Source organism: Magallana gigas, chromosome 1 (assembly GCF_963853765.1).
Source record: "Magallana gigas chromosome 1, xbMagGiga1.1, whole genome shotgun sequence".
Classification (NCBI taxonomy): domain Eukaryota; kingdom Metazoa; phylum Mollusca; class Bivalvia; order Ostreida; family Ostreidae; genus Magallana; species Magallana gigas.
In genome coordinates this window covers 37,091,982-37,225,665 of record NC_088853.1, presented here as the reverse complement: position 1 = coordinate 37,225,665, position 133,684 = coordinate 37,091,982, and the positions used below count along the sequence as shown (strand labels likewise).

The 133,684-nt window shown below is 33.7% G+C and overlaps 2 protein-coding genes and 1 long non-coding RNA gene across 3 annotated transcripts; 2 read left to right on the top strand and 1 right to left on the bottom strand.

The window, feature by feature from the left end:
• Nucleotides 1-13,171: 13,171 nt before the first annotated feature.
• Nucleotides 13,172-60,459, top strand: LOC105346222 (uncharacterized). The gene is made up of 7 exons (XM_066066639.1): nt 13,172-13,485; nt 14,633-14,677; nt 14,941-14,985; nt 33,069-33,113; nt 46,318-47,973; nt 56,020-57,162; nt 57,641-60,459. The coding sequence occupies exons 1-7, from the start codon at nt 13,266-13,268 to the stop codon at nt 57,700-57,702; spliced, it is 3,216 nt and encodes a 1,071-aa protein (XP_065922711.1). The 5' UTR covers nt 13,172-13,265; the 3' UTR covers nt 57,703-60,459.
• Nucleotides 60,460-84,233: 23,774 nt separating this feature from the next.
• On the top strand, nt 84,234-86,024 carry LOC136273745 (uncharacterized). Its single transcript, XR_010711975.1, has 3 exons — nt 84,234-84,324; nt 85,226-85,277; nt 85,891-86,024. It is a non-coding gene; the product is annotated as an uncharacterized lncRNA (long non-coding RNA).
• A 19,650-nt stretch (nt 86,025-105,674) lies between these two features.
• On the bottom strand, nt 105,675-111,836 carry LOC117691998 (uncharacterized). The gene has a single exon (XM_066086104.1). The coding sequence runs from the start codon at nt 111,834-111,836 to the stop codon at nt 105,675-105,677; it is 6,162 nt and encodes a 2,053-aa protein (XP_065942176.1).
• Between the last annotated feature and the right edge of the window lie 21,848 nt (nt 111,837-133,684).

The window sequence follows — 133,684 nt, the reverse complement described above, 5'->3', positions numbered from 1 at the left end:
AAGATACAAAGTTGTGATAATTATGAATCCCGGGGGAAAGGTGGGGCCACAATTGGGGGTCGAAGTTTTACATAAGAATATATAGAGTGAATCTTTTAAAATCTTAACATATGAATATATAAGTAAATCTTCAAAAATCTTTTTTCTCAGAAACTAATCAGCCAGATGATTCTTTATAATTGTTGCCCCAGGACAATTCTTTGGCCTCACAAGAAGGTTCAGATTTTGATGTAGGTTTATATCCCATATATAAACTATTGTTAAGGATCTTTTTGAGAACTGCAATACTCAACATATGATATGACATATGATATGACTATAAAATCATCTTGTTAGAATAGGGACAAATGATTATAAACATAAGAATATCCAGGGGAAATATGGATTATATTTATACAGGATCTACATGTACTATTGTCCAGATAGTTTGTATTATGACTCCATTAAGTTGATTTTATCATACTTTTTGTTTCTCAGGTAAGCGATGTGGCCCATGGGCCTCTTGTTATGGATTAACTCAGACACGATTTTACAAATACGTGTAAATTTTCATTTAAAATGTGCCATATATTTTATTTATAAAAGGGTATACGGGAAAAAACTCTAACTCAAAATCTAATTGATATAAAATACAACACACTGTGGAACTTCAAATTTTGAAATGTTTGTTGTTATGGATTTGTCTGCCATATGTATATAACAGTACCCGCAACGTTATTTTTTACAATCCTATCCTATCGCATCGTGTATCAATCCCATCATATCGTGCGTGCATACTGTTCTATCGTGCGTTAATTCTATCCTATCGTGCGTGTATACTGTTCTATCGTGCGTTAATCCTATCCTATCGTGCGTTAATCCTATCAGGTTTATCGTTTAATTTCAACAATTCTTCCGTTTAATATCCTATCGTGTTAATCGTTTCGTGCCTTTTCATAAGCAAGTAAATTTATTACTAAGTTGCAACTCGTTCGGTGCGCCATATACGAATATTTATCGAACAAGAATTGTAAAATCATATCCAACATTCCGTCAGGATACTAATTTTTATTTTTTTTTTAGATCAAAATTAACCAATATCATATGTAAATCATATCTGTTAACATTGAAAATGAAAAACGAAGTTCTTAGGAACAAGGTAACATATTTACCTGTATATCGAAATCCGGTATATTAAATCGTACGCAGAGTGTATACCTGCGTAAACATTAACTTTTATGCAATATAATTTTGTTGCATCATATTTTACCGAAACAAAACTGTTAATGATATAATGTATATTTAATTAAAACCCGAGTTGTATTTTAAACCCGTTATTTTCCGTGTGATATTTGATTTCAGGTGGAAATGTTCTCGACAATCAGCTAGGGTGTGTGATAATCAAAACAATGTTAACAAATCGTACGCAGAATGTGTATCTGCGTAAATATTTATTTAACTTGTCTGTAATAATTCGTTTTTAATGCATCATTTTCTTATACAGAAAGAAATGTAGTTATGATAGATTTTATATTTACTTTATACAAGAGTTGGATTTATATAATTAAATCTGCTATTTTCCGAGTGATTTAATCTAGGGCTGAAATATTCGCGGCGATCGGCTAGGGTGTTCGGTAATGAAAATAATTTCATTAATACATAAATAAAATACAGAAAATTTATTGATCATTAAAGCTCATAATTTAAGTTGAAAAAAAATTAACTGGTCATTTTTATACATTCTGTAAATGATGCAGCGATGATTAACAACTCGGCAATTGCTACTAAAAAGAAATTACACGTAAATCTTAATTTGTACGTGTTCTCTCTCAAAATCTGTCATTATCAGTTTGTTCGTAAATATCGTTTAAAGCGATCATACGTTTATCATGAACATCGTTTATCCTTTCCTATCGTGTATCAATCCTATCATATCGTGCGTGTATACTGTTCTACATGTATCGTGCGTTAATGCTATCATATCGTGCGTGAATCCTATCCTATCGTTTATCTTGTAAAAAAAATAACGTTGCAGGTACTGTATGAGCTGAAAAGTAAAAAAAAAACATTTTTTATGTTATGTTAAGGAGAATGTCATTTTTTTATGTGGATGTGCTATAAACTTTCACAAAGTCCTTTGTAGAAATATTCTGGAAACATTATTGAATCAAGTGTGAAAATTGCATAATTTATTAATTGTCTAACTAGTAGACAACTAGAACGGTTTGTCTTTGATTTGATTGGAACTTTCTTTTACTAAGTTAACCCGCTGTATGAGGACCACTGAACAGCCGAAAAATGAAAAGAATACCGCTGTTCATACCATTTTAACAATTAACAATTAAGAATTTATTAACGCATAAAATTATGCAATTTCATTTTTGATTTTTTCATATAAGGTTGCGTTCCTTGTAATGAAAATGATTTTTTGAGACCCGATTCTATTGACAGTATAGTTGTCTCTACAAAGCATAGCAACGTCTAAATGATGACGTCAATTCAAAAAACAACTTTCTAAAGTACCACATACAATCTTCCACTGGGTTGCATGCTGACTGACGTTTTTCATACTATTTGTTAGACTATAATTATTCACCTATTTGTCTACGGTCTTTTCTGATTTTTTTTTCGATTACGACAAAGAGGACACGGCGGGTGTGACCGATCAGCAAAGGATGCTCACTCCTCATAGGCACCTGATTCTACCTCTATCTATTTGGAAGTCCGTGTTGCTCTGCTTTGAATTTATGTTTCGTTTTATGGATTTTTTGAGATGGTTTACGGTTTGTTATTGTCATTTTTTTCGTATAAATTTCACATAAAATCAATTTTGTTTTCTCTTCTGAATTCAAGACTCATACATTTCTTAATTGATTTCTTTTTTGTCCATCTTTCTCTTTATTATGCTATCACAAACAGAAAGACGACCTTATTTAATATTTCAACCAAATACTTACTGAATGCAATTCTTTTTTAGGCTGTTTGATGTCCCAAAACCCGGTATTTATCCACCCCAAAATGCAGTTTATTATTACGCAAATGAGCTATTTACTAAATAAATGTGGTGACAGTTTGTATCTGCGTTACATGGGGTAGACTTATTCTATACTTAAATCACCTTACGCTGAACTGCGATGTCGGGCAATGTCATATCTTTATTCAGTCTGAATTAGGACTATCTGTCGAATTCAAATACTCTCAAATGTTCTCCTTTAACGAAACGATATACTTACGGTCAAACTATAAGTTCGGGTAAATAGCGAGATTGTTCGATTCGGTCGTCTGTTTCGAATGAAGAAAAATTCAAAGTTCGCTTTAAAATCTTTTAAATAAGTCTTAAACGTGAGCTTGAGCGATTATTCTTTATTACATGTTGATTTATACCTTTGCACTTTCCGCAGTGGGAGAAGCGTCGTTATGAATTTAGAAAAAAAAATAGGATTTCTTTATGAAACTTCATTATATCCCTTTTTAGATTTGACATAATATATTAAATCATAATATTATTGTAAACAAAAAGAATTTTCTAATTTCTGAGAGGATTCATAGCGCATGTTGAACACATGAATGGACAATAATGTATGTAGCAGTCTATAAGGTTGTGTATAAATTGATAATAAAGGAATGATTTTATGACTTTTGTTTATGTATCATAACCCCGGTATAACCTTAAGTCTGGCCCCACAAGGGGCACATTTCAAATTACATTTTGCAGGTTATTTAATCACCATGTACAGGGATTTATCTATGCTACTATCACGAAAGCGATATTTGGCACAGTGAATCGTAAAAACTTTGTAAATTTGAAATGATAATATAACCTAATAGAATGATTAACAAGGAGTATACAATTTGAACTATGTCAAATTTTATTCAAACATATTAAGAAATAAGAAAATAAGGAAAACGGTAAATTTAAGCCGATAACTGGTACAGTGCTAGTATTTGTGAAAACATGACATTCGACAGTGTATGTATTATTGTGTGCATAGCACAAATCTCTGTCGAGGTCCGTGGCCTCACCTTTGCCGTTTCAAGTTTTAAATAATTTTAAAAAAAAAGAATAAATTAAAAGTATTTGAATATATTGCTTAGTTATATCTTCCAAAGTTTGTGATTATATAATGTTTAGTAAAAAACTATGGCAAAAATTCTTCGTATTTTTAGCTCACCGAGACAGGGGGAGCTTATGCTATACCCCGGCGTCAGCGTCCGGACCTGGTTACAGTTTTTGTGCAGGTCATTATTTAAGTTACTACCTGTCCTATCTTCAACACATTTGCATGGATGATTCATCTGGACCTACTTTTGGACTTAAAAGGCTAGGATGCTGAATCTGGGCCATGAATTTTAGATGCTGATGAAGGTTGAGGTTTTTTAGCAGGTTAAAGTTATTGTTGCAGGTGCCCTTTAAAGGCCATTTCTAAGTTATTACTGGTCCAATGTGAAGTTATCACACTAAACCATGGCTCATTGCACACAAGTGTCACAGTTACCGTAATTGTTACCCAAACAATAAAAATGCATATTTTGCTTAAAACTGTTCAAGATCAGCATGTTTCGACTGTTTTTGCTCTGTGTTGCTTTTTTTAAAGCTTCACGGTACATGTACAAATATTGGTTAACACTTCCTTACAATTATTTAACTGTTTAACTAACTAAAAAGCAAAATCTCAAAAAGGTGGCTAAATAAACCCACAACATTTCAGGTAGGTAAACATGGTAAATGAAGCTATGTAAAGTTGCTAAATCTGATGATTGTACTGGACCTAATAAAAGCAGTTGTTGATCAAAATTCTAATCTTCTTTGATTAGTGAACAACTATAATTTACAAACTAAAAAAAAATACACAGGAAATTTTACATTAAAGTTACATATACTGCAAAAACACGTGTGCATTTTATAAATTAAAAAATTCGCACCCGCACACATTACTGTACATATGTAATACTTGTATACATGTAACATCATATAAAATACTTGCGAACATTTACATACCCTCACGTTTTTTATAATGAGTTGACATGTCCTATTTCCAGTTTTGGCTTGCTATCCTAGGTCTTTCCTCACTTTCGAGATAAGCGCAGGTGACACGTCTAACCCAACACTGTCCTTCAGTTTCTCTCGAATCTCACCACAAGTCGTTTCATCATTTTCCATTTGCCACATCTGAATAAGGTCTTTGTGAATTTCCTTCAGTTTCGTCTGGCCGATTCCGGGCACTCTTGTTTTCCTCACAAGTGTCTGATCGCGATCCCACTTCTTCAGGAACATGTAAATCCCCTGTCTACTAACTCTCACACCGTATCTCAAACAAAGAACACTTCGGATCTTCCCCAGACTTCTTTCTTCTTTCCTAATTGCTAAAATCCTTCTCTTTGTTTCCGCTGACAATCGTGCACCTCTCTGTTCCGCCATTTTCAACTTTTTTGTAAAATTTAGGATTGATTTCAACGAAACGAAAAACGATTTTTTTGTAATTTTTCACGTGTATATGCATCAACAATATAAATTTGATGAATATATATATTTACTTCGCTATTTTAAACAAAAATAAAAAAGTTTAAAATAAGAAATATCTCATTTTTTAATTTTGTTTGCCTTTTTAATAAAACAAAAATTAGGAACTCTTCATTCAAAAGAGGCGTGTTTCTTCAAATCTCATAGCATACCATAGCATAGCATACCATACAATACCATAACTATCTCTTTTAAATTTCTCATGGCATAGCATACAAATCTCATACCATAGCATACAAATCTCTTAGCATAGCATACAAATCCCATACCATATCATAGCATAAAATTGTAAAAGATATGCATGAACTGACTCTACATATGTAAACACATTATATGGAATTCATCCAAACTTGAAAGAAAATAGAAAATAATATGATGAATGCATGTGTCGGGGTTTAAAAATACATTACCTTGAAATTTATGATAAATAATCTGAAAAAAAGAAATCGTGTTTTTGATTAAAAAACAAGCACGACTCTTTAAGAATAACTCTTACATGCTATCTGAAATCAATATATTAATTGCCGATTCGTACATATAATACATTAAATTGATACGCCAAAACAGTGTGAACATTTACTGAAGTGGTTTTGGTATTTAAATTGGAACACGCTGCTATTGGTTTAAAGGTTGTTTTTTTTGTTAATTTAATTAATGCCTGATTAAGTAAATCACAGTATGCACAATATAGTTAGCTTTGTTGTTGAACATTGAAAACGTCTTCATTAATATGATATTTTTACAGACTTAATAGACACATTAAATGAGAATTAAATATGAACTTAGTAGAGACGATAAACGGAAAGATCGGTTATTTGCGATTCAAAAAACTGTCGGTTCGATTTGGCACGTTCTTCCCGGATTTCGATTCGGTTCAGGTTTTTTTTTTTTACATTCTTAGATTAGTTATTGTTAATCACTCTCTGATTGGCTAGTCCGTTAAAGTAAACATTATACATGAAAATGGCCGGGAAAAGGTCGGCAGTTTGGAATTACTTCGTTTTTTTTTTTAAAAGATGGAACAGAGGATAAAACAATAACTGTTTGTACCATTTGTAAAACGCAAATAAAGTACATGACTGGTATTACGTCATCTATGACTGCTCATATCCTGCGAAGACATGGGATCACGTTATCAAAAAATGAAAGCTGCAGCCGAGAATTGTAACAAAAAAAAACAATCACCATGAACTGGGCAACTTCGTTTACCAGAAGCTTTTGGTCTGATAAAAATTAATAAATACCCCAGATCATTGCCAAGACATGGTGATATTACGAGCTCTATTGGCGTTTTTATTGTAAAGGATATGAGGCCGTTCTCGATGTTTGAAAATAGCGGATTAGTTAACATGATACGTGCACTAGATTCAAAATATGACATGCCAGGGGGATTACATTTTTCAGAGACGGTGATCCCATAATTGTATGATGAAACAAAGAAAAGGGTTTGTGAAAATGCAGAATTCATTGCTCTTACGACAAATGGGTGGACATCACGTGCCACACAAAGCTGCAACACAGATAGAACATACTTTATTTAACCTGAATGTTGGGAAATAAAAGCTTATATATTACAAACAAGGGTTATGCATGATTCACGCACATCAGAAAATTTATCCGAATTGCTAAAACATACAGTTGCAGAGTGGGATTGAAAACGGTACATGCATGGACATATGCCAGCTCTCACCACAGATAGTGCCAAAAACACCATGAATGCAGAATTAGCAGGAATGAAATCACATAAAGGTTGCAACGCACACAAGTTTAATTTAGCAAAGCACAAAGGTCTTCAAGTGTTCCAGATGGAAAAGCTTTTGCCAAGAACCAAAAGAGTTGTGACTTACTTCCACAAAAGCTCAAATGGTATGTCTTACTTGAGAACAAACAAACTGTCCTAGAACTACAAAAGCATTAATCAAGTCTCTCAAACGAAGTTTGGACACAAATTGCTTTTGAACGGTTTCTTCTTCTTCTTCTCCTTTGTCTTCTTCTTTCCCGCTCTGAACTTGTCTGTCGCGTTTCTCAGAGATGACTGAACAGAATTGTACAAAACTCTAAGATAGGATTGGCCTGCATAACTAGATGTACATGCTGGTTTGAATTATCTCATTTGGGGTTGGCCAACCACTTTTTTTTTGGGGGGGGGGGAGGAATGTCGTGGGGTCTAACATTGAACCTGATGGGAAAAATCTTTGACTCTATTGTAAATGGTTTTAACTTGAAAACGGACGAAGATTATGACATAGGGTTTTTAGAATCATATATTGATTGTGACAGGCAATATCTAAGGTTAATTAGATCTGACCCCTGGGGTCATCACCAACCAAGGAATTGGAAATGACCATATATCTCATAAACTGTTAGAATACTGACCCCTAAACCATATATATTCTTGTCCCATGTGTTAAGGTGCATCAAATGGTATGTGAGTCATAGATCCTGGGGGTGGTTCTGACCCCCTTTAAACAGGAAGAGCACAAAAAACTTGAAAATGGTTAAGATTACCACCCCTAAACCATATATGGTCTTGTTCCGTGTGTCAAGGGGCTTTAAATGTTATGTGGTTCGTTTGCATTGGCGCAGGGGGTGGTCCTGACAAAATCAAACCGGAAGTACCAAAATATCTTGAATACGGTTAACATCCCAACCCCTTAACCATTTATACTATTGTTCCTTGGGTCATGTTGGTTCACCTGATGTATAGTAAAGGTCCCCTGGGGATCATCATGAAGCTTCAGAAATAAAAATAATCAAGTTCTTAATCTTTTTGTCTGTAAAGTTTGACCCATGTGGGTCATCCCTACTCGTTTGTTTGGTAGACTTTATAATCGCCCCGATAATAATTATATCTTGTTGATCATGGATGTGACCACCAGATGGAATTCGTCATTTGACAAGTTAAAAAGATATTTACAGCAGCAAACAGCAATTGAGGCAACACTAATGGTGAACGATTTGAAAAAAAAATATTTAGAGACAAATACACTTTGTTTAAGGATGATGTAGCGGCAGCTCAACAAGTTCTGGAAGTTTTTAGGCCAATTAAAACATTCACCACCGTACTTTGTCATGAAAAATCACCAACAGTTTCTTTTATTCATCCACTCAAAGAGATGCTACTGGGACAATTAAGCAGAGTTGCTGATGATGATGATCTTCATGTTACAGCAGTTAAAACAGCAATTCACAGAAATTTGGAGCTCAGGTAATTTGATATGCATTTTTTCATTTGTTTGTAGATATTGAAATTTCAGTATTAATTTGTCTTGATGCTTTAACAAAACAATACGAAGATAGTATAATTAAGAATATGAAATTGGTTTCAATCCAAATTTTATTGCATGTGTAATGATGATAAGTGCATTTTTCTTTTCTTTGTTTTCTAATTTCAAGATACTCGGGTGATGATATCAGTTTTTTCTTCTTGAAATTTCATGTCTGGATCCACGATTTAAGGCGATGCTCTATTTGAGTAATAACAAACGTGAAAAAAGTATACAAATCACTGGAGGACAAAGTAATGGATATTAACACTTTTAAAACTAAAGCTCTTGGGGTATCTGATATAAAATTGTGTAGAATTACTGTTCCATAAATTAATTTGATGTATGAAATTATATGCATATTCAATTTTCAGTTTAAATGTGTATATGTAATAGAAAGAAACATATGATCATCACTAAACTGAATCATAAATACCTAATGAGTAATTTGTTGTGAATGTAATCTAATAATATTATTTTTTAATCAGATCAAGGTTGAAAAGTAGATGAGGCGCCTTCCAATTCTCCCTTTCCTTCTTTGGATCATCCTGGACAGACTCGGACTGTAATCAATGACAACACAAATGCAGAGGTACTGGATCAGAAGCCTGATGTAGTTGTTAAATCCGAATCACAAGCAAAGAAGAGAATGATCTAGAGTAGAACATGAAATTGTTAATTACAAATGTGAAGGAAGCATGCCACTTGATTCTGACCCTTTATTGTGGTGGAAAGTTCACGAATCACATATCATTTGTTAGCACATCTTGCTCAGAAGTTTTTGAATGTACCTGTTACAATTTGGCAGACACAGTATATACGGAAATAAACAAAAGAAAAAAAACCGGTTCAACATTTTAGCATTGTCATCAATCTCTAAATTCTTCATTCCCGTACTTGTGCGGGATACCATCCGGTTTATTAGAAAAATACAAAAAAGTCCGCAGATCTAAATAATTTCTTTGCAAAATATTCTATAAAAAGTACACCATTTGTTTGTATTCTAAAAACTCCACACACATTTTTTAAGACGAGATTTTTTTTTTGCACATCAACTCTACATCTATAAGAAATGACAGAACCCTGTCTGTCTAATACTAGTATCTGGAAAAGGCAAACGTTGGTCAAACGTATCTATATCTACACTTAAAAAATTAATCACCTGCCCTTTAAAGCTTTTACAACAGAAAAGCTGTCAACGTGACAACAATCCGGTTTTTTTTCTTCTGTGAGCAGTATCAATAATCCATTTGTCAATCCTGAATTGATACATGTATAACACTTCCTAATCAAGGAAACGGGTACTCAATTTGCAATATTTTTTGCCAATAAATGTCTACGCTCAACAGCTAGTATATAATATATAGATAACCAGAAATGAAAATCCAGGCAAGATTCAAACCTACCATATATGTAAAATTGATCAGCAAGAGAACAATTTCCTGTTTTGAAAATTGTAGATGAGGTTATCCGTACAATAGGTGTACCCTATTTGCAATATTTTACAAAAAAACAATGAAGATCAACAGCTTGTATTTTTTTCCATAAATTATCAGAAATTAAAGTCCTAGCAATATGCACACTTTTGATATATGTACAATTGTTCTGCAAAAGAACATCGTCCTATCTTGAAAGTTGTAGGAAAAGTTATTTATGCAACAAGGGTCCCCTTTGATAGCCGCCCACTCGCCATTTTCACCATTTAAATAACCGGATTTCTCCTTTGAAAACCCCGGTTGAAAATTATTTTATTAGTCATGTAATAATGATGAACATGAATGTACATTGCAAAAGCTACACTGCAGTTACTTAGGTGACCGATTAGACCCATGGACCTCTTCTTACTTTTTATCGGTTTACTTTGGAAGTTAACCTGCTATGAACTGATGTCCTATACAGAGAGAGTCAATGACTCTGTTTCGCTTTGTTTAATGGAAAAGAATGAGGGGGGTAAAGGACATGACATGGTTAGGCCTTGTGGCTTTTCATGATGATAAACTTAATTTGAATGACTAACTGTTGATTTTAACCAACTCTCCTATGCAGTTACTCTGACAAACGAAAGTGAAACAGTGTTTGGACCAAAGCACAAATCATCGCCGCTGACAAGACTTAGTTCTTCAGAATAATTGAGAAATTCGAAATAATGTATGCTAAAGCATTGTTTTTCAAGGAAACTTATTTATAAATACCTTGAAAATAGTCAGGTTTTAAATGGTACAAACAATTAGATATTTTTTGTAGTTGTATGTATTCTTACGCCAGAGTTCAATATAATCTCGTTTAACTCGACGCTCGACTGTCTCCGTAAATCTCCGATAAGCAGAGAGTCTCTCTTGTTTGTCGGATATTAACGGCGACAGCCGAGGGTTTGGTTGAACGAGACGAGGGTTCAATATTGCTTGGATTCATTTTCCAGATATATTTCTATCACTGATACATAATTTGATTGAATTCTATCTTTAAATTTATATGGGGATTTATCAACATTATTGTGTCGAAAAGTCCAAAAACTCATATTATAAACATGTGCGCAATTCAAATACAGATTAAAAACTACCTGAACTTGTCATGCAAAATAACATATCATTGATTTGAAAATAAATACACATCGATAAAATCAACTCCCGTCAGTTCTTCGGTACTTTGATATAAAATCATTTTTTCAGATCAAAAACAGTAATAAAAGTATATTTGTAAAATTATGCGAAGATTATATTCATATATATATATATATATATATATATATATATATATATATATATATATATATATATATATATATATATATATTTATATATATATTACGATTCATATCTAATTTTTTCGGTCGCACAAATATTTGGTCGCTTCTAATCGTGCGCCAATTATGAAATGGGCTTTAATTGTAAATTGTTGCCGAAATAATCGCATATGAAAAGGTATTCGTACGAATTTCACATGATCTAAGCGAGCAGACTGCGATGTAAACAAATTAAATCTTAAGATATATATCGTGTCTGTATGCGAATGTTGTACAATAAAAGCGACTTTTGAAAGATAATACATGTAAGACAGGATTGCGCGAGAGACCAGGTACTTGGACGATTAAACGTGCTCCAATGCGATTGGACGTGCGATTATGCGTTCCATGGTACGAATGCTCGTGCAAGTCAGAGGGGTTATTTTCACTGCCAATATTCAGAAGACATAAAGCGTAAGAACATGTCGCCCACGAAGATACAGATATGCAACAGCATTTATTATTATACCTTAATATGATTATTCTATTATATCTGATTGGTCTAGAAAGTCACGTGACAGGGCGATGTTATAGAAATGAAATAGTCGATATACAATGTAGACAAATATAATTAAATCAAAAGTATTTAATCATTATGATTCTATTCATAAATCACAAAACCAGCTAACTATATATGATTTATGAAAGAAAAGTGAGAAAGTAACATGTGAAATCAATCAATCACGATGTTGATGTTGCAACTGTTTAAAAGTTAAACAATTATTAGAAATCAACGTATTTTGTGTAAGCATATGTTGTTTGGAATAATAAAATGTTTATTGCATTAACGTTCGGGAAATATGATTCTTCTTGAGGGAAAAAATCTTTATATATGTATTTCCCTCACCATCATGAAACTAATGTATTTTGTCAATTTAATTCTGAAACAGAGATATTATTACATGGTATATATATTAGTAGCAAAGCATGACATGTTGAGGCTGATGTGTCGTGCAATGATAGTACAACGTTGAACGATTACATGAGACATGTTGAGCAACAGTCTCACGGTCGCAATATACACAGCAGCGATTCATCTTGCGACTTTTAAAACTCAACATCACTCTTGAGAGTACACAATACGTTGTAAAAGGTTCGTACTAATGTTCGTTCGTTACACTGTGATAATTTGGACCGCATTCGGTGGCGTCTGAATAGTGTGCATGTCCACTATTTTGAGGAGACTTGATGCGAGCACTAAAACGCATGCAACTAATGCGAGAGCTCGTGCAACGAATGAGAGAGCTCGTGCAAATCTAAAAAAAATCCGGTCGCAAAGTGTTGTAAAGTGCTCGTGCGCCAATTGTGAAAGGGGCTGTACAAATTCCGATCGCAGTGTCGTGAAATGCTTGTGCGCCAATTGTGAAAGGGGCTTAATATGTTAAAAACTGAAAACATTCATAACTGCCTGATAATTGATATTTCATTTTAGGCCTTTATGACTGCGGTTTTTCACTTAATGACGCAGAGCTGATATACAATTAAAAAGAAAAATAGCATAGAATATTGATGAAATAAATAGCATGGTTTGCATCAGATATGACGACCTGTGAAAGAAAATTGTCTAAAAGCTGATAGATCTATCTATCTATCTATCTATCTATCTATCTATCTATCTATCGCTGTTTTATTTTTTTTTTCAGAAAACGGATTTAAAAACGTTCGTTTCCACATAGATGCAAATTTACATCATTTTAGTTTTGAAGATGAAACCAAAATGAAAGAAACCGTCGCCAGTATAGTTGGATGTTCTACAGAAGACGTCAGGGTCAATGGATATATCCGCTCGACTAGTTTTTATATAGTTTTATCGATCAGAGGAATTTACATTGATAAACTATTTAGTATAGAGCAACACGACAAAGACAAACTTAGCAAACTGAACATCGACTTTTTTGAAGATGACTTTCGCACAATAAGCTTGAAAGGAACAACAGGTGACATATGATATATATTTGACTTAAAAACTATTCCATTTTCAATGAATGAGAAGTTTTGGTAGGTAAAATACCGAAAAAGGAGATTTCTTAAAGGTACTTGGCATGATTTAAGCTCAAAACTTGAAATTTTCTTTTTCCAATTTTAATGTTTAGAATGTTTAATAAAAGTACGTTTAATGCTTTGTCAAAATTTGAAAGTCAAGAATTGAGTGATAAGCAAGATACACAGTTTTAAAATCTTTGTAAACAAAGCCTTAGCTTTGTTATTGTTTACATATGTGTTTTATTGGTATAAATCTAAATCAACCAGCTGCCTGTGTACCAGATTTGTCTGAACATTTTCTCTTCAAGTGTCGGTGCCAGAAAGAAACCGGTTCAAGACCTACCAAAAAAATTGGCCCTGCTTAAAAAAATCATAACAATTTTAAAATGCTCTCTCCAAATTTCTGAAAGAATAAATGTAAAACATTCAAGCTGTTTTATTGATTTTATTGAATGCCAAACATAACATGCATTTGATACATGTACGTGATATGAAGTCGCCATGACATTTATGTGTTATGTTAAAATGAGGGTAACAATTATTTACTTATCATATATCATATATCAACTTTAATTACCCCATCATAAATCTAAATAAAATCATTTGTATTTGTATTGCTTCAATATGAAATCAAGTATATCAAATAATGTATGTGTGATAAGAGGACGAGTAAACATATGCTTATCATTTTCTACATGTAACATTCAATATTTGGCATCGATTCAGTTGATTGACAGAGGTTGATACAGATTATAAACATGGGTACACTAACCAGGTAAATTTGAAGATTCACAGGATAAATCTCTGCCATTCAGTCAACTGAATGATATCTGAATGGTCTGGAAAGGTGACTGAATGGCACACATATGCCATTCAGTCACATTTCAGTTACCTTTCAGTCACCTTTCAATTGACTGAATGGCAGAGATTCATCCTGTGATTGTGCATTATTTTTGTGATTTTGTTTTGAATGAATTTTGCAAACTAGCTTTTTTTTTCTCAAACTCAGCTGGACGGGAACTCTTACAAGAATGTAGAATACTTATTTTAACATAAACTGCGTTGTAAAATCAATTTAATGTGTCTTGTTACCTTTCATAGGCGAACAAAAACTGAAAAGACGCACGTCAGACAGCATACCACATGGTAAGCGATTGTATAATCTGCTTTATTGGTTTCTTTTTAAAGCACAGCATGATAATTTCAATTCTCATTTGTTTATGGTGTATTTGGTATACCCATAAAATGTTGCCGAAAAAACATTGTTAACATTACTGTAAATGTAATTCGAAACCTTTAATTAATAAATACGGTAATATGTATGTGTCATGTATTTAAAACTAACATTCCATGTAACCAAAATAGTGCAAAGATATTGTTTGTAACATGTGTGTTGTTTTTCTTTAAAGGCGAGCCAAAACAAAAGAGAAGTGCATTACAATACAAAGCAGATGGTAACTATTATCGTTGACAGTTTATATACACCCTCTTTCCAATAATCTCAATCCACTGCTCTGATTGTGTGCTAATCAGACAACTCTTTGTAGCGAGTGTCTACAGTGGATTTCATGTTTCCCAAAACAACATAAGCTAACATCTCTGTCACTGGGGGTTATTACACACTTCACAGGATGAATGACGATCATTAAGTTCTCCTAAAAGATAACTTAAAGATGCTTAAAGGTAGCTTAAAGACGATCTTTAAGTCACTTTTAATCTATATGTTGCTTAAAGATGACTTAAAGACAGCGTAAAGATGGCTTAAAGGCAGCTTAAAGATTATCTTTAAGCCACCTTTAAGGACAACTTGTAGGTCCTTAATGTCCAAACTTCTTTAAGCCACCTTTAGGCTACCTTTAAGCCACCTTTTAAGCCACTTTTAAGCCATAAAAAAATCTTTCAATTTAATATTTTGCTTAATTTACCAACAAAATATATTAACTATATGATAATGGTAGAAAAGGTATCAAAAACGGTTTTTGTTCTAGAAAATAAAATGAAAAAAAAAAATAATCAAAACGCCCAAGACGAGGATTGAACCCGGGACCCTTCGATTACCAACATCACCTCACTTCCTCTGCGCCACGGCAACTTACATATTTAAGGAGCTTTTTATATCCTATATATCAGTAGATATTAAATCAATGTATTCAATGTGTATTTTTTACTTGAAAAGATCTGACTTCCATTCATATTGTAACAATCAATCATATAACATTTATAAATTACATGCATGCATATATTGAGAATGAAATACAGAACTTGGTCTTCGGTGAAAAAAAAATATATTATACCTTAATGGAAACCGTTAGGCTTCCTTAGTAAATAAGTTTAAACCGAGTAGATAAACGTTCATCTAATTCATAGCTAAATGAAATGCAAGGAAGAAGATGAAATCATTTCTTTTATTAAATGCATTGAAACTATTAGGGTATTAGTTCTACGCAATTTTCCCGGTTTTCATGATCACGGCGCCGTTCCAGTATGTTTAAACATTCAATTGTATACATGATTTTTAGACTATCAATTCTAAAACAAACAATATAACCAACTAGAGACGAGCTCGTTGCAAGCAACGATTAGGTTTTCCGTCGTAGCTGCGTCATACTTGTGACGTATTACAAAAAATTGATAGCTGACCATAGTACAATATTAGATGTGTAAACACTGAGAAACAAAGTATTTTATTTCTGTGACCGCGTAGATTTTACGGTGATAGAGAATTCGTCTGGATCTGCATCGGTCGTGTGCAGTACGAACCGGGTGAGGGAATGTTGGCGTAAAGTGTATAAGGTATAAGGTTGTGGCGCGCTGTGGGCCGTAAGCTAAAACGAAGGGTAGGTTTGCCGTATTCTCGAAGGTCCACCAGTATACAGTTCCAGAGAAATAAACAGGCAATTGATGCAGGATTCCACATTATTGGACGAGACTCAACGATAGCAACATTATAACAATTTAACAGACAGACATGTTACATGTTGGATATGGCCAGTAGTGGCCTCCGGACTCAAGACTCTGGGAGAGTCGGACGTGGCCGGGGCTGGCCGCCGTATTCCAGACTGCGCATTGACAATTGTACACAACTATTTATAAGAATCTTAACAATGAGTATAAATTGACAGGTAATGATATAAGTAAGCTGAGTGAAAGGTTCACAGACATAAAATAATTAAATAAACTCAATGAGTCTTTGATGTCCAAGAAATGAAAATCTGATAATTGCACAATGTTGTTTTAAGAGATTACAGTCCTTGAGACATGACACTCTGTCTCTTTGAAATCACATATAAAGTCTTAAATTAAAAGTGTCAATCACTAAATAAAGAAGTAACTTTGTTAGAAATAAACTGTGAGAAAAAATTACGAATTTTACAAGTAAAGTAAAAAAAAAAAATTATAATTGAACAGTGCATTTTGCACGATGATACTACATGTTTATAAGCAAATGCAGATCTTAACACGTTGTCTCTAGTTTGATTCGCCGCATTTTATTCACAGAGTGGGACTGGGGTTATGCCCGGTACGAAGGTAAAAAGACCATTGGCAAACGTTTTACACGCATTTTTATCGAACGCAAGCGCTAATGAATCTCTTAGTATATATGCGGAGATCCTGGAAATTTTACAAGGGGTTTTGAAGAATAATTTTGTATTTCGAGGAGGGGGAACATGCGCGGATCAGATTTTTTTTTCCGGGGAGGGGGTTGAAAAGTCAGATGGTTATTTGAGTTTGCCAAGGGATGTCCGAGGCATATTTGGTAAGTATATAATGTAAACGTAATTGAAAGAAATTTCGCTGGGGAGGAGGGGGGGGGGGGTCTGGAACCCTTCCCCTTCTAGATCCGCGCACGGAGAAGACCGATGCCGGTAATTTTACTATAATTTTAACATTTTTATTTAATTATTCATGTGCATAATTATCAGAAAACCAATATTACCTTTCAAAGCAGTTAAAACTTAAGATACGAACCATTTAGTCTCGGTGAGTATTGCGTCCGCGTACGAAAATAATGGCAATTTTCAAGAAACTCGGATGGACTATCTGAGTCCTAGGTCGTCCATCCGATTCTTTTTCTGACTAAAAGCTACAGACCTGCAAATAGAGATTGTCAAACTCTTATTGATTATGTCAATTTGATTGTCTCAAAGAATCATTTTTAAATCAATAAAGTTTTACCTTAAAAAAAAAAAAAGAAATCGGGCACAATTTTCAATGTTAGCATTTTACAATTTTATGGTCTAATAAAATTTCAAGAAACAACTCTTCATTGCTTTATCCGAAATATTGCATGAACAAAAATTTACATCGCATTTTTTTAATTACAAAAGGATATTCAAAATGAACTTGGATTAACCGCTTACAAACAGGCATAAAGAGAGACTGAGAACCAATTTCTTCTCTTTTTTTTTTTTTACATCAAAAGAAATTCAAAAATAAATCAAAATATATTTTTTCTTTGTATGCGTTAATGAAAATGTAGATCAGCAAGGGGTTCTTTGTCGTGCAAGCACCTACTTACATGTATAATGTAACAGATTGTTACACGGGTCTACAACGATGACAAATATCGAAAAGGCAATATTGTGGGTGAAGGATGAATGTGTAGTTTGTTTTTGAAGTTTATTTTTGATACATGTAATTATTTTTATCTGGATCGGTTATGTTTGTTAGTTTGTTTTGTTTATTAAAGAGGGGAATAAAGAAATGAGTAATTTCCAAGCACGTAGCATCGTTTTTGAAAGTGGGGGGGGGGGGGGCAAACTCCTCCAACAAATCTTGACAAGCAAAAAAAGAATTTTTTTTTTTAGTATTTTCCAAAATTTTCAAAATTTCACTCATAATTTCATGATTTTCATACCATTTTTTTTACAGGCTACAAAAATGGGGGAGGGGGGGGGGGGGGGGGGTGGGGGCAACTCCATGATAATTCAATTTTTTATGTAAATTTTAAAAACATAGTTGCTGCGAGAAAAAGTGGGGAGAGGACATCTTTATGTCATATAACATGTGAAACTTATTTCATTCCACCCACAAGCTTGAAATAATGAAATAATTTTAATGAAAACAATATAAATAGACGTCATAAATCCCATATCAAACGACATATTACCACTTGATTCTGCGCGTCTTTTTAATGAATTTATAAACAGCGGCAAATTCTAAAATGTATTTTTAAAGGTAATGTTAGCTGCAAGTCTGTAGACCTTGTATGAAAAATTTCGGATGGTAGTCAATTTTTCCGGGATACAGACCGAGCGGTGCATATATGCAGTTAAGGTAACTAAGAATGATTCCAATAAAATACTTTGTTGAGTAATGCAAGCTTTTAAGAAAGCAATACTTATATTTGTTTAAAATATAACACCCAAATACTTCGTCTTACACTCGCTATTTGTAGAACAAGCAGAACCAGTATCAGTCTGACCGGCCTCACCATATACATTGTTGGAATTTAATTGTCCTAGCATTGTATTGCTCTGCATGTACACAATTTCTTTTAAAAATTAAACACTTAAAGTGTTCATCTATATGGCTACACGTACATAACGTACACACGTGATTCAAAATAAACAACACGGAAAAAGGTAAAGAATTCAGTCATTGAGTCTACATTTTATAGAACTTGTAAAAAAACACATTGCGGGTCTATATGTTTGTTGATATGTCAATCTATCAATATACAGTTTGTTAATTATTTTCGATTGCTAAGGCTACAGCGTATTTGATGAACATTGAACAACATTTTTTCCATGCAACTTTTTTCCATGGAAGATAGCGAATGTATACAAGTACAAAGCATTTATAAAATTCATTGAATTACCTCTTTAGAATTGTGTATGGAATAAATAATTTATAAGTTGCTGCTAAAGGTTGTTTGGTATTTTCGTTTGTAGATGTTTTGCAAGTAAAAAACCTGAAACGCGGGGCAAGTCATAATTAATATCCCTAATAACCGTAACTTAAAACTAGCGGCTTTGGATTCAAATATTATCGTATAAGAATATTAAGTTCACTTTTTAAAATCATCTCCACGATGATAATTATATTATATCTATCGCTAATCAGTATTTTTTTTGCTTTAAAAGAATTGTTCTATCGGGAGCAATCCCGCGTTTGTTTAAATTGCCAGCGTACATTTGTCATGTCAGTAATACACATTGTGCTTTATAAGACGGCCGTGTATACGTATTGTAGAAAAGTTGAGTTTAATTACCATGCATTGGAACCATTTTATTAACACATCTCTCAGTACTGAAACAATTTAAAATGTCTCTGTTACAGTAACACAGTGCGGCGTTAAACGTGTACGTCCAGCTCTACAAGCACATGCACTATCGTCTAGGCGACGGCCTGAATACAGCTAGCGTCTCTCCTATCGATCGGTTACCTGAGTCTCGTATTGCATCTAAATATAGACAGGGGCACAGTTATGAAAAAAACAACAAAAACAAGGTCAAAGAGGTTCATCTATATGAAATGAAATTGTACATATGAATAAAAACATTTGGAAATTTTATGTGGAATTATTTTTGCGCACTACATGTATCAGTTAGTGCATTACAAGAAGCCCTTTCATAACCTCATAAACGTGCGCACCCCCACAAAAATGGACCAAACTGACAACAATTGTTTCTGCAAATACTGACCATAAATTACGAAAACATTAAATTGAATACTATAGAAGGATTCAAAATTAATTTCTTTACAACTTTGCTTCAATAATGCATTAGACATTTTTATTTCTTTTTAAGTTATTGACAAGAAACTTTGGACGCCTCTAACTCCCTAATTATAAGGGCCAGCCCTTTTTTCGGTTACCGAATGAAAGGTCTGAGTAAGGCCAAGAACTTTTAAAATACATGTTATAACAAATTTTTATCAGGTAGAAAACTAACACGGAAAATACGCGAATTTTTTTGATTTTTTTTCTTACCTTTATTTCAACATCTATACCACCCCTTTTATTTGCATTTAAATAATAAATAAAATATATCTCGCACAAATTCAATGTATTAGCTTCCGAACCAGCCCATCTTTGAGACTCTGCCAGTCATCGTTAAAGCTAAACCCCCTGGACAAAAGAAGTCGTTAAATTTTACTAAAAGGGGAATAATTCAAAACCGGATAGGGATTTTCCTCAACTAAAATATGCAACGACAACATCACGCGGCATGTTATCAGTCCTGGAAATTTGAAAACAATCAGTGAACAAACGAGCGAGATATTAAGGATCAAAGTTGGCGTCTAGAAGAAAAAAAAAATAATAAGAAATTTGAAAAATTTTCAGAATAATAGTAAGGTTTTCCGCTCCCAGCGGAAAACCTTAATTACGGGTGACGTATTTACTGCATGTGGCAATTGCAAATGATGTATACATACATGTATACTTATACATACAATTGTATGTGACATATTTACTCTTATACATATATTTAAACAATTAACCCCTATTACATGTATCACCGGTACAGGAATTAATTAGCCTCTAGATTTTACTCTTACATACATGTATCTTTAATTTGTAGACGTAACATTTTTAAAACCCAGAGTTAGGAAATAATACTTTGAAAATGAATTACAAATGTAAATAAACTTTTATTCACTAGACTTATCGTATACACATACATACTAAGATTTCAACGCATTCAGAAACCCTGACTTGCACCTGGGCACACCACACCTGTTGTGTATATCTTGTATATTCTGTGTTAGTTCTAGTGGTTTTTTTAAGTTGGACAAACAATAGACTCTAATGAGATATACACAAAAGTGCACCTGGGCATACGACACAACTGTTGTGTATATCTTGTTTAATCTGTGTTAGTTCCAGGGGTTTTCTTAAGTTGGACAAACAATAGACTTTAATTAGATATACACAAACGAACAAAACTATGTCTAGACAAGCAAAGCAGTAATATCCTGCCCGATATAACAAAGGCAGTTGAGAGTCCTTTCATCTTTAACATCAGAGACATAAATATTTATAAATAGTTATTTATGTCTCTGTTCACATGTATCTAGCAGATCTACAATTAGACATAGAAATAATTTAAATCGAAAAAAAATACATACCTTCAACCGATTATTAAATTAAATCATGCAGTTTTGGTTCATTATCTTTTTTTTTGTTTAATAACCGGATGAAGAGAGAGAGAGAGAGAGAGAGAGAGAGAGAGAGAGAGAGAGATATTTCACCGAATAATTTATAATAGGAAACAAACATACTTAAATATAATTTCATGCGCAAATTTAGATACGGAGACTGCGCTCAGACCTACAATAATTTTGAATAATTTTGAAGCAAAACAAAAATTATAAAGAATTTTATAACGGCAATATGTGTCCATCGGAGCGTTGTTGATGATAGCGATATGTGTTTAATGGAGCGACAATCAAAAACCGCCTGGAACACCCCCCCCCCCCCCCCCCCTTCCTTGGAAATTATATCATCACTCGGATCACCCCCTCCCCTCCCGATAAAGGAGCTTTTACATTTAATATATGTTTTATTGTTCAGTTTGATCAAAATTGACTTAAAGGGAACTTAAAGATGGTTTAAAGACAACTTAAAGGGAGCGTAAATACCACTTAAAATTGCTTAAAGGTAGCTTAAAGATGGCTTAAAGGTGACTTAAAGAGGTTTGGACATTAAGGACCTATAAGCTCAGCTTAAAGATGACTTAAAGGTGGCTTAAAGATTGTATATCCTTTAAGCCACCTTTAAGGACTTGCTTAAAGATTGTTTTTCGCCCTGTCTTTTGATATGAACACAGTTCCATAAAACATACTGGAACATTAATGTAGTTATTTACAAACTCAAAGCACACACTTACATGTAAGGGGAATGTGCAGTCATCTTGTACATATGAGGAAAGGAATGCAAACATTTCTTGAGCTGGCTTGTTTCTGCCCAAAACTGGCAGACAGTATCAAAGCAATATGACATATTACATGTTGTTTTATATGTAATTATGCATACAAGAACAGGACAAAACCTGTTTAATCAGAACAGCTGTCAAGCTGCGAAGATACAACCTTATTTTGAAGATTTACAAATCTGAAAAAAAATATGAAGGGGGTTCATTGGTGTCCTATCTATATTTGAATTACTTGACTCATGAAACGTCCTTTGGTGCTGGCATGTCTACTATCGCTCGTACTTTCCTAGGGTTTTACCTTAATACCACTGTTCGTAATCAAATGTTCGACATACCTCACTTCAGGTACACGGAACACCACTTTGCTCTTGTTAAACTTAAAGTTCACGACATCTTTGTAGCATCTGGTGTACCCGGGAATTGTGTTCAGCATTGGTCTCTCCTAATACTAGGATGTCGTTTACTATGCACTCTACGCCCGTTAAATCCGAAAACATCTCTTGTACTCGCTTAGAAAACACTTTTGGTACAAAGCTTATTCCAAATGGCAAACGCAGGAATCTGTTCCGACCAAATGGGGTAATGAATGTCAACATCTTTGAACTGGGCTCATCAAGTTTGCTGTGCCAAAATTCATGGATTGCATCGAACTTCGAAAACACGTTGTCTTGAAGGTTTTCAATCACTTTGTCGACTGTTTTTAAGCGGTAATGCTCTCTCTTAATTTCACGATTCAAGTCCTTTAGGACAATGCAGAGTCTTATCTTGATAGGTTTACGGACTGTAACCAGACTGTGTACCCAATCAGGGGGCTCATCTTGCATTGCGATAACTCCTAACGTTTTTGCTTTTAATACTGAGAGCGACAGGGACCTTCCTCGGTGGATGAATTATTTGAGTAAAGGTGTCGTCAATGGTGATGTGGTGCTTTCCAGGAAGTTTACTGAGTCCCTTGATAATATCTTCATATGATTTCAGTAGGGTTTTCCTTCAACAAGTCCTTGTTCACCGAGTGCACGCGCACAATAGATCCAATTTCTGTGCCGGCATTCTTTCCCAGAATTGATTAAGTATTTGAATTCACTATGAAAAAAGGCAAGTCGTACTTTTCGCCACGTACAGAACACTCCAAAGTCTTGATATCCTTCGGTGTAATTTCAGTTTCACCATATGTAACCAACTTGACGCTTGTCTTTGTGAGGTTTTGGTCATTCAGATCTAACTTGTCAAAGATATGTTACGGTAAAAAATGTTAGCTTTCACAGGATGAATCTCTGCCATTCAGTCAACTGACTGTCGCTTATGTCAATAAACAAATTATAATGCAACAACATAACAGGTATGGTAACATTTTTGGTCAAATTTTACTTTCAACTTCTATTTTTCTGTTTTTATTATTTAAAACGAATACGGAATACATTTCTAATGATCAAATAAAATTTGATTGTCAGTCGTAAAATAATAAACAAGATACAGGGTTCATTATACCCCCGCAAAGTTTTGGGGGGGGGGGGTATATAGGGATCACCTTGTCCGTCCGTCCGTCTGTCTATGCAATCGTGTCCGGTCCATATCTTTCTTATGGAGAAACATTGGAAGTTCTTTCTTCACACAAAGATTGCTTATGACCTAAGGGTGTGTCAGGACCTTGACTCAATGTCATTCGGGCGAAGTCAAGGTCACTGGCATGAAAAATGCAAAATTCGTGTCCGGTCGATATCTTACCCAAGGTCAATTGAGGTAGTTCAAGGTCATTGTTTCAAAAATGCTCAATTCTGTCTCTCCATGTCTTGTATTAATGGAAATATTAGAAGCTAAAATTTGACAGAAAGGTTCCTTGTCTCAGGCCACATACATTTTTTTTTATATTTTCATTCCTGTCTCTCTGAAAATGGCCTGCTCCGATGAAATTTTGTTTGGGAAAAATAGATGTGTGGAAAAAAAAATCGGAAAAAATTCGGGCTCAGTATACCAATAATTCAAAAAATGTTTAAATATTAACATGTGGATTTCGTTTGATTTGAGTCATACATGTAATTGTAACGGAAGGATGCAAATGTCCTCATGCATAAACAGTTAACTTAAAATAAAATGGAATTAAAGGATAGCAATTAATTTGTTTACTCATATTAGCATTAACAGTTTTAAAAAACTAGAGCAGTTGTTATTCATAGAAAATTGACAGTGAAATAGATTCATCCAATATTTTCTATAATAGCAAAAATACACGGGTTATGATTTTTGGGAGTTGATTTTAATCAACTCTCCTATGCAGTTACTCTGGCAAACCGAAACTGAAACAGTGTTTGGACCTAAGCACAAATCATCACCGCAGACAAGATTTAGTTCTTGAAAATAATCGATAAATTCGATGTTATGTACGCTAAAACATTTTTTTTAAAGGAAACTTATTTATAACTACCTAAGAAATAGTCAGATTTTAGATAGTACGAACAATTTAGAAGTTTTTGTGCAGTTGTATGTTTTCCTACGCCAGAGTTCAATATAGTCTCGTTCAACCATCGGCTGTCTCCGTACATCTCCGACAAGCAGAAAGTCAGTCTATATTTAGAGGTTGCATCATCAAGCTATCACGTGACCTGGTATCTCTAACTTGTCAGAGATTAACGGAGACAGCCGAGCATCTGGTTGAACGAGACTAGAGTTCATTATTGGTTGGATCCATACACTTCTTGAAATATTTCGATTACCGATACATAGTTTGATGAAATCAATCCTATTCTTAAATATTACACAACATGATTCATAAGAGGTTTTCTCAAAATTCTTGTCGGAAAAGTCCGAGAATCCATATTATAAAAATGTGCTTAATTCAAATAGAGATTATAAACTACTTGCCAAGCAAAATAACATATCGTTGATTTTAAGATACATGTAAATAATAATCGATAAAATCAACTCCCGTCAGTACTTCAGTACTTTGATTTTTATTAGCGGGGGTATCAATTGTGAGCTTGCTCACATTACCTCTAGTTATTATTTGTCATGAAACAGGGCTCATGCCCTGTTTTGGTTTAAGGCTCAATATGCCAGTAAAACATCTTTTTCAAGCTGATCAGTCTATATTCCTATTCATTTTAAGTAATAATAAACCGTTCCTAACGTTTAACACATCAATTTAAAGTCTGAAACTAGAATTTTCACTTCAACATTCAAAATGTAAACATAAAGCTTTGTTTACTTAGCAAAGCATTGTAAACTCGGTAACTCGCGTACATCTCAGCGAATAACACTCAAATTTTGGTTAACTATCAAAAATGCCTTACTAAAGCATTGTAAAGTTTCAGTCACATTACCGAGCGATGGTTAAACGATGTGTTACATGTGCGTTTTAGATGAAAATGGCGTGGATGCCGGCTGGACATCCGCTGTTATTGAACGGTGACTCAAGTGTGCTTTTCCAATCACATTTTCTTGGTCGTCCGTCCGTCTGTCTGTCTGTCCGTCCGTCCGCCAGTCAGTCTGTAAACTTTTAAAATTTTGAACTTCTTTTCCAGAACCGCTGAGCCAATTTCAACCAAATTAAACACAAAGTATTCTAACGGGAATGCGAATAAAAATTGCAGAAATGAAAGGCCAGTTTGCATTCAAAGCGGAAAAAAAACCTTTTAAACTGTAAAAAGGGGTGCATTTTGAAAATTCTTCTTCTCAAAACACTGTTGAGTCAAATTAAACGTAATTTATCAGAAATCATTCGTACAGAAATAAATATAAATTGCTAAATTTAAAGGTTAATTTTGATTCAAATTTGAGTTATAAAACAATAATAATAAAGAAAAGAAGTCAGTGTATAACTTCGGGTTCGGTATTCCATATTTTAAAAACGAAGTTTTGTATTTAAAGCAGACATATTGAACATATGATAAACGGGTCGGTCCGACAAAGATAAATTTTGTTTGTTGTTCAACAGTTCGCGTGCGAAGGGATTCTTTGAAAAATTCAAAATACATTGATGCCCATTTTTGTGAAGTAAATTGAGATTAAATATTTTGCGTTGACAGTTTTCACAAAAGACGGTGGTGATAAGTTGTTTTGTTTATCGTTTCATTTTCATTATTAAAGCTTTGTAACCTGGGTAACCATCGCCTGTATTTTGTATTGTTATATTCAGTAGTATATTCTCACTATATAACTCTATATAGACGAATTGTCAATAATTGTAATATTAGCTCGTCCGAAAAATATTGACCGGTCAATATTTTTTTGATATTGACCGGCTAGGAATAATATCTAGAGAACATTCCCTCTATTTCAAATAATCGCCTCTGATTAGTTGATTCGTGAACGATGACGTAAATAACTCTTCGCGACTCCAAAACAAGGTGAGGTCATAATAGACAGTCAGTCAAGGCAAGTAAACAACGGACGTGCAATGCGACGGTTTGCTATCATAACGGATATAAGGATTTGCGATTTACTGTGAAGTAAAATCAGGTAGAACATCTGTATATTAATTCTTTCGGTCGGCGGAATATCACCAGTGACCGTTTGATGCTGAGGATATTTTGGAAATGAACTTTGCACAGAATTGAATTCGTGAATTCTTTGTTTAGCCGAGAAAATTACGGCAATCTGTTTTCAATTACTTTCTTAATTTTGGTTTGTTTCTTCATATAACAAAACAAATGTTGACTGTGTTTTCGGGCAACATTGATTATATTAGCCCCCTTGGGACGACAATTTTGCCCTCCGCTTCGCGTCGGGCAATATTTCGTCCCTCGGGGTCTAATATAATCAATGTTGCCCTCAACCCCAGTCAATATTTGTATAATATTTACGTATCAAATCAAACATAGTCAAAAACAGTTGACTATGTTTATAATAAGCAAAAATTGATGTATTACCAACGTACTAAAATACATTTCATTCTATTGGTAATTCGGTATGATCTTTTGCGTAATGATTGTTCATGCAATGCGTTTTGTTGAGATGCTCAGCATGGTCTTGAGTCGTTATGGTTTTAAACAGATTTGAATATAGCTGACGGAAATATGTAGGTATATATGTGATTCTCTTTGATAAATAAAAGGTGGTCTTTTTGTTTTAGTGCCTGTTTCTTCTATTTTACAATTTTCTATTCATTATCCATATTTGAGTGTTAAGCTTCAAATTGTAAGCAAGAAAAAGAGCTTTACTCACAATTCTATCTTTGTACACAGAACTGAGGCCATTCTTTCTTTTGTTTACATTTTAAATAGTGAAAAGGAAATACCAATTTAAAAAATCTGAAGTTGAATGTTATTAACATACAAACGTAAACAAGAAATGACTCAAACCTAGCAGAATTGTGAGCCTTGTATCTAGCTTATAATTTTTCGATTGACGCTGAAATTTTGGTTGATCATAAGAAATGTATCGCTAAACGCTATATACTTGTATATATGGCACAATATTCTTTTGAACGCCCACATAGTCATTGTTGCTCAGGTGAGCGTTGTGGCTCCATGGGCCTCATATATCTTTTTGGCAACATTTATGACCAGCACAGGACGAAAAACCGTCTTTAAGCAAGTCCTTAAAGGTGGCTTAAAGGTGACTTAAAGGAGCTTAAAGGCTATACAACCTTTAAGCCGCCTTTAAGTCACCTTTAAGCAAGTGCTTATAGGTCCTTAATGTCCAAACTTCTTTAAGCCACCTTTAAACCACCTTTAAGCATCTTTAAGTGGCATTTACGCTCTCTTTACACTGCCTTTACACTGTCTTTAAGTGGCCTTTAAGTCAATATTGATCAAGCTGAACAATAAAAACATATATTAAATGCAAAAGCTCTTTTATAGAGATGGGAGGGGGTCATCCGAGTGATAATATAATTTCCAAGGAAGGGGGGGGGGGTGTTCCAGGCGGTTTTAATCGTCGCTCCATTAAACACATATCGCTATCATCAGCACCGCTCCGATGGACACAGATTGCCGTTATAAAATTCTTTATAATTTTTTGGGGGTTTCAAAATTATTGTAGGGATGAGCGCAGTCTCTGTATCTTAATATGTGCATAAAACTAATTAAAGTATGTTTGTTTCCTATTATAAATTAATCGGTGAAAAAAATCTCTCTCTCTCTCTCTCTCTCTCTCTCTCTCTCAGTTCATCCGGTTATTAAACAAAATAAAGATAATGAACTAAAAATGCATGATTTAATTTGTTAATCGGTTTAAGGTTTGTATTGTTTTCTTCAATTTTCATTATTTCTAACTCTAGATCTGCTAGATACATGTTAAAGATGAAAAGACTCTCAACTGCCTTTGTTATATCGGGCAGGATATTACTGCTTTGTTTGTCTAGACATAGTTTTGTTCGTTTGCGTATATATAATTAGAGTCTATTGTTTGTCCAACTTAAGAAAAACCCCTGGAACTAACACAGAATATACAAGATATACACAACAGTTGTGTCGTGTGCCCAGATGCATGTTTGTGTATATCTAATTAAAGTCTATTGTTTGTCCAACTTAAGAAAACCCCTGGAACTAACACAGAATATACAAGATGTACACAACAGGTGTGTCGTGTGCCCAGGTGCACGTCAGGGTTTCTAAAGGCGTTGAATCTTAGTATGTACGAGTATACGATAAGTCTAATGAATAAAAGTTAATTTACATTTGTAATTTATTTTCAAAGTATTATTTCCTAGCTCTGGGTTTCAAAGATGTTACGTCTACAAATTAACGATATATGTATGTAAGAGTAAAATCTTGAGGCTAATTAATTAATGTACCGGTGATCATAAGTAGGGGTTGATTATTTAAATATATGTATAAGGGTAAATATGTCAAATATACCCGGCCTGGCACATGATACAATTGTATGTACAAGTCATTTGCAATTGCCACATGCAGTAAATACGTCACCGGTAATTGGTAATTTTGTCTGTTATAGAATTGATAGTTTATAAATCATGTACATACAATTACATGTAAATATTAAAACATATTGGAACGGCGCCGCGATCATGAAAACCGGGAAATTGCGGGAAATTGAACAAATACCCTAATAGTATCAATGCATTTAATAAAAGAAATGATGTCATTTTCTTTCTTACATTTTTATAGCTGTAAATAAGATGAACGTATATCTACTCGGTTTAAATTTATTAACTACATGTAAGAAAGCCTACTATAGTGAACCTAACGGTTTCCATTTACATATAATATATTTTTGTTCACTGAAGACCAAGTTCCGTATTTCATTCTGAATACATGCACGCATGTAATTTATAAATTAGATATAATTGATTGTTACAAACTGAATGGTTTGTCAAAATCTTTTCAAGTAAACACATTCAACACAGTGATTCAATATCCACTGATATATAGGATATAAAAACGCTCATATATATGTAAGTTGCCGTGGCGCAGAGGATGTGTGGTGATGCTAGTAAACTAAGGGTGCCGGGTTCAATTCTCGCCGTGGCCGGTTTTTTTTATGTTTTTTTTCATTTTTCTTTTTAGAACAAAAACCGTTTTAATACCTTTTCTTTCATAAAGTTAATACATTTTGTTGGAAATTAAGCACAATATTGAATTAAATTTTTTTTAATGGCTTAAAGGTGGCTTAAAGGTAGCTTAAATGTGGCTTAAAGAAGTTTGGACATTAAGGACCTATAAGTTGTCCTTAAAGGTGGCTTAAAGGTGGTATAAAGATAGTCTTTAAGCTGCCTTTAAGCCATCTTTACGCTTTCTTTAAGGCACCTTTAAGCAATACATATAGCTTAAAGGTAGCTTAAAGGTGGCTTAAAGATCGTCTTTAAGCTACATTTAAACACCTTTAAGCTATCTTTAAGGAGGACTTAAAGATGGTCATTCATCCTGTGAAGTTTCAGGCAGACACAAGTCAGTTGAATAAATGTATACAGTACAATATTTTCCTCAAATGTATGTAAGATGGCCGCACATGCCCCAGAAACGTTCCTTTCTTTTATCCATACAGTTTTGGTTAATGAAGCAGATGGATCAACTTTTCCAATTTGCACAATTTGACAAAGATAACTGTTCTGAAAAGAAACAACATCAAATCATTATTTCAATCAAATTCAGGGTGTTGAATTATTTAATGAATGGAGAGTAAAATTGTGTTCTCACATGTTCAATGTAGTCATTGTTGCGTTTGAATTGCACGCAAATGACGTCGATTCTGATATGGATCAAATAATTATTGTAGTGTAAGGCCATACCTGAAATTTAAAAAAAAAGTGAAATTTTTCCAGTGATTCACGTAGTGCGCCACTTTATCCTCATTCTACCATAAAATGGTATAAGCTGTATGAAATCACTACGCATCTATACTACCATATTAAAATAGTAGACTCAACTTTTGAGCTTTAATACCGAGAAATCGGCAGAGAACTGTCTTTTGTTTTTTATACATATATTTTAAACATCATTGGTACTTGAAGATTTTCAATTTGTTTTTTTTTTCTCAATCAAGCTTTACTCATTAATAATCAACAAAAAAAATCCTTCAAAAAATCCGGAAATCCTCAGGATTTTTTGAATTTTACAATCTTGCGCATGCGCATAACATTTACGCTAAATCACGGGAGGCTCTTTACTCTATGTTTCCACAATATCACATTTGCATGGATAAACTCAGAAAGAAAAAAAAACGTGTAAATTTTCATTGAAAATTTGACATATAATCTAATTATTTAAGAACTTACGGGAGACAACTCTAACTTTTAATATGAAAAATCACGAGAGTTCCGAAGGTTAACATGGTGTGTAAATTTGAAGCAAGTAAACACGTTGGTGAAAAAGTGTTAAATACTTCATTGCTATCAATTAAATTTTTAGATGAAAAGTATTTACAGCCTAAAAATGGTTTGTTACGAATAATTTGACTGTTATTTCTAATGCGGCTTCATTAATCTTTTCCAAAATAGTTTCGGAGCGATTCTGCAATTTGTTGCTACATTACGGGTACATGAGAGGCATTTAACTGTAGTGATGTCCTTTCCCGAGACACAGTTAGATTACTCTAACTAAGCAGAGTGTAGTGAAATTAATAGCATTATTGTAGGCTTTAAGCTTGGTTATGTAATTGTAAACAATACGGTGCGTCGATGTAGTAAATGTCCGATATCATATGCAATATGTCTAGCCGTGCACGCATGGGTCAAGGTCAAGTTCAATATATAATTTTCTATTCATATACCGTTTAAGTTGAATTTGTTACAAGTACTTGTTCTTACTTGAATATATAAAGCCTTTCCACTGTGCATTTTTTTCGTACTGATCTTGGTTAGTCTATGTTAGCAGTATCAAGCGACATGGTATTCAATAAGACTGTAAACACTGTTTTTTGCGAAAAAGAAAACATGTATAATGATATAATATAAGTGAAACAAATTATTTGAACTGAATATGAAGAATATTCAATGAGAACATTTAATGGTTTAAACAGTTTTAAATGTTGTTTTTAAATAGTTGAATTTTTTTTAAGTGATTTGTTGTCAATATATATCTGCATCTGAAACACTATGTGCATGTTAAAATTGTCTAATTTAATTATGTTCACATACTTAAAAGAAGGTATAAAAACTCCAAAACCTACAATTGTCTACAAAATCTACATAAAAGAACCTAGATATAGTGATTTTATATTTAATGAACTTTGAAAAATAGGCAAAAATTATGTCTCCCCCCCCCAAAAAAAAAACAAGAACAAAAAAACCTCTTTTGGTAACTCTTACAATTTTAAATAAGTTCGTTCCCCTTTATGGACATAAAATAAGTAATGTTTCAAAATGTTACAAACACATTTTTTATCAAATTTTGTAGCTTACCATTTTACGAGAATAAGTTCTTAATTGCTCAATATGACGCGTATATGTGTTTGTTTGAAGTGTATCAAATGTCCCCTCCCTGTATAATATGCGTGCCGCGGTTATGCAGTGTTCTTTTATGGTTTGTTATCTCAATTTATTCAACAATAATTTAAATTTAAAAAGATGTATATCCTACAAGAGGATTGTAGTTAATTGTAATATCATAAAATAAATAGAAAGTCAAGTCCAAATCCAAGTAGGGTTGTTTCTGATAATAAATCTGTTCTTTATTTACTGTTTGACGCTATTTCACTTTTTAAAAGTGCATGCGCAAAACAGTCTTCAATGGGATAAAACAATGACTATAGAGCGATAGGGAACATACGATGGAAATCTTTGCTTTAGTAATAAAAAGCTTACTAACAATGTTTTATTGATATATAATTTTACACTGTTTGTCCTATTTCTCTGCAACATTTTGAGTCTGCTCCAGACACAACAATCTGACGTCAATATTCAAAGGGCAACTACTTTTTTTTTAAAGATTGTCAAAGGACAACTAGTCTAAATATTTTAAAAGCTTACAGAATCCTCTTCCTGTATTAAATAATATGAAGTCATCTAGAAATGCGTCGGCAAACTGTGGGCCAATGACGACCATATTGCCGAATATTAATTCTCACCGAACAAACATATAGATTTATGAGAAAATCGATTGTTATGTTTAAACTAATGAAAGTGTGACATTTCAGTTCGAGGGAAAACAAAAAAAAAACATATTTAATTTTATGCTATTGCCGAATTACGATGCATTGAGAGATGTAAAGAAATACTGTTCTGTTAAAAACAATTAACTATATCTTGTTTTTTTTTATAGGGAAAACTAATTTGAAAAAACGCGCTTCAGACAACATACCGGATGGTGAGCATTTTTTTTTTATTAATTGTATAAACTGCTCTTTTTCCTTTTTTTCAAACAACAGGCTATGAATTCGGGAGTTAAAATCTTCGTATAATCTTGTTTCTCAATTGTTTATAGTTTATTTAGTATGCACGTAAGATGTTATCGAAACACAATTATTTCAATAGCAATACTGTAAATGTAATTTGGAACCTTTAATAACACTGATACGTGTCATACGATATTTTCATTCAACAAAACAATGTGCAGATATACTGTATGATAACACATATGTTGTCTTGCAACTGATATGGTGTTTAGATAATTATCTTCTCATTAATGTTTAGGTTTTAGAGCACCTAAATTGAAGATAAAAGTGAGCTTTTCTGATCACTTATCCGTCGTCAGTCCGTCTGTACATATTTCACATTTTTTACTTTCTCTCTGGAAGTACTGAACCAAATTTAACCTAACTTGGTACAATGCATTCTTATAGAAAGAGATATCAAAGTTATAGAAATAAAGACCACACATCTGTTCAAAATGGAAATCATTGCGAAACTGTGAAATTTTGGTGGGTGTCTAAGAAAAGAATCACTACACAAGAAATGCCAATCAAAACGTGTATACATGTATATAGTGACAATTTTATTTTATTTTAATCGTGAACTACGGACTATAACTGAGACCTAAAGAGGAGTTCAAAATTTAACCTAGAAATGTATAAGATAGTGTAGGCTCTAAATTGTGAAATCCATGACCCTCAGATTATTAATGGGACCCCAAGAGGGATTTAAAGTTCACATAGACATGTAATATAATAGGAAAATGTTTAAAAATCTTCTTATCAAGAGTTATAAGTGCTAAACTTTGTGAGATTACTAATAATTTTAAGATAGTATAGATTCTAAATTGCTTAATCGCTTTTTATTCAAAGAAGTCTCCAAACACAAAACAGGAATTTCGGTAATAATTTTATCATACTTAAATTATCTTAAAAAAAAGTTTATTGACTATTTTTTTTTTTTAATATCGATACCAACATCAATTAGTGGCATATATCGGAATCAAAGTAATCAAGATCAACGATCACCAAGTTTAAACATCTTTAAAAGTGTAAATCTTAGTAATTACGCAGTTTTTATCAACAAAAACACAGAAAAGACAAACGAACAAAAGATAGTAAAAATATTGAAAGAAAAGTAGCAACCATTGATAGACTATACCAACTATTTATAGACTTCCCATGTTTAGTACAGTTTAAAAAACAGACGGAAATGCAACATCTAATGTCCTCAACATACACAAGTATTTTACTTGGTGGTTCAATCAAGAGTCTTTTTATGAAGTACAAAACAAAGACCAATATCAATTATTTTATGAATAATTTTCTATTTATTAGTGAATCAGGGGAAAATTGTTTTGACTGCAAATGTGGTATTTTAGAGCTTTAATTTCAGTTTTATTTGATGAGTGATATAATTTTGAATAAAAGCATACCTGAGATGTTCCGTTCAAGTATTTTATGTTATTCCTTCATTTTTTTTAATCTATGGATAACATCCTAAGAATAAAAAATAGTCACATAGTACTATTGGACAGCAATATTTAAAAAAAAACATATATAAAAAAGAACTAAAATGCAAAATTTGAGAAAGAAATTGAACCGTTTCGGATTGAAAAAAAAGTGATCCTGATTAGAATTATCTTAATTGAAATTTTACAAAAAACCCTTAAAATTCAAAGAAAGATATAGTTAAAATGTTCTAAAATATTGTTTGTATAAAATACAATGCTACCCTTGGTTATTTTACTTTGTAGGCATCCTCATACCTTCATTAGAGAGTCACAGTGACCTTCTTTATACTTCATTGAAGATTGTGTTATCTTTGTAAGGCTTTGATGCCTAGGATATTAAGATTGGTCAGTTTAAGCATCCGATATATTACATGTATGATTTGATGTCCCAAAAAGGAGGCTACATTTTATGTATTGTTAAGTGTATTTAAAATCTATGACACATATGAGAGTTTTACAATATTATTGGAGAGTTCAATTCATCACAAACCCTTTCAAAATACATGTATAACGATACAAGAACTATTGTTTATGTTAGCGATATGTGGCCCATGGGCCCATGGTTATTTACTAACATTACTTAGCTATGTTTAAGAAGGAATCTACATTTTAACGCGTGTGATTTTGAGAAAATTGCATAAGCCCCGCCCTCTCCTCATGAGATGTTCATAACCTGTTGTATTTCGATGATAAAAACGTCTGGGAACTAATATGAAGTATCATTGTTGTTGATTGCATTATAAAGAAAGCGTTCTTAAATTAACACATCAAACACTACTGACTCTAAAAAGTACTGAAAGTGCCATTTTTTACTGATAGTTTCTGATATTTACTGATATTGTACTGTTAGTGCTGAGAATTGCTGATATTTACTGATAATTTTACTGCTGTTACTGATAATTGCTGTTGGTTCTGATATTTACTGATATTTACTGATGCTTTTGCTGTGAGCTCTGATAATAACTGATATTTACTGAGATTTACTGTTGGTACTGAGAATTGCTGATAATTACTGAGAATCACAGGCAGGGGATTTTTAACAGATTAATTTTAATTACTGTAACATGCAAATTATATTTATTTAAACTTATCGGTAAACAATTACCGGGCATTTTTTAAAAAGAAATATGTAAGATCTAACTAAAGTTTTATCAACAGTAACTTCTTTTTTACAACCACAAAAATTAGATTTGATTATTCTTCTTATAATCTGCTTATTTATTTCAATGCATATTTTTTCTGTTTGTTCTTGTTCTAAGTTTTATTTTAGCTGATTAACACAATTCAGCACATAAATAAATGTAAAAATTGCAGAATTGCTATATATCCCATCCCCGTGCGCCAATCCACTCGATACTACAGTGTTACATTGTATAATTATATAGAACAATCCATAGTAAAAAAAAAATATAAAGATTTTAACCACTTTATGTAATTGATAAACATCTTTTTAATGATTCTAAATTTTGAGCGATCGACTCTTTAATTGAACCGTGTTAAATATTCATAATTATAAACTGAAGATATTTTTATTCCGGCCATAATAACTAATTTTGTTTTCAAAATAAAATCAAACACTTTTGTTTCACATTGTATTTCCCGGCCATTTATATTTGTTTATTCTGAGGCTGCAAGACATATACACAGGTGGTCAATGTTCACACCTTGCCACGGTCACTCTGTCGTGTATATATTCTGAGCGCTGTCTGTTAGTTCTGAGGGTTTTCTTGATCCCAGACATACAAAAGAATCTTTTCAGCGACTGCCAGACATATACACAGGTGGTCAATTTTCACACCTTGCCGTGGTCACCCTGTCGTGTGTATAGTCTGAGTGCTCTCTGTTAGTTCTGAGGTTTTTCTTAATCCCAGACATACAAAATATTTTTTTCTGCTTGCTTTTAGGCGTGGAGATTAAATATCTAAGCGTTCATAGATTACGGTAAATCAGTTAAATTGTGTCTTATTTTCAAAATTATATAGCTGCTGGTCATATAACCGCATACAAGTGCATGAATAAAGTATTAATGAGAGAGAGAGAGAGGGAGAGAGGGAGAGAGAGAGAGGTTTTCAATCAAATCGCTGTTGCAATCGGTGGTTATGATACTGTAATGGGACATAATCATGCTTATGCCTTTCTGCATTGACGCCTCAAAATACGTTATAATAGATTATCTGAGAGAGAGAGAGAGAGAGGGAGAGAGAGGGAGAGGGAGAGAGAGAGAAAAAATTAAAGCATGATAAGCCGTAATAATTTTTCACTATATTAAGCTGGTGTAGTCTTAGAAAAGTTTACACTCGAAATCTGTGTTTGAAATGGCGGTTGTGATGCTGAAATAGAACTTTATCGTGCTAATGCCGTTATGCCATTTTGACTCGGAAACTCAAATTTTAGGACTAGATAATATATGCGAGAGAGAGAGAGAGAGAGAGAGAGCAGGGTGGGCAGATTTACAATAATAGAACTAGATCATGACAACATTACTTAGCCGTGCAACAGAAGATATATTACATATGTATTAAAAGAGAAAGAGTCAAAGGCCGGACAATAAAGATTATTCTTCGCCGATTGTTACCTATTTTGATTTCAGCAAATGGTAGGAGAAAAAGAGAGAGAGAGAGAGAGAGAGAGAGAGAGAGAGAGAGAGAGAGAGAGAGATTATTTATCCAACTTTTTTTAATCAATTGAATGCGGAACAAATAAGATGATGAATATGAAAATTATTCTAATGCGTTATTTATATTGTTGTCAGTAAAAATAATACTTTTCTCTTTGAATAAATATTCTCAAGATCACGGATTCCTGTATACGGATATTACGTAATGTCATACACAAGGTGCCAGACTGACAATTTACAAGGTTGAATTGCGACATTCAAACCTCTTGATCTGCTGAAAGTATGTATACTATACACATGTCATGTTGTAAATTTTGAATTTACTGGGTGGGTGTAAATACAAAATTTACAACATGACAACAGTTGTCATGTTGTAAATTTTGTATTTACACCCACCCAGTAAATTCAAAATTTACAACATGACACACAGATACTGCCTCGCTAATATTTCTGTGAAGTAAAACATCAAAGACATTATAAAGTCCTGACCGGGTATCTCTCTATTTTGAAAAGAAAAATAATCATGTTAAGAATTATGGGGTTTTTCATTGTTGAAAAAAAAAATGTCCACCGCATTTAGAAATTAAAACTTTTGTGGAGTCTGCCTTAAGTTTAAGTACCAATTTTTATCCGGCTTTCTAATATTGTCTAAAATGTGATCTGTGAGTTTCCGAAGTTCAAAAGAAGCTAAATATCAAATAAATAAAACTTAACAATATATAATTTAATAAATTGTTTTAAATCTGAAATATGTGTTATTTAATAATTAAAAGACAATGTTTTGGGCCTTAAAATATTCTCAGTAATTATTAGCAATTCTCAGTACCAACAGTAAATCTCAGTAAATATCAGTAATTATCAGAGCTCACAGCAGAAGCATCAGTAAATATCAGTAAATATCAGAACCAACAGCAATTATCAGTAACGGCAGTAAAATTATCAGTAAATATCAGCAATTCTCAGCACTAACAGTACAATATCAGTAAATATCAGAAATTATCAGTAAAAATGGCACTTTCAGTACTTTTTAAAGCCAGTAGTGAAAGTTTCCACCAATATCTCGCAAAATTAAAAAAAAAAGCATAAGTCATCTTGTGAAAAGTCGAGGTTGCTTACGTCACTTCGGCGCTTGCAGCTGTGATCAGAATAAATGCTGCGAACTACTGTGACATATCTTATTAACAACGTGGGCGGAAAGCTGTAGAAGAAACATGTTAACGAGGTATGATATACATGTATATCTTTACTTTCTCTAGATATTATTTAATTACATTTGACATTGTGCAACCAAACAGAACTAACGAAATTCCACGGCCTCGATTTTGTTTACTTGTTTACATTTGTTTTCTCTGTATTATTACGTTTAAACGTGTGTTTGGTGACTCGGTCAAAAAAAGTAATGTTCGGCGTTTCGTTTATCTTAAACACAGAAATAATTGTGAATTATTGTAGCTTTTGTCTAGCTATCAGTATCGAAACAATATTAGCTCGCATTTCTTCATGTTCAATGACAAACCTAAAGAGTTGATATTCCTAACATTTTGCTATTCCTACTAATGTTACTTTGAGGATTTCGATTGAATATAGTAGACAAGATTGTATTGTTGATGAAAATGTATTGTGTTATTAACCTTCTGAACATGAAAATCATATGTATAAAGAGACAAAAATGTTCACTGGTTTCCCACACATTTTTAACAGTAAACACTCTGATTTAGGCCTATTGTATTACATGTATATATGTTACATAAGGTACAGAATCAAAGTATTGTTAGCACAATAATTTGCAAAACATAACACAGAATGATACAAGGACTATTGTTCATGTGAGCAATATATTGCCCATGGGCCTCTTGATTTAAAATATCCATTTTTATAGCTTTAATTTGAGGACTATAGATTTATATTTTTAGTTCTTGTAAAAGGAAAATCCTTCAAAACAAGATTGAAAAAATGTTAAGATCGGTTGCGGCTTGACTAGCTAGTTGTCAGCAGTTATATACAGAACCTGAAAGGTGCTTCAATACCAGTTGCACGGTTCGGTTCGGTAGGCCTTTTGAACGGTATTGTTCGCTTTGTGAAAGGTGCGGTTCGTTTTGTGAACGGGACGATTCGTTTTGTGAACTGAACGGTAGGTTATTGCACAGTTCGGTTTGCTTCTTGCGCGGTACGCTTTGCTAAATATAGCTGCTGATTATTTTCGATATAATTTTGTTTTATTCTCTTTATTCTGTGACATCCATTAAGCATTCAGACAAACAATGAAGGCAAATTTAAGTTTCATAATAAATATGAAACGTAGAGTTCTAAAGATATAGCTATTTGTAGTCTACTCTATCAGTCTATGAGAAAAAAACTTAAATAGACTTACATACAGTGCTGCTATCTTGAAAGTTGACAAAACAATCATATCCTATCGTATATCCTGTATCCTGCACTATATCCTAAAAAAAAATCTACCCTATCTTATATCCTATCCAATACCATCCAAATTTAGAAATAAAAGGTTAATAACACAACATTTAAGAAAATTATTTGTTATTAGCAATTTATGGACTGTTGTAATAATCAAAACGTCTAATTAATACATAAAACCGAAAATCTTTGGAAAGAGATAACTTATTTACCTGCGCATAGGTTATATTAAATCGTAGCGGAGAATAGTCAATTACGTTAACAAACAGGAAGACGATTAAAGTTTTGCGTTTATTAGAGTTTATGTATAATGATAATTTAGAAGGAGATAAAGAACTTTAAATTATTGCTTAATCAAACATTTTAACCGAATTCTTGTCCTTATAATATGATACAAAGAGAGGAAAATCGGTAATCGGGTGATTTTGTCGCTGATACATGTGAAGCGCAGTTCTCCGCCGAGCGTGCGGACTGCTCATTGCTGAGTTTCAAAACATGAAGTCTTCGTATGGAAAAGTCTACACATCACATAAGAAACAATCCACATAATTCACATAAAAAATAATCTACATAAGAACATCTTGTATACACAAATCCTAAGCTATTTGTTATTTACTGTAACCTACTTTCTTTAATGCGCTGCCTTAGTACTTCTAATTCTCTTTCCCACTACTGCTAATTTCACCTACAGTAAACAGTACCTCCTCAGTGTGGGGAGTGAAAATCTACCTCCTCAGCGTGGGGAGGCAATACATAATATAAAGTAATTATAACTGTTACGGTTCATGCAATAAACTAATTATCACCTTAATTAAAAGGTAGTCAATGATCTCGCAGAGAGATAGATAAGACTAACGGTAAATGGGAAATTGATAAGAGATACCAGTTTATAATCTGAATATTAATTAGTACCAAGAACAATTTGCAAATGTAAACACGATTCGGGAAAACATTGTTTTATGAATAAATTAGAATTTTGCATCTGTTGCTTTAGCACTTAAAAGTATTGAAATAGTATGAATCCTTTCGCATATATCGTTAGCTTACATTACTTAATTTGATATGTTCAGTTCATTATCGGGTTTTACACGTCCTTGTAATCGGACATCGAATGTGAAATGTAATATGTACACAAAACAGCGTTCGTTTCTTGTTAAGATAATTGTCTACTTATATGTCAAATCGTTCGTAGACTGAATACTTCTGTTTTTAGGGCTTTTCGACTTTCGGTAGAAAAGACCTATTGTTTTCGTTCTGTTTTATTATTATTATTCTTCTCGACAAAGTTTAGTCAGCGATTTTTTAGAAAACTGAGCAGAAAAATAAAAATTTAATGTTAGATTCTTAAAGCAATTGTTTAGTTCTCACGTATGTCCTTTTTTGGACTTCCGGTCTGTATACTTCCGGTTTACATATGCAAAAAAACAAAATATTAAAAGAACCTTTGTATATATATTTTTTTTTATTATAAACTAAGATACTATGGATTAATATTCTTCATAGTTTGATATACAAAATTGTAAGCGACAACTTTTTTCTATCTCTTGCTGTTTTTGAGATATTAGACTTCAAACTATGCAAAAAGGGGGGATGAAAAAACTAAAAATTAAAATAACAACCAAATTTTTAAAATGAGGATTGGAAATGTTAAAACTGTCTTAATTATCATACATTTAAAGTTTCGTTTGAAACCATTGAGAACTTCCGGTTTTATAAGTTGATAAAAAATCGTCTATGGGTGTTTTAATGTTTAACTGAATTCACGCAGGCCACTTTTTCTCAAACAGTTTTCAAGTAAATATTTTCATATTTAATATTTATATTGAGGGACCTAATTTGCAGACCGGAAAATGTTTTGGGATAAAAATTTTGAAAGATAAGAGATCTAGAGGAGTCAAAGCTAAACACAACCCTTTAGCTGAATCTGTTTTATTTTTCATCCGATTTTTAAAATCTTTTCGGTTTTAAGTTTTGAGTAAAGAGTACAATTTTAAAATTATGGTCGATAGGGCAATTTTTTGACTTCTTTTAGGAGTTTTAAGGGCGTGAATATTGCAACTTTTTAAAAGATGAAAAAGAGATTTAGAAAGAGTTATCTCGCTTTGCTCAATGAACGTAGAACATTAATACTCTAGGCATACCACGTTTTCTACTTGAGAAAGGAATACTTACTTTTTTATGATTTTTTGGAAATATTCTTTTAGAAATTAAAAAGTATATTTACTTCTGAAGTTATCTTTTTATGACATTGCATTATTTGTAAGGTTATATTTCTAATAGGCAACTGATATACCAAGGCGGTGAAGAATTTTAAATAGAAAATAGATACGATTCTACCTGACAAATACAATTAAAAAAGGGAAAGGGGATGTCGAAAAGTCCTTACTTTTTGTTGAAGGCAAAAAAGGTTCTAGTTATAATTGAAGTCTTTAAATAAAGCAATAAAACTTTTTATATATAATTTTTTCGCTGCATTGTGCAGCCTATACTCCATACTTACGCTGTTTCCGAATTGGCAAAAACGTCGTGCGCAACATTTTTTTTAACCGCTTTGTAAATACAAAGCATGATTAATAATTTTTAAATGTTTAACTGTGTTTAACAAATAACATTGATGTTGTTTATGTATTTCTGAATTAGTTTTCGTTTCGCTAAACCACTGTGAAATTTATACTCGAATCTGATTGGCTACAGGATGCAGGATAGGATAGGATAGAGTTTGACTTCATTTATTAGTTCTATCGTGTATTCTGTATCTTATCCTATCCTACATGTATCTTTGTCAACTCTCAGGATAGCAGTACTGTATCTGTATCGACTAACATGAAATATATTCCGGTTAACAATGCTGACAATACTAGTAGAAGTCTCCTCTGAATTATAAACCTGTTCTTCTTATAGTAATTCGGGAAATATAGCCCAAAATTCGGCTCACATGGCTTCTTGTTTTGGTTAACTTGGGATAAACTTAATCTCCTGCTCGTCTTAATTTTCACTCTGGACATTCGTCTAACTCCAAATCTCTAAAAAGCGTTTGTTTCTTACTTTTACATGACCTAAATCCAACAAAGTATCAAGTTGTTGATGTTTACTTTCGCGAACCGGAAATGTCTGTTGTGAAGTCTATTTAAGTGTTGTAGATTTAACGATATCTTAGAATTAGTTAATAGAGATATTTTAAAATCAACAGGAACTGTCCTTCAATCATGATTATAAAGTGTAAGAAGTTTCATAAACATGTATGCGAAAGTTTTTTGGGATTTTGCTTAAAAGGCTAAAATGGACACACACACACACACACACGTACAACAGCGATGCTGTATACCCTTTTGCGACAATTTACGCGAGAGGATGATAGTGAGCAGTTTTGAATTCGTGTCACCTTTAATGCATTCACACGACTATATTTGTAGGTACATGTACCGTGTTAATCCGTGCCAGATTGATTTCATTATACATGTTTAGTTAAGATCCAGGCCGTGGAAGAGTGGCTTTATAGGTAGATGGTAATATATCTTACTTAAGACCCTAACTTTTTTTGTTTGCTCTGTATACATGTATTTGTTGTGTAATCGATAATGTTATTATTTTTCTGCAAAAAGAGCGTTGATTGCGTATTAAAGGCTGCGTAATCCACATGATAGTACAACATGCTTACAATTTAATTTCTTTTTATAACTTTTAACTTGGCACAAAAATATAGGTCAGGTTCCGTGATAAAAAAAAAATAACAAACTGTTGAAGCCTTTAAGCAAATATCAAGCACCTGGCGATATATATTTTTCTCATATATCTAGCTATATATAGCTAAATATATTCCCTTTACCACAAAATAGACAATGTATAGATCACTGCAATCTTTGGAGTTATTTAAAACTGTCACATAAGGTTGAATTTTCGCTTTAAACTCATCTGTTTAATTAGGTCTTTCCACATGTCAGGTGAAGGACCTCTTGTTTTCTTTATGTTTTTTTTTATTTTTCTTTTCTATTTACCTTGGGGTAATTTTGTTTTTTGTTTTTAGGGTTATCCAAACAATTTAAACTTTATGTAATTGCTCATTAAAAGTTATGTTACCAATTGACCCTGTGTCAAAAAAGTTCCTGAACTTACAGAGTTAATGCCCCTTGAGAAGGAAATGCTTGTTATCGCTACTAGAGATAGAGAATTGGAACTTTTTTACAATGTCTTTAGTACACTTAGAGTGTTCTTCAATCTATTCATACCGAAAGAATCTCAGTCCCCCTTCTAGAAGTATTTAAATTTCCATAAAATCGCCTCCAACTTTTTTATTACTTAAAATAGAGACTTTGGACCACTTGGGATGGAAGCGTCTACCTTTGCCGAACAAAATGACATTAAGGTCAAAGGTCAAGGTCATTTTGAAATATGTTAATTAATGAGTTTTTAGATCTCTTTTGTTTAGGGTGCTAGAAAAGAACTTTCTCATGGACTTAGTAAGACACCTTAAGTCATTTAAAGAAATAGTCCATTGGCTCACACTTTTGAATAATTACAGAGTTATTGCCCCTATTTTACTAAATACTTGTTATCGCTTATTCTATGAAACTATAAATTAAGACTTGGAACTTTAACCTATGTATTGAGTACACCTAGAGGGTTCTTCAATCAATTAATACCGAAAGGATCTGAGCCCCCCTTATAGCAGTTATTGCCCCTGCAAGTATTGAAAATTCGATAAAATCACTTCCAACTTTTTTACTATCTATGATAGAGAGGTCAGACCACTAGGAATAGAAGCGTATACCTTGGCCGACAAAATGACATAAAGGTCAAAGGTCAATATAATTTGGAAGTCTGTTAATTAATGAATGTTCATATCATTTGAAATACAAATTTAGAGTAAAGATTTTAATAGCTTGCTGGATTGCGCAATAAGGTATTCAATTGGGTCAGCCAGGTATCACATAAAGTCCTGTCCTGTGGTTACTCAAGTGGAACTTGTTTTTAGAGTCAACCCTTCCATTTTGTACAGAGACAGCTATCCTCTAGGAAAATTTCTTCTATTTTTAGGTTTACTGTTTATATGATTGTGTAAAGAATATTTACTTGGCTCAGTTTTGTTCATAGTAAGTGGAATAAGATTTAGAATGGCTTTGTGGTTTTCCCATTTTATAGTACAGCATGTATCATAGGTACAATAACTTGTTGTATAACGTATTGAGCAATCTAACAACTCATTAAAAATATTAAGGTGGAAAGACCTCTAATTGTTCGAGAACAATTAGCCTACTAGTTATGTATGGATCTTCTAATTTTCTGATTAGTCCTTCAACATCTAAGTCTACAACCGAACAAACAAAAAACGACGCGTTACACCAGTTTTTAATAAAAATCGAAAGGTAATGTTGTTTACCAGTAAGAGTCCATGTCTATGATTCCTTATTTTCCTGGTCGCATTTAATAAAATTGAATAAGCCTGCAGTCCACCACTCCGCCCCCTGTATATTTGTGCATTGACATCATCCAGTAAAATGATTCCAATATAAATGGATTTGTTTAAATATGTTCAGGGTCGGTCCACAAGTTTCTTTTACATGATAAAATGTGATCAGGTATTTTCAAAGCAGATTATTACTGACATTCGTTATTTACCATTTAATAAATGCAATATTATACATTATGTTTTTAATAGTTTTGATTAAGTAGTTTGCAACTCGCAATCGACGAAAAGTGTCCTCCATGAATTCTTATGATTCCACAGTAATTAAGGATCAAGATCATAGCAAACATGGTCTTATTCTATGCTATCTCTCTTTTTTTTTCCGTTTTTTTTTGGAAAACAAACTTCAGTTGCAAAACTTTAAATCGCTGAAATATGTCAATCGTTTATCACTTTACTAGATCATTAGTGTATTACATGACCATTATTATATTCATCATCATGCTACAACAGAGGATCTCGTCGTTGTTTTGCAAAGATATTCTCTTATTGTTTAAAATTTATCTCTGTTCATATCTAGGCATATTTAATTTTATCAATATTTATCATTTCAGGTATTGGATTGTGCAAGAATTTGTGCAAGAATAGTCAATTGGAAAGAATGATCATGACGAAAAAAAATGGAAATGACATGTTAACAAATTATACAAACATTTGTCATAGAAGTGAAACTATAGCAACTATTCAATTGATTATTATAATAAAACATTGATAAATATTGATGCCCTCTTGTTTTATTTCATTATTACATTAATGAATACATTGCTTGCAACCAACAGACCGAAAGGTAGACCCCTAATGACCAGAAAGAGCAGACCCCTGGTTCGGTTTGGGTCTTGCTATTTGTCTATTATGTCTAGTAAACTGAACGGAACTGTAAAAATACATTTTTTAATGTTAGCGTGGGTCAAAGAAGTCAAAAGATTGAACAAAAATGTAGTTTGAAAACTTGAAAACCATTATAAAAGAAATATCATGATTTGTTATGTATGGATTACATGAAAGTGCATTGTAGAGATATTTAGATATTTTTGTTTAGAACTTAGTTTACAGTATATTAAATTACTGATTTTCTTGCTGTATTTGGAGAAAAGTATTTACATACATGGTATTGATATCAGGTTTAAATCTTTTTGTTTTGGTATTTACAGATGAGAAATCGGAGATAATGATCTCCAAACAAATGAACACAATACGTTATCAGTATTTGGTACGTCAATGTTCGCGATGCCCTGGAGACGCTGCATTTTCGTGTGCCACGTGCGACTGTCGTCTCTGTTTACCATGCAAAGAAAACCACCAGACTGATTTCTCAACATTAGACCATGATGTTATGATATACAATGAAAAAGATAGAAGCATTTCAGAACAAAAAAATTGTACTGATCATCCTCACAGTTTATGTAAATGGTTCTGTGAATTTTGCGAAGTCACATTTTGTGATTTTTGCAATGAACATAGAACACACCATTCAACAAAAATTAAAGAAAAAGTTCAACAAAAAGGAAAGATAATTCGCTCGATCAGAAGCGATTCTTTGTTTTATAGTTACATTATATTGGAAGACATCAAAAGCGATTATAAAATCTATGAAACAAAATTATTCAACTGCAAATCGGATATGCAAGCTAATTTATTGAAACTGTATGATCGCATTGATACTGCTTTTCGTAGGTTTGATTTTAAACATAGATGTTTAAATCAAATAACAAAATTACAGAAATGTATAAAGAACATATATGAATTTGAACACAGATTAGAACAGTTAACAAATGAAGGCGTAAAATGTATCAGATTCATAAAGACATACCGAACATGGACAATGTTTTACCTAAGACTGAAATGTCATGCACATTTATCATTGACTGACCCTCTGAGCTTTAAGGACATAAAAGAGCAATTTTGTGAAATTACAATCACCGAAAACGAGAAACGTTCAGCTTCTGAACTAAAATTGATGTATTCCCCCAAATTACAGACCTCTCTAACATTAAAACATGTGAGTGGTTGCTGTCACATTTCTATTGAGACGTCAGAGAGGGTTTGGGTAAGTGGAAAAGACAATCTCATTTTTACAAACTCGAAAGGTGCCATATCATATTGTCTGAAAAAATTTAATGAGTTTTGTGGAATGCATTCAATTAACAAAGATAAGAAATTGATTTACATAGATGATGAATATAACATTATCACACTTGCAAACCCTATGGAAAAGGAAATGACATATTCATCGATAAAAAGTTTTGAATGGAAGCCCAAATGTTTAAGCTATTGTCCGTCTACTGATGATATTCTTGTTGGAATGTATAATAAAAGTAAAGAAGAAGGTCAGGTCCTTCGGTTTAGCCAAAGTGGAGAACAAACACAAACAATACAGCACGACAGCGAAGGGAATCAACTGTATGTTAAACCTAGCTATATTGTAGAGAACAATAATTTTGATGTTGTTGTATCCATAACGGTTTGGACGACAGTGAACAACTCATCGGAAGAGTCAAGCGCCATTGTAGCAACAAACTTCGATGGAAAACATCGTTTCACCTACAAAGGACAAGACTCAAAAATAGTATCCCGTGGTCTATGTGTTGACGCATTGTCGAATATCATTTTGTGTGATAACAAAACAAGCACAGTACAAATGTTAAACTGCAACGGGGTGTTTATGAAACATCTTTTGATAAGGCCACCAGGAATACTGAAACCACACGGCTTGGGCTATGATTTCAAAACTCACTGTCTCTGGGTTGGATCACACAGTGATAAGATATGTGTGTACAGGTACTTAAAAAGACGAGACATTCTGACCGGTAAGTCTTATGCATTTTTCTTAATGAAATTTATATTTATAAATACATGTATATCAGTTTTCCATTATTCTTACATGTACAAATAATATCTTTAAATATGAACAATCTTCTGTAGTTGCATGCACTCTTACAAAACGGAAATAAAACAGAGTTTGAGCCTAAGCTCAAAAAATCAATGGAAAGCAATCACTGCTGACAAGACTTACTAATCGATCAAATTGATGTAATGTATTCAGATGCATTGGGGTTTTTTTTTTCAAAGAAAAAAAATTAATACATTGAAAATAGTCAAATTTTATATGGTAAGAACAATTTATATACATTTTGTGTAGTCGCACATATGTGCATTCCTTCGCCATAGTTAAAAAAAGGCTGTTTGACAAAGCGCCATTTCTCTAGCGGTAGCGTTTTGAATCAAGGGCAGACTATCCAATCTGAAGATAGAACCATCACAGGCGCAGACTAGACTTTATTGTTACTTGTCTGTTAAAAATTGCTTGGATACAAGTTTTCAGAAATCTACATGTATTTCAATTACTGATAAATAATGCATGCAGAGTTTGGAGGCGTTAATTTTATTTTTTACATATTACACAAGAAATTATATATGAGGTTTTCTTTCTATAGCTCAGAATTCTTGTCAAAAAAGCCAAAGATTTAATCTTAGGAAAAAAAAAATGTGCGTCAATATTCAAGTCCAGCTTAAAAAATTATTACCATGCGATATTACAAATTGTCGATTTTAAAATAAATAAATGTGGCAAAAGCACAGATCACAAGATCAAAGGAAATAACAGCCTGATCAATTGAACGAGGGCTTGCCCATCAACAATTATAAATAAATTAGTAACTTTACTGGTTAAGGAAGTGTATTTTCATGTGTTCATGACCGGCAGATAACGAAATAACATACTGACATAAAATTCATGCACTTTTAAAAAATTAGATTCAACATGTTAAATTTAGATATTCATCCTCTATTTACAAAAGTTGTCTTAAACAGGCACACAGAATCATTGGAGGAGCGTGCTGCCCCCTTTTTATTGCAGCAATCATATTTCATAAATTAATGAAACAAAACTACGTAACCCCCCTCACAGATCAGTATTTATAATAAGTTTGCCTCCCCCCCCCCATGTTTTCAATAATGATTTTACGTTTCTGTTCAAGAATATATCATTATTGTGTGATCGTATCATTCAATAACAATAAAAATAAGTAAATAATAAAACATATTGAATAAGTCTTACGACTTGGTGCATTCTTCTCTACGTTCAAAATGTTAATGATATATTAATCACAATAAAAGTAAATATCGAAAAAAAAATCATTCTGAACATTTTGAGAAAGATTTTATTTTTCTAATTAACGGTCAGAGATGAGGTAAATTGCTTTCAAAAGTATTCGATTGTATTACAATTACTTTGCGTTATAAAGGTAATCGATGACAAGTCAATTACATGGAATTTTAGGAGTAATAAATTACATTAAATTACTTTTCCTTCTTGTAATCATGATTACTTAGGATTACTTTTGATTACATTACAAGTATTTGGTAAGGAATGGTCTCTGGGGTTTTTTAAATCTAATTTAGACGTTAAATGTTTTGGAAAGAAAACAAGCATTTGAAGTATTCATTTTGACATCAAATGAATAATTTTAAGTTTAATTTTTGTTTGTACAATAAATTATTATCATTAACCATTTATTGAGTAGAGTTAATATCTCTGTGTTCTCAAAAAAATGCGCGTTAATTCATCCATCAAATAAGACACAGTTTAAATTATGTAGATTAAACAGAAACTAGTTTACACATAATTTACTGTATTTATAGGTGTTGAACTTAGACTACAAATTGATACATAACTTTGCTACAAATGTTATAGGGGATTTTTCTGAGGTGCCAGAAGGAATAAAAGATCTTCGAAATAAAACTAAATATCAAAAAAGCAAATGTCAAAAGGTGTTATAAATTCACAATTAAAATAGCTCTTAAAATTGACAAAGAAAAATAACGTAAAATTAAAATATATTTACTTTCGAAACGAAAACAAACATTAAAATATAGTCAAAATGTAAAGTTTATTGATTTAAAATATCAAATATCAAAGGTGACAATTTCCGTTTAGCGTTTAGTTTTATTTCGTCGATAAAAACATAAAGATCATCCCGAAAGATAAAATATAATTGGTTACTTAACTAGATACGATCTCGTTACGAGTAACGAGTAGGTCTTCCGTACAATTTTTAAACGATACGATTAAAATATCTATGAAATTTCACAATTCTCCCCTCAACCACTCCCTTTCAGACAATGCATACGATTGTCAATATCCCTTGAAATGTTTAACAAAAAGTTTTGCTTTTTTACATACAGCACATTAAATAATTAAGATTTTAGTCCCCGAAAATCTATAATTACGTAATCAATTGGTTTGGCAATGAGTTTTACAAACTGATGTTGCTACGACCAACAACTTTGTTTCTATAATGCATTAGAAAATCTTGATCTTTTTAAGGTATTTGTAATAGACTTAACGAGTGTCTTGGCCCCTAATTTAAGGGGCCAGTCCCTTTTTCTTGAGTTCATTCGAAAGATCTCACGGATACTAACATTTTTTATTCTTACACTTATCTAGAATTGTTGTTCATTTTTAGATACAAATGATTGAATATTTTAGGGGCCAACCCTCTAGATCTATAATGGGGACATCCATTGGTGCTTTGATTACTGATGTCGATTAGAATCATAAATGCAAACATTTTCTCTTCTACAATGCTTAACAAAATATGTTTCCTTTTCGAAATATATTGCGTCAAAGTTTAAGTACTTTGGCCCCTAAAAACGTTGGAAACGGAAGACCTTAATAAGAAAACAGTACGGAAGACCTTAATAATTATAAGAAGAAATCGTACGAAAACTATAAGATTTTCCGTTGGAAACAGAATACCTTAAATATATACACTGAGCATATAGATTGTTGTTGTTTATTTCAACATTTTTTTGTTACAATTTAATAAAGAGCTAGAGCCACGAAGCATCAAAAATTGCCCTATCATTAAAAATTACCATATTTTGGTAAAATATAGGGTAGAATCTTAGCTTTTCATATCTGTTTTTTTTTTTCGATATCGATCATACTTTTTTTATAAACGGAGTTTACAATATGGCATTGTTTTGATGAAAAATGTAGAACAGACGTCATTTTTGTTAAGTAACGTCATGAAATGATAAAACTACGTATGACTTGAATCTAATAAAAAAAAAAACAAACAATAAAATTATCATGTAGACATTATAATTAATTTATGAAAATAAATTTATTGATGAAAATAGCACGAAAAGCTTATTTACAATATAGTTTAAAACATATTACAGGGACCAGTGCTGAAGCTCAATATAACGGCGGTACATTTAAATATGTCGGTGTCTTAAAAGTTCTTTTTTCTGCAATTTGAAACTGCATGAAGTAATGCTGATGATGCGCAATGTTTAACTGAGTATTAATCATTGAATTCTACCAATGTAATCACAAATTATTAAAAATAAATATATACATATGACAGAGATACGGTAATTGAATTTAATAGAGATATATGTAATCTCGAATTTTGATGCATTACTGTTACAGTCTGTGTGCATTATTCTACATGATTATTTTACTTGTTTCAAGGCTTCGATATTTTCAATCAATCCTGGCGCTTTACAGCAGGTAGATGCCAGGTTTCAGTTCTTTGATTTTTTTTATTTTCCCAGTTTCCCGTTGGCTCACCGTGCGTTCATGTGCGCTCACCGTGCGTTCACTTGCGCTCTCCGCTCCGCTCCGTTCCCGCTCATCGTTCACAAATCGCCCACCGTGCGCTCACAAAGATTTCCCCTAGCGCTCACTGCGTTTGTTCAGTGTTCACTTATTGTTTAGTCAGATAATATTTAGGCTTTAAACAATACAAAAATGTAGTTTATTGTTATTATTTCCCGATTACCAACAAAACACAATGTAACAATACCGCCCGGGGCACTCCGAATAATAATCATCTTGCGTTCATATAAAGTACATATATCGTTCACTTTGCGCTTGCGTTTGCGCTCTGCGTTCGCTCTCAGTTCACCGTTCATAAGCGCTATCCAAATTCGGCTCAGCGTGCACTCGCCGTTCGTTTAGAGTGCACTCACTGTGCGCTCACCGTTCACGAACTGTTCAATTGAAAAATAAAACCTTTTAGCGACTGTGTATATGTAATGGATGTTCTAGTATGCCGAAAGCAGTTCTGTATGAAATAATATAAAACAGTTTCAAGGCCCGTTATAGGGCCGAGAACATTGATATTTTTCATACAGAAGTGTTTGAGGCATATATAGCCATTGAATATCATTGTTGATTCCAGAGACAGCCCGATTTTAAAGAATAACAGTGCTGTAACCACTGATAATGGTCTGATATTAAGAAGCTCTCTAATATATCGGACTGTCACAAGTAAATTTTTGACTGCTGGAACAAGGGAATGACATTACAGCAGTGTTTTAATGTTCATTAATTAAATGAAAAAAGAATATCGATTTCTTTAAAAATATTCTTATGGAGTTAATTATTCCTTATGAATGTCATAACGTCTATTCATTTATATTTCATTTTTTCTAGTGATATTCATGTCCTTTGAGAATTGTTACAAGTGATAAGCTATCCGTAAATGTCTTGAGAATTAAGATCATATTTCAGAGAGAGAGAGAGAGAGAGAGAGAGAGAGAGAGAGAGAGAGAGAGAGAGAGAGAGATAATGTGGGTTTACTATTTTGAAGCGAAGATAGGTTAAAATGAATATTTTTATTTAAAACATCAAGCAGTAGCACATAATTAATGTCGTAAAATTGTCTTGAAAAGTCGAATTCATAGCAAGCATGTAAAATTTGTGTTATCATATAATATACATTTGTAGTGAACTCGGCCGTAAATCGATTTTTTTCAGAGGGTAGGGAAGGGGGGGGGTTGAATCGAAACAAATATTGTTTTAATTCTCTCTGTACTCATCGTTGTTTTCTTTAAAGAAAGGGCCCGGCTATCTGATTTTTTTTCTATATGCCATACAAGAAAAACTTTAATTAGATTTAATACGCATAAAATAATCAAAGATGATTTCAGTCGAGAATTTTATAGGCAAAAGTAAGTCACCGATGTACATGTACACACATTTAGGGTGATTTTTTATTTTGTTGGACAAATTATTAACAAAGACATCGCAATTAGGATTAGACTTCTATATAGAGCACATTCTGATAATGTATTCTAAGCTGTGTATACCAAAAACCGTCTTCATCGAAACGGACACAATCGATCTTTTAAGATAGGAGTGTAACTGCATGTAACGGTTCACCGGAAATACATTGACCATGCGACGAATCAACACTGATCAACAGGTGGCTGATAAAGAAAAGATGTACGCATTGGCAAAATGTTTTTATGCAAGGGACGATGGCTTAATATTCAATTACAGCTGTACTTAGGAATTAAATAATCAAATTGTTTGACGGAATAAGTTAAGTTTATCATATATGTACATGTTTTCATGTGACGTCGACTGTCTTTCTCCCGCGGTATTCAGGAACAAGTACTTGTGTGAAAAAAATCGCTTGCATCTTTCCTTTCGTTTAATGCATTTCACCGTTTGACAAAAAACTCACAACTAGCTACTTATACATGCTATCGCTTATTCTACATAAAGGTATAGGAATATATATTTATTTACGTACGTACAATGTTAACTTTGCCAATTAATTTTTTTTCTGTTTGTTAGCAATGTTCATGTATCTCATATTCTACTGCAATTGAATAATACCGTGGTACATAAAAACAATGCTTTTTAAAAATGCATACTTTACTGGTAAATTCTATTGGCAAAATACTGAAAGAACTCAAGATTCCCTGTACAGATTCAACTGACGTCGCAAACGTCAAACTATGACGTCATTGATGATGCACGATGTAAGCATGAATACACAGTATAAAATTACTAGATTAAACATGTTAAAGTTCAGTTTATATGCATTTCTTCCTCAAATATTTAATAAAATGATGATTTTGTCAATAATCACAAATAATTCTTTATCATTATTAATTAAATTCTGCTATTTCAATAAAAAGGAAGCAAATAATTACCCTAAAATAGAGTGGTCAGTTTTATTTTCTGTTACTAAAATTTTCAAAATTTGTAAAATACACATTGGCCACACTTGAGTACCTCTACGAATTTTTGCAGTCAGAAGCATTTATGCAATATCTCTCAGTTTTAAAAGTTTCAAAGAGGTACTCAAGTGTGGCCACATTCAAATTTGGGAAATACTGCAGTAAAATCTACAATTTTCAGCTATTTTTAACGATCATAGTATGTTTGATGATGCGCATGTGCTGAACGGTGGGGCCGAAGTGAAAAAATTTCATATGCATAGAAGCAGAATAGTGTGCCCTACATTATAAGTAATTACAATTTGTATTGTTTCAAACTTGAGTTTTGTGAAAATTTTAAGGCACATTTTGATGGTTCGTGGCTCTAGCTCTTGATCGTAAACAGTAAGTAAAATTCACCAAATTACTGCTAACGTACATAAGTACGTTAGCTAAAAGAAACAGCCAAATCGTCAACTGTGAGACTTTGAGTCTGACATAATCATGATTATTTCGTGCAGTCCGTGATTTTTCTTAGGTAGTTGTCGGTCTCAACCAATCGATAAACAAAGCGTGTCATTTTCAGTCATGTCACTTTCTTGTCAGTTTAAGCCGCTGTAGATTTCGACCAATTGACAAACGGGGCGTTTAGATTTCAGTCTGGCTGTTTCTATAGAGCAATGAATTATCTATTAGTTTCCGTAAGAAATAGAGAGAATAATACTTGGTAGATGTAAATATATTTTTGTGGTGCACTCTATTAAGATTAATGGTTTTATTAAAAATCTTAATTGTTGACCCATCCCTGTTAATGGTACAGTGGGGTACAGTGCTGGTCAGTTCCGTGCACAGCGCCATACAATGGGGGGCAGTGCTTCAGTAAGATTTTACTGTGGTAGTCAGTTAAAGGTACAATTGGGTACAGTTAATGTACAGAATATGTTAGTCATTTTTGGGGGCTATTATTGGATTTTGAATTCAATAATCCTACTTTGCTTAGCCTAGCCTCTCTCTCTCTCTCTCTTTCTCTATCTCTCTCTCTCAAAATTTCATTGACGATTGTTATTCTTCAGCTGTAGTGCACTTTGTACATCCAAACGTTCGTCATCTCTTCCCCTCGTCATCGGAGGAAAGCAGAAAAGTTTTATTTTTTAACTTTTCTGGTTTTTTGTTTTTTTTGCCATGCTACAATACAAAAGATTTAATGAATGCAGAATATGTATTTTTGTTCTAAAATTGATCCACGTCTGAGTGGTAGACTTTTGTCCAGGCGACCCGGGTTCAACCCCCGACTATTTCGATTCAAAATGTTATTGTTTGAATTTTATTAAAAATTACAGTAACAGCGCCTTTCACCTAGTATTAGGTTATGACAGTTGAGATCCTTCGATAGGTTTACTGGAATTTGAGAAGATGTTGAGAAGTGAAAGAAATTGCCCCGATAGTATTTTAAAGGTGTATTTAAACGGAAGACCACTCGTTGCTCGCAACGAGATCGCGTCTACTTATTATTCTTTTCACCAAACATTTGGTGCACACATTTTCTCGGACACTATCTGACCGATTTCAAACATTTTTCATAGATGATTGGAAGGGATCTAAATGTTTTTTTTTTCTTTTTAATGCTTATGCCGTCATCAATCATGTTTTTTTGTTGAAAATCAAAGTCGATGATGTCATATTTCCTTCTAAAAATCGGACGGAAGACCTCCTTGTTGCTCGCAACGAGATCGTGTCTAGTTTTATTTTACTTTTGTTTTGGTTTCTTTAGTTTTTTGTTTGTTTGGTTTTTTTTTGTTTAACAAGGACTAGATAAATACTATTAGTTATTGTTTATTAATGCATTTTTGTACGTTAATTTATGATTTTTCTTTTTTGTATGTTTGCAGAGTCAAATTCTTCCAGATCTGATGTAATCGAGTCATCAGAGGAATTTCAAATAATCAACACTGGAAAATCTGAAATAAATGAGGAAATGATTAATTTGTCCGTCTTTGAGGAAGTAATCGAAGGTATAACACTGATGATGTCTGTCCATGAGGCGGGAAATGAAGACAAAATGTCTGAGATGGAGGAAACAAATGAAGACAAAATGTCTGAGATGGAGGAAACAAATGAGGACTTGATGTCCGTTTCTGATGAAGAGTATGCTTTAATGTCAATGCCAGTAGTAAAGAATAAAGTTAAGGTTAATTGGTCTGACATTGAGCTATACCGAACAGTGGAACATTTTTATGGTAGTTACCATATATCCTGTCTGACAACAGACAATATATGTATCAATGAAGGAAAAGATATCATTCATATAAACAAAACAGGTGACACTCATTTATTCCAGCATTATTTACCTGCATTCGCTTTCAACGGTTTGCATACAATGGACAAGGAGAACGAATTAATATACATCAATAGTGATTACGACATATACAGATTATCTTTAAAAACGGAAACAAAAGTCCCGTTATTACAGACTAATAGTAGTACATGGAAACCTCATTGTGTGTACTGCTCGCCTTTTTCTAGGGATCTACTCGTCGGAATGTTTAGAAAAGATCGGAAAATAGGTATGGTTACCCGGTATAGCAATTCCGGAAAACTGAAACAATCAATAATCTGCGACAAGTTTGGGCAGGAGTTGTATAACGAGCCTCGTTATATAACTGAAAATAACAATGGAGACGTGGTAGTGTCCGACTCAGACTGGGAGACAGGTGCTGTAGTTGTTACAGACCGTGGGGGACAACATCGTTTTACATACACAGGAAATCCCCCTGGATCAGGACTATTACCACGTGGGATTTTCACGGATAGAGTGTCACACATCATAGTGTGTGATAGTTCATCAAAAAAAATACATGTGATCGATGAAAATGGACGTTTTCTTTCATACGTATTTATTGACTCAAAACTTATGTCAGAACCGTCCTGTTTGAGTTATGCTTTTCGCAATGACCTTTTCTTGGTTGGATCATATAACGGCAACAAGATAGGTGTCTCCAGATATGTTACTGAGAAAAATGAAGCTAGGACTGGTAAGTACTATCATACGATACAGTTAATCTAAAGGCATATGTTATTCATTTAAAAAAAAAAATCTAAAGTTTTAAGTAAACCATGTCCAACATGTTCTTTCTATATCATTTATAATGACGATATTGAAATCACTAGCATGTAGTATTATTTCATGTGATATACTTGGGATGCTCATTGCACAATTTTTATAATTCGTAAAATATCGACCAATACGACATGATTTTATTGGAATACTTACTTGTAACTTTTAAAATTAATTCCAAAATATGCTTTCAAAGATTTATATCTATGCTAAATAATTCATAAAATGAAATGATTTGATATTTTTTTTTTGTAGTTAGTAGGAATACTGATAAAATTATTGACCAAAAAAAATTATATATGGACTAGTAATTGTGTTAATAGTATAGTAATCATTTTTAATTATTATTTTTGATTTTGATCAATAGATCATTTTGATATGGATTCTATTCACAGACAAAACCACAGACAAAACCAAAAATCGATCTTTTCTATATGGTTGTACCCCTTGCATTTGAGATAAAGAAAAACAGCAAAAGCAGGATATAGACATATTATCTCTGTTCAGCGACTTAATGTTATTGTACTGTTTGTAAATATAATTCATTTGTAATGATTTTAAAAAATATGTGTGTGTGTTATGCCAACAAAAACTGTTTCCATTATTAATTGTATATGTTCCAGTTTACAAGTTTCTATATATAAAGTAAAAATGATATTTGCATTAAAATATTATTTTCAATTTCAGTACTAACAATTGAAAAAAAAAATAGGACAGGAAAAACCTTATATTATCATACCTAGAATAAGTGTATCCTTCAATAAAGAAAAGTACACATTTTAAATCACCAGCAAGCAAATAACATGAATTTACAGATTGTATCACCCATTTTTCTGAGTTAACCGTATGCTCACGGTGCGCTCACCGTGCATTTAATTTCGCTATGATATTTGTATGATATGCTATGAGAAATTGAAATGATGGGCTTAACGATATGGTATGATATGCTATGGTTTGGAACACAAACGCCCCCATATACAGAAGATTTCCACACATTTCGATGTAAATTAATATGAAGCCAAAGTTTACCACAAACCTATCATGTGAACATTAATTTTTTTCCAAAAAAAACATTTAAAACCCAGTTAAATTAATGCTGTATGTGCGGGTATGATAAGGCAACTCTAAGCGATCAAATTCCTCTGATCGATATGACGTCACAATAAGCAGCATAATGTCATATTTTACTCAGAAACTTGTCAATTTTAACTTTATCTCTGGTTTAAATTATAAAAACTACAGGCATAAAATATCACTAGAAACTCTTCTAACTAAATATATCTTCGATTTCTCTCTATTACGTATAATTATCATTGATGACGTCTCAAGCATGTTTAATAGAGAAGATCATGTCGGGAGACAAATCATCGGAATGCAGTGTAAACAATGCCGAAATAAGACTTATTCAAAACAGATACCTAAGATTTAGATGAGTTTCAGTTAGGATATAATCAGAATATTACAGGCATGGATATTTTGTTTAATCAGAGAGTTTTATAAGGTAAGCAGATCGACATTTATATGGCTTGACCAGCCTTTCCTCTGTCAGTGTGTACAAAAAAGGCAACAGTGTAACACTACCCAGGATATTATGAAGGATCACTTTGGTAAATATCAACGGTAAATGACCTAAACTACTTGAAAAGTACTGCTACAATCCTATGCTTCGTTGTTTTATATGAGAAATACATAGTATTTTCAATGAAATTATAAAAGTTGAGAGGGTTTCCGATAAATATTTACAATATTTATTTTATGCGATTAACAATAGGATTTTACCAGTAATACTAATAAACATGAACTAATTGCCGATCGAATTATTGTAGCAAACATACAAATGAACTTCGGGGTAGTGTTACACTTTTTGATTTTTTGTTAAGGTAAAAAAGTGATATATTTTGAACTGTCACGTGATACCATGGTACAGCAGCTTCAAAGATCGAGTCGATTCCGAAGTAGAAAAATAAAATCTTGGTGAACACATTCACTTGGAATTAATATTCCGCACTGTTTTCATAAAAATAAACAGTTTTTAAATTGATCATAATTTTGACGGTCATTTAACTCGGAGTTGCCTTAACCTACCCGCGTGGTATGCTATGGTATGTTATGACAAATGCGACTCTATGAGATGGTATGAGATTCCAATGCTATGCTATGAGATTTCAATGTCATGCTAAGCTATGATGTATGTTGTAAAAGTTATGCTTGAACCGACTCTATCATCAACCGTTCACTTTGCACTCCCCTTTTTTCACCGTTCATAGTTCATTAGTACTTCCACAATTCCGTTCAGTGTGCGTTAACTGTTCGCTCAAAGTGCGCTTATCGTTCACTCACCGTTCAAGTGAAAACAGTACAACGTTTCAGGGACTGCACCGGTTTGTCATACTGTTTTGACGATGAAGTACATAAGTACATTTGAAGTTAGATAAATCGCTATTTACTGGAGGCTACCATGTTGTACAACTCTTTTGTATTGAAAACAAAATAAAATCAATAATGTCCGGTTTACATATGCATACAACGGACAAAGTGCTATAAAATAAACGTTTGGTTATGCCTTTTTGTTTCTTAAGTAATCACCTAAATAAAGATTAATGATTATGTAATATTGTTGATCTGGCTAGGATTGATAGAAAAACATAAAACATGGTTGTTTGTATATACTGCCATTTATTTTTGCTAATAAGAAAAATTAGGCAATAAGGGGGGTGGGGGGTCTTCAAACAGTCATAATATCAATTACAAGACATTGAATGTTAGTTATAAAAGGTGAGCAAATGACCTCCCCCATATTAAACAAAGATGTATACAATATCAACATGTACCAAATATACATACAACAAAAATATTGTTGAACAAAAATAGCATTTCACACATCAACAGCAATATACATGTGTAATACAGTGCAAAATAAATCCCCAACTACAAAGGTGATGAAGGGGAAGGAGGGTGGGTTGATTGTGTTTTTTACAAATTTGTTGACAGCTGACAGTTAAAAGACGTAGACAAAACATCGCGCGACTGAACGCCGCACTCTGATTGGCTAATGTAGACAAATAATGAAGATCAGCTAAATACTAAAAATACTCAAAAATTAGAATTACGATTATGTTATGACTAGACTATTATTTTTGGTACTGGCATAAACATAACATATCACAATTTACATAAATGCTATTATATATAATAATGCTGTATAATGTTAATGTTCACATGTCAATCTAAAGAATAAAATATATGAACATGTATCAACTGTGTCTTTTTACTGAAGAAATTGCAGCCGTTTTTCTGTTATAATATCAATTCACTAACTTTTGTTTTTATATGGTGTTGCTTTATAAACGAGTTAACAAAAAAAATTCTACGATGCTGCAAACTACACTTAACAGTTTAAGGATATTTATTCACTACGTTTGGTTTCAATATTCAATGTTGAGATACGACCCTCGAGTTCATTTTGAACCCAAGTCCAAATGAATAAGTAACCAGGTAGCACAAAACTTTATTCTAGTTGTAAGATTGATTTCAAACAAGATATCTGTGAGCCAATGCTCACTAGTGATACCCCCGCTCTGATGTGAATATGCAAAATAAGCAAAGTCGACATTTAACAGAAAGCTGGCATCCGATTGGTACAGAAATATATCCCACAATATGGCATGCCTAAACAAATACTGTGTAAAAATTTCAAGCATCTGTGATAAATAGCTGCTGAGAAATCTTTGACAAAAATTTGTTTGAAAATTTTGGCTAAAATAAACAAAGTACTCATTTAACAGGAAGTTGATGTCCGATTGGTACAAAAATATATCCCACGATATGGCATGCCTTAACAAACACTGTGTAAAAATTTCAAGCATCTGCGATAAAAAGCTGCTGAGAAATCTTTGACGAAAATTTGTTTGAAATTTTTGGCTAAAAATAAACAAAGTCATTATTTAACAGGAAGTTGACGTCCAATTGATACAAAAATATATCCCACAATATGGCATGCCTATACAAATATTGTGTAAAAATTTCAAGCATCTACGATAAATAGTTGCTGAGAAATCTTTGACAAAAATTTGTTTGAAATTTTTTGCTAAAAATAAACAAAGTCGTCATTTAACAGGAAGTTGACGTCTGATTGTTACAAAAATATATCCCAAGATATGGCATGCCTATACAAACACTGTGTAAAAATTTCAAGCATCTACAATAAACAGTTGCTGAGAATTCTTTGACAAAAATTTGTTTGAAAATTTTTGCTAAAAATAAACAAAGTCGTCATTTAACAGGATGTTGACGTCCGATTGGTACAAAAATACATCCCACACTATGGCATGCCTATACAAATATTGTGTAAAAATTTCAAGCATCTACGATAAATAGTTGCTGAGAAATCTTTGACAAAAATTTGTTTGAAAATTTTGGTTAAAAAAAAGGCAAAGTCATCATTTAACAGAAAGTTGACGTCCGATATGTACAAAAATATATCCCACGATATGGCATGCCTTAACAAACACTGTGTAAAAATTTCAAGCATCTGCGATAAATAGTTGCTGAGATAAATGCGACAGAAATGTTTGTTACGGACGGACAGACAGACGGACAGACAGACACACACACAAGGGTAAAACAGTATACCCCCTCTCCTTCGGAGCGGGGGTATACAAATGTTTTCATGAAAAACCCTTTAGAACGTTTTAAAAACGTTCTATTTGTGTTGAAAAGATGTAAACAATATCCATAAAACATTTTTGAAAACATTTATTTTTAGTTTTAACAACGTTTTAAAAACATTACGAAATGTGTTGTGATTATTGAGCATAAAACATTTCTTAAATTTGTTATTAAAAAGTTTAAATTGTGATTTTTATAACACTGTCAATAAGAAATGTCAGATGAAAATGTTTTTCATATATTAATATTTTAAATGTGGATTTCTTTAGAACGTTCTTTATCGCAGAACACTGCTAATTATACAATAAGGAAGCCTAAAATATTCGGCAATGTTTGCTGAACGTTTTTAAAACATCTAAATAATCGAATGTTTTTTTTAATTTTCTCTTTAAAATGCTATGATGAGCCTACCTCAAGAAATAATGTAAAAGTTATACTAACAGAATCTTTAAAAAAAACCCAGATTCATTAACTTTCATAGCTATACTCTTTGTTGTATTTTTAAATATTAATAAGAAGACAGAGCTTAATAAATATACAACTGTGGATAATAAAATAAAAACACTTAGAATGCAGGAAATTGGGAGTCCCTTTCAATGTGTTTATTGCGAGTTAATTGAATGTCACAGTGGGGTGCCATGGCCAGGGCGAATGAAGCCGATCCCAATTATACGATTTGTTGGTCAGAATTTTTGAGAAACCCACGCCATTAGAAAAAGAGCAAGGATTTAGAAGGAAGATATTTCTATAAGTGTAAGTATTTTTCATCCTTCAATGCAGAATAATAGTTTGGGTAGTGAGCATATGTAAATATACCTGCTTTGCGCTAAGCCATATAATATTTGGATACTGCTTGTGCTATTTCATTGGCAATATATGTATACATACAAGCTATTAATATGCAAATCATTTGTGGTAATCTCAATACCATGTTGTTTACAGCTTTTAAAATGCAATTATTATATGTTACAATTAATTAGGCCTGCTCCAAAAGCTTGCATGACTTTGGTGTACCATTCCTAATTAGAAGTTAAGATTTTAGTCAAAGATATTAACTTTCATCGAGTATCATGCAAACATAGGTATTTTGAAATTTTGAAATGTTTCACCAAGTAATATATGTGTATTATATAAACTAGAGCCATTGCTGATCGAACTTGCTAAATGCATCACAGATCACAGAAGTAACAATTTAATTATCCAAATCCACTGAGCAGATGTTTTATAATTTTGTTTCTGGGTTAAAACATTGAATGAAACATATCTGTTACAACTGTAACTATCGGATTTGGTGAAAGATTTCCAGACAATTGTGAAAATGTAACCATTGGATAGCTGTGAACTCTGTATATCTAATGACTGGAATGATAATCAAGATTTATAGCGTTCATTTGTTTTGTGAGGAAAAGTTAAGTGATGATACAGCTGGAAATTTTAAAATAATGTTGTTTTGTTGGGACTCCTGTCTTCAACATCTAAAACTATAAAATTAAAACTTAAAAATTAAAAAAGTAGAAAGAGAGTTTCACAAGGCTTTGAAATTAATTCTAAAAACGTCCAGTAAATGATAACAAACAATGTTTTAAAATAGTTTTTTTTTTCAAACATTCTGTAGGCGTTTCTTAATAATCTGTTAAGAAAGGGTTATTATAACGTAACAAAAACGAACACAAATTTACGTTGTAATAAGTAATATTTAGGGTACAATTTACCTATTGTAAGAGAGATACAGGGCGGGGCAAGAGGCGAGAGCAACAGCTTGAGCATCTATCTCTCCTACAATAGGGAACGAGTATTCTAAATGACTTGTGACACGACAGTTCAGCTATTTTTAGATTTCGGAGATTCCATAGCTGAGTGAATTTTACACCGAGTCAGATATTGAAGTGAAAACTAATAATTAATATGACAACCAAGTCAAAGGTAAATTTTAGGAAATTACCAATTTGTTAACAATAATTTTCGCGCCAGCGCTGTATGTGTAATCGTTAGATAAATAAGATAATTTGGTCAGTAAACACGGCGATGGATTCCGCGTTAATGGAAGTCGATTTTCTTGAAGCAAACTGTGACAACGATTTTGACGATGTTACTCTTTCTCAAATATGCCAAACTTTAGAGAATAAAATTTTGGTATTTGAGGGAATGTTTGATTTATCTCTAGATTTAAATAACGATGGTTATGATGATGTTGATGTGGGTATGGGCACTGGCCATTGACTTGACGTCAAACCCGAGTTGCAACCTGTCGAAATATCTACGCGCTTTTGGACAACGGTAACGAAGGAAGAGTTGAAAACTCTCATGTCAAATCAGGAGAACACAAAAAGCAATACGAGATGGGCCGTCAATGTTTTCGAGAAATAGGGAGAGGAAAGAGCGGAAAACGTTCCCGAACTTCGTGTTGTGAAAGAGAAAAAAAGACGGAGCGGAATATCCGACGAAATCGGTTTATCTGATTTAATGTAGCCTTCTAAGGTGCAGACGCGACAAACGAATATGCGACAAGAATTTCTTGGATAAAAAAACCAGAATTCGCCGGATTTCGAAAGGTGTCCGATGCTCAAATAAAAAGTCTCATTGATAAAGGACTTGGCTGTGACATAAAACGCGCAGACCCAATTCTTCCGCATCAGAAAAAGACAATATGGGTAAAGGGAGTCTTTGGACAAAAACACGGAGAACAATTGCAGCTTACTATGTTTTTTACGCTAGAATATTATTCGGCCTCAACGGATGTGACGAGCATCATAGTTTAAAAGCTGAACAATGTTTCATTGGCACGAACGAATGTGGAAATTACAAAAGAGGATTAGGCCAGTTTAACGTCCAGAATAAGTGAATCAAGCACTACTCTGATCCTAGTAAGTTATAATGAACATTTCTCTTTCTTGCTGGCTCGCTTGTTCTCTCTCTCTACATACGGTGACTTTGGCTTGTGTTTGTTTCTACTGATTTTTTTTCTTATATAGGGGACAGATGCATCATTGACGTCTTTAGCAATTGGATAGGTGTCATTTAAAGGCGTCCACTGTCACCAACAGTGTTATTCAAATCAAAACGTCGGCATAATAAACTTAAGATTTTTTTGAAAGTGATTGCAGAAAAGAATGGACTACAGCGAAGTACATAGAAGCGTTTTATAGGCATTTACTCCAGAAAAGTTGTTACGTAATGTTTTGACTGACCTTTGTCCAATCAGATCGTAGAATGCGGAGTTGAGACATTACCGCTCGTGACTTAATTTGAGAGAGAGGAAGAGAAAGAGAGTGTGTTAATTGGTTAATGGAGTAAATTATAGCCTAGATGAGGCAGATGAGCGAACTATCTATCAAAAATATGGAGGGTAATCGTCTTCAAAAATCCAGACATGTAAACTTGTTAATCCGAATATGTAATCGTGTTGGTGTGTGAGTCTTAGTATGAGTATGTGTAATTCTGATCGTGTAACCTATAAAACTCAGGGATAGACACTTTAGAGTTAACCCCGCAGACCTTCCATCTAATTTTTCCTACAGATGTCAATGCAGGCTTTAAAATGCTGTTGGATATTTACATGTAACATGCCACTATAATACACACTTTCCATCTGTAGTCTCTGTATTTGTGTTTCCGTTTTCTGAAATATCATGGCTGACATGTTGCAAATCAACAATTGTAAATTCTACAAGTTTGTCAAATGTTGACATGACCATGTATCGAAACAGTGACGTCACCGATAGAAAAAGGCTAGCTGCAGGTAAAAGCATGCCGTAATCGCCGGAATAGGGACAGAATAAATATAAAAAAAATATAAAAAAAATATATAAAGTAGGTTTATAATCATAAAATCTCTGGATAACAACTTTTCTTAGAAAGTATTATTTTTTGGAAAGTTGTCGATAAAAAAAAAGCTAAGAATTTAAAGTCATTGGTTTTGAGATTTTGATTATTATGAGACATAAGAAGCGACACCCCCTTTGAAAATAAATAAATAAAAATTCCAAAGACTAGGTTAACTGTCGTGAAATTAAAATGTCTATAAATTATTTTTAAAAAATGTTTCATTTTGCATTGTCGGCAATATGTAGGGAAAAAAAACCTATTATGCAGGTGAAAATTGGCATTTTAAAAAAAATTCAAGCAGTTATTACGGGATATGGGCATGAAGTCCTGAATGTCGATTCAATACAGACTCACTTTGTAAAATTGGTTGATAAATAAATTCAAGAGAGCTATTACATTACAGCCACTTGTGAAGATGTACTGTTTGCCATAAAGCAACTACTTAATTTTATAAAATTATCGTCAATACAGCATATAAATGCATTTTAAAATATTTTATGATTTAAACTCTACCAGTTCATATACGCCAAATTCATCTGACCCACCCCGTTCCTTACTTTTAGAAATCCAATTTCCGAAGAAAAATCATAATTGCAAAAACATAAACATACTAGTATACCATTACTATTTCTTCAAACCTTTCAATTTTTAACAAAACTCGGTGCTTTAATTAAGAATTATTAAACTTCGTTTTATTTATAACAGTTTTAGATTGTTTTCATATTTATCTTTCACTTGCACAACAAAATCATTTTGATATTTTTTAAAAAGTATAAATACATCTATAGTTACGAATACATACATTTTTCCGCAAAAAATTACTAAATCTTTGCAGGTAGTTTAGTCTCACTTATTCAGAAAAATAAGAAGAGAACAGCTGTCAATATGACAGCAAACCTGGTTTTCTTTTGTGTGAACAGTATTCATAATCCATTTGTCAATCCTGAATTGATGAATACTACCTATCCAAAGAAATGGGGTACTCTATATGCAATGTTTTTGCCAAAAATGACTAATTTTTTGATAAATTATCAGAAATCACAATCCTAGCAATTTGCATACCTCTAAGATATGTATAATTGATATGCAAAAGAACAATTTATATCTCGAAAACTGTACGAGGAGTTATTGGTACAATAAGGGTACCATTTTTGCAGCCACTCGCCCGCCCGCCATTTTCACTATTTCAATAATCGAAAAACCCGGTTAATAATTCTCTCTTAAAATTCTTAGAATTCAGATGCAATGTAGTTACATGGGACCTCACGGTGGTCTCAGAATCTCGTGCCGCTCAAAATATATTTACCCCCTTATGAAATTTCTTGATCCGTCTCATTTTTAGAAAAGAGTACGCATTAACTTATATTCCAGTTTAAATTACATGTCAAATTATTTCAGAGAAATAAGATATTAGGCATTTCTTTTTAACCATTATCGTATAATATAATGAGAATCACCTGTACATTACAGAAAGTAGCGCATTCGTCACATCGGCGACGATTTTTATATGCATGACCCTCTTCTTTTTTGGTCCAGTTTCAATCATACCTCAAAAATTTTTCTAAAAATAATACAGGTATTTTCGATAGAAAGAGTGTCGTTCATTAAAAGCTTATTGCAACAGTTAAGCTGAATATTATGTTTATTTTTGTGATCGGCTTCTGTCCATATGAGGCATCCGGCAAATGCCTCCACGTGCGCACACATTCCGCTTGCATAAGTAGTTCTTATAAAAACTTGAAGTTTGGTTTAGTATTTATACAACATTTTACTCAGTTTTATTTCAATTTATTTACATTAAGAGATGCAAACATTCATAAAGTTCGACCTGTTAATTCAAGAATGCACATTTGGCTCACGCGTAAGAATTTCGATCGAAAGGTTCATTCAGTAATGCAGTTGAACTCGATGAACTGACCTTAATCATAAGACGATGCTCCATGAACTGACCTCGATCTATTTATGTTGCATAATAGTAGCTAGGAAGACGGCTTGATTTTAAAAAAAGGTTACGTTATAATCGACCTCAATAGCAAGTTATGATGGCATTCAATGTTAATCAGTCGCATTAAAATTTTTTAATACAACTATTTCTTTGTATACGTGTTAATGCTCTTTTAGAGCCCTACTCAGTATTCTGAAGAAGAAGATACGTTAACATTTAATAATTAAATTAAAAATATAAAACTAGAGAAGGAGTTTACGAACGGCTTTCCCCAAATTTATTTCAAAATTAAATTTGTTGACGGTGAAATTATGGTGTACAGATTCAAAATATTCTATATTTTTAAAAAATGCAATCCCTTTTAAAATTATTTTACATCAAACTGATCATGTTGATTGCTTCTTGCTATCAATATATCATTATTGCCGATCATTCCTTTAAAAGGAATACTTGTTCATCCATTCCGGCGATTACGGCATGACGTTTCCCCGCAGCAAGGCAGTTGCCATATAAGGTCATGTCAAAATTCGACAAACTTGTAGACTTTACATTTGTTAAATGTGTATCATGTCAGATGTGCTATTGCCGAGCCTGAAGACTACGGATTGAAAGTGTGCATAGTGGAATGTTTAATTAACTGATGAAAGCAATAAAGCTGCAAATTGTGCATCATGCGAAGGAACTGAATCAAATCTTACACGTGTTTATGCCCGAGTTTTATAGGTTACACGATCAGAATTACGCATATTCATACTCAGACTCACACACCAACACGATTACATATTCGGATTTACAAGTTTACATGTCTGGATTTTTTAACACGATTACCCTCCATACAAAAATAGTTATAAATTTACAAATCAAGGTCTAGTATATCTTATAAATTTATGAAACTTTGAAGTGTTTTGAAATTCTTTGACCAGGGACAACGATGTCAATATATAGATAGTGGGATGAGGTAATGTCAAACATCGAAGACTGTACGAATATTTATGAAATTATTTTTATTACAAGTGTTACCGTTAGTATTGTAATCAGAGTTTGCCGAATCTTCCTGGAATTAAACATATAGTTTGTAAATTGACTTTGTATAAAAACTTTCTTCATGGTTTATCAGTGTGAAACATTCTTTACCTTAGAACAAATTTGTCCGCCATTATTTTATTTTTCCACTGAGCACCCGCCTCTGTTGCCATTCCTTGTCACTACAGGGAAGTTACGTCATTCTTATACATGTACATGTTGTCGACGACGCGCTGAAAAAGAAATTTTCACAATCGTTCTTTAAAACACTTTAAAGTTATACCAATATATGATATACATGTAATTTTTATATTCAGACCTTAATTAATATGTTTGCAAGTTTATAACTAATGAATATTTCTTCATCGGCACCACATATAATTTACTCAACGCTCTCTCTCTCTCTCTCTCTCTCTCACTCTCTCTCATTCAAATCACGAGCGGCAATGTTTTAACTCCGCCCATCTACGATCTGATTGGACAAAGGTCAGTCAAAACATTACGTAGAAACTTTTCTGGAGTTAACCCCTATTAAACGCTTCAATGTACTTCGCTATAACTGGCAATTTTACAAATCACAGCGGGAAATGTACATGTGCGACTCAAATGTATATTGCGGGAGTTCCGGAACAAGAGATTATCAAACGAACCGGACATCGTTCTGAAGCTGTCAGAAAGTACAAAGACTGTACCTCCTCGATGTTGAAAAAGGTGTCTTAATTTTTGATCCACCAAAAAGATCAGTATAAAGGTCATTGGAATCGGAGGAGAACGAGCCGTCCAATCACTTCCACCGCGAAGACCTGCCTGGAGACAGCGAACCCCCGTGCAAAAAAATTAAAACCGAAACCATAAAAAATGACCCTCTGAAGGATGTTACTTCTGTGCCAACATTGTTTAACACATGTCACTTCACATTCTATTTGAAGTGGCAACAGCATAAAGCAGATGGCTATTATCTGTTTTGTTTTGGGTTGTTTGCGTCAGTTTAATGGGATATTACTTCTGTATATTGTAATTGGGATATTTAAAAATATTTAAAAAAAATTGTAAACTCGAAATTGCCATGTCAAAATATAAAATAACCACTGTAGAAAGTGTCTGTAATGTTTTGCATCTGTTGACGGTTTTAACACCAACGCGGAGATTCCTCTAACCCTATGTCATGTGCAGAAATGTATACTTCAAGTCGTTTGCCATTGGTTTTTGATTTAGCGGAAAGAAAAAAGGAAAAAGCTAAAATCGATATTGGTCCATATTTTCCACAATTTGTTTGTTGGAAGCAAAAATCATGTTAAGTTCATACTGATGCTTTGTTGAAAAAAATGGATGTTGTGACGTCTTAGATTAAAGTTCAACAGCAGCTATCATAACGGTGGGATAATTAAGTTAAGCAATCGATATTCTTAATTTATTGATTATACCGGGTTTTTATTGATAACAAATACAATTAAAGCTGACATGAATTCATAAATACGCATTATTTTCATGATATCTCCGACTACCGCCAAATTAGTTGTCGGTTTTTATTGTTGTGCTCATCGCTACACACCCTCTATATAAAGCCGAGAGCACTTATCATGCTTCCCGCATTCATGTATTTCATTCATTCGAACACGTTACATTGGACGAAAAGACGTGAAGAAACGCGTTTTGAACAAAAATAATATGACAACCACTGCACTGGCAATGAATATCCAATAAACGACGAAACAAGACAGACTAAAATCCAGTCACAGATACCTCAAAAATCCTCGATAATTGTAGACCGTTTTTCTGTGTATGTTATAACATCGCACATGTGCAACCCACACCCTGTGGAAGATCGAGCAATGTGAATGATCGAATGAATTTTAAAAACGGAGCGTTTTTTAAGAAACCTATGGACACGATGTTACATTGTTACTTACGTGAATTTACTATCATTTACCTCCTGTGTTTGATGTACTGCCGCCGGGGTTTTAAAGATGATGCAGGCAGTATGCAGTCTGTATGAACGACACACGTGTTCGATGTGCATGCGAAGTAAAGCAGCACTATCTGTGCAAAATGATACGAATACCTCTTGAAATTCTTTCAAATAATTAATATATTTTGTATTTTATTGATTCTTTTTCCTTTATTCTTTATTACAAGCATTTTACTACAATGTGTAGTTTATGCATTTAGCCTCGATCGGAAAGCAACATACCGTAACTTTTTCGACCGGTATATATACCCTTGTGATGGTAGAGAAGGGATCAAAACTAATATGGCGACCAAATGCTTTTATGAATTCATGTCAGCTTTAACAAACACCATGGGTGTTTATTAAATGATTTATTGTACTTATATATATAGTTTCACTCCCCTTTAATGAAAACAATCATATGGATTAGAATCTGACTAATTATGCTTGATAATTAATCAGCTGTGTTTTTTAAAGGTTCATGTATGTAACATTGGTCATCAAAACAAATCATTTTTGTGATAAAAATCAGATTTTAGGGGTGCAGAAAGGAAAACAAATGAAGAGATAAATATATCTCATTTAAATGTGCGAACGCTCGCATATATAAATTGTTTTGTGCCAGTTGCTAAAAATGTTAACCTTGACGTTCTACCATTTTCATATATTATAGTTGTATGTCTTTAGTATATTGAACTGTGACAGACATCCTGTACGTAAGTTGGCTATATATTAAATTTCAAAACTATCAGCATGTTTTTCTGCCTAATTGTTGAATACACCTTATTCAGTATTCAAAAGCCAAATATTGTTTTGACTGGCGTTGCAATATAAATGTATGTGAGATTAAAACTATTATTGAGTAAAGTCATCATTGGCTACATTGTCCCTGTCTGCAGAATTTCAGATGAACGACATGAAAACTAGATTAGTTACGTCTTAAAAAGTTACCAATTTGCAACGCAGTTAACATTGCGCAAATTTTTGACTGATTGAGCTTATTTCCACAAGTATATTGCAACGTTTTAACACGTACGGAATTGTAGCTCCGTCCATCCATTTGTTTAGAGCGGGAGCTATAGACCTGTAGATAGCAATTTAATATACTTCACAATATCGCACGATATATTTATTTTAATAAAAATTATTTATGAAATATTAATTTTAACTTAAGTTTGTAAAAAAAAAAAAGAGTACTGATGGAGTTTAAATGCGTTATTTTAGCCGCAAAGAATTAATTTGTGTAATTTGTAAATATAGTTACATGTTTTGGGGGTTTTTTTTCAAGTCGGTCACGTTTTAATTGTTATTTTTAAATTAAAAAAAACTATTTTTCACATTTACCTCAAATGCTTATAATCTTGAGTACTCTACAAAAGATACAGTTTATAAACGAAAATCTTTTTTTTTCATATTTCGATAACGGTCAGCTTACTGTAGTTAAAACATTACATATCAGTGTTTGATAATTGGAGCTATAGAATTATATTCCAGTGTTTAACTCCATTGTCATCCAGTTAACAGAAAGCACAGCACGATGAAAATTGTGCAACCCAAGATATGGTTATTTGCACTAAAAATTGTAAAATCGATTTTTGATCTTAGACAAAAAAAACCAACGTATGTAACAGGTTTTGAACCCGAAATCTTTAAATTTGCTTATCCATTACACTGTCCATTCACTAACTTTAAGAGGTGTGCGCTCAAAATTCTTTAAGCATCATCTGAATGAATGTGATGCGTTGCAATACAATACACACCCTTATGATTTAGATCCACCTTGTGTTACCTGAAAAGATATCAATAATTGAGGAGCAAGTTGTATGGGTATACGTTTCAATAGGGGTACCCTTTTGCCAACCGTCCGTCCATCATTTTAACCATTTCAAAAACCATATGTTTTTTTTTTTGGAAAACCCGATTAAAAATAAGAAAACATCGGGATTTTTTAAAATCACTTTTCATAGAGTAACATAAGCAATTTTTCGGCCAGAGGGAATATAATGCATATTACTATCACAGAAACCAAGGGTGTAGACGTTATAAAAACGTCGATATAACTAATTGTCTCAACAGGCCACCTGAAAAGATGTACGTGGACGGTGGTACACAAGTTTATAAACACCCAGTCGCTTTTGAAAATAGGGTACCCGAACTTTTCGATACGGAAAAGAGATTGGACGCAAAATTTCCATCCCCAACCAACGTGGCCGATGGTATTGAAGAATAAAGAGAGTGTTTGTAAAGGGAAAATCTTAAATCGTGTCCTGCTAAAAGATTGTTTCCTAAATTACTTTTTCTTCCAATTCTCTCATTTCCATTTTCCATTGTATTGCTTAGATACAGTTATTGAAAAATATTTTGATTTCTAATACAATATGCGTCGTGGATTTTGAAGGTATTAATTCTGTCTTTAACGAGGCTGGAGGTGGCTGCCATTTTAAAGCGTTTTTATCTCTACACAAAACATATTTTCACCTTTATGTTCTATAACTCTTACATCGTACTGGAAGAGTTATCTATCCTAAAACCAGCTCTTTTCACAAGTAAGGTAATAATAGTGCCTGACAACATCAATAGCGAAGATAAAGAATCGGAAAGTTGATAAACGAAGAGACAAGAATGGTCGATTCGTGGATCAAACACAGACATGCGATTTAAACAACAACAACAAAATTTTATCTGAAGTGCATGCGTTACATGACCATGCAAATTCCTCAAAGAAGAAATCCCATATCAAATGCGTGAGTTTATCATCAGCACCAGTGGTGGAAATCCCGCCAAGTGACTGTAACCACTCTGTAATATCTTCCAGGAAATGGTATTGGTTTTTTTTTTTTTTTTTTTTATAAAATCCAAAGTACAAATATTAATTTTCGTCTTCACATAATGATAAGTTAGTATAGTCCATAACCAATAACGTAATAATATGTTCCCCCTTTGTTTTACATAGTGAAAAGGATACAAATCATCCTAAACTGCATGGGCGGATAACAACGAAATCAGACACTGAAACTGAAGATAAACAATAGTTCCATGGTAAGAAAATTTTGTTCAATATAAAAATGATGAATTTTATCATAATCAGCTATAATAAATTATTTTATCAAATATTTTATCTCAAGATTTAATGTAATGAGTGTATAGAAATAGCTTAGTTATTAAAATTAAAAATGAAATACAATTTTTAAACAGAAAATCCTCGAAAAAAAAATTGGAAAGAAGGCAGACGAGTGGTGAATATTGCATAAATGGCAGAACAACTTTATCGAGGATGCACTACATGCCACCAGCCACTGCATTTAAAAAAATGTAGATGAACAGCAATTTGGATTGTGGAGCATTTATAGTATTGTATGCTCATCCTGCCAAATCTTCAGGGAAGAGACACACTAGTACCTATGGTGTAGAAGACAAATTCACAAGAAAATCATCCTACACTTGGGACACACATTTGTTTCATATCTAAGGTTGTATATTATTCTTTTATTTATTATGTAATGTTCTGTAATTATGTTGAAACTACAGTATGTCAAACTAAATAAAGCAAGACTCAGTGTATTCTTAAAGTCAGATGTTTATTATTCCTTGCGGTTAACAATAACAAGAGAATATTAAATTGTGCAGCAGGATATAAAAGTGAACAAAATATTTCCTCACAACAGTGAATGTGTTTGAATTCTTAAATTGCAATAATTAAAAAAAACAACTGCTTAAGGTGGCTGATCACTACACCTTGAAAAAGATTTACAAATTAGGATAACTATTACTTGATTATGATAGATATTATGATGTTTAAGAATTATATACTTGTATGTCAATTTGCCAAAAAAATATGCAATTTTTGAGAAAATAAAAAGATATGATTCCAAACAAATATGATTCAGTCAATACAAACAAAAGCCCATGACAGATTTGAACTCATGATCTGCGGTTCAAAAGGCCAATACTTTAACCCGTAAGCTATGATCACATTCAACAAATTTAATAGATATAAACAATGTTATCAAAACATTGAAATCACCATAATCATGAATAAAATACTAACTTAAGCAAATAATTCCAATATTATATGCTTGAATCTGACAATTGGAAAAACATGTATGTATAAATTTAATCTAGCTACATATTTTGGGAACATTTCACTGACATAGAACTCTGAAAGCTTTTGCAACAGACTTTCCCAAAACACACTGTCAAGTTGAACTGTTATAATAACAAAGTCTACAACTGTATACAGTACAAAGTCACACTTCTGCATTTTACAAACCCCCATTAGGCCCTGAATTTGGGTATAATACCTGTGGTTCTTCTTCAGCTGAATTTCATTATTATCATCTAATAAGCAACAGAATTCTTTATCTTTACAAGCATCATGCAATGATTTTTTTCTCCATTTGAGGGGCACTTAATTTTTATTAAATAAAGGTCAGAATTGAAGCGAACTAGGACATCTGGGCTTGCACCTATGCATGGATTTTCAGTACAGAGCATAAGGCTCATTTCAGACACGTACTGTTTTACCTTCTTTTCATTTTTTAAAGCCATATCTTTTCTTAGCTATTGGTTGTTGTTTTCTACCCCATGCTACAGCACTATTGTCAAATAATTTGCTTTCACCCAAAACTTTATGAACAATATTATCTGGTTTTGTTGTGTCTTTTTTTTGTTTTAATACCATGTAACCCGGCCATTCCATGCTACCACCCATAGGGGATTATCATGCTGACCTTTGGTTCTAACTTCAATTTCATCTATGATTTTTTTGTTGCATGATTATAAAAATCTGTGGAAATCTGACACATACATATGTGTTGTTTTCACTGTATTTACAATATCTATATACCTATCAGAATCATAGATAATATGTTAACTTGTTTCTACCTCTACAAAGTTTGAAATTTTTAAATCACTTGTAACATCATCACAATGACATACATCTTGCACTGGAGGAATTATGTCAAAAAATGCGGCTCTTGAATCATTTCCCAATTTTGAACACAAAGAGTTTCTGAAAGATACAGTTTCTACATGATAGTTTACAGTTTTCTTTTCTTTCACAGTTAAAGTATTTTCATATCTTATTCGTTTGAAACTTATATCTGTGATGGGCCTGAAGTCCTTTTTTCTTTTACTTGGCTGATTCCACTGGCATGGCTTAGAGGTACATGGCATATCTTCTAACTCATCTATGGATTGCAAAAAGAAGGCCGGCGATGTGTGTACATCCCTCTCCACAACTGAGATATAAACACATTTATATAAATAAAACGAAAAGTAGCAGGAACATTTCCAGTACAACACACTATACAGTGACTAGTATCCTTAAAATTAATAGTAGAACGGATATACATTTGATGATACTTGTTGGATTTGATTTTGTTGCTCAATGCTTACCCTGCAGGACAGGTACAGTTGGCCTTCACAACTTGAAAAGGTTCCTCCTTCGATACCAACAGCCATTGCTCATACATCCCTTTATGCATAGATGGATAACATTTTGAACGTATGTAGCACACTTATTTCGTTGATCATATTTTTTTGGATATAACCTTCCTTATAAAAGTTGAGTCCCCGGATATACTGCCTGTAACACTGCTTCTTACCAGAATCCTCCGTCCTGTGGCTACTGTAAAGGAGGTATTTCTCTATGTCATTGATGGTCACCTTGGGATAACTGCAAGACTCTCCTGACCAACCAGATTTTAAGTCCGATATAATAGGAACGTTGTCTGCACGTAAGAACGGGGGTACACTTGCTTCAGCAGCAAGTTGATTAGTAGAGTTATTTTGGTCACATCGCGAGAGTATACTGTCAACAACACGCTTGGCAAGTGTCAGTTTGCTACCACTAATTTTTAAGTAATTTAACCTTAGATAATTCTGTATTTCTGTTTTTGTGAAATTAAGAACATCTTCCACAGTTGTTTTAGGTGATAAGGTTCCCGTAGACGAAATAATCGAATTCATCACGGGTAAGATAATTTAAAAATTAGGCGGCTTGTTACTTGTAAGCCGGATGTAAATACCTTCCCACAAGAACGACAACTCTTGCGGAACTAGAATTACGAAAAGACGGAATACTGGTTTAGGTACAAATGCAATAAATGCATTGCTTGCATGTTTAAATATTCCTTGAATCTCACCAAAGTCTTTGAAGGCAAGAGAAAGAGAAGTTTTGAGAAAATCTGAAAAAATTGCAAACAAGTCTTTTGAGGAGTATGCAGCCAAGGAAATAGAACTGTGTTACGTGTATGTGTTTTGTGGGGTTTTTTTTCTTTTTTAAATCAAATTATAGATGCATTCCAATACTTTCACAAACATGTGAAATAAGCAGAAAAAAATGAAATATATTTTTTAAATCGAATACTTGCAATATTTTATATATTTTGTAAAATTTTACAAACAGATTTTGAAAATAAAAATTCGTTTTCTTAGTGAGGGGGTAGAAGTTTCCTTCGATGCAGGATGACAGAAGCGTGGTAGTGGACAGCAGTTTTCCAGGTGATTCAATATTCAAAAGTGAATTATGTTGTATTTTCTTTTCTTAGATTAAATTGCAGTTTTAGGACTATTTATGATAAATACCAATATGTGCAGTATTTATGAATAAACTTTCTATAACAAATTATATATTGCAGGTCATGCATGCATGATTGTAAGCAATACTGGTAAAATCATAAGTTATGCCGTAAGAAACAAAAGCTGTAACAGTTTGCAGTATACAAGGAACCACCAAAACAACATGACTGCAGAAAAAATGGGATGGTCGTACTAAAGGTAAAATTACAGTCCTACTGTAATATGTGCAATATTTTGTCTAAACTAACCTTCAGAAAATAATGACACATACCTGACATTTTGGTTTGATTTATTTTAGAAAGGTAAAAATATTAAAAAATAAATTCATATTGAAACAGGAATGGAATGTGATATGGCGATTAGCATTCTAAAACCATTGTTATGGATGATGACACAACGCAAATAGCAAGGGCGAGGAAGGAGGTGAAGGCTAGTCTAAAGAAGAAAACTGATTCTAACCATGCAAGGAACATTTCACCAACAAATTATATGGTCTACAAATAGCCAACAAGCACAGACAGCTAGGTACCAAAACCATTTCTCATTTGAAAAAGTGTTGCAATAATATTATTGCAATGAACAAGAAAAATCAAGCAAATTTGAAATCAAACTTGAAAGCACTTACACCTCATCTTTTTGGAAACCACAGTCATTGCAGCGAAAAGTGTGGCTATGTTCGGAATCCTGGTAATTATATTCCCAAGAATTTACCGTTCTGGAGATACTTTAGTGACACTAAGCTGAAAGATGACCTTCAAGAAACTATTTCAACATATGCAGACCAAGCAGAAAAGTTGGCAAATTTAGGGAGTTCGCAGTCTAATGAGAGCTTCAACAACACAGTTCGTGAAAGGCCCCAAAGTAAATGCATTTTTCTGGATTCGAAAGCACATCGTTTACAGTTGATGCTGCTACTTACTGTCCCGAAAAACTTAGGAAGTAATTATGTGGTGAAGGTAGTTTTGAAGCTGTTCATAGGAATATGGCATTACAATTTAAAAGAATCTACTATAATACTTCTTTTACATGATATAAGAATATCATTCACTATTTTATTTATTTTCAAAGGTAAATAAAGAACTGCTGTTGTCACCAGGAAAGCACACAAAGAAAGAATTAGTTCAACATGATTTGAAAAGGACAAGGGACTGTGAACGAAATTCATAAACTACATTCAAGAAGAGAAGGTCATCGTTGAAATCCAAGACACAATCAGCGTAAGAGTGCAAAGAAATGAGAGAGGGTACCACGTATGCGTCTGGTGTAAACTTGGGAGACTCTTCTACGGCAGATGATAATCATGAGATCCTTGCCCACTATATCAACTCTTGCAGATGGAAATTCTACGTTCATCTGCTTTGATCTGGAGACTACAAGTCTTGGTATGTGTTTTGACAAATGTAGACAAATACAAGGACATATATGTTTCATATTATTACAATATGCAATTATTGTTGTCCATATATATCTATAAAAACATTTTAATACCGTAATTTTGGGATTTTCTTTTATTTAGAAATACATTTCCCTTGCTTTAGGATTATCATCAATTACGCATATAGCTGCAAGCTGTGGGGAAAGACAGTTCAACCAGTATGTGCTTCCAGATGAAGAGATAAGCCATTCTGCTTCAGCAACAACCGGGACATCCTTTGATGTAATTGCAATGTACAAGGAAGGAGAGAAGCTTGATGCTGTACCATTACCTGAGGCTCTTGTGAGGTTTTCCACTTTGATAAAAGAGTTCAACAGCCAAGTTCTGGTATCCCATAATGCCAAGTCCTTTGACTCTGTTGTTTTTATGAATAGTGTATCAAAAACGTGTTTGAATTTTGATCATATTATAGGATTTGTAGACAGTTAACCCCTATTTAAAGATTGATTTTTAACCAGGCAAGAAAAGCTATTCCCAGTCATCACTGGTTCACGATGCAGGTTTGTCTTATAATGCTCATAATGCAATAGATAAAGCCGCTGCCTTAGAGTGCCTTTTGAAGTTTCATTCTGTTTTAGAGTCCACAATGTTGAAATATAGTTTTCCATTGTCTTATGTTTACAATGCTTTACAATAAAGAAAATTCAAAAATGTAAATGTGAACTCTCTTTCACATCTAGTTCCATCAAAAATATTGTCAAAATTCATGGCTGAAAAAAAATTGCTGCTTCTGGTCTTTGTTATCAACATCTGAAATTGTCTTTTGAAAGAAGTTGATATAATGTGATCAAAGTTTTACTTAAAGAGTCAATTGATGGTAAACCAAAAGTCACAAGATGCAAAAAAATCATTTGAGCTATTTTTTCCTGCATTTTCTAACTTTCCAGGGAGGAAACTTGCAAAACTCCAAATGGTTTGTTCATTTTTTTTTTTCAAAGATAGAAATAACGCTATCAATATCTACGATGCGTTATACCGTAAAACGGGTATTTTCTGCAGCTTGAAATTTTTGCGGTTTAACCCCTTAAAAGTATCAAATTATATTCTGCGTTTTCAATTTCTGCGGTTACATTAGACCGCAAAAAAAATACATATGTTTACCGGATTTGCCTTAGGGATCGTAAACTAGAAAACCAGACTTACACTATTGTAGCGTTTTTATTTCCGTATAAATACTAACTACTATTGTAAAATATTGGTATTCATACAAGCATGCAAATTTCTTTATTACTTTTAAAATGACAAGATACAAATACTTCAGTAGATAACTCCATTTAAAAGGAGATCAGTTTTATGCACAATATAACTATAATCAACGGACACTATACATGTAGATCACTGTTCACATGATGGAAACTTGTAGCCGACGGCTTCAGCGATCCCGCTTTTCTCAAACCCTTTGTAGATTAGTTTTTTGTCGGATTTGATATCAGCATGAACTTGGACAAGCCACTCTGCCGACAATTGCTTTAAAAATGAAAGTCTTAGATCAACGGGTGTCAAAGTTTGGTCAGTGTTACCGTTCTCTCGCTGTTTTGATATTTGATTGGCGTACCATTTTTGAAAGCGTTCTTTTAATTTGTCTTTGACGATTTCTTGCACTGTTAAATCCATCGGCTGTATTCGGTCGGTACAACTTGGGGGCACGAACACAATACATATACCCTTTTTCTTTAAATCATTTATAAAATCTTCTCCCATCTGTGCCCTGAATACGTCAAAAATGCACAATGCTCTCTGTGAGTCAGGAAGTCCTAGACCCTTTGGAAATTGCCTGGCAAGAACAAGTCAGTGTGTCTGCAAATTTAATAATGGGGCAATTATAATTATCAAGACACTTTTCTTTTTATATCATACAGTCATTAATTACGTAGCTAATCTTTGAGTGCATTGATATGGCAGTGGATCTGTAAGAACAACACTTACATGGTATTATTAACCGATAAAACAAAACAAACCTGCAAAAACTGCCGTTATCTGGCGCATGTCGTCTAACCCAACAATCGGGATCTTCTGAGAACCCTGAACTTCCATCTTCCAGTTTGGCACAGGGACGTAGTGTAGGCCGGTGTGGTCCCAGTTATAAATAAGATCAGGTGGAATGTCATTTTCTGGGACGGCAGTTTTGTTTAAACTTGTTGAAAAACTCTGTTTTTATTGCGTCAAACTTTTCATCAGGAATGTGTGTTTTAGCAGTACAGCTTCCGCGGCGTTTAACAAAGTTCATTCGTTTTAATAAAGAATAGGCCCAAGTCTAAGTAAGGGTAATTGGGCACCCATTCTCCGAGAGAAGATGCTTGTCCTCAGACATTACAATGCCCATACCCACTGCACGCACTATTGCCGTGTTCACTACCCCCCCTCCCCCAGATTTTCGCAAGTTAGTAATATACCGGTAAATCTGAACTTGATGATCCATATCGTCTGACAATATAGTTTTACAGCCGCGTTTTTTAGTTTGAATTTCTGTGATTTGGCACTCTTCAAACAATCAAAATCTAATTTTCTTTTTCTGTTTGTAAGGTCGCGTTTAGATGAATCTCTTAAAATATCTTGTCGTGGACTCTTTTAATTCTGGATAATCGGCTTTGAATTTTCTCATAGCTGCGGCAGGTCTATGTTTAGCGGCGTAGTTCCCGATTATGGCTCGGTCCCTGTGAGTAGGTCGAATATGAAACATGCACGTTTTATGCTCGAATTTGGTGTTGTAGATTTATCCATAACTTCAGACACCCTTGTGTTACACTCTTTGATCGATCTAGGGGATAAACTTGCCGATAATTAACCGTTAGGATTGGGAATAATACTGCCGCGCTTTACATATCTTAAAATCGACATTCTTACCGTGTTCACGGTGAATGAGAACTAACTCTCAAATGTTATACAACTCTACTAAATACTGCTTGTGAACTTTTCTCAGATTATTTTTATTCCATACTCGACTAAACGCACAGTCCTGAAATCTGTTCAGCTATAATTGACATCACACAGGTAACATGAGATAATTAGGTGTGAAATACGACGCAGAGCCCCCTAATAACGGACTGATCACGTTTGAAAATCATAGCTTGTATTTTAAATAGTGTCAAAATTAGTGATTTTTAAAAAAAAACATTTTGCGTTTTGAATTTTTGCGGATTTTTCGTATCCGCAAAATACCGCAGAAAATAAACAACCGCAGAAAATACCCGTTATACGGTATACTTGACAATAATCGAAATATTTCTTGAAAAGTGTATCAAAGCAATTTTTTACAAACAAATGTTAATAAAGTCTATTCTACGTAAGTACTGGTCATATCTTTAGATTGGTTAGATTCCAAACTTATCTAACTCTGGCGTAGAAATACATACCACTACAAAAATATCTTAATTGTTGATACCATTTAAAATCTTACTATTTTTAAGGTATTTATTAATAAATTTCCTTAAAAAGCAAGGCTTCTTAATACAAAAGTTCGAACTTATCGATTATTTTTTAGTCCTATGTTTTGTCAGTGGTGATGATTTGTGCTTAGGTCCAAACATGTTTTACTTTCGGTTTGCGAGAATAACTGCATAGGAGTGCGGATAAATACCAACTCCCAAAAACGAAAAAATCCGTAGACAATGATATGATTGATTATAGTCTGACAGCTAGTACATGTATGAAAAACGTCAGTCAGCATGCGAGTGTTCTATAATTCAGTCTATATAGTCTAATAATGAGGAGTTGACTTGTCAACTAACTGAAATCAATCCACCTTATTTGTTTGATACATAAGCACTTATCAGATAAAACCAAACATGAATCGGTCCTAAAGTTATCCATCTCAGCAATTGTAGACATGGCCATAAATACTTAAGAGAACACGTTTACCTATAGAATATCAGCAGTCAGCATCTACTTACTATTGCATTTATCTTTATCTTAAATTCTCACCTCTAAAGAAGATACTGGAGAACTATGCCTAAATTTACCTAAACCTATGGATAGACAATATTTGACTTACTACATAATAAACTGATTTAACCTTACTTAGCAATGACAAACCTTCATGATTGATCCATCTTGACTTTCATGAAAACAGATAATCAACGACCGCTGCCACCAAATGCAATGTGGTTACCCATGCTATTTTCAAACACTCAAGAGAATTTTAGTTATACTAAGGAATAGGGCAGCCGATAACGTGAACTGGAAATCCATATTTTTATTATTAACACTGTAACCTGATTTGGGTGAAATAAATCGTCATTTTAAAATCGGCCTAAGTAAGGTTGTACAAAGTTTGATTAATGAAAGTTTCTTTATCACGTTAGCTCATGATAGATACGTGCACAATAAAGTTATCGCGATTGATAACAATAAAAAATCAACATAGGCTTTATTGTTTCTTTTCTTTTTTTGATTTAAACCTTTTAACTTAAAACCACATCACACAAAAATATCATCAACGTGTTTGTTGATGTGACGTTTCCAATTGCGTACGTTCGAATTTCGAAAGCATTATAGAGCCAAAACAATACCTGCCTCAGAACCACACAATTTTTAATTGGTCGAATATGCGTACTGCTGATTTTTTTTTATAATTACTTTAATGTGGTCTCCTACTTCATTGTACATATATGTTCTGAGCATTTTATTCTGTTTTACATTCAAATACGAGCATGACCTAAACGAATTCCCCAAATCAAATCCATATGCAAATGAACACTGTTCTACTCTATTTCCTTTAACAACAACTAAATTATAAAGTACCAAGATTTAAAAAAAAAAATGGGATAAGTGTTTCCTGAGGGTAAAATGCCATTTACACCTTATATCCTTAATGCTTAAAAAGTTTTACGAATTGTATTGCATCGTTTTAGGATTACTTGAGCTTACAATTTATCTAATGTAACCAATTTAGGATCAATAGGACTGAATGATGCTTTTACATATACGTTGTGTTTTAATGTGTTTACGCCAACATGAATTTGTTTTTAGCAAAGCACCATAACGACAGCCATTTTTTTAATTAAACAATATTTTATTCAATATAATATATCGACTTGGATTAAGCAGCAGTCAGAGCCTATATTAGCCCTCTACCTAAATCAATGTCAAATTGAACACAATGGAATATTTAAATATTTAATATAATATAATACAACACAGAATAAGGAGTGATACAGATTCAAATAAAGATTAAAGAAAAAAAAATAATTTTTGGTACCGGTTTGAAAGGAAAAGATAATACTAAATTCTGTTTTCATAAATATCTATAAAAAAAAATTTGTTGTTGCAATAAAATATTATCTACTGCTTCTTAAAATTTAAACATTGATATTAAAAAAAACCGTGACAGATAAGGCAACACATCGTTTTGATATGCTAATGAAGGGATAATGAGTTATGACGTCATAAGTCTCTGTATTACCATATATAGAATATATACCAAAAACAGCAGTTTAAGCATAAAATACGGCTGATTTAATACTTCATAAGCAAAATATAACTACGAATCACTCATGTGTGTTTTTATAAGTTTACAACAATCAGAATATACGAAGAATTTCCATAACGCATCTGTCGTACGGTTGTGAATCTGCGTCCCAAAAGCGCCCGTCAGACGATGTAAACACGTGTAGCTGGTATTCCCGATGATGGCGATCTTTTGATGATTTATCAGGTATGTAGATTAGATATACAGTGTATTTGTAATATACCAGATAGCTCAATAACTATTTTATTGTGATTTTATACTGTTGATGCATTTCTGATCGACTTAATGTGTTGTTTCGTTCAAAACATGAGGAGAGACTGCATTGTTTACATTTAGGCCTATACAATGTACATTGTACATGTAGCTTTATTGCCAGTCCGTTAAATTGTTGATCATTTTCACCAATCGACACGAATCAGTTCATAGTACTTAATTGTACTGACAATATTTAGCTTTACACAGCTGTTTGTTTTTATTTCAATTTGTAAGTAAACAATACAAAGACTGTGTGAAAACAGCTGATTTGATTTTCTGAAAATCAGTACAGTGCAGGCTAAAAGATGCTGATTTCATTTTCTGGAAATTGATGAACAGCTGATCAATAACACCTTTCTACTGTGTTCAAAATTCTTCCATGACAGTTCATTTATATTGTTTACACATTCATCCAGTTGATATATTAAGATGTTTATGCACATTAATTCTTAATTATTACTAGTTTGTTTTTAGAACTCAGTATATTACTACCATAACACTGTTTGAAATCTTGTCACCTGGGTTCATACTTATGATGCTGTACTATTGGTAATAAAAAAAACAAATAATAATAAACAAATGACTGTATGTCTCCATCTGATTTTCTCTAAATGAGGAATCTACATTCATGGTCATATATGGTATTGTTTGTGTAGGATGTGCATATGTAAACTTCAAATAAAATTTGAAGTTTTGGTCATTTTACCCATCCATGCATAATATACGTAGACCTTTCACAAAAATGTTCAAATTAATGTTGACATGTCCTTATATGCATGTAAATTAAATGGTATGACTTCTCATAATCATATTTAAAATTTGTTATTTGCAGAGTAATTTGAAAAGTGTCACACTGATTTGAAAAAAAAAGGCTGGAAGAAAATGTAAGTAAATAACATACATGTATAAGTTCAATAATTTATCATTGAAATAATGACCAATCTGATTATTCTATGAGACAATTCAATTAGAAAAAGTATTTTCAAGTACGAATGGTTTCATTTAATGTTTTAAAATGATTGATATAAACCTATGTTATTTATAAATCTACAATTTTGAATATTGTTCATCAACAAATCAACAATACATGGTATGTTTTATTTCACACTGACTGCACCAGCATTATATAATATCAATCAATCAAATCAGTTGTGTGTGTGTGTGTGTGTGTGAGAGAGAGAGAGAGAGAGAGAGAGAGAGAGAGAGAGAGAGAGAGAGGTGCATTTTTAAGGTCAGGCCGGGTAAAAAAAAGGGGTGCAATTAAACTAATATCATGCACATATCAGGGGTGAGGATGCGAATAATTTCAAATCGATCAAACTGAAAAGCTGTACTTGAATTTGTGCAAAATTAAATGCACATCTAAACATAATGAAATGTTTATTAAGATAAATAAATTCCATTGATTATCAAATTGTAGAAAATCCTCCATTTCAGTCTTACAGCCATTTTGATAACAAGTTAAACTTACTGAAATATATATAATTTTCATTTTAGCTGGTACCTGCTTTGTCTTGAGATTTACATAAATGATGTTCTTATTGGTGATCATTTACCCGCACCATTATCCTGGTGTCATATACAAGATGAAATGATGGAAAGAAAAACCTGAACTTTAGAAACAGGAAGACCGTGTTTTTGAAAAAGAGAAGAGGACCAGAACTAAGAAGTCATACAATAAACACATTGACATAAGAAATTGCAATTTTGAGTTTGCATGCATGTCAGGTTTAAATGTTGTCACAAATTTTTTTTTTCAGAAAGTCCCTTTATCTTCTTGAATTAATAAAACAAATGAACCAAATATAATTGTTTCTATATATATAATTTTGTTTGAGAAGTGGAAAGGGGATGGTATGTAAATGGGCGGGAGAGAGAGTCTCTCACATAGGAGAATTCAGACTTATTAAAATTCAATATATTGATGTGAACCAAAAATAGCTTTTGATCGCCTTGTTGCAGGATTTACACACTCTCTTTCCTTTCTCGGTAATGAGAAATGAGCGTTTAGAATTTATTTTGTGAATGAATAGATATGCGAACCCTCCCCCCTCTCCTTAATCTTAATCATTCTGCATGTGTTGAATAAAAATAAAAGTCAATTTTAATGAGTGTTTAAATTACAAGTGTAACATGTGTAATACAAAGGTGAATACTGTTGATTGCTTATGGGGGATGGGAAAAGGCCTCATACATGGGCAGATCTACATGTATAGTCCCCGTGGCACATTCTAATTTAATTCACAATTTACATAGTAAAACACCATGGTACCTGGCCCCTGGCAAACAGAATAAAGTTACCCCTTTGAACCCCCTCCCCAGGATAATATTAACAGACCCAAGCAGTGCTATAGAATATGCAGTCATTGGGCAAAGGCTGCACATAAATAATGAAAAAAATACTCCATATCTTATTTTTTAATATATATTATGAGAACAATTTAGTTATAGTTTATTAATATCAAGGGCTTCATTTGTCTCTGTTGACATCTAATTATCCCTCAAATAATTTTGTACAATAAGCTCTTAAATAATTTTTTCTCCCATTACTAAAAAAATATTAAGAAACCAATAACTCCGCGAATGCGGTTAACCAAGAGAACTGATACACAACGGTTTTTTGTTTACATCCATGATACAACAGAGGAAATGCGGACGATTCATCGTAACCATCTTGTCTCTTTTAAAATAAATAAAACAGAAGCACTTTGTTTAAATAACCATTTACATAATGTACTGTTGAAACATATCCTAAAATTAATTCGGATTATGTGATAAAATGACATCGCGCCTATATCAAAAGAGTTATGGCTCAAAGAGGTACCTCCCCTTTTGGGATCACTTGTGCGTTTGAAATGCGTATTGATTTGAGAGGACTTCTAAATTGAGAAATTAAATGCAAAGGTTCAAGTGCAAGACGGCTATAGATATTATTAAACTTGGTATGATTTTCTTCCCTTTTACGAGTTCTTTATAAAAACTGATGCTCATTTGTTGAGAGATGAAGGTTTACTTTGTAATTGTAATGGAAATATACAAAAATGCACTATTTTAGGAACAAGTAGCCAGTTTTTAAAGAAATTTACATAACTAGTAAACTTTACAACTGAATGAGCATTGATTTCTATGATGTATGGATAATTTTGAATATGTTGCCATATTACTTACTCTTAAATTTCTTTGCCTTGCCCTTGAACTTTTTGTCTCATTTAAGCATTGCGATTTTTGTCTAAAAGACGCCCACGTGACCCTAAAAAGTCACGTGACCGACAAATTTAGACATGGTCAAGTAACGGAGGCCAATATCTTTACAATAACACCCAAAATAGTTTAGAACTATTCATTATGCAGAAATGAATAGACAAAAGCAAAACGACCTCCTTTTACTGCTGTTTAAAAGCAAAATGTTGCCTTAACTGTCCTGCGACACCATTTCATTTTAGAATTATAAAGCAAGACAATTAGAATATCTCTCTCAATGTACTGAAAAAAATACCCTCTAAAAATTAAAAAACAATTAATATGAAAAGCATTGAAACCTAAACAATACAAAGTATTAGCTTTTGGCCAATTTTTTCAAAAAGATATCTCAGTCCAATTTTCTTTTATATTCTTATTTTGATAAACCTATTTTCGATTCAATTCAACAATAAAAATAATAAATGGTGTTAACAATAAAACATTTTAAGGTATCTCACTCCTCATGTTTTGATTTCATTGCGCAGATGATCATTATATTTAAAATGAATATGATTTTATTTATTTAATCATCACAGATAGATTATTATTTCATAATTACACAACATTCATAAAGAAAATCCATTTGAATTCAAAAAACAAACAAGTTTTTGGGGAAATATTTTTTCGCGCGGAAGGTTTTTTTAGACGAAAATGACAGAAACAAGCAATTTTATGAATTTTCAATATACTTTTCTTTTTATTATACTTTATTCATTATTCACATTTTTAACATTTGGTAACATATTTTATAGGTTCTGTGTGACATGTACAAAATCAAATCTTGAGAATGTGATAGCCGTTTAGCATAAAGACATGCATATATATAGAACATGTCTGAATCTTTTTAAGCCAAATTTGGCGAGAATTTTACCTTTGAAGGCCTATATCTAAAATTTGACATCACTGACCCCCATGTTATATTATGTCAAAAGGATACTGAATACATATTTAGGCAAACTGGATTAATCTTATAAAATTTTTGATATTCAAAAAGTTTTAATTTCAAATTAAATTGTAACTATTATAGATATTGTCTATTTTAAGTGCAAAAAGGTCACACACAAATTTATGCAGCTTTGTACACATTTTTTTCGTAATCCCTCTATTCAGTGTGACCATTGTGCATAATTAAAAACAATATTTAAAGAAATAAGTTTGCTTAATCAAAAATACTGACAACAAATCCTAATCAGGATGAAATTGCATTTTAGGTGCAAAAAAGGTCAAATTAAATGGGCCATAACTCAGAGGGATGGATACTGATCCCCCATTATCTTTGAATTTTTTAAGTTTGTTTTGTCTACAGATTTCAATGATATAATTCTCAAGAAAATCTTGATACAACAACATTGAGGAGTGGGATACCTTAAGTACGTATTGACCTTCTTCTGCTTGCATGAAATTTATTTGATGTCAATATTTTGAGATTTATGCATTAAAAATGTTCAAGCATCTTTCAATACTTTTGAATTGCGTACTATGAATATCATTACAGAATAAAAGAGAAACCAACATATGTATATGTATAACAATACGCATTTACTTTAAAAACCACTGCAACGTTATGTATTATTAAAGCTGCGTTGTTACATTATTTAAAAATAGATGTAGAGAAATCAAAGTTGTTTTTTTTCTCGTTTTTGATTATATTATTTCGGCAACGAAGTATAAACGATCCTTTATGTACTTTGTAGCGTATACGTTGACCTCATATTAGTGTACTGGGAATTGCCTGATAACAGGATGTTAGATAATGTAAGCTTTATATATATAAATATATATGTAAACACTACACAGAGAAACACTGTTAGGCTCTCTTCAACCATATCACGTGACATACGTGTTAACTTTAAACCGGATGGAGAAAAAAATAATGCTTAAAAAAGATACTAACCCCACTATCATCACCCACAAAACTTCTTCTCTCATTAGCAGTACGCAATCTAATGTCTGAGTAGTAACTTTAAATTAATGCACTTCTCAATAAAGATTCTCATTGAGAATTGGATTGAATGGCAAGACAATTTTGATGACGTTGGTTCTTGGTCATACAAATCGAAGAAAATAGTTTTAGCATAGTACACCAGTGAGTAGAATATTCATTTATTTTCTAACACTTTGTTTAAATTTACAATTGATGTTCAGTGTGTATTTTTTTTGGTCGGACGTTAAAGAGATGAAATGTTATTTTGTTTACATTAGAATATACTTTGCGTTTAAGATATACCTGTTTTTCAATCTTAATTTACAGACAACGAAGAAAACTTATACACTGATACTAGCAGTATTGCAGGGAAAGTTTGATATTCATTTTAGTAAAACTGTGTATCGGGAAAACACGCAGTACAATGGCGAATACGTATGTTGTTATTGCCGCATCGGTTTTGTTCTGCATTGGATTAATTGGAAATTCTATCACCGTGTGTTTTGTTGCTGTATCCAAACGGCTGCACACTCCAACATACGTCCTGATTGGATGCCTAGCAGTGTCTGACGTACTCGCCTCCGTGACGCGATATGTTCAGATATTTTACAGATATATTTTTAAAGAATATTCACATATACGTATATATGGGATATTCACCTTTTTATTTCTTCACTCGGTATTTTTCCATATGGTATTAGTATCATATGATTACAAATCCTCTCCACAGTTTGACACTGACTTGTAAACGAATTCTGTGGATGTCTTTTGCCGTTTGGATAAGCTCTGTTGTCGTTTCCATCGGATACGGAACAGTTACAGTGCTATTTTTATTGAACATGATAACTTTCGAAACATCAATGTTTGCTGAGATTGGGTTTGGTTTGTATGTTAGTGGATTACCATTTATTATTGTAATTATTTTTAATGTTCGAAAGCTGTATTATCTGTATAACCAAACAGCTAATGTTAGACGAACCAGAATAGCAAATTCGATGTCGTTGATGTTTTGGATTATTATCGTGATTTATCTCCTTAGCACAATATATCCTTTATTCTACACAATCGACTATGCAGTGTTGAAAAACAGGTCACTTCTAAACAGAGGATTATACTTTGTTCATGATATGGTTTCTTTTTCATTGCTTGTTAATAGTTGTTTGAATCCTTTGATATATTTCATATTTTCACCTCCTGTCTTAAGACTTCTATCCCGATTAAAAAAATGTTGTAATCATGGCACAGATCCACGCATAAGCAATCCTAGGTCGTGTTCAGAAATGGAATAGCATGGTAAACCATTTCTCCTTTACAATTTGATGTAATTTCTTGTTATTGTGATTACCGTAATCAAATAAATTTTTGTTCTACATTAAGGCTGGTGATATTTTAAGATTGTTTAATTTTGTGTCTGCCGATTTTATAGCTGGTAAGGTATGTAGCTTCCTGTCTGCAAAATATGTAATGAACGACATTTGAACTACTTTTGTGTTTAAATTTTGCAATTAGGCGTACTTTAAATCACGCTAATTTTGACTGTTTAAGGTTATTTTAACGCGTAAATTGCAACGTCTAATCACGTATAGAATTGTAGTTCCGTCCTTTTTTTAAGACCGGAGCTATAAACCTATAGCTAGCAATTTTATATCCTTCGCAATATCGAACAATATATTTATTTTATTACAAATAATTTATATAACAATAATTTTAACTTTTAGTTTGAAAAAAGGGTAATTACGGAGTTAAATTGCGTATTTTTAAACCGCAATGTATCACTCTGTGTACATTGTTAATGTAATTACATGTATTAATTATTTTTAGTCATTCACGTTTTAATTGTCATTTATAAATATAAAAGCAAGTTTGTTTGTACATTTACTTCAAATGTTTATAATCTTGGGCATTAAAAATATACAGTTTATAAACGAACATTTTTTTTTCTTATATCAATAACGGTCAACATATTTTAGTTATAACATTATATATCAGTGTTTGATAAACCCCATAGTCATTCAGTTAACAGAGAGCACAGAAAGATGTACAACCGAGGAATTAGTTAATTTGCACTAAAACTTGTAAATAGCAATTTGATGTAAGATAAAATAAATATAAATAGAACATCCATAATGGATTTCGAATCCCAGATCTTTAAGTTTGCCTATTCAATAGCTATTCATTCGCTACTTTTAACAGGTATGCGCTCACAGTTATATAGACTGTCAATTGAATGAATGTGATGTGATGCAATGCAATGCACACCCGCATGATTTAGATCCACCGTGTTTATCAATTAAACGATATACTTGATTGGGGTGCACGGTGTATGGGTATACCTTTCATGACTGGTTGACATGACATAATTTTTGATCACGAGAAATAAGTGCTGCTTGTTAACAATGTGGCCGGATGCCGTTGACTAAGAAATAAAGCCGCGACGTCAAAGTCTTGTCGCAACGAGCTAGTTTAAGATGTTAGAAGGCGACCTTGACTTTTATGTAAACAACGTACTATTGCATATTCTCCTTTTATTTTGAACAAAATGGGGTAAAAAATCGATTGGTTGTTGTTAATTTAGGCAACACAGTAACGGGAATTAACTAAGGCCAATCATGTAGGAAGAAACAGAGTGACAAAAATATAAACAAAACTAGAGCTGAGCTCGTTACAAGCAACAAGGAGGCCTCCGTTACAGGTTCAAGTCAAGAAAGGATTGTCAATCAGACTTAATAAAACCAGTCCCTTTCTCCTTGTCAAGATCAGATAGGTATTGATAAGTCATCTCTACACGACCTTAACTTCTGACCAATGGAGCTATAGAAAATCATTTCAAACTCTTCAAAAATTGATAGACAAGTTAATCCATGATAGTTTTCTATGTAGAGCTTGAAAATGTTGCATATAGAGTGTAGTTATAGTTGTGTTTTTTTCTTAGCTCTTTGGTTTGTTTTTCATTGGATCTAATGTATATCCTTTTAGATTTTTGGAATTGGGTAAATGTGCGAGTGTCTCATATTAGCTGATGCAAAAATGAATCCATGAAATGCATGATATGTGTTAATAAATAATACCTTTAATAATAACTAGTAGACTAATCGTTCGCGGAACAATTAGAGGCCTTTCCACCATGGTTAAAAAATCCTCAAAATGTTGAAAATTAAAGAGTAATTAGAGAAAAATCAATTTTTAACTCAATTAAAAGAGGAATTAAAAAAAGAACCATTACGGGTTTCGAACCCGCGACCGATAGCTTTGTATTACAGTACACTAACCTCGAGGCCACGGTGACTCTTAAAAAATCCGTGCTTTAAATTATAAAGGCTGTCAATTGAATGCAAGTTATTCGATGCGATGTAAACAATACACACCCGTATGGTTTAGATCCGCCGTGTTAAAGTTATACAACATTGAGAAGCGTAATGAATAGGTAGGCGCTTTGCGATTGAATCAATTGCTTATCGATTTGTTAAAAAAAATCAGTGCTGCTTGTAAACAATGTGGCCGGAAAGCGTTGACTAAGAAATCCACAGGCCATGTCAAACTTTTGCGTGAGCGGCTATTTGAAGATGTTGGAAGGCTACGTCGGATTAACCGACACGCATCCTGCTGATTTGAAATACACTTGCTCAGAAATGTATTTACTGTCATGCATTTGTGGATTACAAGTACGGAAAATTGGAACTGAATTAGGGCCAGTCATCTATTTCAGCCAAGTCGGAAAATTAACAAACTGAAAGTAAATGTAAATTAAATCCTTTATCGTTCGTAGAACTTCAACAAAAATCGTCACAGGTTGCTGACAGAAATGTCAACGCAAATTTTCAGTGAAATCTGAGCATGAATTTATTAGATACAGAAATTTCTTTTCTCGGGATGATGGTTCGATGCCGCTGGAGTGGATAACTTTCTTCAATATGGTTTATTTTGTTTGAAATTTGGCAGGCAATTACATTCAGGAGTGTAAAATAATCCAATGAATTTTCGCCAAGTTTTACAGAGTGTTACTGGAGCTAGAATTTTTATTTGGAGGAGTAGTCTAAAACGCGCTATGGAGTCAACTTGCAGGCAGCTAGAGTTTCAGACTTTCAAAAATAAAAATTTGACAAACGATTGAAACAATTTGCTAGGTGTTATTTTTAAAAAGAAATATTAAATCTCAAGCTGAAATATCGAGGGTCAAGTTCATATAAGAATGCAATCCTTGTATAAAAGAAGAGAAGGGGGGGGGGGGGGGCTTATTGCGTGGACCCTGAGGTCCACGCAGAAAATATATAAGCGAGGTTAAACCGGATGCTATGGGGAAAATTCAGTCTGCGCATGAGCTAGCCTGGTTCCTGTGCGTAATAGGTAGCTCAGGGAACCAGGCTAGCACACGTTTATCGGGATCGGGATTCCGTGCCATATGCACACATAAGTTCAAAGGCGCTGTAATTGTAAAGTTGTCGGTAAACAGTACAGAAACAAAGTATATGTTTAAAGAAATGATTGGCATGTGATATGAACTATCAGTATTATGAAATAAGTTAATGTTAAGCCGAAACTACAACATGCATCAACTAGCATAATTTGCAATGTTTTGTTGTTTTCCGAATACACATGTAACTTAACTTTTATAGTAGGCGAGGCTAGAGAACTTCCCGATTAAATTTTTTTAAGCATTTAAGTATGATAGAATAATTATGTCACTGTATAAAAGTTAAAATCTCAAGAAAAATGCATCAAAATATGACCTCTATTCCTCTAACCCATGTGCTAGATTAGAACAATACCTGTAAAATTCAAGATTCACGGATAGACAATTTTTAATTTACACAAAGCTGTCACTGCATAGTTAACAAAGTAATGCGAATCGTAATGTGTATGCAAATAGTAGAATTCACCGAACGCATGATACTATACATGCAAACTTCATTCATAGATATAGATCATAATTATTTTAGAAGTATGAATCCTTTAAATTCTGAGATAAAAAGTCAGGGCTATACATATATATATACATGTATACGTAATACAACGTACAAATTTAGTGGTTAAAAGCAAAGGGCTAGAGTCGGTGGAATCTCTGATAATCTTAAGGTGTCACTACAGTATTAAATTTACGAAAATTGCACAACTTTATGTACATACAGATTAAAAACTCTAAACGAACTTCTGGAAAAAATCCTCTTGACATCTCTTTAAACAACGCTTCATTTACAATTTTCTAGCAAAATACACACGTGCATCCAACAAGGCGTGAGACTTTGTTACCTCGAAGTTTCACCCCCCCCCCTTCCGGAAACAAGACGCATCAAAAATTCAAATGACCTCGCATTATTACAAAAATGGGATAGTTAAACCTCTTACACATTGTTTTCATCTCATAAAAAAATTCAGCTCCTGTCGCGTGCGGAAACGCCCCAAATTCAAAGGAAAGTTCGGGAATTATTTTGGCTTAGCTATGTTTTGAAATACTGTTATGACACCTTAAGGCTTTCACGTTTTCGTTGGAAACACATGCAAATGGTCCACGTATTGTAGTCCTTTTTTAAAGGACAGCAACTTGTTGTAAATATAACTAAATCTGATATATATGTTGCATATACTTATAACACATCAGTTCTAAGAGGTCAAATAAAAAATAAAAAAAAAAGGGGGGAGGATGTTTGAAAGAGCTAATTATACATATCATTGAAATTGATATACATATATAATACAGATAATAATAACACACCAGTTTCAAGAGTTCAAAGTCACACGGTCAAAGGTCAAGGTCACACAAAAAAAAAGAAAGGGGGGGGGGGTATTTCGTATGTGTTTGTGAAATCACTGAAATTCAAGGGGGGAATAATGCTAGAAGGGGACGTTCGACCCTTTTGGGATCAATAGATTGAAGAAAATTCCAAGTGTACTGAAGACATTGTTAAACGTATCAAGTTATTTGGTATCAGAACTTTTAATGGTCAATCACATGAGAAATACAAATGTTTCAATATCTCTAGAAACAAAAAAAGCTGTATCTGGAAAAAAAGAAAGAAAAAAATAATAATAATAAACATAAGAAATACAAAATGTATTTCACCTGAACGGTGGAAATACCTAACTAAACAATAATAAATCCATCTATAGTGAAGTGAACTTTGTTCTGCAATGAAATGGGCCAACTATTTGAACGCTGCCACCACACCATGTTCTGTGGCTATGCAGCGTGTTGTACAGTACATGTGACTCGATCGTTAATCTAACTCTTTTGATATAAAACAATTCAAATATTTCTTATTTTATATTTCCTTATGTTACAGAGAGAATATCGAAATGTTTCATAACTTTTACTTTACAAATGCGTTGATAAAATCATTTGCATTCGTCGTTGTACAATCCCGTTTGTCAGCGTGCGAAATTGTGTCACAATGGCAGACTTTACGGAAACTAAGGTGTGCCATGCGGGTTAAAAAAATAAAGGCCGTTGTTTTCTCGATTAAATTCTAAATGAACGTATCAATAACATAAATTTAATGACAAATGTATTCAATATCATATATAACAATATAGCTAATATGTAGTTTACTTGAAGACTCTTTTAAAGACGTAACGTCATGCTTGACGCTATAAAATCCCCTCATTTTTCGCTATTGTAGTGTCTTTCAATCAATCAATCATACTTTATTTCCTCTGTTAAGAGATATGACAACATACAACTAGCATATGATTATATACAATTTATATATGCACACACACACACACGCTCACACACACCCACACACACACACACACACATTACATGTACACATACATGAAAATGAAAACAAGAGAAAAAGTTATTTACAGTGTCCCATAGGGGTAATAGCCTTGAAGTGGATCAGGTAGTAGCGGAAGTGGCAACTGTTATGGATCGGAAGTATGCTGCCGCTGTCGCCCGAACAAGATTGAAGTTCAGAATGTGGAATGATTTATTGTCCGATTCATGATTTGTACGACGCCCGAGAAGTACATGAAATAGGTCGTTTTCAGAAAGACCACATAATTCCGCGCATAATTCTATGTTAAAACAGTTTGTTATTATGTTCCACCATTTTTCACGTATTACCACAGTAGCTGGGCAGACACAAGAAGAATGTTGAAACACGTCGACAAAGGATTTACCGCACAGAATACATGAATAGGGATTTCCATTGAAACTTACACTTGTGCAGAGTTTACAGATGAACTTGCAGAGTTTGATTTCCGAATAGTTTTCAGGTATATTCCAAATCGAGGAGGGATTTGACTCTCTGAAAATTTCTGTGAAAACTAGGAAGTCAGGGTCATGAGACATCCGCGCTTTTCGTTGAGAAAGGTGTGAATTAGTAACATTGTTGCGGACAATTTTCTTCCAGCAAGGTTTCTCGGGAAAGGTTCCGTCTTTTAGAAAATCCCACAAGTAAACTGTAAGGTTGTAAGATTGGAGAACCTTTATAATATCAGGAATAAAGCCAAACTGATTTACGGAAAGATCGTGTAAGTAAGAAAATAATCTCGTTAGGAATATCCTTTTTGTTAACGTTTTTGGGTCTAAACGACAAAGTCTCCCAAAGAATAAAAGCTTCCGAACGTCAATCTCTGCGTTGATAGGTAATACATCAAAAAAGGATTCGCACATGTCTGATCTGCACAGTTTTGGTAAATCCAGCGAGTTCTTACAGACAAAGTGTTGAAATGCGTTTAGTTTGTTTTTGTCTATTAGAGACAAGTTGCACCAAAGTTCGCATCCCTAAAGCACTGATGGGAGTACAATTTTTTTGTAAAGATGGGATAACGTCTTAGGGTTAAGAAATGGTGTGCCAAGATCGGATAATGCAAAGTAGGATTTTCGTCCTTTGTTGCATGCTTCGTTTATTCTATCCGAAAGTTTACACTTGTGGTTGATTACGATTCCTAGATGGTTGTAAGATTGTTCACAAGACACTTTTGCAGGACCTAGATGCCAGTTTGTGTTATCTAGTTTAGCTTTTTTAGCGCGAAACTGTAGAACACATGATTTAGACGCATTAAATGTAAATCGCCACTTGCAGGAATAGTTGTATGCAATATTTAACAGTGTTTGTAGCGCAAGCGGAGAAATACCAATTAGAGCCAAGTCATCTGCTAAGGAAGTGCAGCTGCTAGGTATATTGAGTATACCTGTGTTTGGACTACCGGACTGTATGGCATGGATGAGATCATTTATGTAGACAAGATAAAGGAACGTTGATAGTACGCCACCCTGTCGAACACCTTGTTGTACGGGAAACCACTCTGAACGAGTTTGATTTACGACAATTGAGCTTAGGGTGTTTTGGTGGCATTTGTTAATGAGAGACCATAATTTGCCCTTAATACCAAGTTCATATAGTTTAAACATTAGTCCAGGCCTCCACACCGTGTCAAATGCCTTGCTGGTGTCAAGAAAACATACGAATACATTGCTTCCTTGTTCTAAATTATGTATTATTGTCTCTTGGAGATTAAATGATGCTGTCAGACAACCTAGTTCCTTCTGAAAACCCTGTTGTTGAGAATGTGGAAAATCTTTAGTTTGTAAAAGTTGTTGATTGATTCGATTGTACACAACCTTTTCAAAAAGTTTAAAGAGGCATGGTAATAAGGCTACTGGTCTGTAGTTGTTGCAGGAATCTTTAGACTTGTTTCCTCCTTTATGTAATGGAACTATAAGACCACGTTTCCAACAGCGAGGGATATAGTTATATTGCACAATAGCATTAAACAGCTTCAAAATACAAGCGATCCTTGTATAAAAGAAGAGAAGGGGGGGGGGGGCTTATTGTAAATATAACTAAATCTGATATATATGTTGCATATACTTATAACACATCAGTTCTAAGAGGTCAAATAAAAAATAAAAAAAAAGGGGGGAGGATGTTTGAAAGAGCTAATTATACATATCATTGAAATTGATATACATATATAATACAGATACTAATAACACACCAGTTTCAAGAGTTCAAAGTCACACGGTCAAAGGTCAAGGTCACACAAAAAAAAGAAAGGGGGGGGGGGGGGGGTATTTCGTATGTGTTTGTGAAATCATTGAAATTCAAGGGGGGAATAATGCTAGAAGGGGACGTTCGACCCTTTTGGGATCAATAGATTGAAGAAAATTCCAAGTGTACTGAAGACATTGTTAAACGTATCAAGTTATTTGGTATCAGAACTTTTAATGGTCAATCACATGAGAAATACAAATGTTTCAATATCTCTAGAAACAAAAAAAGCTGTATCTGGAAAAAAAGAAAGAAAAAAATAATAATAATAAACATAAGAAATACAAAATGTATTTCACCTGAACGGTGGAAATACCTAACTAAACAATAATAAATCCATCTATAGTGAAGTGAACTTTGTTCTGCAATGAAATGGGCCAACTATTTGAACGCTGCCACCACACCATGTTCTGTGGCTATGCAGCGTGTTGTACAGTACATGTGACTCGATCGTTAATCTAACTCTTTTGATATAAAACAATTCAAATATTTCTTATTTTATATTTCCTTATGTTACAGAGAGAATATCGAAATGTTTCATAACTTTTACTTTACAAATGCGTTGATAAAATCATTTGCATTCGTCGTTGTACAATCCCGTTTGTCAGCGTGCGAAATTGTGTCACAATGGCAGACTTTACGGAAACTAAGGTGTGCCATGCGGGTTAAAAAAATAAAGGCCGTTGTTTTCTCGATTAAATTCTAAATGAACGTATCAATAACATACATTTAATGACAAATGTATTCAATATCATATATAACAATATAGCTAATATGTAGTTTACTTGAAGACTCTTTTAAAGACGTAACGTCATGCTTGACGCTATAAAATCCCCTCATTTTTCGCTATTGTAGTGTCTTAAAATAAACATCATAAATAGAATTTCTGAATTCTTAAACACGAAAAAAAAAGTTACATGACGAATGAAAAAATGTTTTAGAATATTTTTGATACAATATTAATTGCTTTTGACGTAAGGCCGATTTTGGCTAAACATGGATTTAGTCCTTTGAAACGTCATCTCATCCGATACAGAAACCAAGAGTCAAACAAAATCTTATCTCTTTGACACGATGCAACATAATGAGGTACATTAGATATGTGACTTGTCCATGAAATTTCTCTCATGAAGGTATGAAAAAAACAAAGTAATTTGTTTTGGAAGCGTGGTTTACCATGGCACATCACGATGACTTTCCACGGGACAGATATTGAGAGCCTAGGCTTTGTCCACATCTTTCAGAGCCAAGTATCACAGGACAGCATACATGTAACTACTGCAGCCATCATTATCGATGCTATGGAAACATTCAGTCAATTAACGCATCAATATATCCTCTTTTCATGTCTGCTCAGACAATACTAGTTGCTACATGTACAAGTCAACAGAGATGATTGTCCTTCCCGAATCACATGACCTGGTTTGATCCTTCAACTTTTATCAGGCACAAAATGGAACCTTATGCAACAGAACTGAGGCGACTCTAACGTCAGCTATCCATCGCTTTATAACTAGGGACATGATATTATAACAGCATATTAAATGAACAAGATATGTAATTTTGATTATGTACTATTTTTTTTATATAATTTTATAAACTTAAAAAAGGAAAAACACAAACATAACATGTTTGTTTGTTGAAAATCCGTATACATGTACTGTTATATCGTAACAATATATAAAGCACAAGGGGAGAAGAGAGATTAGAGTTTTCTCTTCAAAGAACAACGCAGACACTATTGCTTTTAAGAAAATAATTTTAAAAAGTCATAAGTTCTGATTGAGTAATCTTTTTGATTTAGGTAATTATTTTTGATTTACGTAATTGAGAAGACTGCAAAAATGTGAAGTACAGGGTAAGCGTTTCAGAAATTGCTTCTCAAAAGACATCCTTCAGCCAATATCTGTCATCAGCTCCTGCTCGAACTTATTTGAGGAAGAAAGCATGCGTGTTTGGAAAGCATATGGTATTGGTACAGGGAAGTGCGCTTTTTATATATGTATAGTTATGTAAAAAAAGAAAATTTTTAGATTGATTTTTCAGATACATGAACCTGGAACATTCTATGCATTAGTATACACAAAAGTGTCATTTAAATCCAAATTTTAGTTAGTTGAGTGGAAAAAACCCCAGCAAAGAACAAAGTACACTTAGGGTCATATTTGGCCTATTTTGAGAGGTTAACAAATTTTAGTCCAAATACTCTCAAGGACATGGGCTTTCTATATATATAGTAATATTATCTTTGTATCACTAATAGTTTTTGAGATACCCGGACAGAAAGATGGCATGCAAAATTAGGACGTTATTTAACGTTAATGCCCTAAATGGCAAAAAAATTGCTTTCTTCTCAAATATTCAACGAAATAAGATAAATTAAAAACTTTTTAATAAATTGATACCTGGGTGCACATTTCACAATTGTGCAGTTTTTACTACAATATAAAACTGTACATGTTTTCATTTTGCTACCCAAGGAGTTAACTATTCACAGTCCAAAGTGTGTGTGGGTGGGGAGGGAGGGGGGGGGGGGTTAAAAAAATAACCATAATCAAGAGTTGTCGAATGATTCCTTTGACTTAAAAACTTGAAATAAATGTTTTTTTTAACTATTTATATGATTCAATGATTATATAACATTTGCTTGCAAATATTGCAATTTCCTTAGTTGTTAATGTCTGCTAAAGTCCTCATCAAATCCACGGCGCATTTTACAAGAGAACATAGGACAGATCAATGTACGTTATTTGATGAGTTGGCTTATATTTGCATTGATAAAAGTAGCCCATGAACAGTTCTGTATTTGTATCAACGACCTTATATATATTTATTGTTAAATTAAAAAGAGAAACACCTGTATGTATAACACATCATATTTGACCTTTATGCACTTAAATACACAATTTCCTTTAACTTAACATTTGTCAATAATATTCAATGAAAGCTGGTGTGAAGTATTGGTTTGAATTATTACATGCATTGATTTTAACCACAATAAAACAAAACTAAAATAAATTGATAGTGTTCTGGGCACCATGGAGGTTTATTTAAAATAATGTTTTCAAAGTATAACACATTGTTCATTTTTACATTTTGATCTCAAATACAGTGGTACAATGCCCCAAAATAGGTAATATTGATATGAATTGCTTTGAAAATATTTAACTTTAAAATATCTTTAGTTTTATAGTAAAGATATGCATATAATTATAAATAGTGGGGTAACAGAAAATGAGGTGTTCCCTTTACATGTATTTAATTTCTTCAATACCAGACAATGAGACATAATTATGAACAAAATGTATACAGTGTTTGAAAACATTTCTTGTATACACACAGTATCAATTATTGAAAAACACATCCATTTAACTTTATACAGCTAGAAATCAAAGAGCATGTTATCACTAAATAAGCCTCTAGACAATGTGATTTTGACATTCTTATTGTATACATATATGGTTTTATATAATGGTTGTCAATATTCATACAATAAATCATTTGATATTGCAACGCTGTCATAAAATGATTTGCTTATAATCTTAAATTGCAATCAAAATAATTGTAGAAATAAATCAATCAACAATATACTTGCATTTAGGCATGAACTCGGAACAGCAATCTATACATTCAGGTACTTTGTAATCATCACTAATTTTTACAGATATAATGTTGTACACTAAATTTCAGAAAAATTCTCCTATCAAACATGTTTTGTACATTTATCATTATCATCTGGAGTTGCCTTTTTACGGTACATAATTTAAACTTAAAAACTGGTTAAATTTTGAAAATAAACTTTAAATAACAGAGCAATACATTGTAAATTGATCAAAAAAAAACAGAAAGGCTGATCATTTCGATTCACAATGCCTGTACTAGAAATTGCCTATAGAGATATTACATGTAATGTTAGACACTAGTTCTGAAAAGCATTAAATTATAATTTTGCATTTATTGACTAATAAGACACTTTGAAATTCACTCCTCTTCTGTTATAAAACATCCTTCTTCATTTTCTTTCTCACTCTCTGATTCATCAATCGGGAGTGCAGCAGCATCCTCAACAGAACTACACCAATCACACACACCACAGACACCTCTATCCCCATGACGAGCAAGACCCAAGAACCAGATCACACTGTTAATATGAGCACACATGCCTACAACTCGTGTACCAACTTTACATTTGCAAAACTAAGATTTGATACTGATATCATCATGTCTTATCCAAAGTATGTATTTCTTTGCGGAAATGTGTCTACTTTGATTCTTGGCACATAGGATTCCATCAAAGTCATCACTGATGAAAATGTCATACATTCCTTCCATAAAATATTCATATGCATATGACCTTCCCTATCTCATTTGGTACACACCCAAGGTTAACTGGCGTATTTCCTCCTCTGTCAAATGAGGAAAGACTACATCATGGGAGTCCATCTTCTTCCATCTTATGCTCCGCTTCTCTAAACCTTAAAAAAATTATTTTCAAATGGAAGTTCAATTTATTCTCAACCAATTTTTATATTTGAAAATCCTGTCACAACCTTGTGAGAAAACATAATCAAAATGCAAGATAATGCTCACCACTTGTCTCAACATAATTCTTTAACTCATTCACTCCGTTTGAAAGAAATCGCATGTTTGCAGCCATGGCAACATCTTCTTCCTCAATTCCAGTGCTCAAGTCTGGTCTAAACTTGTTGCAGATTGCACTTACTATGCTGACATAATCGCCAATATGTGATATATGTGTATTGGGGATGGTCCTGCTCAAATAATTTCATGTCTTGAACCTGCCATTCACTGACTCAACAACCCATCTAAGCTGTAACACACAACACATACTATAAATATGTATACATATATAACACATGCATGCAAGTTAAATATACATTAACATTCGGTTATAACGAAGTCATATAGGCAACAAATTCACTCTGTTATATCCGTTAATCTTAATATACGTATAAAAAAATTTTTTAAAAAATAAGTGCTGGGGACTCAAATAAAAACTTCGTTATATCCAAGAAATCCCTATATGTGTGTTTGATATAAATATATTTACATCTATCAAGTATTATTCCCTCTATTTCTTACGGAAACTTATAGTTAATTCATAGCTCTATAGAAACAGCCAGATTGGACTCTGCACGCCCCGTTTATTGATTGGTCGAAATCTACAGCGGCTGATACTGACAAGAAAGTGACAGGACCAAACTTGACACACCAAGTTTATCGATTGGTCGAGACCTACAACTACCTAGGAAAAATCACGGACTGCACGAAAAAATCAAGACGACATCAGACTCAAGGTCTCACAGGAGACGATTTGGTTGTTTCTTTTAGTTAACGTACTTAGGTACATTAACAGTAATTTAGTGAATTTTACTTACTTTTCATAATCAATTTATCAATTGGCTAAAAGAAAGACGTTAATAAAAACAGTAAAATGCTTTCTGTGATGATTCATTCGGGTAATGAAGGTAGCGATCATTGCAGAAAAAAATTACACAGCCCGCGTACCTTCATATCCCGAATGAATCACCAAAAAAAGCATGTTATTGTTTAAATGAGTTATACTGTTGTGCAATGTACCTAAACGGAAACGTTTGTTATATCTTTATCTTCGAATTCACAATACATCTGTACTATATGATACAGTACTAAAACACATAGATAACATCTTAATCTTAAAATTTAAAAAAAAAAGTGACCTGAAACAAAATAAACAGATTGAATCAGTATAATATTGTGGCATGTTATATTATATAAGAACATTGGTCACAAATCTGTATTGGCTTCTTCTGTTGAGTGTTGCTTTGAATGACGAGTCGGAAAGGATGGCATTTCAACACGTATCCCCAAGTCATCTAGCAAAGCCTCTGCGTCTCTGAAACCTCTGTCGACAACAAAAATATTTTCTTCTTCTACCCATTTCCTAATGTCCTCTACATTTGTCTGGATCATGTGACTTAAAATCTTTCCATCGGAATTTTCGGAATCTGCCAGATAGGGACCTAATACAGAAATTATATATCCAGAAGTTGATACAATCATCATAGGCATTTTCTACACAGCATGATGTCATCAGAAACATCTAAACGGAGTCTTCTCTTGATGAAGTCTGCATGCTCCTTCTTTATCCTGTATCTGTCTTGTGATGTTCTTTTGGAGCATAGCAAGCAGGGGTAGAACTTAGGCATTCTAAAAATATATTAAAAAGTCATTAATCACACAGTCACATTACTGCACAAGTATAATTGTAAAGCCTTGTGGTCTGACACTGCTTTATTTCTTGATATGCATACATATAGTATATATACTAGTAGACTAGTAAGAAACTGAAAAATAAAAATAAACATACATTTAGAAAGGTTACAATGTGTTTCTAATCCTTTTATGACATATTTGACAACTGTTCATTTTATAAGTATGAAACATTTATGAGTCAAATCTAGCATGACGTTGACTATAATATTTGCTGTACAACCTTACTGAACATGTTGCTATACAAAGGTTGCTTTGAGTATACAGAAATTGACTAGATAATTGTTACATGAGTAAGATGATAATACTGACAACAAGTCGTACATAAAATATTCGATTGACTATGTAAGACGCGGGAAACCAAATGTGAACCCTAACTCTGTAGCTAACATCCGTTACTAAATTTAGACTAAGATACAAATCACTGAAATCACGTTATGCACAATTAAACACATTTTACAAAAAAGCTACACCGTTATGACACTCGGAATATAACACAGATCAAAGAAAAACAGTAATAATGCAAGACTTACTCTATGCGGGACTATAACAGCATAAAATATATGCAAATTGGAGTGGGCGCCATGCAGTGTAGAACATTACAAATACGGAAATGTTACTAAAATGCAAAATGGTAACGGATTCAATCCGGAATTGAAATTTCTGAAAAATAAAGGGGAACAACTCTATGTTGTAACAATACACTCCCCGTCTGATTTTATCACCCTAAAAAAAAACCTTACAATGAAGAAAAAAAAATTTCACAGTAAACACTACTTGTATGTAGCAAACAAATGAATAAACTGAACATTATTTTCACACAAAAAAACAAGTTTCTGTTATATAGTTCACACTGTCAGCAATGAAATCACTTCCGTCGCCGGTCTGATGTAAAGGCATGGCTTTCCATCCTTAAGAATACGCACTTCGATTTTACGTACCAGACCATCAGAGTTACTCGGGAATATGCGGTTCACGACACCAACTGGCCAATCAGTACGTGCACTTTCTTTGTCGTGGAGTAAAACAACATCTCCTTCTTTAAGGTTGTCTGTCGAAACTAGCCACTTCTGACGAGGCTGCAGGGTGGAAAGGAACTCACTTTTCCAGCGCTTCCAGAAGGTGTTCGCCATGACCTGGACCATTTTCCATTGACTGCGGTACATGTCTTTCACATCAAGATCTTTAAATTCAGTAGGTACTTCCTGGGTCTTTTGTGTCAGCAGCATCTGCGGTGATAGGATGAATGGTGCTTCAACATCACTGGATACAGGTACTAATGGTCTTGAATTCATTATAGCCATGACCTCTGCCATAAAGGTCGTCAACACCTCATGTGTCAGTTTCCCGTGTTTGGTATCCATAAGCATTGCGTCAAGGATGCGACGCGCAATGCCGATCATCCTTTCCCAACTGCCGCCAAAATGTGATGCATGCGGAGGATTAAACTTCCAGACAATGCGCTTGTCCTCCAGAAATGCCCTCATTCTGCTGTCTTCGACATTCACTTTGTTCATGTTTAACTCTGAAGCAGCCCCCACAAAGTTTGTTCCTCTATCTGATCTAAATTCTGAAACTGCACCACGCATTGCAATGAACCGTCTCATGGCGTTAATGAATGAGGAAGAGGTCATTTCCTCAATGACCTCAATGTGGACCGCTCTGCTGTACAGACAAGTGAATAATACAGCCCAGCGTTTTGAATGTGCGCTGCCCCCTCTTGTACGTCTTGTGATGATAGTCCAGGGTCCAAACACATCTACCCCTACAAAGGTGAAGGGTGGTGACTTTGTGAGTCGGTCTTTAGGAAGATCTGCCATCTTCTGATTAAGTGGCTTTCCTCTCATCTTGCGGCACGTAACACAATGATGAATGATAGATGACACTAGGCGTTTCCCTCCAGTAATCCATAGTCCTTCACTCCTTATAGCACCTTCTGTAAGATGACGCCCTTGATGGTAAATTTTCTCATGATGATGGCGAACTAATAGCCGAGCGATATGACTCTGGCCAGGTATCAGGATAGGTGTCTTTTCACAGACAGGTAAGTCACATAAATTGATACGTCCACCAACTCGCAGCAAGCCATCATCTAGGTATGGAGACAAAGCTAGAATTGTGCTGTCTCCTGGCAGTGGTCTACCAGCATGTAATGCATTTATTTCTTTCTGATAAAACTGTTTTTGAGTCTCTTTGATGATCAACAATTCTGAATCTAGACGAGATATTTCATTTCCTTTCTTACTGAGTCTTCTCTTGATAAGTGTTATGGCACGCACTAGACTCGACCAACTCCCAAAGCGGTTAAAGCGAGAAATGCCTAAAGTTGACTTGGATGATATGGTCTTTAGAGTCACTATCTCTGCCCGTATCTCTGTATCTTTATCTGGATCTACCAAAAAGAACTTCTCATTATTGGGATTTCTTAAGTTTCCTCTGAGGAAGTCTGGCCCATTTAACCATAAACTATCACAAAGTTGTTCTGGAAAAAGTCCACGAGTTCCCTGGTCCGCCGGGTTTTCTTCTGTAGCTACATAATTCCACTGATGTGGAGAGGAACTCTTTCGTATCCTGGATACACGGTTGCATACATAAACATAGAACCGTCTGCGTTCATTGGATAGATACCCCAGTACCACTTTGCTGTCAGAGTAATACTTGATGTCCTCTAAAGGAAGGTCGAGCTCCCTAGATAGCATCTCCCCAAGCTCTACAGCTAGGACTGCCGCACAAAGCTCCAATCTTGGAATCGTATGTCCACTTTTTGGTGCAACTTTACATTTCCCAAATACGAAACCTACGGATATCTTCTCTGAAGTCACACCCCGAAGGTAGGCACAGGCACTCACTGCCTTTTCAGAGGCATCGCAAAAGATGTGAAGTGTCTTGTGGACGCACATTTGGTATGATACAGAAAGTAGCCACCGTGGAATATGCACACCATTAAGTCTTTTGAGTTGTTCTAACCAAAGTTTCCATGCACCCATGATAGTTGTAGGTAAGGGATCATCCCAACTTTCAATCCCAGTGAAAGCTTGTCTCATGATGAATCGTCCATTTAGAATAATGGGCGCAATGAAGCCGAGTGGATCAAATAAACCATTTACAGTTGACAGCAATCCTCTTTTGGTGAATGGCTTCAGCTCCTCCGAGGCTTTGTAGATGAAGGTATCTGTAGCAAGGTCCCAACTCAAACCTAAGCTGTGGTGTATAGGCAGATCATCTCGATCTAGATCAAGCTGTTCCATGGATTTTGCTAGATCTGCAGTTGAAAACTGTTGCATGACTTCTTCACTATTCGATGCAATCTTGTGGAGTTTCAAATTTCCACCTTCCAGGAGTGTCTTCTGTGTTTGCTTTAGAACATTAACTGCTTCACTCACACTGGGAAATGATGCCAAACCATCATCAACGTAAAAATTTCTGGTAACAAACTGTTTCACCACTTCACTACAGTCATCTCTTACACAACGTCGAAGGCCGTATGTGGCAACTGCTGGGGAGGGTCTGTTGCCAAACACATGAACGCACATTCGGTACTCTAGAAGTTCTTGCGCTGGGTCGTTGTTTTGATGCCAGAAGAAACGGAGGTAATCTCGGTGAGGTTCTGCCACACGAAAACAGAAAAACATTTGCTGAATGTCTGCAATCACGGCTATGGGCTCCTTCCTGAATCTCATGAGCACTCCATCAAGACGATTCATTAAGTCTGGTCCCAACATCAACACATCATTCAAGGAAATGCCATCGTGTTTGCAGGAAGAGTCGAATACCACTCGTATTTTGTCCTTCTTCTTAGGGTGGTACACCCCAAATATGGGCAAGTACCAGCACTCCTGTCCGGGTTGAACAGGAGGCGCAATCTCGGCATGACCAGAGTCAAAGATGCCCTGCATGAAACTCACAAAGTGTTCTTGTTTTGTTGTGTTCCGACGAAGGCTCCCTTGAAGCATGAGTGCTCGTTTCAATGCCATTGATCTGTTGTTTGGCAAGATTTCTCGGGTTTCCCGGAAAGGTAGCGGAGCAGTCCAATTTCCGGTAGAATTTTTGGTGAAGGCTTTATCCATCAGTTCAATGAATTGGTTATCTTCAATAGATTGTCCTAAATCATTGTCGTTTGCTTGGCGTCTGAAAATAGGATCATCATCTAATTTGAGTGATATATTGTATTCACATTTGTCAAATACACTAACTCTGCCACTTTGATGCACAGTCGTCTTCAAGACGTTCACATTAGCAGGTGGATGGAGGTTTCCAAGACAAACGTTTCCAATGAGAACCCATCCCAGGGCTAGCTTCTGGGCAAAAGGAGTTCCTCGTGGTCCTGTACGTTGATCTTCAATGTGGTGAGCCTCTGGTAGATCTCGACCAATCAACAGCAGAACTTGTGCTTTTTGGTTAAGCGGAGGAATATCTACCCCACTAAGGTGTGAATGAAATTTAACAATATCTGGTGTTGGAATTTCACTTTCCTCCTCTGGAATTTGTTCGCACTCTGTAACCCGTGGCAGCAGTAATCTACAGGAACCATTGTTTGACTCCACCACTAGTCCAGAAGCCTGCCTCCCACTTCGTTGAAAGGTGCCGGCACATGACTTCAACGAGTATGTTGTAACTGAAGACATTGGAATATCTAAAGCATCAAACAATTCAGTTCTGGCAAGTGTATGGGTACTCTGATCGTCTATCAATGCGTATACACTCAGTGATTTTTCAGGCTGATTCACGGGATATACTCTGACTAGAATAGTCTTGGAACAAGACCTCCCTGTAAAGTCCTTGCCACACAGTTCTGTACAACATGAACTCAGGTTAGTCCTGGATTCCTCCCCGTCATAATGTGATCTGGGTGTAGAGTTTGACTTGTTGGATTCCTCCCCGCCATAATGTGACCTACGTGTAACACCTGGTCTCTTGGTGGACATGTCACTGACGTGTAGTGCTGCAGGATGATTTCTGTTTCCACAAATATCACATTTCACAAATGCACTACAACCTGTATAAGTGTGTGTGGTTGAATCACAACATTTAAAACAGAAGTTGTAGTCTTTCAGAAGTTTCTTACGTTCGTTAAGAGTCAGCTTTTGGAATGTCTTACACTGATTGAGCTTATGCCGGGACACGTGTAAAAAACAGTTGTTTCCCATGTTGATATTGGAATCTTCTTGCGATGTGTTTACAGCTGTTTTCTTCACCTGAACATTGTTTTTCTTAAAAGAGTCTCTGTGTCGAAAATCATTCACAAAGTTTGAACGATTTGAACAGTTGGTACTGGTTTCGCATGTTGCTTGATAATTAAAGCTGGGATCATTCCGGATACGGCTCATTTCAGTCACGAATTGTACAAGGTAGGTAAATGGTGGGTATGTCACCCCGTTTTGTAAATTGTAATTGGTTGCACGTGTCGTCCACTTCTCCTGCAAGTTAATTGGAAGTTTTGCAACAATTGGGCGCATGCCAGTGGACGAATCTAGATATGCAAGGGATCGGTTGAGGGTAGGATCCTCCATCCGCAGCTGCACTTCACTTAACAAATCTGCCAATTCAAATAGTTTCTTGCTGTCCTTACCGGTCAATTTTGGGAATTCTGACAATCTTGATTTTATAGATGATTCAAGTAGGACTGGGCTTCCATATCGGTCATCCAAGCGACTCCACAACTTCTCTAGAGCTTTCTGTGGGTTGTTTAGATTAGCAGTTCGTATGCTCACAGCATGTTTTCTAGAGTCAGGTCCCAGGTAGTGGATCAGTAAATTCAGTTCTTCTCTTGGATTGGCATTCAATTCTTGGGTAAGTACCTCAAAGCTATCCTTCCATGACTGATAAGTTTCAGGACGATCATCAAAGGTGACCAATGACCAACGCAGAAGATCTTTCTTATTCATGTAGTTAGCAAACTCGCTGAGTAATGCAGGTTGTGGTGCTTCCGGCTGTGAAGGTTGTGATGGCTGCGATGATGCTGGTTGTGATGATTTTACTTGTGATAGTTTCGGCTGTGCAGGGCTACTGTAGTTTGTTGGCTGAAAGGTAGGAGCATATGCGTTTAACGAACTTGTGATTGGTGGTCGAGTTGGTTCTGTGGATGGCCTAACTTGATCTTCACGCTTAGTACACGTCTTAGAAGTTGCACCAGTCTTGGTGTCAGTGTGCTGTTGTACACTGAACACAGGAGGAACACTTCCTGTTTGTGTGTCGGTATTGTTAGAACGCTGTTGTACACTGAACACAGGAGGAACACTTCCTGTTTGTGTGTCGGTGTTGTCATTCTCCATAAGTTGAGAACAAAAGTATTTGGTGAGAATATCACTGTTGTTGTTATCATCACACACGGAGTCTTCATCCCAGAGATCTAATTCCTCTTTCATTCCAAGGTACTCTGCATCGGCTACAGCAGCTTCTTTTCTGACTGACAGAACGTCCATCTTTGCCTTTAACATAGCTTCTTGTTCTGCAAACATAAGTTTCACTTTGGCTGCTTCTCGCTTAGCTCGTTGTCGTCCGAGGAGAGATGCCACACTTGATGACTTGCTTGAAGATCTTGCAGATTTAAAGCTGTTGGATTTTGTTTTTGGTTCGCGAACTCTGTGAACACTATCCATTTTCTTAACAAATTGTTCTACACGTTGAGCATATGTGGCTTTAATGAGCGTAAGACCTGCCTGTTCGCGTGCACTGTCGTCTGTGTTGTGTCTGATGAGGAAGTTCAGAAAATCAGAACTTAAATTTTCATATGTCTTATAGACTTCAAATAAACGTTTTGATAGTAGTTCAATATCTGTTTCCTCACATATAGTTGTGTTAAGTAAACTGTCAAGATCTTTTCCAACTCTTGTTAGTTTTGCTGATAGATGGTCCACTCGAGACTGATAAAACATCAATCCTTTTTCGGACAAGGTTCTGTGTTCTCTTGTTGTCACCCCTTCACATGTGTCTGTAAGCTCTTGCTCTTGCTCCATGGACTGTGGAGTAGACATGGTAGGTGTTAAGTCATCCTCTGTTGGCTGTGACATTATGCTGAATTGCCCCAGATTTCTTACTGTAAAGCCTTGTGGTCTGACACTGCTTTATTTCTTGATATGCATACATATAGTATATATACTAGTAGACTAGTAAGAAACTGAAAAATAAAAATAAACATACATTTAGAAAGGTTACAATGTGTTTCTAATCCTTTTATGACATATTTGACAACTGTTCATTTTATAAGTATGAAACATTTATGAGTGAAATCTAGCATGACGTTGACTATAATATTTGCTGTACAACCTTACTGAACATGTTGCTATACAAAGGTTGCTTTGAGTATACAGAAATTGACTAGATAATTGTTACATGAGTAAGATGATAATACTGACAACAAGTCGTACATAAAATATTCGATTGACTATGTAAGACGCGGGAAACCAAATGTGAACCCTAACTCTGTAGCTAACATCCGTTACTAAATTTAGACTAAGATACAAATCACTGAAATCACGTTATGCACAATTAAACACATTTTACAAAAAAGCTACACCGTTATGACACTCGGAATATAACACAGATCAAAGAAAAACAGTAATAATGCAAGACTTACTCTATGCGGGACTATAACAGCATAAAATATATGCAAATTGGAGTGGGCGCCATGCAGTGTAGAACATTACAAATACGGAAATGTTACTAAAATGCAAAATGGTAACGGATTCAATCCGGAATTGAAATTTCTGAAAAATAAAGGGGAACAACTCTATGTTGTAACAATACAATAATAATGCTGTACATTTAATAATTTCTGCAATGATGAAAGAACTTTCTGTAGACATTTTTTAAAAGAAATTCAATTTAATATCTTTAAGGTTCCTCAACACTCAGTGACCTGTACTTTTTTAGAAGTGCATTACAGCATGCACATTCAACATATTGTTCTAGCTAAAATATCGATCGATTCAAGTGTATTACTTGACAGTTCCAAAGGTTAGTCATCCGACTGCCTATCCTTTGGACCCCAAGATATTGAGTTCTAGTACAGCAGGAACTAATATTTTCATTGACTTGCACAAAGTTTTTAAATTTCATATTCTCCCCGGAAAAATGATTTTTTCTTTCATTATTAAGTTGTACGCATATAAGAATAGACTTTATCTTTGCATTATGATTATACATTAGTTTATGTTGCTTTAATAAGATTTAGGCTGTTTGAAATTAATTCTACGTTTAACGTAACCCGCGCGCGTAGGTTTCGGCGAAATTGTTGTTTTGAAAAAAACAAACAAATCCGGATTTGAAAGGTCGTCCCGGTTTGGGTTTTCATTTAGCGACTGACTTCTACATCCTGTATGAGAAAAAAACATGTTTAAAGACAGCATTGAGGTATTCAGTTGTCACAATACGAAGAACATGAGAGTCTACGCCACTATCAAAGTAAAAAAAACAACAACTAGAGGTACTGTGGGCAAGCTCACAATTGATACCCCCCGCTAAGATAAAAATCATAATGCGTGTATTTTTCCAATTATTAAAAATTTTGGATGAATCTATTTCACCGTCCATTTTCTTTAAATAACAACTGCTTTTTTTTTAAAAAAACTGCTGGTCATAGGCAATATTTGTGTGAAGTAAGAACACTCAATGCTTCTCTATAAGAAAGATAATGACCGGACACGAATTTTGCACTTTTTCTGCCAGTGACCTTGACCTTGCCCAAATGACCTTGGGTAAAAAAAAAGTCTGGACACACCTTTTGGTCCTAAGCAATATTTGTGTGTTAGAACATTCAACACTTCTCCATAAGAAAGAAAATGACTGGACACGAATTTTGCACTATTTTTCCCAACGACCTTGACCTTGCCCAAATGACCTTGGATAAAGGTCATGACACACCCTTAGTTCATAAGCAATCTTTGTGTGAAATAACAACTTCCAATTATTAAAAATTTTGGATGAATCTATTTCACCGTCCATTTTCTATAAATAACAACTGCTTTTTTTTTTTTTTTAAACTGCTGGTCATAGGCAATATTTGTGTGAAGTAGGAACACTCAATGCTTCTCTATAAGAAAGATAATGACCGGACACGAATTTTGCACTTTTTCTGCAAGTGACCTTGACCTTGCCCAAATGACCTTGGGTAAAAAAAAGTCTGGACACACCTTTTGGTCCTAAGCAATATTTGTGTGTTAGAACATTCAACACTTCTCCATAAGAAAGAAAATGACTGGACACGAATTTGCACTATTTTTCCCAACGACCTTGACCTTGCCCAAATGACCTTGGATAAAGGTCATGACACACCCTTAGTTCATAAGCAATCTTTGTGTGAAATAACAACTTCCAATCATTCTCCATAAGAAAGATATGGACCGGACACAAAGGACTATGTGCGGTTTGGTCAAATATCTGCCCCCGATTTCAACCAATTTTTAAATAGTATCGTATAAGAATGAAATCTTCACAAATCATTGTAAAGAGGATGCCTATAACTTTAATCTTGATTTTAGTCATTGTTGCTCACTCGCTTTTTATCTATGACGTCATCTAAATGACCTAATTCCCGCAAAGTTGCAAACAAATGAAGATATTCTCATTTTTGCTCTATATTTTGCATTCGGAAGTATAGAGCGCAGGTCTGCTCAAGTGCAATTTTAGCAGATGTTTCTCTTCAGATAGGATAGTTATACATATGATACTAAAAAATGGTACTTGAGCAAGCCTGCGTTCGATGTTTCCCAGTCGAAAAACCATCGGAAAACACCCATATTTTGCTACAAAACATGCAATATTCATGACGTCATTTCTACGTTATGACGTCACTGTGGTGATAACCTTTTACACCTTTATTTCCAATATGATTTTAACTATCTTTCATCTTATTTTAAAGCTCTTTCTAAAACTTTGATTTTGGGGGGCAAAAATTGCATAAAACCGCACTTAGTCCTTTTGCATTTTTTCTGCCAGTGACCTTGACCTTGCCTAAATGACCTTGGGTCAAGGTCATGACACACCCTTAGGTCATAGGCAATCTTTGTGTGGAGTAAGAGCTTCCAATAATTCTCCATAAGAAAGATATGGATCGGACACTAATTTTGTATTTTTCCTGCCAGTGACCTTGATCTTGCCCGAATGACCCTGGTTCAAGGTCATGACACACTCTTAGGTCATAAGCAATCTTTGTGTGAAGTATGAACTTCCAATGTTTCTCCATAAGAAAGATATGGACGGGACACGATTGCACAGACAGAGGGACAGACGGACAAGGTGATTCCTATATACCCCCCAAACTTCGTTTGCGGGGGGTATAATAATGGATCAGACAAACACATGATCGAAGTTGACAGAACAAATCTTATTCGAGATTGTTTAATGTCGGTTGTCAAGTCACAGAGCCTGGACCATGCTGAACCAACTTCCGCCCAAAAAGGCAAAAACGAGGTTTGTTGTATATATTTATATAAGTGATCCATCAACGACTGAAATGACTACCCATCTTATTTAACAAAAACTCAGAATGTGAACGGTTAAATTATTTTTTTATTTCTTTAAAAAGGGGAAAGCTTAAGCAATTTCTTACCACCACTGTATTGAAAAGATATAACGGTAAAATGAGTTTAAAAAAGTATACCTTCCTCCGTAGACTTCAATATTAGTTTCAAGATGTGATAAATTTGTTCCTTTTTAACTTTTTTTCAATTTCAAAGGTGAATGACCCTATAAAATCATACAATCAAGATTTCAGTGTTCGAACTACCAATATTTGGTTTTAAATATAATAATTGTGAAGCAATGCATTAAGTCAGCATAATTTACTGATTTAGATAAGAGTTTTGACATGATAATGACTGCAAATCCCTTTCATTTGAAATGTATCTACATTTTTAATAACTTGTTTAGGAATAATAATTCATTTATTCACAATATATAATAGGAAGAAACTTACAGGTGGCCCAGCTAAAGTGGAAGAACGGAGAGAAGTGGAATACACTTGTAGGGTTGCAGTTATTTCAAGAACCCTGTCTTAATCGTTTATTTTCCGTTAAATTTTAGATATTTAAATTGGAACATGTTGTGTACATGACTTTAATTAAAAGAATTTCTATATAAAAAAAAAGTCAACTTCACCAAAGGTTCAGACCGGGGATGGGGGGTGGGGTTGTCCTCACGCACCTATGGAAAATATTTGTGTGAAAAAGCCAAATGTTAACACTTCGGTAAAATGTTACTCTTGATTCCTGCCTGCTACCCCCACATATAGCATTCATCATTTTTCCCACATATTTCTTGTTGCCATTAGATGAAAATCGATATCGTCAGAGATAAAGGACAAACCTACCTTAATATTTTAAGATTATTTCAAAGAAACGGACAATCGTTTGCAACGAATTTCATGCGTTTGTCACATTTTAAAAGTCTTAGGATAAAACTGAATTTAAATATGTTTTACTACTTCTCTTACTTAACATTACACTAATTTTTAAGAACACAATGCATATGTACATGTATCGGGTCCCGCCCCTTTAATTGAAATATTTTACGATAAAAATTATTTATATTAATATTATTACAGTTAATGTGTAACTACTCTGAGTTCATTTTAAAAAATAAAACCTACACTGAAGTCAGTTTAATGTTCACTTCAACATTACGTACTTCAACTGAAAAATATCACAATAAAAATATTTAACAGACTCACTACATTCATGCATGACTATGCAGTTCTTTTAACGAGGCGGACCTTTTCTTGAACTATAATATTGGGTCCTACCTCTAAAATGAAAGGTCATCGGGTCAAAATACTGTGATTTTTTTGCAAACAGTATTTCAGTGGGGCGGACCTTTTCTAAATGAGCCATAATATTACATCTAGGTCCTATCCCTAAATAAAAAGAACATCGGGGTCAATCAAAGCAAGTATCAATATGAATGTTAATTTTCTGCATTGGGTATTTCAACAAGTGGACCTTTTCCGTGCCATAATATTAGGTTCTAGCCCTAAATTAAAAGGTTATAGGGATAAATCAAAACAAGTATTATGGAACAGAAAGCTGGTGCAAAGCGGGCAGATAGCCTAGTGGCCCCGCATAGTCAGAGCTGTAATTATAATCATGATACAATAAATTAATTCAAAAACATTTAAATTGCTTCTTAGAGAAAATGACACAAATAGAAGAGGTGTTGTGCTTGATAAAAGTTAACCATTAGATTGTACATGTATTCTTTTTTTTCTGTTGATAGTAGGAATTAAACCCACTCCTTTTCCTGGTTGATAACATAAAATGTGCTCAAATACACCATATCAGCTTTATTGATGATTACGAAATCTAATTCAGAGAGAAAGAGAGATCTTTGTTTGTAAGTGGTACAGTTCAATGACTATGTACGAGGGTTCGATTCCCTCCCTAGGCATAATGGAACAAGCTGGTGCAAAGCGGGCAGATAGCCTAGTGGCCCCGCATAGTCAGAGCTGTATACATAACGATAGAATTAATTGCTTTTAAAACATTCAAAGTGCTACTTAGAGAAAATGACACAGATAGCTATAAGAACAAGTGTTTTGTTTGATAAAAGTTAACCATTAGATTGTACATGTATCACCTATTTTCTGTTGATAGTGGGAATTGAACCCGCTCCTTTTCCTGGGGGTAACAGGAAATGTGCTCGAATACACTATATCAGCTTTATTGGTGATTATGTAATCTAATTAAGAGAGAGAGATCTTTGTGAGTAGTTCAGTTCGATGACTATGTACGAGGGTCCGATTCCCTCCCTAATAGATATTGATTATTGTAGCTGGCTTGGTCATCGTATCGAATCAAATCTTTGATACTGATGAAGATTTTTCTTCAATGTTGGTTCTTCAACATAAGAACTGTAAACTATACAACTTTCATTAGTAATTACATAACAACCATACATTAATTTTAAATATTCACTAATCAATGTCAGTAAATAATCAAAATCAGTATCTGAGACTTGACTCGATTTGATGACCATGCAGCTACAGTAAGAACTTGTTCTACTGACCAAGTCACTAAGTGTTACGATTCGTTTATTGTTCTCGTCAAACCATGTGCACAGAGATGCTGGGCGGAAGTTACATAATACACTAAGTTTTACCCGACCCAAAAATTGCCCATCCAGAATTAATTTTACGAAATCAATCATACATGCAATAGACAATTTGCAAATAAAGGTTATTTAAAAATTTGAAGTTTTGAAGAAATTATAAAATTTACAATTATTAATTGTTCAGTATAAACTTGACAACTGCTAAAAGTCAAATTATTGAAAAATATAGCTTCACCCGAGTGCGACTTTTAGTACTTATGCCCAATTAAAACAAAATGATGATTGAGTAGCTAAAAAAAACCTACTTTACTATGTAGGTAAATCAAGCTATGCAGCTAAATCTTGTGATTGTTCTGGACCTGCATATATTTGAGATATTAAACTTATAAAACTATGAATAAATATCTTTTAAGCATGAAGGTTTTTCTGTAGATCGTCTCAGGTATAATAATAACTATCGATATAGAAATTTATTAGGCTAATGTAAACTTCATAACTTTGGTTCATTGTACAACCAGTCTCTGGTACAAATCAACACCTACCTTTTGACCGCATCGAAGGTTTTAACACCTGTTTCTTCAATATTAAGATAACAGGCATTTATACAAAGTTTTGATAACGATCGAACTTGATCCTGCATGATATAATTTAAAGGCGTGACTATCGAACTAATCATGGGTTGCAGTTGAGCGAGTTTCCTCTGAAACAGGAAGGGAATGAGGTGAAATATAATACTTTTACCAAACGCAGTGGGTAAAACTGCCATTGTATCATGCCCCTCGTACAATGATTTTAATTTTCCTTCAGTTCGAAGTTGATATTTACACATTCTTTTGCAAACTCCAGCGCTTCATCAAAATCACAATGTATACAGGATGCAGCCATCTTTACTCGTAAAACAACGGAGTAAAAAGGCAGTTTCCGGCGGAGAAATGCATCGATTTGATGCATATTCCTACACCAATCACATCCGAGGTTTGTATGGAGCGTAGCGGAATCAGCCGAGGATTGCCGATTGGCGTTTACCCACCACACAGGACTCAAACCACCAATAGGGGGGGGGGGGTTGCCCAACCTGTTCATGTTTTATACTTAAACAGCATACTAGAATGTATCTCACTGAATAAGATTATACTGTACATGTAAGCATTATTTCATATTGAATGTCTGTTTGATATTCTAAGTACAACATATAATTGCCTTGCTCAAGAATCCTGCTTAAATTTTAAAACTATGGAAACTTTTTCGTGGCATAAATTATCAGTGTGGCTAAGGATGAAACTGTACTATTGTTTTACGTACGATTGTTTGTTGTTTTGCTTATGATTGTACTATTTTGTATTGCAGTCTTTTACCTAAAGAATAAATTGGTTAACTGACTGTCATCTTATTTGGCATCCCACAGATCATCAATATTAGTGGCAGTACATACTTCTCTAGTTTAATGACGAAATGTCTTCATTTGTTAGGATAGAAATATAGAAATGCGTTATCACATTCGATATAGGAAACAATTGTTTGAATATAATCATTGATTTGTTGCATCTATCGAAGATTGTATTAAGAAGATTGAACAGAATATGTATTGTCTGCTGCATTTTGCCGTATTGATTGTATTATATGCACAGGGGGATGTCAATGCATAATTCAGCAACATGGCTGCAAAATAAAGAGGAAATGATTCCGAAACCTTCAGTAATTCCATTGGGCCTCTTCTAAATGTCACCACGATCATTAACGTTATAGAATTATTACATTTAGAATTTGATGCTAAATCGTACGTGCAATTTGTGAAAATTCACTCGTCCACTTTACTACAATTTAAAAAACAATGTTTCGATGAAGGACGTTCTACATTGGTATGGGTGACTTTTCTACCAAGACATCCGAAGGAGGTAAACAAGCACGGGTTAAGCGTTGAAATTTTCGTAGCATTTTCTTTTAGTTTTGACAGTGATGTAAAATCCTAACGAAAAATGTTTAATTATTTAGCGTAAAACGTTTCTTAAATGTAACATTTGTGATTTTTATAACAAAATCCATAAGAAATGTCTGACCAGAATTGTTTTTATCTGTCCCCTACCGATTTCACCGGAGGCTTTCCTCTGCTTCCGTCAGTCCGTCTGTCTATCAGTCCGTCTGTATGTCCCACTTCAGTTTTCCACAGTTGTTTTCTTTATGCGTTTAAGAAATTATATGAAATTTGCTGAACAGCTTCAAAAATGTCAAACTACAGATCAAGTTTACACTTTGTAGCGCCTGGTTGACATATTTTTGAGAATATTTTTCTTATTTTCCAATTCTTTAATGTTTGGGTTCGATGTATATTGAATAAACGAGGAAAGTACAGTACCGATCAGACCCAACCTAACAGAAATAAACCCCAACTAAACCCTGGGCTTACTTTCTGGGTTTACTAGAGTGGACCCAGAGTAAACCCCAAGTAAACCCAGAGTAGACACAGAGAGTAAACCCCGATCAGAAGTATACCCCTGAAAGCAGACGCTACATGTGTATTTGGAATATACAAGAGGCAGGAATCACAGGCAGCAGGTTGTTAAGATAAAATACAAGTCTTCTTCACACTTCAGTGCGTATAGTTGACTCCAAAAGCAATTCTCGAGGAACCCAAAGTAAACCCCGAGTAAACCCAAAGTGGACCCAAATTTTCAAAAAGTAAACCCAAGGAGTAAACCTGGGGTTTAGTTGGGGTTTACTCTGGTGTTAGGTTGGGTCTGATCGTTACTGTATGTAGTCAGTAATGATATCGTGCATTACTTGTACCATTCTTTTTATTGTTGTCTAACAAACAAATAAGTTCTGTAAAATAGTGTCAAGCATTGTGTTGTTAATTTAATCGACATGTTTTTTTTTTATATTATTACAATCGGGTTCGTTATCGGAATGGTCTATTTATTCGGGGTACAGAAGACGGTAAGAAATTATATTCTGCACAATAATGCATTGTTTTCACAAATTTCTATCAGCAAATACTTAATGGACTTTGCTAAATTACAGGAGATAAAATAAAGAGTATTTTACCTATTTTTATTTCAGTTCCGTACCAACAATGTAGTTTAAATTTCCTCTGTTCTTGTATCTCTGATTAAAGCATATTAACATCTCGTTTATAATAGTTTTGAAAATGATGTATGCTTCGAAGATTTCATAGAATAATACAGACCGGTAGGGGACGTGTATTGTTTATGCAACACTCTCAGAATGCTTGCTCTGTTAGTATTACAAATGAATATATTTTGATCGTCGGAAAACTGATTATCATACAGAACAAAAATGTTATGTCAGCGTAATGGAAATAGAGCCCGTCAATGTTTGCAAAACCTTTAATACATTGAAGTAATCAAAAGTTTCTATCTTGGAAATGCTTAGGATTGACATATTTTAGTTACGGACAAAAAAAACCCCTCAATAATCATGCTTTAGTATATTTCGATATTATTATTAAAAAAAACAACATAATAATTAATGTTTATATGTATAATGTTTGTTAGAAGTGTTTGAAAAAATATTAAAAAGACATAGCATAATATTTTAAACATGCAGTTTGACCGAAAATCTAACTGTGGAAAATATATGAAAATACTTAAAGTGCAGGGGAGTTTTTTAAATTCCCTTTTTAATGTGTTTATTGCGAGTAAATTCAATGTCACAGCAAATACCACAGCCAGAATGAAAGCAGATAATCTTAGTTATGCAGTTTCCGCGCGATTTGTTATCTAAATAGGTCGGAATTTTGAAAACCCACGTCATTATACGAAGAGCAAGGATTAAGAAAGGAGGATATTTTTGATGAAATGTAAGTATATTCCTATGCAGATTGACAGCTTGGGTAGTGTGTATATGTACAAATAAATGCTTGGCGTTAAACAACAATATCTTTGTATACTGCCTGTGACATTTACTTCGCAATACAGTACTAGCAGAGTGCAAATCATATGTGGTAATTTCATTACAATTTTGTTTTCAACTTTCATAAACAATTGTTATATTTTACAATTAAAGGCCCGGGCATGGTCACGATTTTGGTCAAAAATTATTTTTCTGTAAGCTGCTTGGTCCGATTTTATATCAAATTTTGTGCACCTTTTTAAACGATTGTTATGCTAAATTTATGTATAATAATCGTACATGGCAGTAGTTTTCCCAGTAAATTCAGCCCAATTTCAATGTAAAAAATTATGTTCAAAATTTGTTAACAAATCGAGAATCCTCTCCCTCTTGTAACTTCCCTGCTTCTCTTGTAACCCTGTCTTGGGACATATCCGCGGTGCTTGATACATGAAATATGTTAATTCTTCACTGCCTCTTGGTCAGATAGCTTATTAAACTGAACTTGTCCAACTACTCATCAGAAACACAATGTTTTCAATGTCGCTTGTCTTGATTTGGATGACTAATGTTCTAATTCCAACATGCGTTCATCAACGTACAACTGGATAAAGTCGATAATGGTGCGGAAAAAGATGTCCTAATATGTCTCGTAAATCTTGTTTAAGACCTTTTTAGAACATGATATTGTTAGATTGTGTGTAATCTATTAAATGTGTAGAATTTTATTTGTTTTGACTGCTGTCTTTTGTAAATGTCACTATATTTAGATTTGGGGAAAGTTGTTTTATGCTATTTTAAGATTTCTACGTTCGGCGCTTGTTACATTATGGACATCTCTTTTGCTTCAATCGCACTATAAACCTTACCATTGGTGATCACTCTGTTTAAGAGGGCTTCTAGCCTAATTCTCCAATTTGCACAATCCTCTGTATCCTTTTGCCTAGCACTGTAGAATTTAGCTAGAATACCTTCGGTACCAAACACATTGCCATATATACTTTCGAACTTCTACAAAATCTCATCTTTGTTGTCAACATTACCTAATCGCATCATGGCAGTTGGTGGCTCACCTTTAAATGACCTTCTTATAGCGTTTAAGATGGTCTTCTTGGAATATCCTTCTTTCCTTAGGCATGTTACCTCATTTCGCCGAAGCTCATAGGCTGAATCACTTGTTACACCAGAGAACAAAGAAATCCGCACTGGTTGTTTGGATGACGATGTAGCATCTGCCGTCTCTTTGGAAAGTAAAAACGGATCTGTCTTGATTGGCATCTTAGGGATGGCTTCCGTCTCTTTGCCAACATCAACAAGTTTCGACATTTATCCAAGCAAGTCTGCTGGATAGTCAGCTTTTTCGGTTTGATATTAAATGAAGACAGAGTCTTGACTAACTGGTCTGTCTCCTCCTTTGAAAGGAAGCCTCCTTCAGTTGGCCATCATTAGATCTGTTCTGTCCCGTGGCCATGACTGATAACAAACGTACCTACAAAAATGCTAACGAGGTAATGAAGATATAAAATAATAGGTTTGAAAGGATTGTTGTCAACTATTGTCTAATGATACAGGGGGTGACAGGGGGAAAGTTCTGTTTGAACTTCTATGTAACGAAACGCAAATTCAAAGTAAATATGAAGTTGCCTTGTTGTTGTAATCCTCTCAAATGTGTCGATAATATGAACACGACGAACAGCTGATACGCTGCAAACCTAGGTGTTGTTATTTATCAATCAAGTACGGGTATTTTGAATTTTGTTATTCTTTCTGGTGGCTTCGTTAACCGTCTTGTTTTGTATATAGACTGAAACTCACTTGTGTTGAGGATTTTTGTTTATTTAGTGCCATCGCTAAATGTTTAGAAACTTTTGGTGAATGCACTAACTTTGTATTCTATATTTGTATGTTGAATTTCATTTGGTGGATCCAGCAAATATTTGGATATAAAATTTTGTCTGCGGTTTTAATTTTGGTTTGTTCACCAAATGTATACAGTGAAATATAAGACAAAACGATTATTACATATTTGTACTTAATTGAAATCACCAATACAGGTTTCTTGAAAACGCAAATAGTTGACAAAATGTTTTGCTATCATTGCGTTGTTGGTGGGTTAACCAATTCATGTGGTATATACACAAATCCGATATACAGGTCAGTATTATCATCATTAATACCGTTTTTTTTTAGCTTGATCCACAAAATAGATTCATGTACAATATTCTCTACACACCAATCGTTGTGCAGCTCATTTGTGTATATAAGTATAAAACATCCACATTTACATGACGTTCTAGGAAAACTCTTATATGAGTAGTTTTGGTTAATAAGACTATCATCAATATCAATATGTAAATCGAGCCAACACTCGGACAGAAAAATGATATCATACGAGTCAATAATTGATATAAGTGCTTTGTTTTTATTCTATGGTATATCTGACGGTTTATGTTCCAGGAGCAGACTTTAATAGTGTTTAACGAGACAGATCCAGGGATTTGATATTTTTTCACGAACGGAAAATTCACTATCCTGACGAGATCCCTATGCCAAGGAGGCGCCGCGAGCGGATTCGATGGTTACAGCGGGGTCCTGGAGTTCGTACAATTTGCCATCTATGAAGAGTTTGTCCAACACTTGTTTTGTCTTCTGATCGGCTCTTCTACATCGTTTTGTATTGGATTGTTCTGGATACAGAAGTCGACGTCTGTCCTCGATTTCATATGGAAACTGGTCATGGATTCCATAAGGCTTCCGTTAAAGTTTGTGGGCATTTTTCAAAACATGTTCTAAATCTCCGTGGTACAAGAAACGGGAGACAATAGGACGATCTTTCTCGGTGTAGAAACGACCAAAACGGTGCACATTATTAAATTAAATGTTGTTCTCGATTTCAAGCTCGTGATATATGAAGTCACGGAGTTTCCTTTCTGTGTCCTAGTTGTTCGTCTCATCTCAAAGGCCGGTAAAGACAATGTTATTTTTCAATGACCGACACTTTAAATCTAACACTAGGTGAACGTACATCTAACCGCTTTAAATTTTGTAACTGAGTTCTAGTAAGCCTAACAGTTTCCAATCAGGAATAATATACTTTTTTCACTGTAGACCAAGTACCGTAATTTATTCTTAATACATGCATGCATGTAATTAGGTATAACTGATTGTTATAATCTGAATGGAAGTCAAAATCTTTAAAGTAAAATTCAATAGCCAATGATTTATTAGATATAAAAACCTTACCACATATGAGCTATCGTGGAGCAGTGGAATTGAGCTGATGCTAGTGCCCGAAGGGTCCCAGGATCGATACCCAATTTGGGCATATTTTTCATTTTTTTTCCAGAGCAAAGTCCGTTTTAACACTTTTTTACATATTAAAATCATTGGAACTTGATAGAATACACAGTATTCACTTCATAACTACATTGCATGTTCATGTAGAATCAATTTTTCCTGCGTTGTGTCTGTTGACATGTTTTTATTTCTTTGTCTATATCTGATTAAAATCTATTGCATGTCAGACCTCAGAAAAACCGTGGAAATAACACAAAATATACACGATATACAAAATAGGTGTGTCTTATTCCAAACGCACGGCTATGGGTTTTTTTTAAAATAAATACTTCGCATAAAGGTTAAATATATTTGCCAATTAATCACAATTGATTAAATGTTCATAAAGTTAATATATTTTGTTTGTAAATTAAGCAGAACATTAAATACAGACTGACATTTTTTTAAATGGCTTAATGGTGACTTAATGGTAGCTTAAAGAGGTTTGGACATTAAGGACCAATAAGTTGTCCTTCAAGGTCGCTTAAAGATAGTCTTTAATCTGCCTTTAAACATCTTTAAGCCATCTTTACGCTTTCTTTAAGCCATCTTTAAGCAGCATATATAGCTTAAAGGTGGCTTTAATATCGTCATAAAGCTACCTTTAAGCTATTATTAAGGGGAACTTAAAGATGGTCATTCATCCTGAGTCACCAACAGACTGCCTTTGGCTAAAGGGTGTGCTGTGACCCTAAACCATGTCTCTAGGTCAAAGCTGAAGGTCTTAGCAGAAGTATATGAAAAATCCTAATCCGGAGCATATATTCTCTCCCCTTGGTCCAATCTGGCGCAAACTTCACTCACTAAGTGCCTATGGTCAAAGGAGTTGCAATGATCATAAAGTTCGTAGGTTAAGGGTCAATGTCATATTTGGTCAGGCAAAAACTCTTTTTTTCAGAGCATAGATATATTCTTCACTTAGCCCTATTTGGCTCATACTTCACATGAACAGAGCTTGGTGTACAGTGACCTTGAACCAAGTTTCAAGGCAAAATTTGAAGGTCATAGCAGAATTACATGAAAAACCCTTGTATGGTGTATTTCTTTTCTCCCTTTGGTCCAAATTGGCTCATACCTCACTCACAGTGTGCCTACGAGCAAGGGTGTGCAATAGCCTGGAATAATGTTTGTATGTCAAGTGTCAAGGTCTTATTTGATCACGCATACTTTTTTCAGAGCATATACATATATATACTCTCCACTTGGCCCTGTTTGGCTCCTACTTCACACTAACAGAGCTTTTGGGTTAATGGTGTGCATTGACTTTATAATTTGAACAAAGTCAACGTGAAAGTCTTAGCAGATCTCTTTATAATCAGTTTTAAATCGTAGATTATTTCCAACTTGCCTTATCTTGCTCAAGTTGAACAAAAATTGCTGCATGTCAGGGGTTACGAGATTGATTGAATTAAAAGTGTTATGCCAGCTGGAAAATGTGTAAGTTACAGGTCAAGGTCAAAGCAAAGTTCTCTTAAATGCTTTTCACCCTTTCGTTCATTATTTAAGCGGGCCCTTTGAGATAGTCATCATCTCAATGTTGTCTAGTTGTTCTTCAATTCTTATTTACAGACGACATAGGCAACTTATATACCAATAATAGCAGTATTCCAGGAAACGTTTGATATTCATTTTAGAAAAAATTTTTATCGGGAAAACACGCAGTACAATGGCGAATACGTATGTTGTTATTGCTGCATCCGTTTTGTTCTGCATTGGATTAATTGGAAATTCTATCGCCGTCTGTTTTGTTGCTGTATCCAAACGGCTGCACACTCCAACATACGTCCTGATTGGTTGCCTAGCAGTGTCTGACGTACTCGCCTCTATGACGCGATATGTTCAAATATTTGTCAAATCTCTATTCAAGGACTATTCACACGTATATTTATATATGGGATATTTACCTTTTTATTCATTCACTCGGCATTTTTCCATATGGTGTTAGTATCATATGTACGTTTTGTTTTCATAACAAATCCTCTGCACAGTTTGATACTGACTTGTAAAAAAGTTCTGTTGATGTCTTTTGCCGTTTGGATAGGCTCTTTTGTCGTTTTCATCGGATACGGAATAAATATAAAGCTTTCTTTAATGGACATAGTATCTATCGAAACAGCAGTTTTAGCTGAGGTTGGATTTGCTTTGTATGTTTCTGGATTACCATTTATTATTGTAATCGTTTTTAATGTTCGAAAGCTGTATTACCTGTATAACCGAACAGCTTCTGTTCGACGAGCCAGAATAGCAAACTCAGTGTCGTTGATGTTTTGGATTATCATTGTGATTTATCTCCTTAGTACAATCTATCCTTTAATTAACACCATTAACTATGCATTGTTTAACGGTTCACTTCTAGATAGTAGCTTAGACTTAGTTAATAATTTTTTTTTTTGTTTCATTGCTTCTTAATAGTTTGAATCCGTTGATATATTTCATGTTTTCACCCCCTGTTTTAAGATTCCTATCCCGATTAAGAAAATGTTTCATAATGGCGCAAATCGTCGCATAAGCAATCCTAAATCATGTCCCCAGGTGGAATAGGTTGGTGAACTATTTTGTCCTTAACCATCTGACGTCACTTCTCTCTGGTTATTATGATTTCCGTCATCAAATAAAATCGTTTACGTTCTACGAAAAGGAGGTGATATTTTAAAGTTTAATAGTGGATCTGCCAATTTTAAAGCCGACGGTATGTAGCTCAATGTCTGCAAAAATTTCTAGTAAAGGTTATAAACTCAGGTTTTGTTTCTAGTTAAAAAGTTGCAATTTACAACGCAATTAAAATTGCGCTAATATTTGACTGATTAAGCTTATTTCCACACGTAAATTACAACATTTTAACACGTACGGCATATTAGCTCCATAGTTGTCCATCCATTTTCTAGACTGCGAGCTACATACCTGCAGCTAGACATTTTATAGACTTAACAATATTGCAGAATATATATATTTTTTTATTATTAGCAATTTATATAACATTCATTTAAACTTAAGCTTGTGAAAGAAGAATATTGATGGAGTTTAATTACGTATTTTTAAAACCGCAATGTATTATTATATGTAGTTGTATGTAAAATCACATGTGTTTAAGGTTTTTAATGTCAGTTACTTTTTAATTGTCATTTTAACAATATTAAAAAAAAGTTTTCTTTTGTATATTTCCCTTGAATGCTTATACACTAGAGTACTCTAATAAAGCTACAGTTTATAAACGAAAATCTTTTTTTTATTTCGACAATGGTCAGCTTATTGTTGTTACATGTATAACATTATATATCAGGTTTTTTTATAAACCCCATTGTCATTTAGTTAACAGAGAGCCAAGAAAGAGGAACATTTTTAAAATGAGGATATAAGTAATTTCCACTTAAACTTGTAAAGTGGAATTTTGATAAAAAAAAAGAATGAAATTCAACGTCTATAACGGGTTTCGAATCTGGATTCTTTAGACTCGCTTATCCATTACGCTATCCGTTCGCTTCTTTTAACTAGTATGCGTTCGAAATTATATAGACTGTCAATTGAATGAATGTGATGTGATACAATACAATGCACACCCACATGGTTTAGATCCAACGTGTTTACCAATAAAAAGATATAATTAATTGGGTGCACGGTGTATCAGTATACGTCAAATGACTGGTTGACATGGCATATTTTTTTAACACGAGAAATAAGTGCTGCTTGTTAACAATATGGCCGGATACCGGTGACTAAGAATAAAAGCCGCGAGGTCAAAGTATTGTCGCAACCAGCTAATTTAAGATGTTAGAAGGCGACCATGACTTTTATGCTTACAACTTACTATTGCACTTTATCCTTTTACATTAAACAATATGTGGCGGGAAATCGATTGATTGTTGTAAGTTTGGGGAATATGCATGAACGGAAGATAAATTAAGGCATATCATGTATTAAGAACTGTGGTCACTAAATGTAAACAAACTAGTGCTGAGCTCGTTGCAAGCAACAAGGAGTTCTTCCGTTACAGCTTTAAGTCAGGATAGGATTGTCAATCAGTCTTGATAAAACCACCCCCTTCTGACAGATTAGAGAGGTATTCATAGGAGGTCATCTTCACACGACCTTAACTTCTGACCAATCAGGGCTTTCGACAATCCTTTTGAACTCGTCGAAATTTGACAGACAAATAAATCCATGCCTGTTTTCTATGTAACCTCCAAATGCGGAGTATTGAAGAGTTACATCTCTCATAAAACAGATAAAGGCCCGTATGTGATAAGTTGGTGGTATATTTAGATGGTATGTAGATGTAGAAGTCATGTTAAGATGACCTCTTACCGATACCTATCACACCCTGACAAGTGTAAACGGACGCTATAACAGACGAAGATATTAACATGTTGTACGAAAATAAAATCCTTGGCAGCGAAACTCCTGAAGCACTGTTGTACACTCTCTGGTTGAACAAGAATCGTTTTTTTTTTTTAAATTTAAGAGGAGTGAATGAACCTTACAATTTAGGATGAACATCAAATTAGATTTTAAAAAAATCAGTTGCACAGAAATCCTCTAATATAACGAAAGACGACAAAAACAAAAACAGGGGATAATACTGTAGACACCCGCAAATTGGGAATGCAAGAGATCCAATTGATCTTTACAAACTATATGCAGTAAAAATACCTCTGGGCTATTTGCCATTTAAAGACCCCTTTTAGCTATCAAAAAGAACCATCAACCGTCTCTGTAGATGACCCCCGTAGCGATATATGGTTTTTAAATTTGAAATTGGACAAAAAATCTTGCTTCTTATGTGAATGAGATGGCTACAAAAGCTAACTTTACAGGTCAAACGCTTACAAACTCGGCGCAAGAAAACATCTTGTTCAGAAAATCTGTAATGAAAATGTTCCACCAACTTACATTCTGCAAATTACCGTACATAAAAATGTAAAGTCAATTTTAAATTATAGCCAAAATATGACTTAACTCAACAGCTGATATTGTTAATTCATAAATTATTAAAAATCAAAATCCTAGCAATATGAACAGAGAAAGAGTTATTTGTACACTGGAGCTACCATATTGGCACCATTTTGCCAAAAAATAAATAAGTTCTACAGCTGGAGTTTTAAAAAAAAATTATCATTAATCAAAATCCCAGCAATTTGCACATCTCTTAAATTTTATGCGAAATTTTCTGAAGAAAAAGAAAATAAATAGGCTTCAATAACGATTGCCTTGTAAAGAATGGAAACGTTTACACAAAAGAAAGCTCGGTTTACTGTCATATTGATATTCGTATTTATCTATAAATCACGATAGAACAACACCCTTTTCTTAGGCATTAGACATTAGACAATCGTCTTTATGTACAGGCTTCTCGAACACGAGTAAACTCATTTCCATGAACAGAACTCCGATCCGCTTACAGATAACTAACAGAAATGGCTGCTGTTTTACTTTGACACGTACTACATTGCATAGGAGGGTTGTCCAAAAACAATGTAGACAAGACACATAATTTATAATCTGTTCACTGCAATTTCATTAGACTTCTATGTTTTCTTCAATGACCCTTTGGCAAACAATGCTGAAAAGTTGAAATCTATACTTTATTTATTTCTCGAGAAAATGAATACATGTAATTAGTAAAAATAAGTTTTGTCAAGCGGCGTCGAAATTTCCGAGTTTTACGTTGTTCCTAAACCCTCCACATCGTTTACGATAACATTTACGTTTTATTTCCGAAAATGTCTTAGAAAAAATAATATCTTTAAACATGTACCAAGCATGTACATTCAATATATATTTCTAGTTTGTTTTGTTTTTTAATATTTTTTAAGTACAAACGATCTGTCGGCTCCAAACTTGTCCTGTATTACTTATTGTCTAACGTCCGTCTTACCGAAATGTGTCGTTAAACATTTTGACGTCTATTTATATCGTTGGGGTTTTTTTTCTCCACTTATTGTCATCATACTTGTTCAAATATTTTGAATGTTGTTTATCTACTTATTCATGAAACGCATTTCTCATCGATTTTGTTAATTTCATTTACTTCCAAAGCCTCTTAGGATTTATTAAGTTTTGTTATAGCCAAAACATTTTCTGAATAAATAATATAACTTTTATCAAATATCAGTGTATGTTTTATTTGAATTTTTTTCATTCGAAAAGTACTTTTTCGCCCAATTTTCAATTCAATATGTTGATTTTTACTAAAGTTTTTGTTTTTGACTTTGCGCGGCATGTCGAATTTCTTATCTAACATGCTTTCATTTCACTAATTTAATCTCAAATAATATTCGATTTTAAAACATTATTTGAATGCAAATTTCTTGTACCCTTTGTGGCACAAATTGCATGTTCCTTTGTCTTCGAATAACTGAATAACGCCACTTGTCTACGCTATTTTGGGACAACCTTCGTATATCATTGATAGCAATCCAGTCAGGAAAACATACATTTATTCGGCTTTACAATTTGTTTAGTTTCTCAAAAAAATAAACGATATATTTATATCAAATAAATGTACGCATTCCATTGAAATGTTAAATGCTCTAACCTCTGTCTTGGGTCTTCTTCTTGGCATTTGACATGTTTTTCTCTTGATCATCGAGTTACAGAAGTGGTAACATATTTTGAAATTTTCGTTTCGAATGAATCATGTTTTCAAAACCAAGGAATCAATTTTTAATTCAACGATTTAAATTTATAAATCTGTATGAAGGTATACATTAAAAAATCTTAATTCAAAAGGGCAATAAATTATATTGTTATACTTTCATTTTAAATACTGAAATCTGATTGGTTTAAACGCAGTTCATAATTACGGTTCGCCTTAGAATTCACGTTATTCCTATCTAAAAGAAGTAATGTTTTTGTTTAAATTAAGACATTCAGTATAACAAAAAAAATAGTACCTGTTTGGGAGGATAACAGTTGAAATTGACACCCCTCTAAAATCATTGTCAACCTCCACTTTGCGTCGGTTGACAATGGTTTTCTCGGGGTGTCAATTTCAACTGTTACCCTCCCAAACAGGCACAATTTATATTAAGTTAAACATTGATTTGGATTTTCTTTGTTTAGTAATTAAGAAAAGTTTTCCGCCCCCCCCCCCCCCCCCCCCAAAAAAAACACAACGAAATGCGTGAGCATCTTAGTTAAATTAAGAACACGTTCATTTTTCATCAATAACATAAACCTTCAACAAGTGCTTGAAGAAAGTTAGAAAGTTTGTTAGAAAACCATTTTAATACAACAAAATCCCTTTGATTAGGTAATAAATGCAATTATAGTATGTAGATGCTGACTGCTGATATTCTATAGGTAGACGTGTTCTCTTAAGTATTTATAGCCATGTCTACTATTGATGAGATTGATAACTTTGGACCTAGGGACCAATTTAGGACCGATTTAATATCGTTTTACACTGTACCTGGTATTTCTTATGTATCGAACACAAAAAGTGGGTTGATTTCAGTTAGTTAACATATCAACTCCTTCTCACTGGCCTATAAAGAGACTGAATTATGAAACACTCGTATGCTGACTGACGTTTTTCATACTTATTGTCAGACTATAATTAATCAGTCACCTAATTGTCTACGGACTTTTCCGTTTTTCCCGATTACGACAAAGAGCACGCGGCGGGGATGACCGGTCAGCAGAGGATGCTCACTACTCTATACCGCCTGATTGTACCTCTTATTTTTTAGAGGTTCGTGTTTGCTCTGCTCCTGTTTTTTGTTGGTTTTTTTTATTAAGACGTTTGATTTTGAATACTGTTGGTTATCATTATAAATCATTTTCTGTAAGGAAAAGTCTTTTGGGAAGTTGACCAGACCGATCTTGCAATTATAGCATCTGAATGCTTCGAAAACTTAAGTGTGAACCAAAATACAATCAAGTAGCGGTGTTATAATATCCCTAGTCAAAGTCGCTATGTCAAAAGAAATGAACTTTTTCTGACCCAGATGTGTTTCCTTCATATCATATTCACTTTTATGTTGATACCGAACAACCAATCATGAACTAATCTGGAGCCATGCTGCAAAAGTTATTAAAAGTTCGCTCTACTGACTGTACCCAAGTTATACATGTGGAATCAACTGCAAAACTTTTCTAACAAACTTTCTAACTTTCTTCAAGTACTTTCAGTATTTTGATTAATTGAATGCATTGGATGGAATTTATAGCCCGTCTGACCATGTATCATAATACCATAAGAGTACATTCGATCAAAGCGGAGTTAAGTAAATACACACATTTGTTAGTTATTATTTTTCACTTTGAATATCTTGTTTCTTATGATGATCATCCTTACATTTTTTTCTTTATGCGTTTGGGGAATAATATGAAATTTGCTGAACAGCTTTAAAATGTCAAACTACAGATTAAGTTTACACTTTTGTAGCGTCAGGTTGACATATTTTTGAGAAAATTATTTTTTTATATTCCAATTCTTTAATGTGTGGGTTCGTTATCGGGCTCGGTGTGTATCAAATACACGAGGAAAGTATGTTGTCAGTAATAATATCGTACATTTCTTGGACCATTCCTTTTACTCTTTCTAACAAACAAATAAGTTCTGTAAAATAGTGTCAAGCATTGTGTTGTAAATCTAATCGACAGGGTTTTATGTATTATTAGTCCCCTA

Excerpts from the sequence above, each read along its gene's own strand:
- LOC105346222 (XM_066066639.1), top strand. The coding sequence starts at position 13,266 with ATGAAAGAAACCGTCGCCAGTATAGTTGGATGTTCTACAGAAGACGTC. Across the intron at positions 13,486-14,632 it reads AAGCTTGAAAGGAACAACAG|GCGAACAAAAACTGAAAAGA; the intron begins GTGACATATGAT and ends TACCTTTCATAG. Across the intron at positions 47,974-56,019 it reads AAGACGAGACATTCTGACCG|AGTCAAATTCTTCCAGATCT; the intron begins GTAAGTCTTATG and ends GTATGTTTGCAG.
- LOC117691998 (XM_066086104.1), bottom strand. The coding sequence starts at position 111,836 with ATGTCACAGCCAACAGAGGATGACTTAACACCTACCATGTCTACTCCA.